This window comes from Triticum aestivum, chromosome 5A, assembly GCF_018294505.1.
Source record: "Triticum aestivum cultivar Chinese Spring chromosome 5A, IWGSC CS RefSeq v2.1, whole genome shotgun sequence".
NCBI classification, from domain to species: Eukaryota; Viridiplantae; Streptophyta; class Magnoliopsida; order Poales; family Poaceae; genus Triticum; species Triticum aestivum.
In genome coordinates this window covers 199185159-199329337 of record NC_057806.1, presented here as the reverse complement: position 1 = coordinate 199329337, position 144179 = coordinate 199185159, and positions in this window count along the sequence as shown.

The window sequence follows — 144179 nt, the reverse complement described above, 5'->3', positions numbered from 1 at the left end:
AAAGCTTGGTGGATCTTAACTTCGAGAAAAATCTTGAGGAACAATTGTAGAATGAAAAGAATCCTTGACGAACCACGATGTAGAACCTCCATGAAGAACTCCGGTAAACAAGGATGATAGAAAGAAAGAGAAGTTGAAAACACAAGGTGAAGCCTTATAATGATTTAGAGGGATCTCCGTGGTGAGGTAAATGGAAAGCTTGGAACTCCGAATAAGAAAAGATGAAACAATTGTAACCGAGAATTTGATGAGCCTCTGGAATAAGGAATTGAATTTACTTGATGAAACAAGAATAAGAATTACATTATGCTTATCCTTCACCAATTTAGACTAATGATAAGCAACGAATTTGGCATACTACTTATTCTCGCAAAAAGGAATAAGAGAGGTATAGCGCAAACTTGGTAAGGTCTTCAACGAACCACCGGCAGAATTGGAAAGTACGAATGAATTAATATGAAAACGAAGGAAGAAGAATCTTGAACAAACCACCGTAAGAATTGAAAATGAATGAAGAAAAAATAAAGAAACACCGGGAAGAATTAGCAAATGAACGAAGATGCTTGAGAGAATTTAGATACAAGTAAACGAAGAGATCATGAACTGATTAGAGGATGTTCGAGCGATGCACCGGTAAGATTTGGAGAACGAGAGCTGAAAGGTGGAATGAATAAACCCGAAATGATGGCCTTTGGAGAATCAAACTGAAAAGACTCCTGAAATGCTCCAGATGGATGAAAAGAATCCTCACAATCGCAAACTATTATGAGAGGATAACATGAAGCTAGAACCACGAGTCTTGAGAGACCGGGTAAGATTTGGAGGAAAACCTCTTCTTCGGTCTTCAAAAGTTGAGAATGACGATGAGAAACACCACCATGAATTGTTGAGATACTTTGGGATGGATATTAGAGAGGTTGAACCAACGATGAAAAGAATGTGAAAGATCTTGGAGAAGGCATTTGACTGATGATAACTCATTCTTACGTCAAACTTCCAAAAGAATTTAGGATAGCTCCGAGAAAATTAGGAGAGTCATGTAAGATCCTGGGAAAAGACCTGTGGGTTAGGGCCCACTCAATAGATACACCATTGAATGATTACTTGAGAAGAGAGTGCACCGGTTGAATTAAATGGCTTGAATGAGATAACATCCTCAAAATAGCTTGAACGGATTAAGAGTGGTAACACGGATCTTCGAGATATCTTCAGCACTCTGGAACAATTGAATAACAAGAAGTGGATGATTAAGAGGTGCACCGGCATGAGAAAGCATTGGACAAATGAAAGGACTAAGCTCAATACCAAAGCTTGAATTGAATCCACCGGAAAAGAAAACGAGTGAAGAGTGACGAACTTGAGGCTCCGTTAGTATCTTCCCGAGAATCACCGGATAAGAACATTGACGGAAAAGAATGAAGAGACTTCACATCAATAAGATGGATACTTGATTAAGAAATCCGAGTCCTCGAAGAAAAAGGGTGGGAGGGCGGGAAAAACAAAGACAACTTGGGACGGATGAAACAAACACTGTTGAGAAGAACTGATAATTGATCTTGCGGATGTAGAAAATGATCGGATCCACTTGAAGAGAAACATGCCGGTTGAAAAGGATTGACATTACAATCTTGATTATCATGAAGGATTGGTATTCACATAGAAATATGAGAACACCGCTTAGGAAAAAGGTATGGAATCAACACTTGACATTGAAGCAACTCGAATACCACAATCAAAACAAAACAAGGATTGGCTTGCAGAGTAAGCCGGAATAAACATATGATAGAGATTTCGTCCGAATTTTTTGTGGTGGGGCCCACACAGGCTCGATCGTACAACACCATCATGTACAAGGCAGTGCACATGACATACGAAGCGTCCTCGAGTCAGCATAGCCAAGGACTCTTTAAGACACAATGAGACCACTATAAAAACCAACTGTGGATAGGCGGACCACTAGACGTCCAACCCCAATTTCATATCATACATCTGTCGGAAAGATATCCTAGGAGCTACTTGAATTCCCACTTATAAATTCCCGAAACTTTCTGGTTATGCAATCAGGTGTTGGGGATACAAGGGAAGCATAATATCTCACCCAAAACTAGCAATCCTACATCCAGCTATATCCATCCTTCAACACATAACCAAGAAACTTCGGAAATCATTTACCTCAACCTTTGAAAAGCATTCGTTATATACGGGTTATGGCAATACTTCCAAACTCCTGCCCCAGTACTGGGTGGCATCGAGGTTATCTCACCAACAACTGCATAAAAGGGATTTTCGATGTCGGCGAACTCAGGTATTCCAGAACTGCAACGATAAAATTGTGACGACAACACCTCGGAGCTGAACTCCCCGGGACACTGCCACAACCCCTAAATGTTAGGAGGCACCAAGAACAATGTTCTCGTCACAAAACCATCAAAACGATTCCAAGATACCCGCATGATCCTAAAAAAATTTCGTGAAATTTGAGAAGAGAAGAGTCAAAACTCTACGTCAGGAGGCTCACCAGAGCGACGAAGGGACTAAGGAGTAAAAAGAATCCTACTCTCCGATATATATAATCCTATAAGACTTAAAACATTTTTCTAGACTCAACAACACCAACGATTCGATCAAGCAGGGGGCTCCTAAGTCGGGAAGGCTCTGATTACCAACTTGTAACACCCACGATGCGGCTATATCTCCCACGTGTCGGAGCACGACTTAGAGGCATAACCTCATAGTAGGCAGGTCGCAAGAGGGGTAATCTTTACACATCCCATGTACTGAATTAGAAAGGGATAAAGAGTTGGCTTACAATCGCCACTTCACACAATACATAAATATAGCATTACATCATCTAGATACAATCAAGATCTAACTACGGAACCAAAATAAAGAAAGACAACCCCTAATGCTAGATCCCCGATCGCCCCGACTGGGCTCCACTATTGATCAACTAGAAATGAAACAACACAACGAACACGCCTTCATCGAGCTCCCATCTGAGCTCAGTTGCGTCACCTACACTAGTATCATCGGCACGTGCAACTGTTTGGAAGTATCTGTGAGCCACAAGGACTCAGCAATCTCACACCTGCGAGATCAAGACTATTTAAGCTTATGGGTAGGGTAAGGTAATGAGGTGGAGCTGCAGCAAGCACTAAGCATATATGGTGGCTAACAAACACAAATAAGAGCGAGAAGAGAAGCAATGCAACGGTCGTGAACTAGAAGTGATCAAGAAGTGATCCTGAAACTACTTACGCTCAAGCATAACACAAGAACCGTGTTCACTTCCCGGACTCCGCCAGAAAGAGACCATCACGGCTACACACGCGGTTGATGCATTTTAATTAAGTTAAGTTTCCAGTTCTCTACAACCGGACATTAACAAATTCCCATCTGCCCATAACCGCGGGCACGACTTTCGAAAGTTCAAACCCTCAGGGGTGTCCCAACTTAGCCCATCACAAGCTCTCACGGTCAACGAAGGATATTCCTTCTCTCAGGAAGACCCGATTAGACTCGGAATCCCAATTACAAGACATTTCGACAATGGTAAAACAAGACCAGCAAAGCCGCCCGGATGTGCCGACAAATCCCGATAGGAGCTGCACATATCTCGTTCTCAGGGCACACCGGATGAGCCTGACGTTGGGTTGGCATAGACCTTGGTTGCCCAGGGGGCGCCATACATCGCTTAGGTTGGACCAACACTTAGAGAAGCACTAGCCCGGGGGGTTTAAAATAAAGATGACCCTCGGGCTTCGGAAACCCAAGCAAAAAAGGCTAGGTGAGGCAAATGTAAAACCAAGGTTGGGCCTTGCTGGAGGAGTTTTATTCAAAGCGAACTGTCAAGGGGTTCCCATAACACCCAACCGCGTAAGGAACGCAAAATCAAGGAACATAACACCGGTATGACGGAAACTAGGGCGGCAAGAGTGGAACAAAACACCAGGCATAAGGCCGAGCCTTCCACCCTTTACCAAGTATATAGATGCATTAATTAAGCAATGTATATATAGTGATATCCCAACAAAATCGATGTTCCAACATGGAAAAAACTTCATCTTCACCTACAACTAGCAACGCTATAAGAGGGGCTGAGCAAAGCGGTAACATAGCCAATCAACGGTTTGCTAGGAAAGGTGGGTTAGCAGCTTGACATGGCAATATGAGAGGCATGATAAGGCAAGTGGTAGGTATCGCGTCATAGCAATAGAGCGAGCAACTAGCAAGCAAAGATAGAAGTGATTTCGAGGGTATGGTCATCTTGCCTGAGACCCCGCAAGGAAGAAGAACGAGTCCATGAAGAAGGCAAACAGACGTAGTCGAACGAATCCTCACAAACGCGACATTATCGGAACCAACCCGAAGAAGCAACACCGGAAAGAAGCAAACAATCATGGTAAACAACCATCACATAATCATGGCATGATGCACAATAAAGTATGATGCATGTCCAGTTGCATATTGAAGAAAACACCACATGACTTATTTAGTTCTCTCTCATTTAGGCACAATCAAATATGGCAAGAGGTGAAGCATATGAAAACTACCTATCTAGGCAAGTTTAAATGAGGCCGGAAATAACAAACAACAATTCCGGAAAATCCTCATATGCATATTTTAGGTTTGGTACTGTTCTGCCCTATACACAATTTTAGAGTTGCTGAACATGCTAGATGAGTAAACCATGTTAAAATAGGCATTTTTCTACCCCATTTACATATAAAGTTTATTAAATTTGGAGCTACGGTTATTAAGTTATGAAATATATCATTTTAACATGGCATATGAGCAAATTTAATCAAACAACATTTTTAACATTTTTAACATGGATGAAACTTGAATATTATGAAACTAGATGAATTTCTAAGCACTTTTCATATATAAAGCATTTTAATCCGATGCACGGTTTAGAAGTTATTAAATGCATGATCCCAAAGGGGTTTTCTGCAAAACTCGAAACTCTGGAATAAATAGCTAAAACGTTCAGGAAAAAAACATGTGTTGGGCCGAAACAGAGGCTGGCCCAACAATGGAAAACGCCGGGAGGCTGCTCACCCAATGGCCAGATCTGGCCGGGCCGAACGAGGAGGCCCGTGGGCGAGCCAGGGGAAGCTGGGTCCTGGCGCTCGTCCACGCTGGCTCGGATCGAGGCCGCAGTCAACGCGAGGGAGGGACGAAGAACGAGGTCGCGACACTCATCTCGCTCGAAAGGACGGCACAACAGCGGACCCGGTCAACTGGCACGACGACGCACGGGACTCCGGCGACAAGGCCTGGCGGCGTTGCAGGGAAGGGAAGCGGTGGAACTCCGGTGCGACACGGAGCTCGGCGAACAGGGTCGAGCCGGAGGAGGGCGTTGTGGTGCGGGAATGGAAGGCAGGGCACGGATCTCCGGTGGCGGAGATCGACGCGGAGGCCGGCGGTGGCTTGACTCCGGTGACGCGGGGCTGATGCAGAGCTCGGGCGCAAGGGCGCCATGTGCGGGAGCGCGGTCAGGCGACGGGGACAGCAGGGACGGGAAGGAGAGGACACACGGTGGCTTCGGTCGCCGGTGGCCACGGCATCAGGGGCGAGCCCCTTCCGTTTCCCGACAGAGAAGAAATCAAACGAGGGAGAGAGGTTAGAGGAAGAAAGAAAGGAAAACAGGGGGAGAAAAGGAGACGGGCGGCAACTCATCTGCTCGTCGGCAGCAGCTGAACGGAGGCGTACACGGGAATGGAGCTACGGGCGCTCGATGCGGCAGGTGCTCGGATGCAAGGCAGAGAGGGGCGGAGCGCTGCACCTCTTCCATGGAGCTCGGCTCGGGGACGAGGCCCTCGGCTGGCTCGGGCGATGGGTGTTGGAGTCTATGAGTGATGAGGATCCAGGAGGGACATGGGGGAGCGCTGGTTGGTGGATTGGATCGGGTGAGATCCCGAGGAAAGAGAAGGCAGGCAGGTGGCGGCGGGCAGGAGGATGGATGGGACAAGTGGCCTAAAAACTAGGGTTGCCTCCTTATATACGCTGGTGGGTGTGGTTAGGGGCTAACGGATCCCTCTGATCGTAATAGGACGATCGAGAATAAAAGGTTAGAGGAGTCCAAATAAGAAAACGGTGATGTTTGGGGATGATCCGAACACAACGGTAGCGACAGTCCGAGTCGGGTTCGGGACAACTATCAGACGTGCGCGCGAGGAGGGCCGCGGGCTAACGAGAGAGGTTAGGTTGGACCTGGCAGTAGGTAGTGGGCTGTGTAGACGGTCTAGAGAGGAAAGAGAGGGAAAGCCCGGCAACAGTTTTCGAAGACCGAAAACGTCCGACGATTTGACCGACTATATTGTCGCTATAGTTATCCGTTGGGCTATCAAACGAACTCCGAATGCGATGAAACTTGGCAGGTGGCCTATCTACACTATAACAACACCACATGCCGACTTTCAACCCATTCTGAGAAAATTCTCCGGCCACTTATAAAATACTATTACGGACATACCGCGGGCGCGTGCAAGTGTGTTTGGGCTCAGAACGGACAACGGAATGAACGGGGAGACCCGGACGGATGCAAGTTTGAAAACATGAAGATGAAATGCACATGATGACATGACAAGATGCAACACACAAGCGAATGACATGGCAAAGACAGTGAATAACTGGAAGACACCTGGCGCAACGGTCTCGGGGCGTCACATGGGGTCACTCAAAGGATCGATGGCTCGCCTGATCATAGGAGAAGGAATCGGATCCAGGGACTTCTTCGTCCCCGGTCAACTCTTCACATTCGGCAGCATTCTTCTGCATGCCGACCCGACTGGTCATCTTGATCAGATCTATAACTTCGCCCCCGAACACCGAATTTGATTTGGCAACCTGGAATATGTGGCGGACTCACTGGGCGATCTAGTCTTCGCTGGATTCACTACCCCTTCCGGCACCCATGCAGACCTCATCGAGCCCAACCCAGAGTCTCCCTCCAGTCCAATCTACGAATTAGCCCCATCAGCTTTGAGCTAGGAGAGCTCCGCTTCAAGTGGTGGCCAGATTCCGCCTTCACTCGAACCCATCATGTCCATGAAAGATTTTTCCTTGACCTTCGAGGCAGGATCAGGAGGCAGAAGCTAGGAATCAACTTGGCCGAACCGTTCCTCCGCAATGCTCACCCAGCCATGGACTCCCACGACAAAGTGGCGGCCAGTGGCCAGAAATTACTCCCGGCCCGAACTAACTCAATCTCAAGCCCAAGTGCGGAATCCACACGCAGGGATCAAAATCTATCCTTGACTTCCCATGAGTGTCCGGACCCCTTCGAGGATCTGGTCCCGCACCCCAAGCTTAGCTCAGCCTGTAGAAATCAAGGACTGGCTGGGGCATTGACTGCCCCTGTTGCAACAGAATGTGGCCTGGAGCCCTCGAGTTCGGCGACCCTTGCTATGATAAACGAGGCATTGGACCAAATGCTGAAAATGACAATCCAGGAGGATCTCTCCTTGGCTCATGATCATCAACCCGTCGAGGCATACTACAGGGAATTTTGCATCCCACCCACCACCCACTTGGTAGCCACTATCGATGATTTAACCGATATGCTAGACTATAATTTGGAGAATACCGAATATATGGACGAGGGGGACGGAGCCATCGCTAGTGTCGATGTTGCCCCCCCCCCCGGCTACTGGCTGCTGGTCGGCCACTTCCACCTACGATATCTACATGGTGGACACCCCCAACACTACAAAAAAAGACACATCCATGACATTTTGGGCCGAACGAATTTTTTCTGTCATACATATGACACTTATATGATGACAATTGTGACAAAACCCGGTATCATCATAGATGTGGTGGGCTCCTACTTCTATGACAAAAAATCATGACAGAAAATGGGGTTTTCGTCCTGGGCGGGCCGGAGACGCAGCTACATGACATTCTTTGGGCCGTCCATGACGGAAAAAACCATGGTAGAAGCGAGGGGGGGGGGGATTTTTGGGGAGTTCCCGGTTACGGTGGGAGGTCGGGGGCCGAGCGATGCGCGTTTATCTCGTACACGTACGCGTGTGTGTGCGAGGCGTTGGCTCTAACTGAACCCAAGCGAGGCGTTGGGCTCTAACTGAACCCGAGCGATTGCACTGCAGGCTACGCGTTACTGAACCCGAGTGATCGATCGATGGCTGTTAACTGAACCCGATCGAGTGATTCCTTCGCTACTGTTGCTAACTGAAGCCGATCGATTGGATGAACAGTGAGCATTGCAGGGGGGGTTGGATGAACAGTGAGCGGTGGCGTTGCCTCTGGATGAACAAGACCCCGTGGTGTGGTGGAGGGCTGGATGAACAGTAGACGGTGGAGGGGTGGTTGAACAGGACCCCGTGGTGTGGAGGGCTGGATGAACAGTAGACGGTGGAGGGGTGGTTGAACAGTAGCTGGTGGAGTAGCGCGCGGTGGAGGCTGGATGAACATGAGCCCGTGGAGGCTCGAGGAGGTCGACGGTAGCCCGTGGAGGCTGGAGGAGGTCGACGGTGGACATGAACAGTATCCCATGGAGTCCCGTTTTGCGGTACGCCACATCCCTGCAGATGAACAAGACCCCTATTTCGACCATAGGAGGTCCGTTTCATCCGTTTTGCGGTACGCCACACCCCTCCCGATCAAGAGGACCCCCGTTTCGACTGTAGGAGGTCAGTTTCCTCCGTTTTACGGTACGCCACACCCCTCCCGATCAACATGACCCCCGTTTCGACCGTAGGAGGTCCGTTTCCTCCGTTCTGCAGTACGCCAGGCCTCATTTCCATCGCCTGTTTCGTCCAAGCCCTCCCGATGAACACGACCACACATTCCGTTCCGACCCAGCCGGTTGGCTCCCACACGTTTCGTTGCCTCCCAATGAACACGACGCATTCCGTTGCCTCCCGATGAACACGACGCATTCCGTTGCCTCCCCATGAACACGACGCATTCCATTGCCTCCCCATGAACACGACGACAACGCTGTTTCTCCGTTCCGACCCAGCCATGTACACGAGCCCTCGCCATACGTATGCGTGAGTAGGCATTCGAGACCCCGCCCGTATGTACACATACGTGGCCGTATTTTCTTTCTTTCACCCTGGCCGCTGTACGTACATGTACATGCTACATGCGCACCTCTACTACGACACGTGTGCGCCTCTACATCCACCAGTATATATGTACGTACACGTTCGCGACCAGAATGACAATGCTATGTATGCTTCGACCAGGTGGGTCTCGACTGTCAAGCACTTCCTTGCGTGCGAAGATGTAGCTGCTAGGTCCCAGCAGTCAGGGGGCGAATCATTTTTTTTGCCCAGACACACTTCCTTGCGTGCGAAGATGTAGCTAGTGGGTCCCAACAGTCAGGGGGGCGAATCGTTTTTTTTTGCCTGGACGCACTTCCTTGCATGCGAAGATGTAGCTGGTGCGTCCCAGCAGTCAGGGGGAAACGTTTTTTTCGTGAAATACAGTGGCCCGTCCGGTGGGTCCCAACTGTCAGGTGGAGGAATCATTATTTTCCGCGTAATAAGGAGGCAATTCCTTGCTGCGGTCATGGACCCAGCTGTCAGCCTCTCCACGTACAGTCCACATCCGATGGAAGTCGTTCCTTGACCACATTGACCACGCCGCGCCGAGAGCACCAGGGCGGTGGACGATGGCGAGGCCTAGGAAGGGGACGACGCGGAGCCGGGGAAGACGCGGCAGCAGAAGCCCGCGTGGAGAGGAGTACGAGGGTTCACTGGTTCGACTGCGGTGTGAGGCTGCCGTCGCCGCAGGGCCTGGCCAGCGGTGGGAATAGTAGGGGGCAGTGAGGCCTCCGCGGCAGCACATCCGGCCACGAGAGGCATGAGCATGCGGCACGACCGGTGCTGGTTTGGGCGGTTGGAGCAAGAAGACCAGAGGTTGAAGAAGCACTACGGCCGTTGGATGGACATTGTACGGTCACTGGAGCTAGAATCGTTTATATTGACTAAGTTGACAAAGCCCTCCATCCCCGTCAACTTAGTAGGCCCACAAGTCAGCCTCCCACCAAGGTGGGTCCCAGCTAGCAGGGGGGTATTCATTTTTTTTGTGCGTAATAAGGAGGCACTTCCGATGGGTCCGAGCTGACAGCAGGGGAACGTTTTTTTCATGAAATACGGCGGCCCGTCGGGTGGGTCCCAGCCGTCAGGGGCAAACGTTTTTTTTGTGAAATACTGGTGGGCGTCTGGTGGGTCCCTGCTGTCAGGTGGAGGAATAATTATTTTCCGCGTAATAAGGAGGCACTTCCTTGCGGCTACCATGGACCCACCTGTCAGCCTCTTCACGTACAGTATTCTTCTGATGGAATTATGTCATTGACCACATTGACCACGCCGCGTCGAGAGCACCACGGCGGTGGACGACGGCGAGGCCTAGGAAGGGGACGACGCGGAGCCGGGGAAGACGCGGCAGTGGATGCCCACGCGGAGAGGAGTATGAGGGTTCACTGGTTCGGCTGCGCTGCCGTCACTGCAGAATAACATGGGGTGTGGGTGAGTGGAGTGGAGGGATGGCCTGGCCAGCGGTGGGAGTAGTATGGGGGCGGTGAGGCCTCCGCGGCAGCACAGCCGGCCACGGGAGGCAGGAGCAGGCGGCACGGCCGGCGCTGCTTTGGGTGGCTGGAGCAAGAAGACTAGAGGTTGAAGAAGCACTACGGCCGTTGGATGGACATCGTACGGTCAGTTGAGCTAGAATCGTGCATATTGACTAAGTTGACAAAGCCCTTCGTCCCCGTCAACTTAGTAGGCCCACTATACTGGGTCCCAGCTAGCAGGGGGAGTATTCATTTTTTTTGTGCGTAATAAGGAGGCACTTCCTTGTGTGCGAAGATATAGCTGGTGGGTCTGAGCTGTCAGCAGCGGTAATGTTTTTTTCATGAAATACAGAGGCACTTTCGGTGGGTCCCAAATGTCAGGTGGAGGAATCATTATTTTGCACGTAATAAGGAGGCATTTCCTTGCGTGCTGCCGTGGACCCAGCTGTCAGCCTCTCCACATACAGTCGACTTCAGATGCATGTCGGTCGTTGACCATGTTGACCACGCCACGCCGAGAGCACCAGCGCGGTGGATGACGGCGAGGCCTAGGAATGGAACGACATAGAGGCAGGGAAGACTCGGCAGTTGTTTTTGTTTCCCATGCGGAGGGGAGTACGACTGTACGAGGGTTTACTGGTTTGTTTGCCGTCGCCGGAGAATAATAGCACGTGTGGGTGAGTAGAGGGATGGCTAGGCCAGCGATGGGAGTACGGTGGGGCGGTGAGGCCTGTGCGGCAGCACAGCCGGCCGCGGGGAGGAGGGAGTAGGCAGTCCCGCCGGCGCTTGTTTGAGCGGCTGGAGCAGGAAGAGCAGAGATTGAAGAAGCACGACGACCGTTGGATGGACATCCAACAGTATACATGCCATCGGTGGAAAGCCTCAAATCTGTGGAAAACAGCATACAACCCATCTGCCATTATTTCAAATAATTTACAGCCCATTTGCTAATTCTTACGGGTTTTTTTGGAGCCCGTATTCTTTTTGTTAGCATTACAGCCCATATTGTGGCCACAGTTAAAAAATTATACGAAATTTTGGATATGTTGGTGCGGTCTGAACTATTTTAAATCCTGAAATTTCGAGTCACATTCAGACTGATTTTAAAAATAAATGTATATCAATATAAAATCCAATAAATTGTCCACGCATAAAAATCAATGAAATTTAAAATCTCAAAATGAAAAAAAGATATTTGAAACTAATTGCCGGTTTGATGTGTTTTAAAAATGTACAACCCATTTCTCATTACTGATAGGCCATTTTCTAGGCCAACCGAATGAAGCTCTCCTCGTCTTGAAAGATTTGTAGCCCAATAGGCCTGATAAAGCGACTTACTTGACAAATCACAAAAAAACTGGGCTAGCCATTTTCAGAAAGAAAAAAAACTACTGGGCTGGTCTGTGGTAAACATAAAAGAAAAGGATGTCTAGACAGGCCAGAGTGTCCCGCACAGCCCAGTTGACACCCTGCTTCCATCTCAAAAACAAATTAGATAAATGCCACTCCAATTATGGCGATTCATAAATATGCCGTTGCAATTTCCAAACTTTGAAAAATTCCACTGCAATTTTTGCAAACTTTGAAAAATGCCACTGCAGTTTGCAAACTTTGAAAAATGACACTCGAGACTTCGAAAAATGCCACTAGAAATGGCATTTTTCAAAGTTTGGAAATTGCAGTGGCATTTCTCGGATACACCAGATTTGGTGTGGAATTTATCAAATTAACCCAAAACAAAAATAACTGGGCGAGCTGCTGGGTCCCTGGTGTCAACCGCTTATTGTGCAATTCTCTCGTTTATTGACTACGTTGACAATGGCATGGGACCCAGATGTCAGAAATCTACTAGGAGGAGCCATTTTTTATTGGCTTGAAATAAGGAGGCACTTGCTTGCGTACTGCCATGACCTTGGCGGGTCCCTACTGTCATCCTCTCTATGTACAATCATCTCCTGATTGTGTACACGTCAACTTGCTAGGCCCACAAGTCAGCCTCTAAACCCGTGGAGGACAAATACAACCCATTTAAAAAAATAACAGCCCATTCCATACGTTTAAACGGAAAGTTCAGCATTCAGTGTAACCTCCCAAAATTTCAATTTGGAATGTTTTACAAATATTAGTTAAGCATCTATGCATTTTTTTTGATTTGAGTGGCATTTGGAAATTTCAGAGGCATCTGAGTTTTATTTGATTTTGAATTTGATTTTGGTAATTGAAGTTAATTTCAAAAATACCTGACAAATACTTGAGCAAAAGTATGAGAGGAGTAAACATGACACTCCAAAGAAAAATGTCAGAAGAAAATATTGCCAAAAAAGTTTGAATTCAAATTTGATTTTATTTGGAATCTACAAAAAATGTTTTTATTTTGTTTCTGTTTTGCCTCTGGAAAAATGTTCACGTTGTAGGATTTATTTTTCTGATTTTATTGATATATATATGTCCTATATAAAAATATTATAGTTTTCTCTTATATTAGTTTTCTCTCTCTGTCGTAATTTTTTTTAAAAAAGGAAAAAGACCCAGGCGCGAGCCAGGCCAACCGGCCCAGCCGACGCCCGAGCCAGCAAGCCCAGCAGCGCCGAGCCGCAGCCCACCAGCCGGCCACCCGACGCAGCCCAGCACGCCACACGCGCCGACCCCGTTCCGATCGGCCGCCCGATCGCTCTCCCTCTCTCTCGATCTCCCTCTCTCCACTGACCGCGGGACCCGCCCTCATCCCCAACCCCTCGCTCACGAAACCGAACCAGAGCATGTCCAGCGCACGCCGCGGTTCCGATCTTCCTGGGATCGTGATCCCGAGTCGACCTCCTCCCCAAGAAAGTTGCCCTATATAAACCCCTCGGCCTCCTCTTCCGAACCCGCCAAAAACCCTACCTCAACTCCCACCGTAGCTCTCGCCCTCGCCAAACGCATCTCGCCGCCGCCGCCTCGGTTCACCGCAGCTACCGACCCCGGTGAGGATTCCCCTTACCTCTAAGCACCTTCACCCGAACCCCCTCTTCGTTACGCACCTCTTTGACATCCTCTCATCGCTCAGGAACAACCAAAGTCACCGCCCCGAGCATCACCACCACCGCCGGAATTGCAGAGCACCAGGAGCCCCGCCGAGCTCGTCCCACTCGCCTCTGTCGTCCATCCCCGAGCTCCCCTCGAGCTGCCGCACCCGCCCGACGACTCCGCCGACGCCCCGGACCACCGGAGCACCCCGCCACCAACGCCCGAGCCACCTCGCCGTAGACCGCCGCTGTAAGCCACCGGACTCCCCACCATCGTCTGATTTCCAATCTAGGGACTAGATTAGATCACATGAAGACTTTGTTTTTTTTTAGTAGACCGGTTTAGTTTCGGTTAGATCGGTTTATTTTAAGTTGTGGTTTAGTTGGACCGGCCCGATCAGTTTATTTCTGTTAGCCCGTGGACGCAGTGGTCTATTAATCGCTTAGGTGCTGTTTAGTTTTAGAGCGCTCACTATCTCGGCCCGTTAGCGCCTAGTTGTTTTATTTTAATTTTCGTTTCTGTTTTTAACAGAATAGTTTCAGTTTTGTAAAATCTATATCTTTTAAGTTATTTAATATTTTTAGTTGATTCTTTTTGCTCTAGTTTGAAAATTTGCTATGGTTGCTGTAGAAAATTAGATTCGGCCATGTTTAGGTCTTTAAAAATTGTTTTATATTAGTTTTAGTCATATTAGTTTTTCTGCTATAAATTGAGTTAGGATTATTTTATTTTAGTGATTCTTTTTGTCACTGCTTTTTTTTGACCTTGCCTAGCAGTAGGAATTTATTTGGGCATTTATAGTCTTTATTAAAAATAGTTTTTATGCGAAAACAAGCTTTTCTAGTTTATTTTAGCTTGCTGTTGTTTTCTGCTGTTCTAGTTATTTTTAAATTTTATTTTTCCTATGTTATAATTTATTTTAGATTAGTTTCTGTAGTTACAGAGGGTGAACATTTATTTACAGCAAAATAAAAAGTTTTATTTTATTTTCTTATTAGTTTTGTTTTAGGTATAACAGGAGTTCTATAATAGATATTGGTTTGATTCTTTTTGCACCTAGTTTGTATGCTGTTTTCCATTATGATAGTTAGTAAAACCATTGTTTTGGATCTGTAAAGAAAAGTGTTAGTAGGTTAAAACTATTTCTTTGTTGTTGCTTGATGTGATGAAAACCTTGATTTTGTTTTCCTCGAGTTTTCTTTGATTTTGGTTTGAGTGCTTGTGTGTTTTCCTTCAGTTTGCTGATATGTCATTAGTGAAATACTTATTTGTGCTATTGTTTGACTCGATAGAATTTCCGGAGTGCGAAGCTTGCTATCTCGAGTCACTAGCGTTTGAAGACCGTCAGCCAGGCAAGTCATTTGATCATGTTTTACAATACCTATGATTTTGTTGCATTAGAATTGTTCCTCCCCACCATGCATGCAGTAGGAGAATTTTAAGTTATGTTCTTGAGTAGTATCATGAGGTAGGATGAACCCAATTCCCCTTGTTACCATTGCCCGGGACGATGTAGTTTATTTTGCTATGCTCGTAGACGGGGTTGGTTGAGAGATTCATAAGGGAGATGTGAGAGTCAAGATGATGACAACCCCATGACTTCAAGATCAAGATGGACTTCTAATTCACTACTGGGTGGAGGATGGTTGACGGGCACCCTGGAGAAACCAGCGGATGGCCGGGATGCATGGAGAAGCGCCATGACATCTTGCGGAAAGCTTCACCCAGCCACGAAGAGACGGATGGATACCCCTTGACCGGAAGCTTACATGTGCGGCCGCAAGCCATTATGGGCTCTGGCTGGGTTGACCTTAGGTGTGACTCTGGACGGACGGTGCCAGCAGATGTAGAAGAACGGTAGGACATGGATGGGTACCGGTAGTGCTCAGAGAAACTCTACGGAAGACCCTGTTTCGTTCATCCCGTCTTCAAACACCAGGCAGTGCGAGGACATAAAGGAGGGAACGATTCTTGCGGGTAAAGTGCACAAGACTCTGCAGAGTAACAACCTAATCGATTAGCCGTGTCCCTGGTTATGGACAGATGAGCCTCTGGAAATTGGAGTATTTTGGAAATCTCAACACTGAACTTAATAAATTAATTGAGGGGTTATTTAATAATTGGGAATGAGACATTGGTTGTCGGAACCATCTCAATAACAACCAACATTTTGTAGTAATTGCAAGCAAGTCCTTTGTTATAGGGAAAAAATGGCTTTTTTGCAACAACATAAAACTTAGAGCCCCACAGCCAAATTGCATATAGTGTTAGAAATTTTATTGCTGTTCTCTCTTCATGACTTGCCGGCATATTCTAAATGCTGACCTACACGGCTGCAACGTCTCATGTTGCAGAGGAGTTTTCCGACCAGGAGTGAGGCTACGATCTACGCTTGGCGATTGCCCTATGGAGTCGGATGTACTCACTACTCGTCTACACTTCCGCAGCTTATTTAGTTTATTTCTCATGAGTTGGCCTTCGGCCGAATTTATTCTATTGTAATAAAGACTCGATATGAGAATCGTGTAATAAATTCAGGTGTGATTGAACTTTGAATCTTTTCATCAATGTACTGTGTGTGCCAGCATGATCTTGGGATGGTACAGCTACACAGAGACTTGACCGATTTTGGGCCGGGTCGTTACAGAGATGGTATTCAGAGCACACGCTGACCGTAGGACGTAACCCCTAGGATCGGAAAGCCATAGGAAGAAACTATTTTATTTTATGTCCTTATCATTCCGTAATACTCCCCTGTTCATTTCTGACTTCTCTCCGATTTCAACATTCTAGATGGCCGTCAAGTTCATCCCAGTTCTGCTCCCGGAGTTTTGCCAGCCAGATGAGACAATGCTTTTCGGCAGGAGGCTGGTCCAGATCACCAAGGAATTGAAGATTGCTCTGCCGTCTATCACCGGGACCCCTATCATGGCATTTCCAGAAGACCGTCGTTATAGGATTAAGGTGCACATACCAGGGAGAACTTTCGGAAGCCTCTCAGCGCCCGTTGACTTCAAGTTCACTGCTCCCACTTGGATACTCGGGAGAGACATAACAGTTCATAGTGCACTTGGACGCATCCAGGAGGAATACATGACCGAGCTTGTTGGATCAGACCACACCATGATTTCTCGCAGGACTGCAGATGGAAAGATTATCTGCACCATAGATGACGACTCCGTCCGCTCATATGTCCAAGACTTGGAGGCCCACATCAGGGCTCTAGAGATTCAGATGCGCAGGAGCTTGAAGACGGTCCAAAAGTTGCATCTTCGTGAAATTGAACTAGAGGATGCAGCACGTGAAGCCCACTATGAGCATGAGGATGAAGTCAAGGATTTTATGGAAAGACTCGAGGACCAGAAGAAATATATTGCCACACTGGAGGAGAAGATGGATCTAGGAGAAGACCTTTTCCTGAGTGGAGATGATGGACCTCTCGTGAGCAATGACCAGGATTATGAAGAGAGCTCCACCGAAGGAAGCCGCAAGAGGAGACGCCGCACCAGAGGACGACGCACCAGAGGACGCAGGGATAATTGATGAAGACATTTAGTCGACCGCCATGTTATTTTATTTTCGTCGATCAGTTAGGCCGTTAATTTCGATTAGTCATGAGATCTTGTAATCCGAGTTTAACCTTACTTGAGATGAATGAATAAATGATTGGTGTGATTGTGTTTGTGCATTCATTTGGGTAGTGCTATTTTCTCATTAGACCCTTGTTCTATTCTAATTTCTCATCCACTCCATAACACCAGATGCCTCCGAGACGTGACCCCGGTTTCACTTTCCCGCCGGAGCTCACCCAGCTAATTCAACAGCAGAATGCCTTAATGCAAATGCTCATCCAAAACCAAGGCAACAACAACAAAAATCCACCGCCACCACCCCCTGTCGATAACCTCACCCGGTTCCTAAGGTTGAATCCGCCAGTGTTCTCTAGTAGCACCGAGCCGATTGTAGCTGATGATTGGCTCCGCAAGATCGAAAGGGATCTAACAACTGCTAGATGCACAGATGCTGAGAAGGTGCGTTTTGCCGCACATCAACTGAATGGACCTGCAGCCTCTTGGTGGGAAAACTACACCGCCACTTATCCGGTCGCCACCATGACATGGGATCAGTTCCAGCGGGCTTTCCGCACCGCGCATGTCTCAGCTGGAGCCATGAGTCTGAAGAAGCGTGAGTTCCGCAACTTACGTCAGGGGAACCGTACTGTGGGGCAGTATGTGGATGAGTTCAACAAGTTATCTCGATATGCCCCAGATGACATGGCCACAGATGCCACAAAACAGGAGAAGTTTCTTGAGGGACTCAATGATGAGATGGGAATGCAACTAATGGTGGCTACTTTCAACAACTACCAGGAGCTGGTAGACAAGGCCACTATACTTGAAGGCAAGCAGCAGCAGATTGAAAGCCGCAAGCGGAAATATAGCCAGGGAAAGTACAACTCTGGAACTCAGCAGAAGCCCCGCTATGCTCCATACTCGGGAGGACATAACCATTAGACCCATGGAGGACACAATCATGGAGGACATAACCATGGAGGGAATGGGAACAATCGCAACCACGATAACAACCCCAAGTCAGGCAATGGAGGCAATGGCAACCAACATCATCCCGCCCCGGCTCAGAAGGATTTAAGTCACATCACCTATTTCAAGTGCCAGAAGACAGGACACTATGCCACCGACTACCCGGAGGCCAAACAGAGGAATAGAAACGGCAACGGCAATGGAAGCTCAGCAAAGAAGCCTAACCCTTTTCCTCGTGCTCAGGTGAATCAAATTGACGTGGAGGATGTCTATGATCAGCCAGAAACTGTGGTTGGTAAGTTTTTATTAAATTCACGTTCAGTATTGGTACTCTTTGATTCTGGTGCAACGCATTCATTCATATCAAGGGTAGTTGTGGAAAAGTATGGGTTGCCCACTAGGACCCTTAGAACCCCGATCCAACTCACTTCTCCAGGAGGAGAGATGATGGCAGGCATAGGCTGTCATTCAACCCTCAGCATCAGAAATCATGATTTTCCCGTAGACCTCATAGTCTTAGAATCCCAGGGATTGGATGTGATCCTAGGCATGGACTGGTTGACAAAGTTTGAAGGGAACATCGACTGTGCCCGCAAGACGATTTTGCTCACCACCCCGGAGCAGAAGAGGATCAAGTATGTATCCAGACGCACACCGATAAACAAGCGGGTGAATTCCCTCATGGGAGTGGTTCAGGAGGAAGTGCCTGTAGTACAATATTTTCCGGATGTATTTCCAGAAGAATTACTAGGAATGCCACCAGATAGAGAAATAGAATTTTTGATCGAGTTATTACCTGGCATAGCCCCAATATCCAAGAGACCTTATCGGATGCCCCCGAATGATTTGGAAGAGATAAAGCAGCAGATCAAAGAATTATTGGAGAAAGGATATATTCGCCCAAGTTCGTCACCTTAGGGAGCCCCAGTTCTTTTGGTAGAGAAGAAGGATGGAACCCTGAGAATGGTTGTAGATTATCATTCACTGAACGACGTGACCATCAAGAATAAGTACCCTCTACCGATGATTAATGATTTATTTGATCAGCTAGTCAGAGCCAAAGTATTTTCCAAGATCGATCTTCGATCAGGGTATCATCAGCTGAAGATTCGTGAACAGGATATACCCAAAACAGCCTTCACCACCAGGTATGGTTTATATGAGTATACCGTCATGTCATTCGGATTGACTAATGCCCATGCGTATTTCATGAGCATGATGAACAAGGTATTTATGGAATATCTGGATAAGTTTGTCGTGGTGTTCATCGATGACATATTGGTTTTCTCCAAGAGCGAGGAAGAGCACAAGGAACATCTGCGTCTAGTCCTAGAGAAACTCCGAGAACATCAGTTATATGCCAAGTTCAGCAAATGTGAATTTTGGTTGAAGGAAGTCGGATTGCTCGGACATGTTATTTCAGGAGAAGGAATAGCAGTCGACCCCACCAAGGTTGAATCGGTCACCAACTGGCAATCCCCCACCTCAGTCAAGGAGATCTGCAGTTTTCTCGGGCTTGCAGGATATTATCAGAGATTTATTGAGAATTTCTCCAAGATTGCTAAACCCATGACAGAGTTGTTGAAGAAGGAAACAAAGTACATTTGGACCGAGGATTGTGAAGCCAGTTTTTAGGAGTTGAAGAAACGTTTGGTTACGGCCCCAGTACTCATTTTGCCGGACATACACAAGGATTATCAGGTGTATTGTGATGCTTCTCGTCAAGGGCTCGGAGGAGTACTCATGCAGGAAGGAAAAGTTGTAGCTTATACCTCCAGACAGCTACGACCTCACGAGATGAATTATGCCACACATGATTTGGAGTTAGCAGCCGTAGTGCACGCACTCAACACGTGGAGACATTTCTTGTCGGAAATAGTTGTGATGTTTACACGGATCATAAGAGCTTGAAGTATATTTTCACGCAAAAGGAGTTGAACCTCAGACAAAGGAGATGGCTTGAATTGATCAAGGACTATGATATGAGATTGCATTATCACACAGGGAAAGCAAATGTTATAGCAGATGCCTTGAGCCGTAAAAGCCATGTGAACACCCTCATAGCTGGAGGATTACCTCAGAATTTAGCCGACGATCTCAGAGATCTCCGATTGGAAATAGTACCAAGAGGATTTGTCACCACCTTGGATATTCAGTCCACTCTGACCGAAAAGATCCGTGAAGAGCAGAAGACGGACAAGGAATTGCAGAGATAAAGGAAAAGATGAGTAACGGAAAGGCTAAAGGTTTTCGTGAAGATGAACACGAAACTTTATGGTTTGAGGATCGTATCTATGTGCCTAATGACCCAGAGGTCAGGAAGTTAATTCTTCAGGAGGCCCATGACTCATCGTACTTGATTCACCCAGGCAACACCAAGATGTATCTGGATTTGAAGGAAAGTTTATGGTGGACAGGTATGAAGAAGGATATTGCCGAGTACGTAGCAATATGCGATGTTTGTCAGCGATTAAAGGCGGAGCATCAGAAGCCGGCAGGGTTACTTCAACCACTGCTGATTCCTAAGTGGAAATGGGAAAAACTTGGAATGGATTTTATCACAGGATTACCCAGGACCCGTTCAGGTTATGATTCTATCTGGGTAGTGGTTGATCGCTTGACCAAGGTAGCTCATTTCATTCCCGTGAAGACCACATATACTAGTGCTAAGTTAGCCAAGATATACATGACTAGGATCGTATGTCTGCATGGAGTTCTGAGGAGTATTGTGTCAGACAAAGGAACACAATTTACCTCAAAGTTTTGGAATTAGTTGCATGAAACCTTGGGTACGAGGCTGGAGTTCAGTACATCTTTTCATCCGCAGACAGATGGACAGACCGAAAGAGTCAACGAGATTCCGGAGGACATGTTGAGAGCCTGTGCGCTAGACTACGAGTCTAGCTGGGATGACAATTTTCCATACGCAGAGTTCTCGTACAACAACAGCTATCAGACCAGTCTAAAGATGGCCCCTTTCGAAGCTCTATACGGCAGGAGGTGCAGAACACCATTGCTGTGGGATGGTGTTGGAGACCGAAAACTTTTTGGTCCCGATCTTATCAGAGACTCCGAAGATAAAGTCAAGCTGATTCGAGATAGACTCAAGATAGCCAGTCGAGACAGAAGAGTTATGCCGACAGTAAACGCAAGGAGATAACATATGAAGTTGGAGACCGAGCATATCTCCATGTGTCCCCACTTCGTGGAATCAAGAGATTTGGGGTTAAAGGAAAATTAGCACCCAGGTTGATTGGCCCCTACAAAATCGTCGAACGCAGAGGAGAAGTTGCGTATAAGCTGGAATTGCAAGAAGGATTGTCAAGAGTTCATGATGTCTTTCACGTATCCCAGCTGAAGAAATGCCATGCCGAGATGGCCGATATTCCTCTGAGAGACACAGTGCCCCTAGAGGCCATACAGCTGGATAGTGATCTGACTTATGAGGAGAAACCCGTCAGAATTCTTGAGACTGCGAACAGAGTTACCGCAGCAAGATCATCAAATTTTGCAAGGTTCTGTGGAACCACCACTCCGAGGAGGAAGCCACCTAGGAGCGATAAGAAGACCTCCGCCGAGACCACCCGCACCTATTTGCTAGCCAACCCGAATCTCGAGGGCGAGATTCATCTTAAGGTGGGTAGGTTTGTAACATCCCAAACTTTCAATTTGGAATGTTTTACAAATATTAGTTAAGCATCTATGCATTTTGTTTGATTTGAGTGGCATTTGGAAATTTCAGAGGCATTTGAGTTTTATTTGATTTTGAATTTGATTTTGGCAATTGAAGTTTATTTCAAAAATACCTGACAAATACTTGAGCAAAAGTATGAGAGGAGTAAACATGACACTCCAAAGAAAAATGTCACAAGAAAATATTGCCAAAAAGTTTGAATTGAAATTTGATTTTATTTGGAATCTACAAAAAATGTTTTTATTTTGTTTCTGTTTTGCCTCTGGAAAAATGTTCACGTTGTAGGATTTATTTTTCTGATTTTATTGATATATATATGTCCTATATAAAATATTATAGTTTTCTCTTATATTAGTTTTCTCTCTCTATCATAATTTTTTTAAAGGAAAAAGACCCAGGCGCGAGCCAGGCCAACCGGCCCAGCCGACGCCCGAGCCAGCAAGCCCAGCAGCACCGAGCCGCAGCCCACCAGCCGGCCACCCGACGCAGCCCAGCGCGCCACACGCGCCGACCCCGTTCCGATCGGCCGCCCGATCGCTCTCCCTCTCTCTCGATCTCCCTCTCTCTCACTGACCGCGGGACCCGCCCTCACCCCCAACCCCTCGCTCACGAAACCGAACCAGAGCACGTCCAGAGCGCGCCGTGGTTCCGATCTTCCTGGGATCGTGATCCCGAGTCGACCTCCTCCCCAAGAAAGTTACCCTATATAAACCCCTCGGCCTCCTCTTCCGAACCCCCCAAAAACCCTACCTCAACTCCCACTGTAGCTCTCACCCTCGCCAAACGCATCTCACCGCCGCCGCCTCGGTTCGCCGCCGCTACCGACCCCGGTGAGGATTCCCCTTACCTCTAAGCACCTTCACCCGAACCCCCTCTTCGTTACGCACCTCTTTGACATCCTCTCATCGCCCAGGAACGACCGAAGTCGCCGCCCCGAGCATCACCGCCCGCCGCCGGAGTTGTAGAGCACCAGGAGCCCCGCCGAGCTCGTCCCACTCGCCTCTGTCGTCCATCCCCGAGCTCCCCTCGAGCTGCCGCACCCGCCCGACGACTCCGCCGACGCCCCGGACCACCGGAGCACCCCGCCACCAACGCCCGAGCCACCTCGCCGTAGACCGCCGCTGTAAGCCACCGGACTCCCCACCATCGTCCGATTTCCAATCTAGGGACTAGATTAGATCACACGAAGACTTTGGTTTTTTTTAGTAGACCGGTTTAGTTTCGGTTAGATCGGTTTATTTTAAGTTGTGGTTTAGTTGGACCGGCCCGATCAGTTTATTTCTGTTAGCCCGTGGACGCAGTGGTCTATTAATCGCTTAGGTGCTGTTTAGTTTTAGAGCGCTCACTATCTCGGCCCGTTAGTGCCTAGTTGTTTTATTTTAATTTTCGTTTCTGTTTTTAACAAAATAGTTTCAGTTTTGTAAAATCTATATCTTTTAAGTTATTTAATCTTTTTAGTTGATTCTTTTTGCTCTAGTTTGAAAATTTCCTATAGTTGCTGTAGAAAATTAGATTCGGCCATGTTTAGGTTTTTAAAAATTGTTTTATATTAGTTTTAGTCATATTAGTTTTTCTGCTATAAATTGAGTTAGGATTATTTTATTTTAGTGATTCTTTTTGTCACTGCTTTTTTTTACCTTGCCTAGCAGTAGGAATTTATTTGGGCATTTATAGTCTTTATTAAAAATAGTTTTTATGCGAAAACAAGCTTTTCTAGTTTATTTTAGCTTGCTGTTGTTTTCTGCTGTTCTAGTTATTTTTAAATTTTATTTTTCCTATGTTATAATTTATTTTAGATTAGTTTCTGTAGTTACAGAGGGTGAACATTTATTTACAGCAAAATAAAAAGTTTTATTTTATTTTCTTATTAGTTTTGTTTTAGGTATAACAGGAGTTCTATAATAGATATTGGTTTGATTCTTTTTGCACCTAGTTTATATGCTGTTTTCCTTTATGTTAGTTAGTAAAACCATTGTTTTGGATCTAAAAAGAAAAGTGTTAGTAGGTTAAAACTATTTCTTTGTTGTTGCTTGATGTGATGGAAACCTTGATTTTGTTTTCCTCGAGTTTTCTTTGATTTTGGTTTGAGTGCTTGTGTGTTTTCCTTCAGTTTGCTGATATGTCATTAGTGAAATACTTATTTGTGCTATTGTTTGACTCAATAGAATTTCCAGAGTGCGAAGCTTGCTATCTTGAGTCACTTGCCCCTTCTGTCACTCGCAAAGGACACCGCAAGATCGAACCCAAAGCTAAGCACTTCTCCCATGGCAAGAATAACCAATCTAGTAGGCCAAACCAAACTGATAATTCGAAGATACTTGCAAAGATAACCAATCATACATAAATAATTCAGAGAAGATTCAAATATTATTCATAGATAAACTTGATCATAAACCCACAATTCATCGGTCTCAACAAACACACCGCAAAAATAAGAATACATCGAATAGATCTCCACAAGAGAGGGGGAGAACATTGTATTGAGATCCAAAAAGAGAGAAGAAGCCATCTAGCTACTAACTATGGACCCGTAGGTCTGAGGTAAACTACTCACACGTCATCGGAGAGGCTTGGATGATGATGTAGAAGCCCTCTGTGACAGATGCCCCCTTCGGTGGAGCTCCGAAACAGGCCCCAAGATGGGATCTCGTGGATACAGAAAGTTGCGGCAGTGGAATTAGGTTTTTGGCTCCATATTTGATCGTTTGGGGGTACGTGGATATATATAGGAGGAAGGAGTACGTTGGTGGAGCTTCGAGGGGCCCACGAGGCAGGGGGCGCGCCCTCCACCCTCGTGACCGCCTCGTGGCTTTCTTGACGGAGGGTCCAGTCTCCTGGATCTTATCTGATGAGAAAATCACGTTTCCAAAGGTTTCATTCCGTTTGGACTCCGTTTGATATTCTGTTTCTCCGAAACACTAAAATAGGATAAAAACAGCAATTCCGGGCTGGGCCTCCGGTTAATAGGTTAGTCCCAAAAATAATATAAAAGTGGAAAATAAAGCCCAATATAGTCGAAAATAGTAGATAATATAGCATGGAGCAATCAAAAATTATAGATACGTTGGAGACGTATCAAGCATTCCCAAGCTTAATTCATGCTCGTCCTCGAGTAGGTAAATGATAAAAACAGAATTTTTGATGGGGAGTGCTACTTGGCATAATATCAATGTAAATCTTCTTAATTGTGGTATGAATATTCAGATTCAAAAGATTCAAGACAAAAGTTCATGTTGACATAAAAATAATAATACTTCAGGCATACTAACAAAGCAATTATGTCTTCTCAAAATAACATGGCCAAAGAAAGCTATCCCTACAAAATCATATAGTCTGGCTATGCTCTTTCTTCACCACATAAAGTATTTAAATCATGCACAACCCCGAAGATAAGCCAAGCAATTGTTTCATACTTTTGACATTTTCAAAACTTTTTCGATCTTCACGCAATACATGAGCGTGAGCCATGGATATAGCAGTATATGTTGAATAGAATGGTGGTTGTGGAGAAGACAAAAAGGGAGAAGATAGTCTCACATCAACTAGGCATATCAACGTGCTATGGAGATGCCCATCAATAGATATCAATGTGAGTGAGTAGGGATTGCCATGCAACGGATGCACTAGAGCTCACTACAAGGATACTCTCTGTAAAGCAACACAAATTCTACAACGCTTTGACTATACGTTGTAAAAAAATTCATAGATACGCATATAAGCGATGCAGCATATTCGATGCAGAGTTGCAGCTCACATCCCCACAAAAAAATAGTTCCAGCTCATTATCGTGGTACAATTGAGAAAAAAACTGAGGAAAGGAGAGAGAGAGAAAGAGAAGCGCGAGAAACAGAGCCCCCACCCTTATCTCTCCCAAACCGCCGCCGCCAACACTTTGTCTTCCTCCTCCGATCCACCTCACCGCCGGCCCTCCCCCTCCCCTCCTCCTACCTCGCAGCCCCGGAGGCTGCCGGATCCACATCATCCCTACCCACCCATCACTCTCGCGACCCATCTCTCTCTTCACGCGGCTCCTCGCTACTCAACCTGCGGCTGATTCAAGCGATGTCCGGCGAATCTCGCCACCGCGAAGCACAGCCCAAGGTCCCCTCGCATTGAGTTGCCCTCCCATCCGGCTAGATCCGGCCCTCGCAGCCACCAAAGCCTACCTGCGACCCTCCCCCATAGCTAGGGTTCGTGCGTCGGCTCCGGCGCCGGTGGCCATGTCGTCCTCCTCTTGTTCGGTGAGTGCACCCCCTCCCCTGGTTTCATCATTTATCTCCCTCTTTATCTAACCTCTGCTCTTTTCTTCTCCTGTAGACATGCAACCAACTGGCTGTATATCCCTTCTCTACAGGGAAAACCAATCCCAAGTGAAAACCAATCCTAACCATAGGTGCTGCCCACGACATGGGTGACATGATGGAAGTAACCAAGTCCTCCATTGTCTAGTCATGGCGCGACTCAGTTCCTGTCTTCAGGTTTGGCCCCGTTAGATCAGGTAAGATGCTCATGTCCCCATTGAAGAAAAATAAACGTATGTATGTGTAAAATCCTCTTATCAATTTAACCATTAGATTTTTTTTTCTACACTAAAAAATAGTGCTGCTTTGTGGAATTTCTTCATCTTATAATGTTCTCCCATGTAATTTGAACAAATGAAGCATAAACATACTATTTCTGTTGTACATCTTAACTTAGTATACGATGGCTTGCTGTGCACATGCTACAGCCACGATATGTATATGCTTAGTTATTGATTTATATTTTGAAGATTCTGCTCTTGTTTCCCTTCTGAAATAAAAGTTGATCTTCAAGTTTTCTTAGTCACACATATGATTATTATGTACGACTATAGCATCAGCAAGGTGTTTTTAATTATTACCAAGTGATGAATATTTGAACCACTATTTGGCGGTAAGTTAGATGCTTTCCCTTGCTTTCCGAAAATAATATAGGTACTTCTGTTACAGCTCGGAGCTGATGTAGTGTTATCTCAGTATAGTGTCCAATATAAATTATGTTCTGTATTCATATGCACTTCTAGTCAAAATAATCATAGTTGTATTATCTTTTTGTCAACATGGTATCTCGATGTATCCTTCAGAAATCATGAATAATATTTAAATATTAGAAGTTTGCCTTTTCAAATAAAAAGGATATTGTTATTGTGGTTAACATGAGTTCAGGACACAGTGCTTCTATAGATGTATTTCTTCGGATACTATTCTCCACTAAAAGTCAGGAACGACTTCTATTCTTCCTATTACATGTTTAAAATCTGGAAAGAACTAATGGTTTACTTCTGTAAATTCTATAAGGAAAGGGAAAGAACAAACTAGATACAAGGATAACCTTGATGAACTATTATTTTTTAATACTATCATCTTGTACTCATGAAATACACTACAAGGAAATAATCACCTACAAGTTGTCCCTATATGAGGTACTCTTTTGGCCATTCCACTACAAATTAGTTACTCTTTCAGCAATTTCAATACAAATTAGTGTATTTTGCCCATTATTATGTACCTAGAACAGTATACATCGTATTGATTATCAACCATCCATTTCTGGGTCTAGAGTTTGAACCATCTCTTTTTGTTCATTGTCCCAAAAAATATTTACTCATAGTTGAACAATAACGTAATTACTGCCATAGTAAGAATTTGAACAACAGTGTGCATGTTCTTGATGATGATCCCATGATAAGTTAGCATTATCTTTTTTGAATTGGCAGGTAAGGTCCTACCGACGACAATATTTGACTTTATTGTATTTTTGTTCCTTTCACGGGACATCATACCAGAGTGGAAACCGAACTGAAGGTACAAGGCATGGCCTGGTAGACAACCTACTTTTTTCTTGGTTGGGTTTCAGAAACTGCGGGCCTATATTGTGTGCTGCATGTATTAATTCCACTATGAAGTTTCACATGAAAGAATCTTAGTATAAGTAAAATCAACTAGGTATTCCAACACGATGTAGGTGGGTGCCATGGAGCAAGTCGAGTTCGTGGAGCAAGTCATGGACGATGCCATCGAAGGTAAACTCTCTCCCTCTCCTTACCGTGCTACTGCTCGTTTTGCCAATGGCCATTGAGCTGTGCTAGGTTCTGTGTGCTGCTGTCGACGCACATTCATAAGATTTGGGGATGTAGGTTTCAGTGGATTTATTTAGAAATACATAGATCTGTTGGTTCACAGAAAACAGTTTTACTGTAGATGTAAAGAATTAGCAATGGATCTCTAGGTTGGTGATGTCCATGTAAATTCATTTCAGTGGATTTAGGGTTGTAGGTTTGTTTCAAAGCGTGGTGAGCACTTATAGGTTTCCCTATTTCCTGTTGGATGACTGAAACCAACTAGAACTAGATGTTTTGGTTCAGTTTCAGATGACAAACCATTTTGGTCCAGTTTGCTAACCAAGTGGAGAAGAAAAGAGAAGTGGTACTGTCAATCACATTGCCCTATGCACATCAGCACTTAGGCTAATGTCCATATAATTTTACTTAGCCATGTTTTCTGCAGGTTGTGTCGTATATTCTGGTGTCTGGATTAGTCATCAAGGACAACTAAGACTCATGCTGGTATCTTCTCATAATCACATATGAATTTGTGTTCAAATTGTAGTGCTCTCTTGTTTATTTGTTTCTTCTTATTTGCTATTAGCTGTCTAGACCCAAAAAAATGTGCTGATGAGCAGTAAGTGTGCGCAAAGTGGTTCTTCTTAATGCACTGTGTGTTAACGGTTCATTTTGTTATTTTCTTTGTAGATTCAAAAGATACATGGATGATTATATGGGTGCATGGCAAGTACACTTCGATGTGATGATGATGAGGATGATGATGTTCCAGTTCATGATGATGATGATGGATGCTTTCAGTTTTAATTTAGTTGTAGGGATGTTGTTCCTATTCGATGATGTTCCTCGGTTATGTTTTGTTAAGTATCAGGCATGTTGATGGATGCTTTTAGTTTAAGCTTCTTTGTCGAGAAAATATTTAGATTTGCATAACATTTGGATGCTCTTCCTCCTATAATACCCACTACTGTAATCCAACAATTTTATCAAATATATGATTTCTTCCTCTTGTGAGTATATTTTCTTGTCTTTTCCTAGCTTGATATACATAATTATCACCATTATGTGGAGCATTAATTCAATTGTTGTTATATACATATATAATAATATTATTATTCACACTATATATGTACAAACACCTAAAGCGTGGCAAATTATCTATTGCCAAACAATCAGATTTGGATTCCGATATATTGAGCACCAACGGATAGAAGTGTTGTATAAGTCTGTTTTATGTGTCGTACTCTTGCAATGATCCCTTTTACCAATGGTATTATATGCGTTGCATTATGCGCTAGCAACACTGGATAAGGCAACGCATCCCAAACCATTGGTAAAGACACTAGCGACGGATATATGGACTTTTAGATACGGAAAAAATCATTGCTATAGGTGAGGTCATGTTGTAGTGGCTATAAGTATATGAAAGCTCAACAAAAGAGACTAAGTGGGTGTGCATCCAACTCGCTTGCTCACGAAGACCTAGGGCATTTTGAGGAAGCCCATCATTGGAATATACAAGCCAAGTTCAACAATGAAAAATTCCCACCAGTATATGAAGGTGACAAAATGAGAGACTCTCTATCATGAAGATCATGGTGCTACTTTGAAGCACAAGTGTGGTAAAAGGATAGTAACATTGTCCCTTCTCTCTTTTTCTCTCATTTTTTTTGTTTGGGCCTTCTCTTTTTTTATGGCCTCTTTTTTTTTGTCCTGAGTCTCATCCCGACTTGTGGGGGAATCATAGTCTCCATCATCCTTTCCTCACTTGGGACAATGCTCTAAAAATGATGATCATCACACTTTTTATTTTTCTTACAACTCAACAATTACAACTCAATACTTAGAACAAAATATGAATCTATATGCATGTCTCCGACGGTGTACCGGGATATGCAATGAATCAAGAGTGACATGTATGAAAGAATTATGAACGGTGGCTTTTCCACAAATACGATGTCAACTACATGATCATGCTAGCAATATGACAATGATCGAGCGTGTCATAATGAACGGAACGGTGGAAAGTTTCATGGCAATATATCTCGGAATGGCTATGGAAATGACATGATAGGTAGGTATGGTGGCTGTTTTGAGGAAGGTATTTGGTGGGTGTATGATACCGGCGAAAAGTGCGCGGTATTAGAGAGGATAGCAATGGTGGAAGGAAGGAAAGTGCGTATAATCCACGGACTCAACATTAGTCATAAATAACTCATATACTTATTGCAAAAATCTAGAAGTTATCAAAGCAAAGTATTACGCGCATGCTCCTAGGGGGATAGATTGGTAGGAAAAGACCATCGCTCGTCCCCGACCGCCACTCATAAGGAAGAAAATCAATAAATGAATCATGCTCCGACTTCATCACATAACGGTTCACCATACGTGCATGCTACGGGAATCACAAACTTTAACACAAGCATTTCTCAAATTCACAACTACTCAACTAGCATGACTCTAATATCACAATCCTCATATCTCAAAACAATTATCAAGCATCAATATTTTTTCATAGTATTCAACGCACTAAAAAGAAAGTTTTACAAATCTTGAATACCAAGAATATTATTATTAAGCAAATTACCATGCTATTAAGTCTCTCAAAATAATCTAAGTGAAGCATGAGAGATCAATAGTTTCTATAAAACAAATCCACCACCGTGCTCTGAAAGATATAAGTGAAGCACTAGAGCAAAACTATAAAGCTCAAAAGATATAAGTGAAGCACATAGAGTATTCTATCAAATTCCAAATTATGTATGGCTCTCTGAAAAGGTGTATACAGCAAGGATGATTGTGGTAGACTAACAAGCAAAGACTCAAATCATTAAAGACGCTCCAAGCAAAACACATATCATGTGGTGAATAAAAATATAGCTCCAAGTAAAGTTACCGATAGAAGTAGACGAAAGAGGGGATGCCTTCCGGGGCATCCCCAAGCTTTGACTTTTTGGTGTCCTTGGATTATCTTGGGGGTGCCATGGGCATCCCCAAGCTTAGGCTCTTGCCACTCCTTGTTCCATAATCCATCAAATCTTTACCCAAAACTTGAAAACTTCACAACACAAAACTTAAAGTAGAAAATCTCGTGAGCTCCGTTAGCGAAAGAAAACAAAAGACCACTTCAAGGTACTGTAATGAACTCATTATTTATTTATATTGGTGTTAAACCAACTGTATTCCAACTTCTCTATGGTTTATAAGCTATTTTACTAGCCATAGATTCATCAAAATAAGCAAATAACACACGAAAAACAGAATTTGTCAAAAACAGAACAGTCTGTAGTAATCTGTAGCTAGAGCAAGATATGGAACCCCAAAAATTCTAAAATAAATTGCTGGACGTGAGGAATTTATCTATTAATCATCTTCAAAAAGAGTTAACTAAATATAACTCTCCAAATAAAAATGACAGCAGTTCTCGTGAGAGCTAAAGTTTCTGTTTTTTACAGCAAGTTCAACAAGACTTTCCCCAAGTCTTCCCAACGGTTCTACTTGACACAAACACTAATTAAACACAAAAAACACGACCAAAACAGAGGATAGATAATTTATTTATTGAATAACATCAAGGATAAATATTGGGTTGACTCCCAACAAGCGCTTTTCTTTAAAGCCTTTTTAGCTAGGCATTGATAATTTCAATGATGCCCACATGAAAGACAAGAATTGAAGCACAAAGAGAGCATCATAAAACATGTGACAAACACATCTAAGTCTAACATACTTCCTATGCATAGGCATATTATAGGCAAACAAATTATCAAGGTAAGCGAAAACTAGCATATGCAAGGAAGTGGAAAGAAACAATAGCAATCTCAACATAACGAGAGGTAATTTAGTAACATGAAAATTTCTACCACCATATTTTCCTCTCTCATAATAATTACATGTGGGATCATAAGCAAACTCAACAAAATAGCTATCACATAAAATATTTTTAACACGATCCACATGCATGCAAAGTTGACACTCTTCCAAAATAGTGGGATTAACATTAACTAAAGTCATGACCTCTTCAAACCCACTTTTATCAAAACCTTCATAAGATTGAACATTCTCCAAATATGTGGGATCTAAAGTGGACATTCTTCCAAACTCACTTTCAATATTATTGCAAACATTATAATCAATCTCATATTCATCATCATGGGGCTCAAATAAATTTTTAAGATCAAAAGAAGAATCACCCCAATCATGATCATTGCAACAAGTAGACGACATAGCAAAACTAGCATTCCCAAGCTTAGGATTTTGCATATTATTAGAACAATTGACATTAATAGAATTTATAATAACATCATTGCAATCATGCTTTTTATTCAAAGATCTATCATGAATCACTTCATAAAATACTTCATCGCAATTTTCAGATTCACGAATTTCAAGCAAAACTTCATAAAGATAATCTAGTGCACAAAACTCACTAGCAATTGGTTCAACATAATTGGATCTCTTAAAGAGATTAGCAAGCAGATGAGGATCCATAGATCTTAGGTTCTCTGTTTAGTAATAAATAAACAACTATTCCAACCATACGAGCAAACAAGAAACAAGCAAAAGAGGCAAATGGGAAAGAAAGGGAGGATAGAGAGAGAGGGCGAATAAAATAGCAAGGGTGAAGTGGGGGAGAGGAAAACGAGAGGCAAATGGCAAATAATGTAAGGCGGGAGATAGGGATTGTGATGGGTACTTGGTATGTTGACTTTTGTGCAGACTCCCCGGCAACGGCGCTACAAATTCTTCTTGCTACCTCTTGACCACTGCGTTGGATTTCCCCGAAGAGGAAGGGTGATGCAGCAAACTAGTGTAAGTATTTCCCTCAGTTTTTGAGAACCAAGGTATCAATCCAGTAGGAGGCTACGCTCGAGTCCCTTGTACCTACACAAAAACAATAGCTCAACACAACCAACGTGCTTAGGGTTTGTCAATCCCTTCACGGTCACTTACGAAAGTGAGATCTAATAAATAATATTTTTGGTATTTTTGGTATAGAGATGCAAAGTAAAAAGTAAAAGCAAAGCAATAATAAAGTGATGGAGATTGATATGATGAGAAAGAGACCCGGGGGCCATAGGTTTCACTAGTGGCTTCTCTCAAGAGCATAAGTATTCTATGGTGGGTGAACAAATTACTCTTGAGCAATTGACAGAATTGAGCATAGTTACGAGAATATCTAGGTATGATCATGTATATGGGAATCACGTCCGAGACAAGTAGACCGAAACGATTCTGCATCTACTACTATTACTCCACTCATCGACCGCTATCCAACATGAATCTATAGTATTAAGTTAAAAACAGAGTAATGCCTTAACCAAGATGACATGATGTAGAGGGATAGTTTCATGCAATATGATAAAAAAAACCATCTTGTTATCCTCGATGGCAACAATACAATATGTGCATTTCTGCCCCTTCTGTCACTCGCAAAGGACACCGCAAGATCGAACCCAAAGCTAAGCATTTCTCCCATGGCAAGAACAACCAATCTAGTAGGCCAAACCAAACTGATAATTCAAAGAGACTTGCAAAGATAACCAATCATACATAAAATAATTCAGAGAAGATTCAAATATTATTCATAGATAGACTTGATCATAAACCCAAAATTCATCAATCTCAACAAACACACCGCAAAAAGAAGATTACATCGAATAGATCTTCACAAGAGAGGGGGAGAACATTGTATTGAGATCCAAAAAGAGAGAAGAAGCCATCTAGCTACTAACTATGGACCCGTAGGTCTGAGGTAAACTACTCACACTTCATCGGAGAGGCTTGGATGATGATGTAGAAGCCCTCCATGATCGATGCCCCCTCTGGCGGAGCTCCGGAACAGGCCCCAAGATGGGATCTCGTGGATACAGAAAGTTGCGGCGGTGGAATTAGGTTTTTGGCTCCGTATTTGATCGTTTGGGGGTACGTGGATATATATATATAGGAGGAAGGAGTACGTCGGTGGAACTTCGAGGGGCCCACGAGGTAGGGGCGCACCCTAGGGGGGCGCCCTCCACCCTCATGACCGCCTCGTGGCTTTCTTGACGGAGGGTCCAAGTCTCCTGGATCTTATTTGATGAGAAAATCACGTTTTCGAAGGTTTCATTCCGTTTCGACTCCGTTTGATATTTTGTTTCTCTGAAACACTGAAATAGGCAAAAAAACAGCAATTCTGGGCTGGGCCTCCGGTTAATAGGTTAGTCCCAAAAATAATATAAAAGTGGAAAATAAAGCCCAATATAGTCCAAAACAGTAGATAATATAGCATGGAGTAAAAAAATTATAGATACGTTGGAGACGTATCACACGCCTGCATGGCGGTCAAACGAGTGCACTCAAATCATCTCCCTCCTTGTCAATAATGATTCCACAGATTTAAAAAGCCTGCAACAATTAAATCGTATCTTTTTTCACATCAGTTAGCTGCCTTAATTACGGCCGGCTGCATGCAGGCACTCAGAATCGCTCGTAGGTAGTACACGAAGCAGCATGCAACGAGTTGCAGCCGAGGGCACGCATGCAGCCACTTAAATCGCTGGAATTAATTAGGCTTGCACTTCTGCGTGCCGTTAATTATTGCCATGCCTTAGTCTTGCTATTTTGCTCATAGGACTAATAAACCCGGACGAAGGGAGTACCTTGGTTGGTGAGAGGTTTGAATTAAGCCATGCAAACCGGAAAGGAGGTACTAGTACATGTGTGATCCACTATTTATTCATGTAGGATCTAGTAGGTCGTTTCTTGAATTGAGCCCTACAAACCGGAAAGGAGGTAGTACGTGCGTGATCTGCTATTTATCTGTGTAGGATCGATAGTGTAGCTTGTCAGTTTCTTCAGAGGTAGGCATTTTTATCCGTGTAGGATCGACAGTGTAGCTTGTCACTTTCTTTAGAGGTAGGCATTTTTATTCAAAAAACTGCCACTTCACATCTTGCGTCGCAAATAAAACTGCCAGGAGCGCATTTGTAGGCTAGCTAGTGATCGATCAGTAACTTGTAAACACTAAGCGAACAGAAATAAGTAACTGTTAATGCATCTCAATGATTCACAGATCATATAGAAATATGTAGCTCCAAAAGAAAAGATCAACCACTTCGGATCTTGCGTCGCAACTAAAACTAACTAGTACGATTCCCATAAATAAGATCAACATGTTAATGCATCTCAATGATTCACAGATCATATACAAATATGTAGCTCCAAAAGCAAAGATCTAGAAAAAACATCTGTTCTTCCAACTAACATGGATGCTTGTCTTGGCCAACATTCAGTACAGACTGAAAGACAAATTTGTTTGTGAAGTCTACAATTCCTCTTGCGGACATAAGTGGTTTCACCAACAGCTGGAACCATGAGAATGAACCACACATGATGGAGGAACATCCACTGTAATATGATTTGGTCTTCTCTCGATCACACCGCGAGACTATTTTTGGAATACAAACTTTAACTTAGGCAAAATGATGCCCATTGTATAATCAGACCAAAGCAATGAAGCACCTAGTGTTGGCCAATAAATAGTACAGTACTACTTTTCTGCAGTCCATGAAGTGACTATCCAATCTTTCTGTGTCTATTTTCAAATGGCACTGCATGCAGTGACTATACTATTCTCTTGTGCAGTTTAACCAAAATTGCGGACACTTTGTTTGTTTGCCAAATAGCAACGGGCAGACATCTCTGTCTGCACAAATATCAAGCAGCTAGTAAACATATACCACACCTTGTATTTTCGGTTTAAACATGTCTCTTCTGCTTAGCATCTGTCATGTTCTGCACTAGACAATCTGATATAGTTATGTTTTGCCCGGGACAATTTCATACTGAATTGATTTGCTAGTTTAAAGCAGAAATATAGCGCCTATTCTTCATCAGACCAAGGATATCCATGTTCGCAGTGATGGAAGAGGTGAAATCGATACAACCGAAATTGAGCATCCAATCATTGAATCCTGTCCTACACCTCCAATGTAGGTCCACCCTGCCAATAAATTCACATGCAAACCACTAGTATTACTATCTAATGACAGTACAAAAAGAGTAGCAAGATAGTAGCAAACCATGTACCTTCGTAATGAACAGCTCATAGTGCCACCAATTGGATATAAAGGTTTTGAAAAAAACATGCTCCTAATGTTGAACCAGTTGGACTTTTTATGCAGTTCCACTAAAATCGAGCATCCCTGTTTACATAGATATTGAAAGTGTGATTACTCTAAAAGTGGCACTAGTTGAAGCATAGACTCACAAATATAAGCATTCCAGTTTCTTAATGGGAAAAGGTAGCAAGACTGTTTCTAACCACCTGTTTGAAGGAGTAAATAAAGCAACATCGGCTGATGTCAAGAAGGCATACATAGTTTTTTCTAAAAAAACTGAGCCATTCCTGACCTTTCCTCTTCTTTTAAGCAAATTTTGTGCAGTTCTACTAAAATAAAATGCCATCACCGCCTTAACAATTCAGTGACACTGTACAAAAGGAAATGACTTAACATTACATCATGACATTTGGTGGAAGCAACTGTCTCTATACCTCGGACATTTCAGTGACACTGTTTGATAAGCAACTGTCTCTATACCTTGGACATTTGGGTGGTTCCCTACCCTGGTACTGATATAGTAGGCCGCTTCAGCCTGGATGATCAGTCCTGCATTGGTTTCCATATCGACAATCGATGGCCCGTCCCAGAGAATCACTTGTGGTTCAAAGCAAGTGTTTCCAACACCGAGGAATGGTTGAGTTGAAGTTCATTTCATTGCTTCTTATTTATTGTGTGGTGAAAACTTTAGTATTTATAATGTATCCTCGTTGTCGATGTGGGTTGATGACCTGTTGTATGTAATAAAATGATATGCCTGTGATAAACTTACTAAATTTGTGAATGGCTTTCGAGTCGCTTCTCTGAGTGAGTGGTGCGACGAGGCAAAAAAATATTTTCCGAATACATAATTGTACGTGCATTGCAACAGGTTATCAGATGAGGCCAATCAACAATAGTAGTACACTATTTTTACTAGCTTCACATGCTTCGCGCGTCGGGCGGGTGTTTTTACTGTAGCCATATGTTAATGTGTTCATTGTACGTAACCAGCACCTCGAATCCTTGATACTAGTACTATATAGTAGGAGTAAGTAGTAGGAGTAGTAGGGTGGCATGGGCCAGAACAAGCATTCACGTCCAGGAGTACGGCACACGCCACCACCACGACATCCATCTGACACCATATTATTTCTTGGAGTCCGTGCTAGAGCAATCTCTTCAACCTCATCATTTCTCTAACTTCAGCCATCACGCGGCGGGCGAGGTGGGGGTTTGCCGATAGTCGGTTTCCTTAACTGCGGTCCCACTTGTAAGGCCAACTCCAATGCACGAGCCCAAACGGACCTCCATTTTGCACAAACTCCAACGATAATTTTGACTAGAAAAGCAAGACCAAAGAAAACCAGAACCACAAGAATACATTTTACTACTCCTGTAAGTTGGATTAGTGCCTTCTCGATGCATTCATTGTTGATCTGCGGAGGCTCGATCTTGCGTGCTTCTTTCTTCTTTGAGTGTAAAGAATTAGACGTTGCTTCCTCGCATCTAGTCTCATGTCTAGCCTCTATTCTAGTAGGAGTATCAACAAGTGCACTAATCTCATCTCTAGCCTCTGTGCTAGCTAAAAGTGATAGTACATCTACTAAATTGCGCTCTATCAATATATGGATGTACTCTTCTTCCCAATACAAAAACTTGAATCCATTCCACTCCCTTCGTTGCACAATGCACGCCTTCTATTTGTCAAAATATATATGTATCTAGACATGTTTTAGTATATAGGTACTTCCATTTTTGGACAAATGGAAGTCAAGTATTTTGGAACGGAGGGAGTACACAATAAATTTTTTAAGTTAGCACAACTAGTCTGATCCGAGAGCACAACCGAAGATTTGGTCGGGTTCTTCCTCCTTTTGCCGACATGTGGGACATCCAGCATCCAGGTCGTGTCATGAAAGAAAATAGAGTGGTAGTTGAAGCCACGAGATGTGCATCTTGGGTTAAACTGTAAATAGAATCTTACTACTCTTGAGTAACTCCAAAAGCGGCCACCAAAGATCTTTATTGGATTTGTTTTTCATCACCATCACGTCGAGGTGAAAGATGTGCAGTTTCAATGGGTCCTCTTGTGTTTTAACTGGCATGTGGGGCCGCATGTGAGCAAACAGACGATGGGCTCCGCGCGTCCGCTGGCTGGCTGAGAAGAGAGATAGAGGAGGGCTGAGCACGGACTGCAGTAAATTTGTTCTACGTACCTCGATATAGGCTCGATATAGTGGGGTGGCATGGGCCATAACTAGCATTCACGTCTAGCAGTACGGCACACGCCACCCACACGAGTCCCATCCGACACCAATTTTCTTGGAGTCTATGCTACAGCCATCTCTTCTCCCTCCTGTTTTCTCAGCCATCGCGTGGTGGGCGGGGTGGGGGTTTGCCGATAGTCGGTTTGCTCAACTGTGGTCCCACTTGTAAGTGAAAATGCAACACCGCACGCATTCCCGCTTGAGCGGCATGCCAGACCAACTGCGTGGGGGTGCGACGCAAACACGGCAGGCTTTTCCTTTTGAACTCGTAACTTGTAAAATTTGGTTCTGCTCCATGGTGCGTCCGATAGATAGAAAATAACGATTTTGCCTAGAGTAATGAGAAGTTTGGTTCTGGCGCCATTCATGCATGGAGTACGTACGAAAATTATTAAGTTGATGCGAAAGGTAAGATAATTACTGTAGTATCATATACTACTACATGGATTTGACGGAAAGATAAAATTACATATGGATCCATCAACGACATCCTCACGCCCTAGTGCGCCGGGTCACCAACTGACGTGTGAGGAGCAGCGGCGCTGGCGGCGAGCTCAACATGCTTCTGAACAGTGCCGTCCAAGGTTGCCCTGCGGTCCAAGAAGGCCAACGTCCTATTGTCCTCCTCTTGCATGTAGTAGTCCTTGTGGACGATTTGCGCATAGACGTGGGTGATTATGTCGATGGTGTCTTGCTGCGCCAGGCGCTGTGCGGCGAGCGCGACCTCGAGGTGGACATTCTCCGGCGCGACGGCGGGCAGTCGCAGGGCCACCAGTGCGTCGAAGAGGTTGTCACCATATTGGCCATTGAGGGTGGCGGGCATCGCAGAGCCTGGGTGTGTCGGCTGGAGGCTTACGTCAAAGTCATCTGCAAGCTTCTTGATGACGGTGAACTTGTCGAGGAAACCGACGAGGACCTCATCGAACAAGGAGACGAAGCTGTCGTCCAAGCGGCCCCTCGCCCTGGCAGCCTCAAGCAATACTACCTGGAGACGTTCCTCGGTGCCGGGCTGCAGGCCGGCGTCGTGGACCATCTGGCACAGCCGGCTGATGCTCGCGCTCATCGCCTCCATGGGTCTAGCTTAGCTTCTAGTCAATTGATCTTGCGATTCGAGTGATCACTCTTGCCCTGGGTTAGCGTGCGTAGGTGCGTAGGATTTCGTTCTACTCCTCGGCCCTCTACTGCACCTGCCTTTGGCTGTATGATAGGTGGGCCAGCCACCCCCTGGGCCCACGTGTTATTCACCCAAAGGCAGTTGCCGTAAGTCAATGAAGCTGCGTCCCCCTCCGTGCCGGTGCAGTATAGTCATCTCACCGGACCTCTAGTTGGGGCCAAACGAGAGAAGTTTGATGTTTACTAGTTTATTGGTCCCCTTTGCATTTTGCGCCAAGTTTTGACCCTTGATTTAACTAATAAAATGTTAATGCATGTAAACAAAAATGTTGTGTAAGTCACCTTACGAAAACCAAAGAATCCCAAAATACTTAGGCACGGTGCATTAACTCCCTCCTTGTTTCTTATTTCGTGACATATCAACCAATGAGAGATGTGGGCCGTGCATGCTTTCACTGACTTGAGACTACCAAACATGACATGCAGTGTTTAGTTCATTGCATGTAATCCTATTAGTACTCTAGTTAGCAAAAAACATTAAGTTCTCTCGCCGATAGGAATAAAACACCATGTATTTATTTATAGAGGGAGTAGTACATTTTTTGTGACATGCATTACTAGATATTGCTAGTCAAATACTAAAATCCACATGGACGTGGTAGTACTCCTAAATCCAGATGGTGGTGCTACTAGTACTACTAGTAGTAGTACCAATGTAGTAGTAGGAGTACTAGCATTGTACTACCAGTTGGTCAAATTATTACGTGCTGCTCCTCACAGTCAAGTGACAAGACCCTGCGCCGGAGATGACACCTAAGTATAGGCACCATGTTCGGCATACCATAGTCAGCCTCACCGTCTGCAGTCACTATCATCATGGCTGTAGAGCTAGCCTGCTTACAACTAGCCCTGTTCGACATAATTTCTCGTGCGTAGATGCCCGTGCATTGCACGGAACACCAAGATTGGGGGTGGACAGCTCCGACAGCGGCCATCACGCCCGATTTTTCCATGACCTTCTAGATATGGTGGGGAGGAGATAAGGCTGATTGTGAGAGACAAGGAGTTGTTTGTAAATAGGGAACAAGTGCAGGAATCTTTTTGCAAAAATGGAGAAGCTTGGTTTTTATGCGTCAGATCTAGATCCAACGGCTATTGGTGAAAGATGGGAGGCACAACATCATCACCAACTCAGGACCTATTTGATTCGCGGGATTTTGAAAACGCAGGAATAGGACACGACAATATTACAAGTTTCAAACTGATATTACAAATGTTAGGAGTAATGTTGCACCTACGAAGAGGGAATTACTAGGAAGTTTACGTAAGAACTTTCGTTACTTTAGGTGGATGCAGCATTATCATACAAACTAAAATCCACCGCCCTAACAAGTCACTGATGGGCAAATAAGTTTTCAAGTCTCTGTCCACTTGATGTTTCAAAAACAAATTCAACTTCTGCGGAGACTTTGTCATTTAGGCTTAGACGCTTGCGTGATCAGCACGCCATTCATTGTTGCGCTAGACAACGCCAAACCTCATTACCTTGAGCACACTTGCCTCCAGAACAAAGAACCTGGCCAATTTAATCTCAGATGTGCTGCCTCGGTAGTTGATCAAATCAATTTCTGTAAGATGGAGATCAAGGCATTCGATGAGATTGTTATAGTGCAGCACATTTTTCACTTTCGGGTCTTTTTTTATCTGCAAAAGAAGAGAACATATTAGAGCAGCTGGCAGCATAAGATTGTCGTGTCATCAAGAGGTACCAATATCATTCGCTCATACGATAGGGTTGGCTGGCTAGTGATAATTTTTCACTCTCTCTCTCTCTCTCTCTCTCTCTCTCTCTCTCTCTCTCTCTCTATTTCCTCCCATTTAACTAGGAGCACGTGAAGAGCTTGGGCATTTGTTGCCTTCCACTATGTGGTCGATGCCATATTTCACAAAAGTATCCAACATAATACGCATCGATGTCAAATCAAAAGATTTTGGCACCGCTCTCGCGATGTGAGAAGTTGGCACCGCTGTGCACACAGACCCACATGTATAAACAAATCAATCAAACCAACTACACCAGCCTCTCACTCTCCCAAACAAGTGTTTTTTTATTGCCTCAGTCCTCTCTCTCTCCCACGCAGTGTTTTTTCATCGCGTGAGTTAATTTGGCACCAGAGCAAAGTAGGTGATCCAGATTGGGGCACCAGGTGAGCAATGGAGGGGCATCGATGCCAAATGCATCACAAGTGAATTTGGCACATGTTTTAGCCTACATAGCCCACTTTTGTACTCCCTCCGTCCCAAAATTCTTGTCTTAAATTTGTCTAAATACGGATGTATCTAGTTACATTTTAGTGTTAGATACATCCGTATCTAAACAAATGTAAGACAAGAATTTTGGGACGGAGGGAATACTACCTCGTATTTAGTATAAAATTTTGACCATAGATTTACCTAAGAAAATGCCAATGCATGTCACTAAAAATTACACCATTTGAAATTATGTTCAAATACAAACCCAACGATATAGTTCTTAGTGACATGCATTAACATTTTGTCAGTTAAATCTATGGTCAAATTTTGATACTATAAAATTGGAAGAGTAAAGCAGGACGGAGGTAGTACTTGCTCTTAGGGTAACAATAGAGTTACTAGAGTAGTCTAAGTTACTTTCCACTATGACTAGCCTAGGCTACTATAGTAGTAGAGCATAAAAACGATGCAGGTGATCACGTGAGAAAAAATACTAAAAACATTTCTTTCGGTGCAGTGCGTAGATGCAATTTTGAACACTACACTTGTCACCGTAATTTGGGAAAATTACGAAAAAATTGAGCTACATTGTGATTACCGTTTACTTATAGGAAAGAAGTTTCACCTCGATGAGTAGCTTCTCCGTGCACGGAAAGCATGTAAGGAATCCAACAACTTGATCCAGATTGGGGCCGATAGATTTTAGTGGTAAGATCTTCACTGTGCGCATGGACTGGGTCAAGCTTGTGGGAATCATTTTCTGGAAGACGGTCGTAAATACATCAAGAAGAAATTTAAAAATGTGAATTTCAAGAAGACGGAGAAGAAGATGAGTGCTGTACCTAAACGATTATGGATCCAATAAAGAGTTCGGAGAATTTGGCAGACGAGTGCACCAACGCTGTCAATTTCGGTGCGTCAATGACCCTGATTTTTGTTGAACCTTCTAGATCCGATACAAGCAATCTCTCAAGGAAAGGCGCATTCTCAATGACCATAACGTGGAACAACTAGAGTGATCTCTTCCCAATTGATGTCTTGTTGCGGGGCCAGCAAGACACACAAATCCATCAAAGATTCGTCGAGACGATGTCGAGGCTAATGAACCCGTGGATCTACTCAAGACGAAGGTACTTGAGCGCAGTACAGCTGCGGAGTAGGTGCTCCATAGCCTTCTTCGAGATGACAATGTCGAAGAGGTTGAGCTGCTTGAGTTGAGGGAGAACAAGGGTGGGCGCGGCATTAATCTGGGGAAGATAGCAGGAGCTGAAGCTGGCGCGGTGCAGCGTTGGCGTGAGGCGGAGCGTGGACGGTGGCAGATAGCGACATCGTCCAACTTCAAAGCTGAGCTCCTCAAGCTGATCTAGGGCGGGGGATAAGAACCACTCGTCGAAATTGGGTTGGACCTTGCAGTTTGTACTGAACATGCGGATGTCAAGGCGTCTGGCTGGCCCAGCGTGCGATGAAAGGATCTTGGAGACTGCGGCCATGCGTTTGCAATCCCCGTCGCAGAGGCAGCTATCGACGGTGAGGTTGAGGGGGACGCAACGCCAGAGGGGGCGCCACCGCCGGGAGAGCAGGGCGGTCCGCACGGCAGATTTTGTGGGGAGGAGGCGATGATAACGAGCAGCATGTCGTCGGGGAGGCTACTAATGAAGTCCAGGCTTGCCGGATGCGACTTTGGCTCGAGCCGCCTCTGCTTGTTGGCTGCCTCGCCGTCCATCTCAACCGGCGGCGACGCTGGTGTACACGTGTGCTGGTGTGTGTTGTGTGCTGGGTGTGCGCGAGTGCGTCCTTCTATGCATGCCGCCGCGCAATGGTGAATTGTGCGCAAGTGTGTCCTTCGCGCGCAAGAAGTTTGTCCTCAATGCACCCTCAATTTACTAGCGTGAGGGGTGCTACCCCGAGTGGTTTCAACTTTGTTTACTTCACCGCGTGTCAGATGGGCCTCTAGTTTACTTATTTTCACCCACTGCCACATGGGCCAGCACACGAAGATACAGAACACGAGCTGACAAGGCAGCATGTGGATTGGTTGACCGGTCAACTAAACAATATACGGAGCTATACGCTGACACAGTGAGTGTATAATCCGTCGGTATAGAGAGTTCGAGTGAGTGGGGAGGCCCGTGAGAGATAGCAGAGAGAGAGAGAGAGAGAGAGAGAGAAAGAGCTACTCCCTCCGTTCGATAATGTAGTTCCAACATTTCTTTTAAGTCAAACTTTTGAAACTTTGACCAAGTTTATAAAGAAATTACTTATATCTACAATACCAAAGATAAATGATAGTATGAAGTAAGTACATCTTGTGATGAATCTAATGATCGTTCTAGATGTAAATGTTTTTCTCCACATATACCTGGTCAAACTTTTCTGAGGTTTGACTTTTCAAAACATCCATATGCTTATGGACGTGATAGAGTCCCTAACTAGAGAGAGAGAGAGAGAGTGAAAAAAGTGTGTGTGCATGTGTGAAAGAGACATGGACAACACACGATAAAAGTAGAGAAAAAGCGTGCGTGTCTTATGCAAACATATCACACATGCATCTTCGACAACAGAGGCAAGGTGAGGAGATAGTGTGTGGTTGTTTGGAACCGAGAGAGCAAAACCCCTAGCATGTGGCCAAGAGGGGTCTGACAAACAAGGGAGAGAGGTCGAGAGAGACGTATGGAGAAAATGCAGACATGGGGAGGAGAGAGTGTATGTTTGTCATAGAGAGATCCCCTAGAGATCGTGATGGGACTACATGCAGGGGCGGAGCTACGTTGGGGCAAACCAATGTCGTGGCCTGCCCAGCCCCTAGGGAACACAGCCTAAAAAGTCTGTCCAGCTTAGCATGGCTGAATTATATTTTATGCTCTCCAATGGCCTGGCCCACCCAAACATAGGAGTGTAGCTCCGCCACTGACTACATGGGTGGGAGATCGAGTGACAAGGTGTGTGCGCGATAGAAGATGCCCCGAGAGATATCGAGATAGACGTATGGATGGAAGGAGACAATACGTGTGTTCCTGATGGCTAGTAAGAGATAATCATACTTAGGAGGGGGGAGTGCTTGCACCTATGATGGAGTGAGGGATTATGGTACTTAGGGGGGTGCATGTCACATGGAGAGAGAACAAGGGCAGAGAGTGTTGGATGGGTCTATATGTATAGCACGAGCGAGACATGTGTATGTGTGAACCAGGGAGATATAAGGCCAGTTTGGCTTGCGTCCTGAGCATCTTTTGCCTGGCCTGGGGTTGTGGCTGGATTTCATGCACGCTTGTTTGGTTGCTACCCTGTGAAAAAGAAAGCCCACCTGGCCTGGGTTCCCTTGCACTTTAATTAGCTTGGCTGAACTCCAGACACTGCAAGTAGCCTGGCCCAGGCGACCGATTTCGAACGACTGGCCGTGCCTGGTCGTGTGGCCATGAGGCTGACAACAACATGGATGGATATTAGCATTAAATAATTGATGCATGGATTGATTGATGGGACGTTGATGCTTTGCCTGGCCCAGGCATGAACCAAACACTTCAGCACCACACAAGCCTGGCCAAGAAATATTTTAAATATCACGTCCACACCAGGCAGTACCGGCCATCAAGGCATGAGGGTCAGGTCATGAACCAAACTGGCCAATAAAGTTTGAGAGAGATTGAGGAGCCCTGATAAGGCTGAGTGGTGCGTCAGATAGCTGAGAGGGGGAAAGAGATATTCCATCCGCTCGATAATGCAGTGCATGTAAATTTTTTAGAAGTCAAACTTTGGAAACTTTGATCAGGTTTACGCAAATGTTATTTATATCTACAATACCAAAGATACATCATACAAAACTACATCTCATGGTGAATCTAATGGTATATGTTTGCCGTACTAGATGTAATTCATTTTCTCCACGTACATGGTCAAACTTTGTGTTGTTTGACTTTTCAATAAATCTATATGCTATGGACCGAGGAGAGTGCCTCAGTCGAGACAGATCAAGTGCGTGTGAAGGAGAATGAGTAAGTGTGCAAAAAGAGTATGTGTGTGAAAGAGAAAGTGACAACAAACGATAAATTAGAGAGAGAGTGTGTGTTTTTTTGTTTCTTATGCGAACATATCACGCATGCATCTCCGAGATGGAAAAGAGAGGCGAGGAGATACACGAAGATAGCTAGTGTGTGATTGTTTGCAACAGAGAGAGACACCCTTGTAGCACATGTCCAATAGAGGTCTGGCCAACAAGGAACAAAGGTCGAGAGGGACACATGGATGGCATGGACGCATGAGGAGGGAGAGAGGGTGTGTTTGTGATAGATAGATCCCGTCGAGATCGTGAGGGGACTATATGGGTGGGAGATCGAGGGAGTGCGTGCGCGATAGAAAGATGCCCCGAGAGAAATCGAGATAGACCATGCACATGTTTGTGATGGAGACTAAGATTAGCTAGTCATATACATATAGGGGAAATTGCGTGTGCCTACAATTGAGTGAGAGACCATCATACTTGGCTAGATGGGCATGAGATTGTGTGTGTGCACGTGTGATATGGAGAGAGAACGAGGGGGAGAGATAGAGTTTTAGATGGGCCTATCAAGTGCGAGTGAGATATGCATGTATATCTGTGACCCAGGTGGATGGAGAGTTTGAGAGAGGGGGAAGAGCTCCGAGATGACATAGTGGTGCGTGAGAGAGTTACAGGTAAAGAGCCAAGGAATTTCTGTGCGTACGATGAGTGCACCCAAGATATCTAGCTTGGACTAGCTAGAGTATCATACATAGTGTGCGAGAGAGACCTATAGATCGTGTATATATGCATGCGAACTAGAAACCCCCCCCCCCACACACACACACAAAGAGAGAGAGAGAGAGGGAGAGAGAGAGATCGAGAGAAAGGGAGAGGCACCAATAAGGTTTTTGTGTCAGATGCGTGCGACATAATTGAAGATTGTCGGCGAGAGAGAAAGAGAGAACAGGGGTCCGGGAGAGGGGGAGGTCACGTTTTATGCATCAAAAACTGATATAAACCATGTTTCGATATAAACTTGCATTCAAATATTTAAATTGGAGAACATGTTGTCTGCAATCCACACATGAATAGATATATGTGTATATCAAACAAGTTCGTTAATTTGACTTTCAACATGTTCATGGAGTACTATAATACTGTACAACATGCTACTCGATTGAGGTGTTCAATTTTGGATTTAGTTCACTATTTTGACCTACTGAACGAGCTATTTCATTGAATCGAGATATTTCATTTTGGGTTTGATTCACATTTTTGAGTGGGTCAATATTTGTCATATAGTAAATCGCTAGCAACGAGCATGTAAAAACATATTACTACCTAGCATCATCTCTCCATCTAAAAAAGAAGTGGCAAGCTAATATTTCAAAATTTGATCCGAATCGACTTGGTAAGGTAGACGTGGATGCTCATTCTCCCAAAATTTGAACAAACCGTTAAACATCCTCTCTGCTCAGTGGAATTCACCCGAGCAAATAAATGGGAGACGCGAAATTACCGTCCTATGTGGGACACGCATCAATTGGCCCGTTGTACATCGAGGGTAGGTTCGTAACTTCATCCAAGCACGCATTCTCCTTGGCCGAAATGACATGTGCCGAATAATTCATAAACCATGGTCGGCAAAACACACACTCCTCGCCCGAAATAGCTCGCGCTCACTATTTCAAAACACGCTCTCCTCGCCCGAAATCGCTCGCACCCACTATAGTTCAAAACACGCCCTCCTCCCCCGAAATTGCTCCCGCCCACTATTTGGGGAGAAGCAAAGTTACTCTACTATTCCTGACCCTCAGTACACAGACCCAAGCCGAGAAGCCTATAGGAAAGGGTAGAACTGTAACCCCCCCTCACATTTCAAACAAATGCATCCGTAAGACATGGTTCCACTCCCCCCCCAATCCCCCCCCCCCCCGCCCGCCCCCCATTCATACCTTGTGGGTGCCAAATCACCTTCTCCCCGGAAAGCTCCCTTCTCCCGAGCCGCGAAACCTTAGCCCCACCTCCATGCCGCCCCCCACCGCACCAATTTCACAGCCGTCCTCCTCCCTAATGGTGGAGACGCTGTCCATTTGCCGTCGTGCACTGGGTTATGTGCCTCTTACTCCGTGCTGCTGGTGCTGCCTCGACGACGGCCGCGTGAACCGTACAGGAGCCGATTCACCCCCTCCGTTGTTCACGGTCCCGGAGCGGCTCCAACTTCGGGTTCGTCCAGAGTCCTGGCGCTGCTTCTGCGTAGCCTTCGACCGTCGTGACATCGCTCTTTCCCTACCATCGTTCGCCACCACAACCGCGCCGACCTCACCGACTCGGCAGCTGGACCTTCCTACTTTACCATGCCGCCAAATAGGTCGCACCCTCATCTCAAATCACTTTATTTAGGCGTCAGTTGTCTGAATTTTTATTCTGGGCCAATCGATTCCCAATGGGAAGCAGCACCCCTCGAGGCGGCGGAGCTCCTATGCTGCCGGTTGGCTGGTGTCTAACGTAAGGGTGCGGGGCCGCAAGTTCGCCGCGGAAGCAGCGCTTAGATGGTTATCTTTTAGAGTTGTGTGGGTTGAAGGTACTGCCGCCGCCAGATCTGGATGACGGGGAGTCTTTGTGGATTGGCCCGGGGGCGGCGCAACCACAGCAGTGCGGTGGGGCAGGGAGCAGGGTTTCGGCTGGGGCCACGAACGGCGGAGGCAGGCTGCTCTACCGTTGGTCGCTGGCTCTTCGGGGAAGATTCCAAATAGTGTCAACTGGAGGCACAAGACGGCTAGCCATCCCACGTAGATCGGACAGTACCAAAATAAAATAAAATCTGTGACCCCAATTTAGTCTTCAGTCAACAGACGTGTGACCACTCTCGTACCTTGCTGTTGATCTCTTAGTGTATTTCTTCAGATCAAAGAGATATGTCGTTCTTAACATTATGCGTTATCTGCATCTTCAGACACACCGTCTTCCGTCTCATCGCAGCTGCTCCAACAAGGGAAGCATACACAAGAAGGGAGCTATAGTCCCCACTCAACAGTTCCCTGCATCGAATGCGCGTGCCTGACATGGACAACCACAACAACTGCAGGGCCATCGACAAGTCAGCACATGATGCTCACTCCTATGGATGGCAGCCAAATAGGTTGTACCCTCATCTTACTTGTGTGCAACATTTATGGCTTTGTTATTCATCTAAGCATGGAAAATAGATCATCACATTTAACTATATATTCATGCTGATCTCTTACGGGTCTTGTTCAGGAGTTAACGTTGTTCCATAGTTCAGCTAAGATACTTGTTCTTTAGGTAACACTGTTCCATAGTTATCATCCATCAGCCAATGCTATCCCACAGGCTGGTGATGATAGTATTATACCACTTCTAGTATTACCTATGTTGTTCTTTAATACTTTTGTGTGCCATCTAGTTAATCTCGAGTACAAACGATACATATTCTGTAGCTTTCATCTATGTTCTCCCTGTAGTTTATGAGACCTGTTGCTGCTAGTTAAACCTAGTCCTACTATTTATGTCGTCTCCTACAGGCACTCATTACATAAATCTAACTACTAGTTGACGGTGTCCTGGACTAGGGGTACTCACCACGTCGTCTCTCGATCTGTTAGATTGGGCCGAGGACCCCCATGGCCATATACTCATGGGCCAGTTCGGACAGCTGCCGCTTACATGGAAGATTCCACAAGATTTGGTGATCAAGACAAGGACTCCTCCCCACCGGCGTATTCGGCTAGGACTCTTGTTATCCTAGGCCTCTGGTGCATTATATAAACCGAGGCCAGGCTAGTCGATAGATCATATACAACAATCATACCATAGGCTAGCTTCTAGGGTTTAGCCTCTCTGATCTCGTGGTAGATCAACTCTTGTAATACTCATATCATCAATATCAATCAAGCAGGACGTAGGGTATTACCTCCATCAAGAGGGCCCGAACCTGGGTAAACATCGTGTCCCTTGCCTCCTATTACCATCGATCCTAGACGCACAGTTCGGGACCCCCTACCCGAGATCCGCCGGTTTTGACACCGACATTGGTGCTTTCATTGAGAGTTCCACTATGTGATCGGCAAAAGGATCAATGGCTCGCCCGCAGGTCAATTGCGACGCCGGCATCTTCGTCGCCGGCTCGACTGGTCACCTTGGCTTGCCCGAGGACCGTGCTCCATCTCCAATCGTCATGTTCGGACGGGGGCCTTCTTCAACATCAACTATAACCTCTATCATTATCATAGAGGAGTCATCCATGGAGCTCGAGGGCTCAACGTCAACATTGCCCTCGGGCGGCCGTGCTGTTTTAATGGACAATGGACTTGTATTCGCCATCACCACCTCCTCGAGCATCGGTTTGACGATTGCTTCAGTGGAATAGTGCGAAATTACGTCTACAACAGCCATGCAAAATTTCGTCGAGTTCCAATGGAGGAATCTCCGACAATCTACGATATACCGGAGCCCTGTCATATCTGGACAAGTTTAGGGCGTGGTCTCTAGAGCCCATCTCGGAGGTCCTTTCGAAGATCCAACCGTTTATCTACTGCGGAATTCCCATATCTACCACCCCTCAAAATTTTAGCTCGATCCGACGGTTCAAACTCCGGGAACCTTCCGATGCGTGGACCAATTTTCGGATCCGTTCTCTGCGCGAATACGGATCCGACCGGAAGTCATGTTTCTTTATGGACGTGACATTGGATAACATTTTTGAAGGAATTCTCTTCTACGGTATTGTGCGTTGTTTTTAAACATGTGCCCATAAATTGTTAAACCTCCCCTGAGGTCATCTTCATCATCATGCTGGTGTCAAACCGGTCCGGCAATATTGCTCCAAGGCTGCCAACCTGCGCTAGACACGTTGTCACTTTGTTGAGCCGAGCTCAAGTTCTTCGGATCATCATCTCGGCAAGCTGAACAAGAGTCCGGCATCGCAAAGGATAAATCATCACCAACATCACCGCCCCACAGATTACACGGAGCGGGCACACCGGCATCGCCGCACGGTCACTTCATCAAGCCGGCATCGACCACGTCACGACCGGCATCGGCAGGGCCGCACTATTGCTTCTTCAAGCCAATGTCCATCATGCCGACCTACTTCGACTCATCGGCTGACATCGAGGCTTCGACATCTCGGCTGGATCGGGGGCTTCGCCATCTCTTCATCAACCTGCTCTGGAGACTTCAGCGTCACTAGCCGACCAGCTTCATCACGTTAGCTGGACCGAGGGCTTTGCCTCCGCAAGCCAACCTTTGCCAGCATCGCCATGCCGTCGCTTTATCGCCCATCAGGCAATGGGTGTACGGATCGAGTCCCAATTTTGGGAGTCACCTTTCTTCGAATTGCTACAACAAATAAACCAGGTGTTATTAATCCTAGTAATTTTTGCTTCTTGGAGTTTATTTTTCCCAAGAAATTATTACTCTGGTTTGTTCCTCTACACAGGTCTATCGAATGATGTCCACACTAACGATGGTCGCGTGGTGGTTCGGTCAGTTTCCGTACATAGTCCGGCGAACGCCGCATCCGGAACTCGGACCAACCTGTGAAGTCAGGCTTTGCCACACCTTTACCGCATCACGCCGACGCCCAGCATTGACATTGACTTCCGTGCCAGGCCATATTTGTTTTATTACTCACTTTGCATAAATTATTTATTATGCAACATTTTTTTATTATCATTACTATTATCTCCGGTTTGCACTATTTTTTGTGCAGAAGAAAATGATCCCGGTTGGGCAGTATCGTCAACTCGGCGTACTGACATACCACGTCACCTCGGCTGGACGGGGGGCTTCGTCAACACTTCATTACCCCATGCCAGGGACTTCGGCATCACTCTGTCGGCCCGCATTGACCGTGCTATGTCACCACTTCGGAGTGCCGAGCTCTTTGCGCCGCCACCTTGGGACCGGCTTGGGGGATGGAACCTTGTCCCGCATCAAGCTCAGGCCGCGTCATCAATACCAAACACATTAACCAGCAAAGTTACCTTCATGCTCAAAGTTTTAAAAAATTTAACTTGTGTTCGGTTTGACCAAGCGTTATTTCTTTTTGAAAAAAAAGTTGCTTGTAGAGAATCTCCTTATCAAAACTTTGTTTGTGACACACAAATACAAATACCCCATTTATTTGGGGCTTCCTTTATGAAGCTTTTCCTCTTGCATATGATTATACTTGCACGGCTTCGTTCCTTGTTCGTGTATTACGCCACAATATGCACCATATTGACTTAAGCGATTTGCAAGCTGGGTTGCCTGGCTCCTGTGCTTACCCCTACGTTCCCGATTGTTCGGCTAGGGAGTAAAGGGAGCACCTCTGCGATTGTCATGACCGGGTCCTCCGAGCTCTGACCTCAAACTGGGTGAAGCCGAAAGCTAGCGCCCTTATTGTTTTCAATCATGGTCGGCACACAACGGAACTCATGAGTACAAAAAATCTATTGCACAAGTCTCATAGTAATAATGAGCATCGAAGAAAGGTATCGGTGGGGGTACTATTTTCTTCAAAGATGCTTCTTACACTTCGTCTGTAATATAGCATAAGTTCTCTAAGCGCGCTTTGTCTGTTATAGCCTTATGGCCCGGTTGCCTGGTTATCGGAAACACTGTCGATATTCTCGACAGGTGGAGTACATAACACTTTTCGGTCCTTGACTGAAGAGGGAGAAGCCGACGGTCGGTTAAGATGCATTTAAAGTTAGGGTGAACAAAGATATGATATTAGTACTTTGGTACATACAATCATTATACATAAAATTCTTTTACCCAAGTCACTTGGGGGCTCTTAAATTTATATGTCCTGTTTTATAATAAGTGTTCTTCTTCTTAGTTGTTGCAAAGTTTTTATTACTATTATTATTCATCACTCCTTTTTTCGACACGAGTGTGTGGCCACTAGCTGGGGAGCCTAATTTCTCTCTCAAAGCAGCTAGAGTTTAGTTTGCTAAATTGGCCTAATGAGAAGTACTCCGCCTTCGAGATAGGAGGTTGAAGCCGTAGGCTAACCCGCTTGAAGTCTTGAGATAGGATGTGACATGTTAAAGCACGACAGAAGCACTCTTTTTTTGTAAGACCAATTATCGGATTGGCACCCAACACTTGATCTTGTTCGGACGTCAAATTTTTACTCACGTTTTTTGGTTTTCCAAGCTTATGACACTTATAAACTATTTGTGTGTTTTCAGCACAAGTCTCGTAGTGCAACGCCGGACACCTTTAGAGATTCGGCAAAAACATTATCGGATATTGCTATATATGCATCGGTTTTGAATTGTGTTTTCGGTCAATAGTTGGGTTGCCCGGCTCCTGCACTTGTTTCCTATGTTCCGCTTTGTTCGGCTAGGCGTGCAAATGGAGAACCACTGCGATTGTGCTTCCAGCTCACATGGTTAAGCACCTCAGTGGAGAAAGCCGAAAACTGACTTTCACAATAAGCGTAAACTGGTCAGCAATCCGATGACTGTGTTAAATGACGGGCCATTCATAACAATGGCCGAAGTGTTTACGACTTGACCTCGACTGTCACCGAACACTACCGGGGGCTATTAACTGGCCTCCCAAACTAAATCCTCGATATTTTGCTCTTACATTAGAGCTAAGGTTTCATGATCATGCTTAGCATGACAACCCAAAGAAAGGAACCGATAGCGGGACTATTTTCTTTGGAAGACATTTCTTATGTTAAACAGTAATATAACATATCTCTCTGTGTACCTTTTTTATAAAACTGTATGGCCAGATTGCCTTGTTTGTCGTAAATCTTTGCCCTCATAAAGGCTTTATAAAGTAGGACAAACACTCCACAGCTACTAGCCGAGGAGGTGGAAGTGTATGGTCGGTCAACAAAGTTTTGTACAATGTGGATCCGAGCATTAAGGATGTAAAGTACTTGGATAGATAGAATCATTACACATAATTTGTGATTTTACTATGGATAACGATCCTTAATTCGGCCACCCGTGCCCGCATTAAGGCTCGGGGGCTATTGGGCTTCGGGCTTATTATTTACAAATACTAAAGGGGCACATCGATCCCCTGATCTGGTGTTGCCACCCGACCAGTGTCTCGGGGGCTACTGCATTGCCTGTCCAATGTAGAAAATTTTAAGTGCAATACAGTTTCCGAGGAGATTATGATCCTCAGGTTAGTCGGCCGCACCCAACCTGAGTCTCGAGGACTGAGCACGCCGCTTTTTGTATCCCGAAGTATTCTGCCGAGCTAGGACTTGATCCTCAGGCTGATTTTGCAAATCAACCTGAGTCTCAGTGGCTACTGGGATCAGTGGTCTTACATCATCCTTCAAGTGCATCTCGGGTTTTAAATCGATACACACGTTGAGGGTTACTGGCTATATATCTCGGCAGTGAATAAATTGCACCAATCAAAAATATTGACAAAAAATTGGCCCACAGTCGGGGTGGTGCACCACCTCGGAAGCAGTCCGGCATAGAGCTCGGGCACTAGTGGCTGGCTCCATAGACGGCATTTCCAGCATTAAGCTCAGCTAAACTCCTTCAACTTTTTTGGACCAAGATGATCTATGACATATTGGATATAGTCCGGCGTTGGAGCTTGGACATAGTCTGGTGTTGGAGCTCGGATACATTTCTGTGTGGGAGCTCGGAAGCAGTCCGGCATTGGTGCTCGGCTACAAAAGATATCTCGAATGCAGTCCGGCATTACAGCTCAGACGCAAGAGGACACTGCCTCCCGGGAACAACCTCAAACCCGAGGTGTGGCATAAAAATAACAAGGCATTGATAAAGTCCGGAAACTTAAAGGGGCTCCTCAGATACCCGACATGTAAACTCGTCGAATGCATTTCAGCGATCCCAAAGATCGAAGATGAGAAGATTTGTTGAACCAGTTTTCAAGACCGACAACCGAAGATGAAGAACAGTTCGGAAGAATCGAGGAGCGTCCCTAACTTGAAGACCGGTTCAGGGGGCTACTGACGGTGTCCTGGACTAGGGGGGTACTCACCACGTCGTCTCCCGATCTATTAGATTGGGCCGAGGACCCCCATGGTCGTATACTCATGGGCCAGTTCGGACAGCTGTCGCATACATGGAAGATTCCACAAGATTTGGTGATCAAGACAAGGACTCCTCCACCGGCGTATTCGGCTAGGACTCTTGTTATCCTAGGCCTCTAGTGCATTATATAAACCGAGGCCAGGCTAGTCGATAGATCATATACAACAATCATACCATAGTCTAGCTTCTAGGGTTTAGCCTCTCTGATCTCGTGGTAGATCAACTCTTGTAATACTCATATCATCAATTTCAATCAAGCAGAACGTAGGGTATTACCTCCATCAAGAGGGACCGAACCTGGGTAAACATCGTGTCCCCTGCCTCCTGTTACCATCGATCCTAGACGCATAGTTCGGGACCCCCTACCTGAGATCCGCCGGTTTTGACACCGACACTAGTTGTCTTCCATGCATGTCAGATATAATTGCACACACTGATATATCCACAAGAACCTCACGGAGCAATGTAAAGGCCAATAAATTTGATGTCAATGATACCCAATATGATGGAACATGTAAAGGCAGTTCTTCAGAAGACTTGCAGAAAGATGATGAATCCTCTTCACCCCAAAAGGTCCTTGCTCTAACTTGGCCTGTGATATGGGTACAACATGCATATAATGTCCTAGAGTGTATCTACTCTGTTGCAATGCCTACGCTTAGCATGCTGATCATGCATGTAAATATGTCATGCCTTCCTGTTTTTCAGTACCTATTCCATTCATGATAACATGTTTTCAAATTCAAGTACTATCATTCTACTCTATCGCAATGCCATCTGCTTAATTTGGACATCATGCTTCTGAATATCTTATGCATTGTTATTCATCAGTATGTACTTCATCTGTCTACCATACCATGTTTTTTACATTGAAGTGTTGTTCTAGTGCTCTCTTGCAATGCCATCTTATTTTCCCAATCATACACGTGTATGTTACTTTAGTTATTTCTGTATGTATTCCGCTAGCATACAGTTTTACATTTAATGTCAGGACCCCGACTCGATGTCACATCGATCTAGCCGGTAACACCTCATATCACTTTGCGGCCTCACGCACGGTATCCCCACGGGTGTCGCCTTACCTTTGCCCGGGACCGTTTGCGCCTTTTGGCTCACGTATATGATAGTGTCGCTAGCATCCATATGATAAGGAGCCCGGGCTGACATGGCTAGTCGTAAACCCAAAGTGGCACAGACTTACAGGGACAGGCATTCATGACCCAGCTTCGAACGTGTCGGTCATCAGCAAGTGGGTCCGGGCTGTAGCACTGGGCTAGCAGGACTCCGGTAAACCGGGCTGTAGCGGGCTAACAGGACTCCGGTACTCAAAGCGTGACATTTCCCCGAAGGGACAGACACAGGAACGAAGAAGGACACATGCCGGCCAGCCTAAGTGTTCCAGAGCAGTAGCAAGCTACCATGGCTCAGCGGTAACACTAGGAGACATTTCCCGGTAAGAGAGGCTACTAAAGATAAACAACTAGATAGTCAGATCCCACACATACCAAGCATTTCAATAACATACACACAATATGCTCGATATGTGCAATACAACATGGCATCACAAAATGACTCTACGACTCAAGTAGTTTATTCAATAGGCTCCGAGGAGCGAGACATTACAAACATGGGTCTCATGACCCAACAATCAGAGCATACAAGTCAAAGCACAAGCGGAAGCTATCATGTCTGAGTACAGACATCTACAAATGAAAAAGGCTGAGAAGCCCGACTATCTATCAGATCCTGCCGGGGCACAAGATCGTAGCTGAGGTAACAAGCTAAACGTCGAAGTCCACGTGGAACTACTAGCGAGACCGAAGTCTCTCTGCAAAAACATAAAATAGGCAAACGTGAGTACAAATGTACCCAGCAAGACTTACATCAGAACTAACTACATATGCATCATTATCAACAAAGGGTGGTGGGGTTTAACTGCAGCAAGCCAGCTTTGACTCGGTGGCTATCCTAAACTACGACTGCGAGTAACTCTTTTGAGGTGGCGCACACGAGTCCACATATTCACCATATCAATACACCACTATGGATCCGCTCCCGTCTCCCTACGAGAACGCCATCCATAGCACTCACGCTTATCTTGCGTATTTTAGAGTATCCACTTTCACTTGTCTATGAACTGATATAAGCAACCCAGAAGTCCTTTTCCGCGGACACGGCTATTCGAATAGATGATGATAACCCTGCAGGGGTGTACTTCTTCATACATGTTTCCACCACTTAGCGTCTGCACACGACATGTGCTCGGCAGACTTCAAGCGAAAGCCGACGTGGGTGTAGACCACGACCTACCTAAACACTCAAGTCTCTAGTCCAGGTTTATCGCCTATTCGGGTTCCATCCATGAGGAGATCCGGCCGGAGTTTCGCTCACAGCCCCAAACGATGTGAACAGGGTTCCCGAGATACCAAACGGGCATCCGGTACACCGTGCCACGTACCTACCGCATCACAGCCCACCCCTACGGTCAGCGCTGTCCACGGCCTCCAGTAAGCTACAAACACCAGAAACTACTTGCAACTCCTGGACAGAGGACTAGGGTGAATAAGAAGTCGAGCGGGGTCATATTTCAGGGCCCAATGTATGGTAGTAGCTGAGTCATGGATCACAAACACAGAACTCAGTTCCTAAGGACGGCTTCAATGAGACAACCCACCATGTACTCCTACATGGCCTCTCACCGACACCTTTTACCAAATCGTGTTCACACACTTAGCTCACACACAGTAGGACATGTTCACACACCTCTGATTCATTCCCGATGAATCAGACCTGACTCAACTCTAAGCAGTAGCAGGCATGACAAACAAGCATGAATGAGTAGGCACAACAGGGCTCAAACAACTCCTACTCATGCTAGTGGGTTTCATCTATTTACTGTGGCAATGACAGGTCATGCAGAGGATAAAGGGGTTCAACTACCGCAGCATGTAACAGTTGAATCGGTGTTGTCCTAATGCAGTAAAAGAGAGCAGGAGCGAGAGAGTGGGATTGTATCGGAATGAACAAGGGGGTTTTGCTTGCCTGGCACTTCTGAAGATAACATTGAGTCTTCATCAGTGTCAACGATCACATCATCGGTATCACGTCTATCGAGAGGGGACAAATACCGGCAACACAGAAAGGAACACAATCAATGCAATGCACAATATGATGCATGATCATGACATGGCAAAATGAATGTGTTTTGAGCTAATGCAACTAGCAACAGATTAAATGAAGTTGGTTTGAATACAAGATTCAAATTTAAACTCCATATGTGATTATTCAAATGCCATTTAATTGATTTGTGCTAAACAGCATCTATAAGTTGTTCTAACATGCATGAAAATGGTACAGATGGATTCCTTGAATTTTTCTGATAATTTTTCATATATAAATTATTTAATTTGGAGTTACGGTTAATTTTCTATGATTTTTAGAAGTTTTAGGCATTTTCTGGAATTTTCTGATTATTTAGAATTAAAATAATTCCAGAAAATGAATTATGGCGTCAGCATGACCTCATGCTGACCTCAGCAGGTCAACGGGCGGTCCAGGTCAAACCTGACGTGTGGGGTCCACACGTCAGTGACAGGGGGGGTTAACCGGGGTTAATTTAATTTAATTAAAAGGTTAGGGGGGTCGGGCCCACTGGTCAGTGTCAGGATTAATTAACAGAGTTGATTAAATTTAAACTAATCCTAAACTAGAATTAGTCAGGGCCGGGCCCACATGTCATTGACCCAGGGGAGGTCAAACCCCCTGGTCAACCGGGGCTAATGCGCCGGCGTTTAGCCGCCGGCGACAGCAAACGCGGCGGAGGGGCTCGGGATCGCCGCTCCGGCGACCATTCGGGCGGCGGAGACCACCCACGCGAAGCCCAGACTCGCGCGCGTCTGGTAGTGCAAGTGGGAGGAGCTGGGGTGGCCGGAGCTGCCGGCGGCGAGCCCCTTTGCGGCTGCCGGAGTTCGGGCAATCTCGGGGTCGGGGTTAGGGAGCACGGCAGGAGGAGCTGGGGCGTGCTACGGACTCCTGAGATCACGGTGAGCACGTCGGTGGGCTCGGATACGAGCTGGGGTGGCTGTGGCCACGGCCACGCCATGGCCGGCGGCGAGAGATTCTCGGGCAAAGTGGTGGGGCTAGCTAGAGAGGGAGGTGGGGCACGGGGAGAGGGGAATCGGGTCGAGGGCTCACCGCGGTTCTTCTGGTGCTGCTGGCGAGGCAGGGGAGGCACGGGGTCCGGCGAATCGACGGAGGGGAGCTTCGGTGGCCGGCGACGGAACGGCGATGGTGACGGCGTTGCAGGGCTTTCGGAGGGCCGTGGGTCGGTGGGGAGGAAGGAGGGGGTCGAGGCGGAGCTCCTGGGTGCATCGGCAAGGCTAGGGGTGCACGGTGGCTGCGGCAATCGGCGTCGGTGGCGGCGGCTCCGTTCGGGCCCGAGGTGCGGAGCGAGAGGGAGAGCAGGAGAAGGGGATGAGTGAGGGGGTCCAGGGGTTCGAGGCGGCGCCGAAGAGAAGGCCCGAGGCGTCGCGGTGGCGAGGGACGCAGGCAGGCAGGGAGGTGGCGTGGCGCCACGGCGCGCGCGTGCGCTGTCTCCCTCCTCTGCCTACTGGCAGAGGTAGAGGACGACTGGCACCAGGCCAGTGGGCTGGGCTGTCCACTGGGCCAGCCAGGTAAGGGGCCAGGTAAGACTCTCTCTCCCTTTTCTAACTATTTCAGTTTTTCTATTTTGCAGGTTTGTTTTGAATTTGGTTTTGAAACCAATTCAATTTATTTTGCTTCTGACAATATTTTTAGGAGCTAAAAGAATTAAAACAATGCTCCACAAAAATATTTCAGAATTATTGGACCTATATTTATTTAACAGTAGATATAAGTCCAATTCAAATAGCTATGATTTAAATTCAAAGTCCCAAAAATAAATCCTTAAAAATGTTCAATATTTTGGTTGGGACCAGAACCCTTACCAAAAATTATCAAACATTTAAGAAGAGCCATTTGGAGCAATGAATAAGATTTCTAGGGTTTTTGCCCCTCTTTTATTTAGGGTTTTGAGGCTTCCAATATTCCTCAATTCAAGTTTCAAAAATATAGACATGATGCACACATGAAGCTAGGCTAGAGCAATGCCAGAAGCTAGGGATGTGACAACTCACCCCCACTAAACAAGAATCTCGTCTCGAGATTCAAGCGTAGGGTAGGATGAAGGGGAAACGCAAACTAGTACAATCTTCACGATCCAGGGTGCACTTCAGTTGAACGTTGATGTGAACACCATCTTTGTCTTGTCGTCTTGCTCTGAGATCTTCAGCTAATCATGACAAGAAGAGGAAAGGAAAACTCTAAAAGGATCGGTCTTCTCGAAGGTCGATCAACTCAGGACTAACTCACGGAATGAGACTTAAAACCATCTCTCGGGTTGAGACACGAGATACACATCAAGAGGGGTGGAAAGAAACGGGTGACGAAGGTTCGCTAGGTAGACAATAATTCCACACTTAGGAAGGTGGTAATCGATTGTTAACGTAGCGAGGAGTTGAATTGCCATGATACCACGACGAAACATCCTGGAGGAGGGTGATCGTAGGGTATTATCTTAAGTGGCAAAAAGAATTACCTTTGATATAGAGATCACTGAGACTCTCTATATCAGCCTAAGGCAAGTCACAGCAATCGATTGGCGGGGGTCGGTAGAATGGCATACTCGGACTTGGATGATGTGGATTACCTTGTTGAAGACAACGTAATGGATGAATTTTGCTTATCACCGGAAATGGAAGAGACCCATGGTAGAATGGCACATTGGTGGTGCAAGCTGGGAACAAAATGCAAATGCTGGAATGATTCTGGTAACTGGGGAAGAACCCAACAACAGAGAGTGAATTCTATGTTTGAAAAGATCATAGCATTGCCGAGGAAACTGAGAGTAACCCAGTTAGTGCCGATGATAACACCTAGCGCTTGTGCGTGCTCTCAAGAACTTGAGCATTTCCATATTCATCAAGGTTTTACCAACATCCGTGTCAAGGATCCGGTAACACAACTTACTACCATGATGGCTAAAGATGGATGATGCAGACGCAAAGGAAGATAACACCTTCTCAGACTTCACCCTAGCGAGGCCAAGCAAATAAAATCTGGATGATCGACCGGGAGACATTTAGCACTCCGCTTCTAATGTTCTCCTTGATGTGCTAGGGTAACCCATTCATAGATATGGTTTGATAACTAGAACATCAAGTAAAGGTCGGACTTCGGGAGCAATAGAATCCATAAAGAACAGTTACGGAGGTAAATCCTACGAAATCCTTATGGGGAGGTGGCCAACTTCTTCAATCAAGATACCACAATAATAGGTCCTTCGGCTGGGTGGTGCTGGCCACGACATCCACTTTACCAGTTATCGAGGGATCAGTATTATAGTTCTTGGGAAAATGTTCCAACCATCATATCTGCCTGAGATTCAGATCTGGTTGGTGTCAGGATATTCCAGACTCATCGAGTCTAGGAAGAAAAAAGAAAGTTTGCAACACAAATCGACGAGATGACGTTGCGGGATTCTCGGGAGATGAACTACGATAGCAAGCTCCAAAACATGAGCTGGTTCTGCTACAAACATGTGAACACGTTGTCCCAGACAAGCATGACCACAAAGTAGTCTTATAATAAAACACTACCGAGTTCTGGTTGGGAACCATCACCGTGGATAACGAAGTCCTTGCATAAGTCATATGATTAGCTCTTATGAAGGAACTTCTTCTCCTTGAACAAATCAATCAGTGGCTTGGTGTGCTCGGGACACATATGGAATGAAGGTTGCAAGTCTCCAGACCACAGAATACTTCGCACGTGTGCATGACTGATTTGGGATGATTCCAAGGAAACAAAACTAGCTTTCTCAAATTCACGGCGGCAACTTTCACCAAATGCACGTGTATAAGAGGAAGTCACTCCTTTCATCAAACAAATACTTCATGAGCTAGCATGAAGGAAATGCTTCAAAAGTTTACAACACTAGCTTAATGTTCAGCAAAATTATGGAGGAGATAAGGATGTTGTCAATGGGCTCAACAACAATTCATCTAGGTTTCCTTTTAAAAGGAATTCCATAGTTAAGTGAACACGGTGATAGCATTGGTCAGGCCAAAGATGTAATGGTGTATGCTCGAGGGATCGACCACGAATAAGACAACATTACGAACATCATTGGTACTGATTTGATTTGACGATAGCCCACTCTCAAATCAAAGGATTGATAAGACAATAGGTCCAGCAACTGATCACAGGGACCAATCGATGAAGATATCATCTTTCGTCAACACATACTACACAAGAATATCCCTTTGAAACGAACTAAGTCAGGCAAGCTTTTATCTTCCAACTCTCCAAGTTGTTGTCTAGCTTAACCAACTAGCTCAGGGATATCCAACACAGATTCTTGAAGAAGGATGGTTCACAGGAAACCAACTTGATCACGAGCTTAACATAACAGTCAGGGAACAACCTGGTAATACTTCCGAGAAGATATTCGGAAAATCACAAATCACCGATATGTTACTAAGCTCGAGAACAATCTTGCTTTTCAGGGCAAGATGATATGATCAAATGAGCGAGGACTTGACAAAATCCTAACTCATCAATCAAAGAGTGCACCAGGAAATAAGGACTAGGTAGCACGATCAATCTTAGAAGGATGATTCAAAAACCAACATACTAGGAATAAGATTTTTGTCCATTAACTACCAAGCAATGGGGTTGCTAGGAGTATTGAGTTCACACATCATGATTCACTTGTCGGTATTCCGGTTGCATCAACACGAAGACCGAGGAATGACTAATGATGGCAAGAAGTATCACTGTACCAAGAGTTCATAGGATGGTGTGCAATTCCTATAACAATCTCGATATAAAATAAGGTAATACTCCAAGGTAGAACAGAACAAAAGCTGGATTAGCAATTTGATCTGCGGAGCACAACTTCTTTGACCCAATCCTGGATATGGAAGAGGTACTGGAGTTTGTTTCTCCTAGTCATTCCGCGATAGAATGGCTTAACGGACCACAAGAGTAATAGGCATTGACGAACGAATGCACGCATACTCTTGACTATCAATTGATAGACGAGGGTCAGTAGACAACTAAAGAGGGACAACTCAAAGGAACATATAACTTTCTGAGCTGTGGATGCATAGATTAGTATGTCGATCCAAGTTCAACATATTTCTTCCGGATAACCCATGCAGAAAAGTAGAACTGGCAAAGCCATAACATATAATGGAGAACTCATCAAGAGCACTCTGGCTGTGATCGTTCAGTTCAACGAGGAACTTCTGACATAAGTAGTTCATGGTATTTGGAAGAAGAAGATACCACGGACTTCAAGGACTATCGCAAAGGTTACTAATATCCTAAAGGCACTAGCAATTACTATCAACATGAAGTAGGTAGAGTGAATCTCGGGTTCAAGAACCCAGGAACAGAATACCTATTACTAAGTAGCATCACGGGATGCTTTCGAGAATGATGGCCAGAATCATCACACTGGGAACACAAATCATGGCTAAATTACTAGATGATCCCCTAAGACACCTAGGGTCATAATAATATCTCCAACATATATGTCAAGGTAACGGAGTACCTCAACTCACTGATTAGTGTGGTTAATCCGGCCTATGGGAACATTGAAACGGGAAGAAAGGATTTGCAAATGCATCAGACTACTTAGAAACCTGGGATGACTCGGACAGCATAACGGCTGTAAATGCTCAGAAAAGATTTGAGACATTCACAAAAATGGTGGCATAACCACTCAGAAGCACAATATCAAGGTCTCGAGATCAACAATAATCATACAAAAGTAGTAGGAACTGAAACGAGGCTTAAGTCCAACAATCTATAAGTCTACGGATTAGTAACACGTGATCCTGATGGAAAGAAGAGATAGCCTAGTTCTTAATCCCCGTAGAAGAGAAGATGATGACTCAGATCAGAAGGGCATGAGGTATAAGGAGTAAAAAGAGCCTTACGTTCCATCCCACAATCAATTCCCTTATATAACTAAAGAATTTCTAGACTCAACTTCGACCAGTTTGGCTTGGTAATCCTACAGGCAGTCAAGCTCTGATACCAACGCTGTCAGGACCCCGACTCGATGTCACATCGATCTAGCCGGTAACACCTCATATCACTTTGCGGCCTCACGCACGGTATCCCCACGGGTGTCGCCTTACCTTTGCCCGGGACCGTTTGCGCCTTTTGGCTCACGTATATGATAGTGTCGCTAGCATCCATATGATAAGGAGCCCGGGCTGACATGGCTAGTCGTAAACCCAAAGTGGCACAGACTTACAGGGACAGGCATTCATGACCCAGCTTCGAACGTGTCGGTCATCAGCAAGTGGGTCCGGGCTGTAGCACTGGGCTAGCAGGACTCCGGTAAACCGGGCTGTAGCGGGCTAACAGGACTCCGGTACTCAAAGCGTGACATTTCCCCGAAGGGACAGACACAGGAACGAAGAAGGACACATGCCGGCCAGCCTAAGTGTTCCAGAGCAGTAGCAAGCTACCATGGCTCAGCGGTAACACTAGGAGACATTTCCCGGTAAGAGAGGCTACTAAAGATAAACAACTAGATAGTCAGATCCCACACATACCAAGCATTTCAATAACATACACACAATATGCTCGATATGTGCAATACAACATGGCATCACAAAATGACTCTACGACTCAAGTAGTTTATTCAATAGGCTCCGAGGAGCGAGACATTACAAACATGGGTCTCATGACCCAACAATCAGAGCATACAAGTCAAAGCACAAGCGGAAGCTATCATGTCTGAGTACAGACATCTACAAATGAAAAAGGCTGAGAAGCCCGACTATCTATCAGATCCTGCCGGGGCACAAGATCGTAGCTGAGGTAACAAGCTAAACGTCGAAGTCCACGTGGAACTACTAGCGAGACCGAAGTCTCTCTGCAAAAACATAAAATAGGCAAACGTGAGTACAAATGTACCCAGCAAGACTTACATCAGAACTAACTACATATGCATCATTATCAACAAAGGGGTGGTGGGGTTTAACTGCAGCAAGCCAGCTTTGACTCGGTGGCTATCCTAAACTACGACTGCGAGTAACTCTTTTGAGGTGGCGCACACGAGTCCACATATTCACCATATCAATACACCACTATGGATCCGCTCCCGTCTCCCTACGAGAACGCCATCCATAGCACTCACGCTTATCTTGCGTATTTTAGAGTATCCACTTTCACTTGTCTATGAACTGATATAAGCAACCCAGAAGTCCTTTTCCGCGGACACGGCTATTCGAATAGATGATGATAACCCTGCAGGGGTGTACTTCTTCATACATGTTTCCACCACTTAGCGTCTGCACACGACATGTGCTCGGCAGACTTCAAGCGAAAGCCGACGTGGGTGTAGACCACGACCTACCTAAACACTCAAGTCTCTAGTCCAGGTTTATCGCCTATTCGGGTTCCATCCATGAGGAGATCCGGCCGGAGTTTCGCTCACAGCCCCAAACGATGTGAACAGGGTTCCCGAGATACCAAACGGGCATCCGGTACACCGTGCCACGTACCTACCGCATCACAGCCCACCCCTACGGTCAGCGCTGTCCACGGCCTCCAGTAAGCTACAAACACCAGAAACTACTTGCAACTCCTGGACAGAGGACTAGGGTGAATAAGAAGTCGAGCGGGGTCATATTTCAGGGCCCAATGTATGGTAGTAGCTGAGTCATGGATCACAAACACAGAACTCAGTTCCTAAGGACGGCTTCAATGAGACAACCCACCATGTACTCCTACATGGCCTCTCACCGACACCTTTTACCAAATCGTGTTCACACACTTAGCTCACACACAGTAGGACATGTTCACACACCTCTGATTCATTCCCGATGAATCAGACCTGACTCAACTCTAAGCAGTAGCAGGCATGACAAACAAGCATGAATGAGTAGGCACAACAGGGCTCAAACAACTCCTACTCATGCTAGTGGGTTTCATCTATTTACTGTGGCAATGACAGGTCATGCAGAGGATAAAGGGGTTCAACTACCGCAGCATGTAACAGTTGAATCGGTGTTGTCCTAATGCAGTAAAAGAGAGCAGGAGCGAGAGAGTGGGATTGTATCGGAATGAACAAGGGGGTTTTGCTTGCCTGGCACTTCTGAAGATAACATTGAGTCTTCATCAGTGTCAACGATCACATCATCGGTATCACGTCTATCGAGAGGGGACAAATACCGGCAACACAGAAAGGAACACAATCAATGCAATGCACAATATGATGCATGATCATGACATGGCAAAATGAATGTGTTTTGAGCTAATGCAACTAGCAACAGATTAAATGAAGTTGGTTTGAATACAAGATTCAAATTTAAACTCCATATGTGATTATTCAAATGCCATTTAATTGATTTGTGCTAAACAGCATCTATAAGTTGTTCTAACATGCATGAAAATGGTACAGATGGCTTCCTTGAATTTTTCTGATAATTTTTCATATATAAATTATTTAATTTGGAGTTACGGTTAATTTTCTATGATTTTTAGAAGTTTTAGGCATTTTCTGGAATTTTCTGATTATTTAGAATTAAAATAATTCCAGAAAATGAATTATGGCGTCAGCATGACCTCATGCTGACCTCAGCAGGTCAACGGGCGGTCCAGGTCAAACCTGACGTGTGGGGTCCACACGTCAGTGACAGGGGGGGTTAACCGGGGTTAATTTAATTTAATTAAAAGGTTAGGGGGGTCGGGCCCACTGGTCAGTGTCAGGATTAATTAACAGAGTTGATTAAATTTAAACTAATCCTAAACTAGAATTAGTCAGGGCCGGGCCCACATGTCATTGACCCAGGGGAGGTCAAACCCCCTGGTCAACCGGGGCTAATGCGCCGGCGTTTAGCCGCCGGCGACAGCAAACGCGGCGGAGGGGCTCGGGATCGCCGCTCCGGCGACCATTCGGGCGGCGGAGACCACCCACGCGAAGCCCAGACTCGCGCGCGTCTGGTAGTGCAAGTGGGAGGAGCTGGGGTGGCCGGAGCTGCCGGCGGCGAGCCCCTTTGCGGCTGCCGGAGTTCGGGCAATCTCGGGGTCGGGGTTAGGGAGCACGGCAGGAGGAGCTGGGGCGTGCTACGGACTCCTGAGATCACGGTGAGCACGTCGGTGGGCTCGGATACGAGCTGGGGTGGCTGTGGCCACGGCCACGCCATGGCCGGCGGCGAGAGATTCTCGGGCAAAGTGGTGGGGCTAGCTAGAGAGGGAGGTGGGGCACGGGGAGAGGGGAATCGGGTCGAGGGCTCACCGCGGTTCTTCTGGTGCTGCTGGCGAGGCAGGGGAGGCACGGGGTCCGGCGAATCGACGGAGGGGAGCTTCGGTGGCCGGCGACGGAACGGCGATGGTGACGGCGTTGCAGGGCTTTCGGAGGGCCGTGGGTCGGTGGGGAGGAAGGAGGGGGTCGAGGCGGAGCTCCTGGGTGCATCGGCAAGGCTAGGGGTGCACGGTGGCTGCGGCAATCGGCGTCGGTGGCGGCGGCTCCGTTCGGGCCCGAGGTGCGGAGCGAGAGGGAGAGCAGGAGAAGGGGATGAGTGAGGGGGTCCAGGGGTTCGAGGCGGCGCCGAAGAGAAGGCCCGAGGCGTCGCGGTGGCGAGGGACGCAGGCAGGCAGGGAGGTGGCGTGGCGCCACGGCGCGCGCGTGCGCTGTCTCCCTCCTCTGCCTACTGGCAGAGGTAGAGGACGACTGGCACCAGGCCAGTGGGCTGGGCTGTCCACTGGGCCAGCCAGGTAAGGGGCCAGGTAAGACTCTCTCTCCCTTTTCTAACTATTTCAGTTTTTCTATTTTGCAGGTTTGTTTTGAATTTGGTTTTGAAACCAATTCAATTTATTTTGCTTCTGACAATATTTTTAGGAGCTAAAAGAATTAAAACAATGCTCCACAAAAATATTTCAGAATTATTGGACCTATATTTATTTAACAGTAGATATAAGTCCAATTCAAATAGCTATGATTTAAATTCAAAGTCCCAAAAATAAATCCTTAAAAATGTTCAATATTTTGGTTGGGACCAGAACCCTTACCAAAAATTATCAAACATTTAAGAAGAGCCATTTGGAGCAATGAATAAGATTTCTAGGGTTTTTGCCCCTCTTTTATTTAGGGTTTTGAGGCTTCCAATATTCCTCAATTCAAGTTTCAAAAATATAGACATGATGCACACATGAAGCTAGGCTAGAGCAATGCCAGAAGCTAGGGATGTGACATTTAACTAGTGTTTTCTTTGGTGTGTTGTCTTGTCGTATCCCTAGCTCTTACACCATACTCCCTTCGTCCGGATTACATGTTGCTGAAATGGATAAAAAAGGATGTATCTAGAACTGAAATACACCTAGACCCATCCATTTTTTCCGTATGGAGGGAATACATGTCAATATGTCATGCCTTTCTATTCTTTAGTACCTATTCCATCTCTCTGTTGTCGCATGTTTTATAATTAAAGCACCATTCTTCTATACAAGGCATGCAAGGGGAAGACGACTATGTTAGAATCTGAAGGGTTACAAACAAGGCCTTTGCAAAAGATCCAAACGCCAGGAGATAATAAACCAACTCCAGTTTTTATAGATACTGCTCCAGCACAGAGAAACCCAACTCCTACTGATAATAAGCAGATTCCAGTGGCCAAAGAACTAGTCTGCTCCAGTCCAGCAAAAATATGTCAACTCAATTCTAAGAAGCGTGTGTGTATCCTTGCATCATGAAATTTTATAGCATGTTGATCATATTTTCTACATGTTTCTTACCCATCTCTCTTTTAGAAAATAAGCTTAACAGATAGAAGAATTTCTGCAATGGTATCGTTTATGAGGAAAGATTCTTGCAGGAATTTTCCGTGCTCCAATGTAGATGTAAATACCTGTTGTATATCACTATATTTTTACATCAGCATGTATTTTGTTAATCGGCGTGAATCCAACGTTTATCTGATGTAAATTTAGTTGTAGCAAAATGTATGATTAAAGGCCACAATGTTGATTTTTGCAAGGAAAACTGCCTGGTAGTTTTGCATCCCGAGCTGCATGAGTGTACTATCTCATATCAGTGGGTTTGAATACTTTGTGTCAGGACCCCGATTCTAAGTCACACCGATCTAGCCTGTAACACCTCATATCACTTTGCGGCCTCACGCATGGTATTTCCACGGGTGTCACCTTACCATGGCCCGGGACCGTTTGCGCCTTTTGGCTCACGTATATGATAGTGTCGCTAGCATCCATATGACAAAGAACCCGGGCCAACATGACTAGTCGTGAACCCAAAGTGGCACTAACTTACGGGAACAGGCATACATGAATCAACATCGAGCATGTCGGTCAGCAGCGTGCGAATCCGAGCTGTAGCACTGGGCTAACAGGACTCCGGGAACCCGGGCTGTAACAGGCTAGGCAGGACTCCGGGTGTCACCGCGTGACATTTCCCCGAAGGAACAGACACATGAACAAAGTGAATCACATGCCGACCAGTCAAGTGTTCCGGGGCAGTAGTGCTGGGCTAGCAGGACTCCGGTGAATCGGCTGTAGCGGACTACTATGGCACATGGAAGCACCAGACTACATTTCCCCATAAGAGAGGGTACCAAGGATAAACAACTAGGTTGTCGGATCCCACACATACCAAGCATTTCAATCATACACACAATATGCTCAATATGTGCAATACAACATGGCATCACAACAAGACTCTACGACTCAAAGTATTTATTCATTAGGCTCCGAGGAGCGAGATATTACAAACGTGGGTCTCATGACCCAACATTCTAAGCATACAAGCAACAAGCACATGCGGAAGGTTAACTTGTCTGAGTACAGACAACTACAAATGAAGAAGGCTTAGAAGCCTAACTATCTACGAGACCCTCCCAAGGTACAAGATGGTAGCTGAGGTAACAAGCTAAACGTCGAAGTCCACGTGGAACTACTAGCGAGACTGAAATCTCTCTGCAAAACATAAAATAAGCAAACGTGAGTACAAATGTACCCAGCAAGACTTACATCAGAACTATCTACATATGCATCAGTATCAACAAGGGGGTGGTGGAGTTTAACTGCAGCAATCCAGCTTTGACTCAGTGGCTATCCTGAACTACGACTGCAAGTAACTCTTTTGAGGTGGCGCACACGAGTCCACAAATTCACCATACCAATACACCACTATGGATCCGCTCCCGTCTCCCTGCGAGAACGCCATCCCTAGCACTCACGCTTATCTTGCGAGTTTTAGAGTATCCACTTTAACTTGTCTATGAACTATGCAAGGGGTCCAAGTTTCCATATCCGAGGAATCCGGCTATTCGAATAGATAATGATAACCATGCAGAGGTGTACTTCTTCACACACACACTCTTGCCACTTATCGCCCTGTACACGTCATGTACCTCGTCAACCTTCAAGCGGAAGCCGGGCGAGGGAGTCGGCCACGACCTGACTAATCACACAAGTCTCTTGTCCAGGTTTATCTCCTATTCGGGTTCCATCTGCAAGGAGATCCGGCCGGGGTGTCGCTCACGGCCCCAAACGATGTGAGCAGGGTTCCCAAGCCCACCATCCGGGTGCCACTTGGTACACCGTGCCACTGTGCCTAGTCTGTCCCAAGCCCACCTGTACCGGGTGCCACTTGGTAGACTACTAACACTACCTACAAACACCAGAAACTAGTTGCAACTCCTGGACAGAGATCGAGTGGATTAATAAGTCGAGAGGGGTCGGGTTACCGGAACCCAATGTGTGGAAGTAACTGTTCCTGGATCACAAATACATAACTCAGTTCCTAAGAACTTCTGCAATGAGACAACCCACCATGTACTCCTACATGGCCTCTCACCGCTACCTTTACCAAATCGTGTTCACACACTTAGCTCTCAACGGTAGGACATGTTCACCACATTCCAATTCATCCCCGATGAATCAGACCTGACTCAACTCTAAGCAGTAGCAGGCATGACAAACAAACATGAATGAGTAGGCACATCAGGGCTCAAACAACTCCTACTCATGCTAGTGGGTTTCATCTATTTACTGTGGCAATGACATGTCATGTAGAGGAAAGGGGTTCAGCTACCGCAGCATGTAACAGTTGAAACGTTGTTGTCCTAATGCAGTAAAAGAGAGCAGGAGCGAGAGAGTGGGATTGTATCGGGATGAACAAGGGGGTTTTGCTTGCCTGGCACTTCTGAAGATAGTATAGCTCTTCATCGGTGTCATCGATCACAACGTCGAAAACACCGTCTACTGACGGGGGCAATTACCGGCAAACAAGGAAGAATACAATCAATGTAATGCAAAAATATGATGCATGATCATGACATGGCAATATGCTGTGATTTGGGCTAATGCGACAGAAAGTCATTTTAATTGAAGTGGAATTCAAAACTACAACAAATTCCAACTCCAAACCTATTATGAACTTTGCCCTAATCATGTTTCATCCTAAACAGTGAGGATAACTTGCTCAAACATGCATGAAAATGGTACAGATGGATAGATTGGATTTTTCTGATAATTTTTCATATATAATTTATCTTATTTGGAGTTACGGTTGAATTTCTATGAATTTTTGAAGTTTTAACTATTTTCTGAAATTTTCTAAACCTTTTCTGATTTATTCAAATTTCAGAAAATAGTTACAGCGTCAGCATGACATCAAGATGATGTCATCAGGTCAACCGGGGCTGACCAGGGTCAAACCTGACACGTGGGGCCCACATGTCATAGGCTCAGTTATAATTAGTGATTTTAGTTAAACCTAACCAAAATCGTTAGAGGGGCTAGGCCCACCGGTCAGTGGCTGCGGGTTTTAATTAGAGCCTAAACTAATTGTTGCCACGTTAGCTAAACAGGGTTTCGCCGCCGGCGACCTCATCAGACGGCGGAGGCATGTCGGAATCGCTGCTCCGGCAGCGGTTCGATGCGCTGAGGGTACCAGTGGAGAGCTCACGCTCGTGGGCGACTAGGGGAGGCCTTGGGAGGCTATGGAGTGGCCGGGGACGACGACCACGGTGGCTTTGGCGGCGCCCGGATCTTGGGCAAGCACGGGCGCGGGGCTATGCTTGGCTAGCGAGTGAGCTGAGAGGCCGGGCGGGCTCCTGGGAGCTCCACGAGCTCGGGGCCGTGCTCGGACGCGAGGTCGGTGACCTAGAATGACGGCGGCGACAGGCGCAGCGGCATCAATCTCACGGGACGCGGGGGGAAAACTAGCTAGGGTTCGCGTGCGACGACGGGGTAAGGGGGAAAATGGGCGGGAGCTCACAGCGCTTCTGATGGAGTCGTCGGTGAGCTCAGGGAAGGCCTGAACGGAGCCAATCGACGGCGACGGTCAACGGCGGCCGAGGACGGAGACGAGGGTGGTGAGGATGTTGTAGGGCTTCCCAGCTCATTTAGTGCGGTGAGGAGGAAGAGAGGAACGAGGCGGAGCTTGTGGGCAGCTTCAGGGGGCGTAGGAGAGGTGGTGGCCGTGGCTATGGCGAGCGGCGGCGGCGAACGCACTCGATGGTGCTGCGGGAGACAGCAGAGGAGTGGGAGGGGGTCCAGGGAGAGAGCGAGGGGGGTCGAGAGGTGTCGAGGGGGGTGCGTGGCGCCCTAGGGTGCTTCCAGCGGCAAGCAGGTAAGCAGGAGGTGGCCGGCGTGCCGTGGCACACGCCCTCGTGCCCACTGGCACGAGGAAGAAGACGCCCCTGTCCCTGGGCTGGGCCAGGAACAGTGTCGGGTCGTTACTGTGTAGACCTGGTAAGTTTCTGCCTCTCTCCAGTTTTCTAATTTTGTTTCTGTTTTCTATTTTTCTGCCGTTGTTTTGGCTTTAGTAAAAATACTAAAGCATTTTGTAAAATGCTGGAATAATTTGTGGACACTCTCTGGATTATTCTAGTGGCCCACATTTAATTTCAGCATTATTTGAGCATTTAAATTATTTAAAGTGTTTAAATTCCCAAAGTCAAATACAATATGAATTAATTCAAAAATCCAGGAATGACCTAGAAATATGTTCATCATTTTTGGCAGAGGTTTTCACCTTTATCAGAAATCATGAACATTTTCAAAGGCATTTTGGGTTCATTGAAAATGACTTTAGTTGAGCCTATTTGAATTCCATTTGGTGCTAGGGTTTGAACATCCCCATTTCAAATTTCAAACAATATAGACATGATCCATGGATGCTTATGAAACTAATTGCAATCAAATTCTAGGGCTGTGACAACTCACCCCCACTAAACAAGAATCTCGTCCCGAGATTCAAGGCGTGAGGTAAGAAGACAGGGGGGCACAAAGCTAACACCATCTTCTCGATCCAATTGCTCTTCTCGAAGATGTTGATTCATTGCATCATACTGATCTTGACATCTTTGCTTTCGAGATCTTCACCCAACACGACAAGGGAAAGAGAGGGAAGCTCTACAGGGTTCGATCTTCACGAAGACCAAGCAAATCATGATCAACTCACGGAATGAGATGTTGAACATCTCTTGAGCTGAGAGGCAAAACACACCTTAAAAGGGCGGAAGAAACAATTGACGAGGGATCACTAGGTAGGCAACAATTCCACACCTAAGAGGGTGGTGAACGGTTGTCAACGTAGCGAGGAGTTGAGTTGCCATGATACCATAACGGGGCTCCTTAGGGAAGGTGACTCGTAGAATCATTCCTTAAGTGGAAAAAAGAATTACTTTTGATTCAGAGGTCATTGAAACTCTTTATACCAGCCTAAGGCAATGTACGAACAATCGTTTGACGGATTTCGGGAGAACGACACACTCGGTCTAGAATGGATGATGTGAACTACCTTGTTGTAGACAACACAAGGGATGATTTTGCTTGCACGTGCTCTCAAGAACTTGAGCATTTCCATATTCATCAAGGTTCTACCAACATCCGTGTCGAGGATCCTGGCATCAAATCTTACTACCATGATGAATAGTGATGGACAATACGGATACAAAGGAAGATAACACCTTCTCAGACTTCCCCTTAGCAAGGCTAAGGAAACAGAATCTAGATGATCGACCGAGAGACATTTAGCACTCCGCTTCTAATGTTCTCCTTGATGTGCTAGCGTAATCCATTCAAAGATATGGTTTGATATCTAGGACATCAAGTAAAAGGTCGGACTTCGGGAACACAAAAATCCACAAGGAACAACTATTGGAATAATCCTACGAAATCCTTATCGGGAGGTGGCCAACTTTATCAATCAAGATACTACAATAATAAGTCCTCCGGCCGGGTGTGTTGGCCACGACATCCACTTTACCGGGTTATAGAGAGACCAATATTATAGTTCTTGAGAAATGTTCCAACCATCATAGCTGCCTGAGATTCAGATCTGGTTGGTGTCAGGATATTGCAGACTCATCAAGTCTAGAAAGAAAATGAAAGTTTGCAACACAATTCGACGAGATGATGCTGCAAGATTCTCGGGAAATGAACTACGATAGCAAGCTCCAAAACATGAGCTAGTTCTGCTACAAACCTGTGAACACGCTATCTGTCGGAGTAATGGGCCACGGGTAGGCTAACCCGAGACCCAGAACCTTTCAAGACATCAGGGTAGGCTGCGCCCCTCAAGACCCTAGGACGAAGAGCCGCCTTCAAGAAGTCAACGGCAAGATGGCCGACTGACCACTCATGGCCGAGTCCCAGGGACGACTTCAGGGAAAGCCGACTCCTGACTGGCGACTTCCAGAGAAGCCGGCTTTGGGGATTCGGCCTGCAACTCCAACACCCCTCACGACCTCATCAAGTGGGACGGAGCAGGGGAGTGGCGACAATGAAGCCCGCTCCTTCCCCTTATCAAGGGCAGGCATTGCCACAGCACGCCGTACTCCGGAAGATCTCCGTGCGGCGTGGCACTGTTGCCATGCCGGCCCTGACATTAGCACCGCAGGACCGAATCTTGCACCCACGACGGCTTGTCTGTACGGCCCAGAGGCAATGGGTCCCACCAGCCAGTGAGACCCCAGGAGACGGCAAGAGGACCGCCAGTCTGGCCCATCGGGAGTCGGCCCCTGGGAGTCGGCCGAGCCCTTCCCCGGGGCCCACGTGCCATTAATCAAGATGTGATGGAGAGTGGCAATAGTGATCGCCCGCCAGGCGGCGGGGCTGTTGCCACGACCTCATGATGAAGCCCGCGTCATCAGAAGCACGGCTATAGTAATCAGCAGCCGGCAAGACCCACCCGCAGCAGACGCGGCCTGTCGGCTCCGTACCAGGCCAGTCAGCGGGGCCCGCCAGTTAGCGGGCCCCAGCGGTCGGCAAAGAAGACGGAGGCCAGAGGCGCTGACGGCTGGGCCCGTGTCCTGTCGGATTACCATTGTACCCCCGGGGGGTAGGCCTATATAAACCCCCCAGGGCACCCATGCAAAGGGTTGGAACCCATTAGCTCTAGACCAGATCATATAGAAGGGAGAGAGCTAGCCTCACCCTCTCCTACCACCAGAAAACAGCTCAAGGAGCAACCGTGTAGACACTTTGCCATAGTGACCATGCGGAGACCCCGCAGAGCAGCAGTAGGGGTATTATCTCCCCGGAGAGCCCTGAAGCTGGGTAAGATTCGCCGGCGTGCATGTCTTCGCCTCATCCCGTTTCCAGGCACCGGCGACGTTCTACTCGCCCCAACCATGATAAGCCATCATTTGGCATATGTCGCACCCAACCCCCGACACTATCCAAGACAAGCATGACCACGTAGTAGTCTTATAATAAAACACTATCGTGTTCAAGTGTGGAACCATCATCGGGGATATCAAAGTCTTGTGCATTACCATGGATTAGCACTTAACTCCTTTTCCTAGAACAAATCAGTCAGTGGCTTGGTGTGCTAGGGACACATATGGAGTGGAGGCGGCCAACCTATCAAACCATGATGTACTTCGCACATATGCGTGACTAACTTGGGATGATTCCAGAGGAAACAAAACAAACCTTTCTCAAATTCATGGCGACAACTTACACCTAATGCACGTGAACTTGGAGAAAGTCACTTCTTACACCAAACAGGTATTTCATAAACGGGACATGAAGATAATGCTTACAAAAGTTTCCAACACTAGCTTGATGTTCAACATGAATTAAGGAGGAGACAAGGATGTTGTCGATGGGCTCAACAACAATTCATCCAGGTTTCCATATAGATGGAATTCCACAACTACATGAACAAGACAATAGTGTTGGTCAGACCCAAAAGATATAATGGTGCATGCTCGAGGGGTCAACCAAGAGTAAGACAACATTATGAATATCATTGGTTCTGATTTTACTTGACGATAGCCCATACTCAAGTCAAAGTTTTGACAAGGTAATAGATCAACTAATCACGAGGATCAATCGATGAAGATATCACCTATCTTCAACACACGCAAATATATCCCTTGAAATGAGCTAGGCTGGCAAGCTTTTATCTTCCAACTCTCCAAGTTATTGTTTAGCTTAACCAACTAGCTCAGGGGGTAACCGACACAGATTTCTTGGAGAATGGCTGGTTTACAAGAAACCAACTCGATCACGAGCTCAACATAGCGGTCAGGTGACAACCTGGTAACACTTCCGAGAAGATTTTCGAAAAATCACGAACCATTGATATGTTACTGAGCTCGGGAACAATCTTGCTTTTCAGGGCTAGACGATATGGTTAAACGAGCAAGGGATTGACACAATCCTAACTCATTGATCGAACAGTGCACCGGAAATAAGGACTAGGTAGCACAATCAACCTTAGGGTGATGATTCAATAATCAACACGCTAAGAATGAGGTTATTGTCCAATTAACTACCAAGCAACGAAATTGCTAGGAGCATAGATTTCACACACCACGATTCACTTGTCGGCATCTCGGTTACAATAACACGGAAACCGAGGAATGAATGATGATGGTGAGAAGTATCACTACGTCAAGAATTCATAAGAGGTGGTGCAATTCTCATGACAATCCTGACATAAAGAGAGCAACACTCCAAGGTAGAACAAAGTCAAAAGCTGGGTTGCATTTTCATCTGCGGAATACAACTGCTTTGACCCAATCCTGGATATGGATGAGGTGCTGGAGTTTGTTTCTCCTAGTCATTCCGAATAGAATGGCTTGACAGACCACAAGAATAAAAGACATCGATAACACGAATGCACAGCTACTCCTGACTATCAACTGATAGACAAAGACCAAAATACAACTAAAGAGGGACAACTCAAGGAACATATAATTTTCTGAGTTGTAGATGCATAGATTAGTATGTCGAATAAAGCTCAACATATTTCTTCCGGAAAATCCATGCAGAAAGGTAGAACTGGCAGAGTCACAGCATAGAATGGAGACCTCATCAAGAGCACTCTTGTTGTGATCATTGGTTCAAAGATCTTCTGCCATAATGGTTCATGGTATTTGGAAGAAGGAAATGGCACAGACCTCGAGGACTATCGCAAAGGTTACTAATATCGTAAAGGTACGAGCAACACTATCAACACGAGGTAAGTAGAGTGGATTTTGGGTCAGGAACCCAGGAGTGGAATACCTACTACTAGATGGCATCACGGGATGCTTTCGAGAATAATGGCCAGAATCATCACACTGGAAATACAAAACATGACTAGGTTACTAGATGATCCCCTAGGACACCTAGGGTCATAATAATAATTCTAACATATAAGTCGAGGCAATAGAATACCTCAACTCAGCAATTAGTGTGGTTAAACTGGCCCAAAGAAACATCGGGAATGGAAAGAAGGGATTTGCAAATGCATTAGACTATTTTAGAAACCTGGGATGACTCGGACAGCATAACGACTGTAAATGCTCAAAATGATTTGAGACAACCTGCAAAGATGGTGGCATAACCTCTCAACATCACAATATCAAGGTTCTGAGGCCAGCTATGAACATATGGAAGTAGTAGGAACTGAACTGAGGCTTGAACTCAACAATCCTAGGAAACTATGGTTTAGTAACACGTCATCCCGGGCCGACATGACTAGTCATGAACCCAAAGTGGCACTAACTTACGGCAACAGGCATACATGAATCAACATCGAGCATGTTGGTCAGCAGCGTGCGAATCCGGGCTGTAGCACTGGGCTAACAGGACTCCGGGAACCCGGGCTGTAGCAGGCTAGGCAGGACTCCGGATGTCACCGCATGAAATTTCCCCGAAGGGACAGACACAGGAACGAAGTGAATCACATGCCGGCCAGACAAGTGTTCCGGGGCAGTAGTGCTGGGCTAGTAGGACTCCGGTGAATCGGGCTGTAGCGGACTACTATGGCTCATGGAAGCACAAGACTAAATTTCCCCATAAGAGAGGCTACCAAGGATAAACAACTAGGTTGTCGGATCCCATACATACCAAGCATTTCAGTCATACACACAATATGCTCAATATGTGCAATACAACATGGCATCACAACAAGACTCTACGACTCAAAGTATTTATTCATTAGGCTCCGAGGAGCGAGATATTACAAACATGGGTCTCATGACCCAACATTCAGAGCATACAAGCAACAAGCACATGCGGAAGCTTAACTTGTCTGAGTACAGACAACTACAAATGAAGAAGGCTCAGAAGCCTGACTATCTACAAGACCCTCCCAAGGTACAAGATCGTAGCTGAGGTAACAAGCTAAACGTCGAAGTCCACGTGGAACTACTAGCAAGACCGAAATCTCTCTTCAAAACATAAAATAAGCAAATGTCAGTACAAATGTACCCAGCAAGACTTACATCAGAACTATCTACATATGCATCGGTACCAACAAGGGGGTGGTGGAGTTTAACTGCAGCAAGCCAGCTTTGACTCAGTGGCTATCCTGAACTACGACTTCAAGTAACTCTTTTGAGGTGGCGCACACGAGTCCACAAATTCACCATACCAATTCACCACTATGGATCCGCTCCCTGCGAGAACGCCATCCATAGCACTCACGCTTATCTTGCGAGTTTTAGAGTATCCACTTTCACTTGTCTATGAACTATGTAAGGGGTCCAAGTTTCCATATCCGAGGAATCCGGCTATTCTAATAGATAATGATAACCCTACAGGGGTGTACTTCTTCACACACGCTCTCGGCACTTATCGCCCTGTACACGTCATGTACCTCGGCAACCTTCAAGCGAAAGTCGGGCGAGGGAGTTGGCCACGACCTGACTAATCACACAAGTCTCTCGTCCAGGTTTATCGCCTATTCGGGTTCCATCCGCAAGGAGATCCGGTCGGGGTGTCGCTCACGGCCCCAAACGATGTGAGCAGGGTTCCCAAGCCCACCATCCGGGTGCCACTTGGTACACCGTGCCACTGTGCCTAGTCTGTCCCAAGCCCACCTGTACCAGGTGCCACTTGGTAGACTACTAACACTACCTACAAACACCAGAAACTAGTTGCAACTCCTGGACAGAGATCAAGTGGATTAATAAGTCGAGAGGGGTCGAGTTACCGGAACCCAATGTGGGGTAGTAACTGTTCATGGATCACAAACACAGAACTCAGTTCCTAAGAATGGCTGCAATGAGACAACCCACCATGTACTCCTACAAGGCCTCTCACCGCTACCTTTACCAAATCATGTTCACACACTTAGCTCTCAACGGTAGGACATGTTCACCACATTCCAATTCATCCCCGATGAATTATACCTGACTCAACTCTAAGTAGTAGCAGGCATGACAAACAAACATGAATGAGTAGGCACATCAGGGCTCAAACAACTCCTACTCATGCTAGTGGGTTTCATCTATTTACTGTGGCAATGACATGTCATGCAGAGGAAAGGGGTTCAGCTACCGCAGCATGTAACAGTTGAAACATTGTTGTCCTAATGCAGTAAAAGAGAGCAGGAGCGAGAGAGTGGGATTGTATTGGGATGAACAAGGGGTTTTTGCTTGCCTGGCACTTATGAAGATAGTATAGCTCTTCATCGGTGTCATCGATCACAACGTCGGAAACATCGTCTACTAAGAGGGGGCAATTACCGGCAAACAAGGAAGAATACAATCAATGTAATGCAACAATATGATGCATGATCATGACATGGCAATATGCTGTGACTTGGGCTAATGCGACAGAAAGTCATTTTAATTGAAGTGGAATTCAAAACTACAACAAATTCCAACTCCAAACCTATTATGAACTTTGCCCTAATCATGTTTCATCCTAAACAGTGAGGATAACTTGCTCAAACATGCATGAAAATGGTACAGATGGATAGATTGGATTTTTATGATAATTTTTCATATATAATTTATCTTATTTGGAGTTACGGTTGAATTTCTATGAATTTTTGAAGTTTTAACTATTTTTTGAAATTTTCTAAACCTTTTCTGATTTATTCAAATTTCAAAAAATAGTTGCAGCGTTAGCATGACATCAAGATGACATCATCAGGTCAACCGGGGCTGACCAGGGTCAAACCTGTCACGTGGGGGCCCACATGTCATAGGCTCAGTTATAATTAGTGATTTTAGTTAAACCTAACCAAAATCGTTAGAGGGGCTAGGCCCACCGGTCAGTGGCTGTGGGTGTTAATTAGAGCCTAAACTAATTGTTGCCACGTCAGCTAAACAGGGTTTCGCCGCCGGCGACCTCATCCGACGGCAGAGGCATGTCGGAATCGCTGCTCCGGCAGCGGTTCGATGCGCCGAGGGTACCAGTGGAGAGCTCACGCTCATGCTCGACTAGGGGAGGCCTCGGGAGGCTGTGTAGTAGCCGGGGACGATGACCACGGTGGTGTTGGCGGCGGACGGAGCTTGGGCAAGAACGAGCGCTGGGCTATGCTTGGCTAGCGAGTGAGCTGAGAGGCGGGGCGGGCTCCTTGGAGCTCCACGAGCTCGGGGCCGTGCTCGGACGTGAGGTCGGTGACCTGGAACGACGGCGGCGACAAGCGCGGCGGCAACAAGCTCACGGGACGGCGGGGGAAAACTAGCAAGGCTTCGTGCGCGACGACGGGGTAAGGGGGAAAACGGGCGGGAGCTCACAGCGCTTCTGATGGAGTCGTCGGTGAGCTCGGGGAAGGCCTGAATGGAGCCAATCGACGGCGACGGTCCACGGCAGCCGAGGACGAAGATGAGGGTGGTGAGGACATTGCAGGGCTTCCCGGCTCACTTAGTGCGGTGAGGAGGAAGAGAGGAACGAGGCGGAGCTTGTGGGCAGCTTCAGGGGGCGTAGGAGAGGTGGTGGCCATGGCTACGGCGAGCGGCAGCGGCGAACGCGCTCGGTTGTGCTGCGGGAGAGAGCAGAGGAGTGGGAGGGGGTCCAGGGAGAGAGCGAGGGAGGTCGAGAGGTGTCGAGGGGGGTGCGTGGTGCCCTCGGGTGCTTCCAGCGGCGAGCAGGTAAGCAGGAGGTGGCCGGCGTGCCGTGGCACACGCCCTCGTGCCCACTGGCACGAGGAAGAAGACGCCCCTGTCCCTGGGCTGGGCCAGGAACAGTGCCCGGTCGTTACTGTGTAGACCTGGTAAGTTTCTGCCTCTCTCTAGTTTTCTAATTTTGTTACTATTTTCTATTTTTCTGCTGCTATTTTGGCTTTAGTAAAAATACTAAAGCATTTTGTAAAATGTTGGAATAATTTGTGGACACTCTCTGGATTATTCCAGCGGCCCACATTTAATTTCAGCATTATCTGAGCATTTAAATTATTTAAAGTGTTTAAATGCCCAAAGTCAAATACAATGTGAATTAATTCAAAAATCCAGGAATGACCTAGAAATATGTTCATCATTTTTGGCAGAGGTTTTCACCTTTATCAGAAATCATGAACATTTTCAAAGGCATTTTGGGTTCATTGAAAATGACTTTAGTTGAGCCTATTTGAATTCCATGTGGTGCTAGGGTTTGAACATCCCCATTTCAAATTTCAAACAATATAGACATGATCCATGGATTTTTATGAAACTAATTGCAATCAAATTCTAGGGCTGTGACACTTTGGTTTTGCAGTGGGTTTTTCAGTGTTTTTTTACTGTGTTGTCCTGTCGTATCCCTAGCTCTTACATCATACTCCCTCCATCCGGATTAAATGTCACAGAAACGGATAAAACTGGATGTATCTATAACTGAAATACGCCTAGACCCATCCATTTATTTCCGGATGGAGGGAATACATGTCAATATGTCATGCCTTTCTATTCTTCAGTACCTATTCCATCTCTGATGTAGCATGTTTTATAACTGAATCACCATTCTTCTATATAAGGCATGCAAGGGGAAGACGGCTATGTTAGAATCTGAAGGGTTACAAACCAGGTCTCTGCAAAAGATCCAAATGCCAGGAGATAATAAACCAACTCCATTTTTCATAGATACTGCTCCAGCACAAAGAAACCCAACTCCCACTGATAATAAGCAGATTCCAGTGGCCAAAGAACTAGTCCGCTCCAGTCTAGCAAAAGAATATCAACTCCATTCTAGGAACTGTGTGCGTATCCTCGCATCATGAAACTTTATAGCATTCTGATCATATTTTCTACATGTTTCTTACCCATCTCTCTTTTAGAAAATAAGGTTAAACGATACAAGACTTCCTCCATTGGGATCATATTCATGGAAAATATCTTGCGGGAATTCTCTGTGCTCCAATGCTGATGTAAGTACCTGTTGTATATCACTATATTTTTACATCAGCATGTATTTTGTTAATCGGCGTGAATCTAACCTTTATCTGATCTAAAATTAGTTGTAGCAAAATGTTAAAGGCGCCAATGTTGATTTTTGTAAGGAAAACTGCCTGGTAGTTTTGCATACTGAGCTACATGAATGTACTATCTCATATCACGCACATTACTGAATTGTAGTGCTTCTCCGATTGCCCATTCATTCATTGTGTCAATGTTGCTTTCGTATTACCTTACCTGGCTGATGATAGCTGTGCCATATTGTGTTAATTTGGTGTAGGCTAGTTGCCCAAACATTCGCTGTGTCAATGTTGCTTTCCTATTATCTGACTTGGCCAATGATAGCAATGCTAGTGTGTTAATTTTGTGCAGGCTGCTGAAGATAAGAAGACAAACTCTGAAAACAGCAAGGCAACCCCACTATTTCTTTCCAGTAAATCTAGGCTAGGTAATAGGCCAATAACTCATGATTAATCTCTTTGGTTCCCATCCTAATTTATGTTATGATGCAGTGGTCGAGACACTCTCCACTATCAGTAATACAAGCCTGCCAAAATCGCCATCTGAATCTGTTCAGTATCCTCTGTCTCGAATGCAATGGAATAAATGTATGTCTGTGAACCAATTAATGGTTGAAGCGATGATAGAAATGGTGGATGAATCAGAGGTACAGAGTCGTGCGACACAACAACTGATCATTGTTTTCAGAGAAAGTGTAGCAAAGCAGCAAGAACTTGCCCACATGCTTATGGGCGTCATCTGTGCTGAGGTTGCAGATTGTGATGTTGTAGATGGTTAGGTTCTGCTCATTTATTTGCACTGGCATCAATCTTTGATTGCCCAGTGGATGTAATTTCCTATAATATATGCTGGATGTGCAACGTTATTCCCTGTATTCCGTACCTTTGCTTGATCGGTTTTGGTCCTGTGCATAATTGCTCGTCGTAATGGGCTCAAATTATCTAATTTGGCCTAAAGACATGAACGAACTTTAGTGGGCCCATTAAGTTAATGGGCCGTTACTAGGCCCAAAGTTAATGGTCGGCCCTCTTACCTCCCGGGTCATTAACAGGCCGACATCGAAGCAGGCAACAGGTGGCCTTTATTTCACGGGCCGTTAACAGGCCGTTACTAAGTTTGGGCTACATATGGCCCAACTATACTGTAGGCCTTTAGCAGGCCGAAAGAGACAGCGGGCTTGTACTAGACCATGAAGAGCATGGGCCGCTAAGAGGCCGAAAGTCAGGTCGTATTGTAAACGGCCCAACTGTGTTGTGGGCCTTTAGCAGGCCGAAAGATAAACCGGGCTGGTATTGGACCATGAAGGGCATGGGCCGTTAAAAGGCCAAAACTAAGGTCCGACTACAAATGGCCCAACTCATTTATGGTCCGTTAACAGGCCGAAAGGCACACAGGGCCAGGAATTGGCCCAATACTCAAATGGGTCGCTAAAAGGCCAAAACTCAGGTCCGACTACAAATGGCCCAACTGATTTATGGGCCGTCAATAGGCTGAAAGTTACACCGGGCCAGAAATTGGCCCAACACTTAAATGGGCCGCTAAAAGGCCAAAACTCAGGTCCGACTACAAATGGCCCATCAGATTTATGGGTCGTCAATAGCTGAAACACACACCGGACCGGAAATTAGCCCAACATTTAAATGGGTCGCTAAAAGGCCGAAAGATGTACATCCTGAAAATTGGCCCATCCATTAAATGGGCCGTTAACAGGCCGAAATCTCATCGGGCCGATATTGAGCCCAAATATATAGCGGCCTGTTAACGGGCTCGAACTGACGATGGGCTACAATGGTGTCAAATCTTTAACGGGACATTGACGGTCCGAATTGGCACATCTCATATGGGTCGTGGGCTTAAATGGACCTGACACAAGTAGGCCATATATGGGCCGGCCTGCTAATTTTTACTGGGCCGGCCTTTTTCACCGGAATGGGCCACTATTGGGCCGTGCCACGTGTCGACCAATCATAGGCGCCTCCTGTCCAATGAGTGGATGACATCTGTCCCAACGGTGAGGCAACACGTGTTTCCTTCGGCTAATCAGAATTTTACACGTGGAAATTTCCCATTGGTCAGGGCTGTTAACGGGTTATCGGATCCAAAATCTGACCCGATAGCTTAACGGCGTTCCGTTACGGTGGATGCCATGTGTCGGTCACCCTTGACGAAAGCACTTTTGTGACGCGCGATTTATTGTCATGGAAGTGGACACTTCCGTGATGATAATTTTGGTAATGTCATGGAACACTTCTACGACAGCATAGTATGAATATCTTGATTCTGTCATAAAATCGTCATGGATGTACATGCATGACAAAAAACGCGACCTACTATGACAAACACGTATCATCATGGAAGTGTATTTTTTTGTAGTGCAAGGACGGCGATGTCACCCCCAATCAGGACAGAGGCAATCACAGAGATGAGCCGCCCAAGCGCCGAAAACAACATCGTTGATCAAAGCCACGTCGAAGCCATGCAAGCAACATGGACTCTGTGGAGAACGACATCGTAAATAATATGGATGACCTCACCGGAGATCCAGCCTTCAAACATCATCAGGATGACCTCACAGGGTAGGAGGACCAGCTCAATTCAGAAAACACCGAAGACTCCGAAGATAGCAACTAGCTCCCACTCTTTGAAGAGGAGGCCAGTCTTGGAGAGGATGATTTCATCATCCCCCAAGACCCTTTGGACCAAGAACGGTTCAAGCGGAGTGATATGTCTCCAATGTATCTATAATTTTTTATTGTTCCATGCTATTATATTATCTGTTTTGGATGTTTATGGGCTTAATTATACACTTTTATATTATTTTTGGGACTAGCCTATTAACCCAAGGCCCATTGCAAAATGCTGTTTTTTTTGCCTATTTTAGTGTTTCGCGGAAAAGGAATATCAAACGGAATCCAAACGGAATGAAACCTTCGGGAGAGTTATTTTTGAAACAAACGTGATCCAGGGGACTTGGAGTGGATGTCAAGAAATCAACGAGGAGGCCATGAGGCAGGGAGGCGTGCCTTCCCCCTGGGTGCGCCCCCACCCTCGTGGGCCTCTCGTAGCTCCACCTACCTACTTCTTCCTCCTATATATGTACAGAAGGTTGCGGCGCTGGAAATAGGGTTTCATGGTGCTCCTGGATGTTTTCGAGGTATATCTCCTGGTGCTCCTATTTCCACCGCCGCAACCTTCTGTACTCAAGAGATCCCATCTTGGGGCCTTTTCCGGAGCTCCACCGGAGGGGGAATCAATCACGGAGGGCTTCTACGTCAACACCATAGCCTCTCCGATGATGTGTGAGTAGTTTACTTCAGACCTTCGGGTCCATAGTTATTAGCTAGATGGCTTCTTCTCTCTCTTTGGATCTCAATACAAAGTTCTCCTCGATCTTCTTGGAGATCTATTCGATGTAACTCTTTTTGTAGTGTGTTTGTCGAGATCCGATGAATTGTGGGTTTATGATCAAGTTTATCTATGAACAATATTTGATTCTTCTCTGAAATCTTTTATGTATGATTGGCTATCTTTGCAAGTCTCTTTGAATTATCAGTTTGGTTTGTCCTACTAGATTGATCTTTCTTGCAATGGGAGAAGTGCTTAGCTTTGGATTCAATCTTGCGGTGTCCTTTCCCAGTGATAGCAAGGGAAGCAAGGCATGTATTGTATTGTTGCCATCGAGGATAAAAAGATGGGGTTTATATCATATTGCTTGAGTTTATCCCTCTACATCTTATTATCTTGCTTAATGTGTTACTCTGTTCTTATGAACTTAATACTCTAGATGCATGCTGGATAGCGGTCGATGTGTGGAGTAATAGTAGTAGATGCAGAATCGTTTCGGTCTACTTGTCGCGGACATGATGCCTATATACATGATCATGCCTAGATATTCTCATAATTATGCACTCTTCTATCAATTGCTTGACAGTAATTTGTTCACCCACCGTAATACTTATGCTATCTTGAGAGAAGCCACTAGTGAAATCTATGGCCCCCGGGTCTATTCTCCATTATATTAATCTCCCGTCAACTAGCTATTTCTGGAGCCGTTTATTTTGCAATCTTTATATTCCAATCTTGTCACAACCCTAGAACTGCTTGTATTTAGTTGCATCTGAGATCATCTATGCATCATGTTTAAATTTATGAAATTTGAATTGGGGATGTTCAAACCCTAGCACCAAATAAATTCAACTAGGTTCAAATAAAAATATCTTCAATGAACCCAAAATGCCCTTCAAAAATGTTCATTATTTATGGAAAAAGGTTAAAACCTTTACTAGAGGGCATGCACATTTTTCCAAGGCATTTATGGTTTTTGAATTAACTCATATTATATTTGAATTGGAGCTATTAATTTCTATAAAATATTTGGTAGCTCCAATTATTCTGAAACATTTTGTGGAGCTTTGGAATAATCCATATTGCTTCTACAATAAATCTCAGAAGCTACAAAAATATTTGGTTAGCAAACCAAATTCAAAACAATTACAGAAATAGAAAACAGAAATGGAAAAGAGAGAGAGAAACAGGAAACCTTACCGTGCAGCCCACCACTGTAGTGGCCTACTGGCCAAAGCCAGCCCGGCCCACCAGGGGCACCACTGTCTTCTTCCTCCTGCCAGGAGGAGAAGCAGTTGCATGCCCGATGCGCAGGTGAGCCATGCTGGCTCCTCCCTGCCTGCGTGCCCCCCTCGACTGCCTGGTCGCCGCCACGCACACCCCCCGACCCCCTCGTCCTCTCCCCTCTCTCCCTGGACCTCTTTCCCCTCCTCTGCTCTCTCTCTCTCTCTCTCGCGGCAACCCGAACGGATCCGTTGCCACCGCCGCCGCTCGCCGCGTCCACCGATCTCCCCATAGCCAGTTAGCTATCCCACGAGCTTCGCCTTGCTGCCGCACACCTCTACGCCGAACCGCAGGACCCCGGACGCCCTGAAGCCTTGTCCTCGAGCTCGTCTTCTCCGCACGGCCGCCGGACGCTGTCGACAAATTCACCGCTTCCAGGTCGACCCCGAGCCCACTGAGCTGCGCTTCGACCTCCCAGTGAGCTCCTCTGCCGTTTCCCCCTGTCCCCGTGGCTTGTCGCTTGCCGTAGTGTCGTTCCCCGCCGTAACCAAAGCTCGCTGTCCGCCATTGCCGGTGCTCTACTTTTTGTCGAGCTCGTCTCTCCTTGCACTACTTCTCGTCGTGCTCCGGGTGGCTAGGTGATGCCGCCCAGCCACTCCTTTGGGTCGCTAGCACCACGCGGCCCCGCGCACACGCACCACCGTAGCACCGCCGCCACCAAGCTCGCCGTCGTCGCCGCTGCTGGCCATCCCCGGCAGCCCCGCGACCACCGCTGGATGCACTGCACCATGAGCTCTCCAACGCGCCTAGCCACGCATCCATCCATCGCCGGAGTTGGCCGGAAGGGCGACTTTGCCGCGTTTGTGTGCTCACCGGTGATTAGCCGCCGGTGACAACCACTGTTAGGGGCTAATCACGCCCTAATTAACCCCCCTTGCTCACTGACAAATGGGCCCCATGCCCTAATTAACCCCAGCTTTATTTCTGCTTAGATTAGTCATAACCCCGCGGGACCCACGCGTCAGCTTTGACCGTGCTGACGTGGCTGTTGACCTGGCCCCACAAGTCAGCCTCTGTTCCTGCCCTGTTACACTAACATGCGGGCCCCACAGGTCAGGTTTGACCTGGACCGCGCCCTATTGACCTGCTAATGTCATGATGACGCAGTGCTGACACAGTAAAGTTCTCTGGAATTAAAATAAATCAGAAATGATTTATAAATTTCGGAAAATGTTCAAAACTTCTAAAAATCATATAAAATCAACCATAACTCCAAATGAAATAATTTATATATGAAAAATGATCAGAAAAATTCAATCTATCCATTTATGCTACTTTCATGCATGTTCAACCAACTTATACCCCCTGTATAAGTGAAAACATGATAATGGCATTTTAAATACCCCTTAAGGAGTTTGCATATGAACCCTTGGTTCATATGGACTTCATTTAAATTGTTTCTAGATGCATTAGTACAAATCATAGCATATCGACATGTCATGATCATGCATCATTTCGTGCATTGCATTGATTATATTTTTTCTGTGTTTGCCGGTGATTGTTCCCCACCGATAGACGTGGTTCCGACGATGTGATCGATGACACCGATGAAGAACTATATTACCTTCAGAAGTGCCAGGCAAGCAAAACCCTCTTGTTCATTCTGATACAATCCCACTCTCTCGCTCCTGCTCTCTTTTACTGCATTAGGACAACAACGTTTCAACTGTTACATGCTGCGGTAGCTGAACCCCTTTCCTCTGCATGACCTGTCATTGCCACGATAAATAGATGAAACCCACTAGCATGAGTAGGAGTTGTTTGAGCCCTGATGTGCCTACGCATTCATGTTTGTTTGTCATGCCTGCTACTGCTTAGAGTTGAGTCAGGTCTGATTCATCGGGGATGAATTGGAATGTGGTGAACATGTCCTACTGTTGAGAGCTAAGTGTGTGAACACGCTTTGGTAAAGGTAGCGGTGAGAGGCCATGTAGGAGTACATGGTGGGTTGTCTCATTGCAGCCGATCTTAGGAACTAAGTCCTATGTTTGTGATCCATGAACAGTTACTACCACACATTGGGCTCCGGGCGCTCCAAGCTCTCTCGACTTATTAATCAACTCGATCTCTGTCCAGGAGTTGCAACTAGTTTCTGGTGTTTGTAGGTAGTGTTAGTAGTCTACCAAGTGGCACCCGGTACAGGTGGGCTTGGGACAGACTAGGCACCATGGCACGGTGTACCAAGTGGCACCCGGATGGTGGGCTGGGGAACCCTGCTCACATCGTTTGGGGCCGTGAGCGACACCCCGGTCGGATCTCCTTGCGGATGGAACCAGAATAGGCGATAAACCTGGACTAGAGACTTGTTGGTTAGTCAGGTCGTGGCTGACTCTCTCGCCCGGCTTCCGCTTGAAGGTTGTCGAGGTACATGACGTGTACAGGGCGATAAGTGGCAAGAGCGTGTGTGAAGAAGTACACCCCTGTAGGGTTATCATTATCTATTCGAATAGCCGGATTCCTCGGATATGGAAACTTGGACCCCTTGCATAGTTCATAGACAAATGAAAGTGGATACTCTAAAACTTGCAAGATAAGCGTGAGTGCTATGGATTGCGTTCTCGCAGGGAGACGGGAGCGGATCCATAGTGGTGTATTGGTATGGTGAATATGTCGACTCGTGTGCACCACCTCAAAAGAGTTACTTGCAGTCATAGTTCAGGATAGCCACCGAGTCAAAGCTAGCTTGCTGCAGTTAAACTCCACCACCCCTTTGTTGATACCGATGCATATGTAGATAGTTCTGATGTAAGTCTTGCTGGGTACATTTGTACTCACGTTTGCCTATTTTATGTTTTGCAGAGACATCAGTCTCGCTAGTAGTTCCGTGTGGACTTCGACATTTAGCTTGACACCTCAGCTACGATCTTGTGCCCTCGGCAGGATCTGGTAGATAGTCAGGCTTCCCAGCCTTTTTCATTTATAGATGTCTGTACTCAGACATGTTAAGCTTTCACATGTGCTTTGATTGGATGCTATGATTGTTGGGTCATGAGACCCATGTTTGTATTATCTCGCTCCCCAGAGCCTAATAAATACTTGAGTCGTGGAGTTATTTTGTGATGCCATGTTGTAATTACACATATCGAGCATATTGTGTGTATGATTGAAATGCTTGGTATGTGTGGAATCCGACAATCTAGTTGTTTATCCTTGGCAGCCTCTCTTATGGGTAAATGTAGTCTAGTGCTTCCTTGAGCCATAGTAGTCCGCTACAGCCCGATTCACCGGAGTCTACTAGCCCAGCACTACTGCTCAGGACACTTGACTGGACGGCATGTGTTTCATTTCGTTCCTGTGTCTGTCCCTTCAGGGAAATGTCACGCGGTGACATCCAGAGTCCTGCCTAGCCTGCTACAGCCCGGATTCACACGCTGCTGACCGACATGCTCGAAGTTGATTCATGTATGCCTGTCCCCATAGGTTAGTGCCGCTTTGGGTTCACGACTAGCCATGTCGGCCTCGGTTCCCTGTCATATGGATGCTAGCGACACTATCATATACGTGAGCCAAAAGGCGCAAACGGACCCGGGCCATGGTAAGGCGACACCCATGGGAATACCATGTGTGAGGCTGCAAAGTGATATGAGGTGTTACCGGCTAGATAGATGTGATTTGGAATCGGGGTCCTGACAAATCTATATCATAAAAATACCAAAAATATTTATCTTATTATTATTATCTCTATCAGATCTCACTCTCGTAAGTGACCATGAATGGATTGACAACCCCTTTATCGCGTTGGTTGCGAGGTTCTTATTTGTTTGTGCAGGTACGAGGTACTTGCGTGTAGTCTCCTACTGGATTGATACCTTGGTTCTCAAAAACTAAGGAAAATACTTATGCTACTTTGCTTCATCACCCTTTCCTCTTCAAGGGAAAACCAACGCAGTGCTCAAGAGGTAGCAGGAAGGATTTCTAGCGCCGTTGCCGGGGAGATCTATGCACAAGTCAAGACATACCTTGTACCCATCACAAACTCTAATCCCTCGCATTACATTCTTTGCCATTTGCCTCTTGTTTTCCTCTCCCCCACTTCACCCTTGCCGTTTTATTCACCCTCTTTTTCCGTTCCCCTTCTCTTTTCTAGTTCATCTCTTTTCGCTTGCTTCTTGTGTGCTTGTGTGTTGGATTGTTTGTCACGATGGCTCAATATAATACTAAATTGTGTGACTTTTCCAATACCAACAATAATGATTTTATTAGCACTCTGATTGCTCCTCTTACCGATGCTGAAACTTGTGAAATTAATACTGCTTTGCTGAATCTTGTCATGAAAGATCCATTTTCTGGCCTTCCTAGTGAAGATGCCGCTACCCATCTAAATAGCTTTGTTCATTTGTGTGATATGCAAAAGAATAAAGATGTGGATAATGATATTGTTAAATTGAAGCTATTCCCGTATTCTCTTAGAAATCATGCTAAAACTTGGTTTTCGTCTTTGCCTAAAAATTGTATCGATTCATGGAATAAGTGCAAAGATGTTTTTTCTCTCTAAGTATTTTACTCCCGCTAAGATCATGTCTCTTAGAAACAATATTATGAATTTTAAGAAGCTTGAGCATGAACATGTTGCACAAGCTTGGGAGAGGATGAAATTAATGATACGTAATTGCCCTACACATGGTTTGAATCTTTGGATGATTATACAATTTTTTTATGTCGGATTGAATTTTGCTTCTAAAATCTTTTAGATTCGGCCGTGGGAGGCACTTTTATGGAAATCACTTTAGGAGAAGCTACTAAACTCCTAGATAATATTATGGTTAATTATTCTCAATGGCACACTGAAATATATACTAGTAAAAAGGTGCATGCAATAGAAGAAATTAATGTTTTGAGTGGAAAGATGGATGAACTTATGAAATAGTTTTCTAATAAGAGTGTTTCTTCTGATCCTAATGATATGCCTTTTTCTACTTTTATTGAGAATAATAATGAATCTATGGATGTGAATTTTATTGGTAGGAACAATTTTGGTAACAACGCGTATAGAGGAAACTTTAATCCTAGGCCTATCCTGGTAATTCCTCTAATAATTATGGTAATTCCTACAACAATTCTTATGGAAATTATAATAATATGCCCTTTGATTTTGAATCTAATATTAAAGAATTTATTAGTTCGCAAAAGAGTTTCAATGCTTTGATTGAAGAAAAACTGTCTAAGATTGATGAGTTGGCTAGGAACGTCGATATAATTTCTCTTGATGTTGATTCTTTGAAACTTAGATCTATTCCACCTAAGCATGATATCTATGAGTCTCTCAAAGCCATGAGAATTTCCATTGATGAGTGCAAAGAAAGAACCGCTAGGATGCATGCAAAAAAGGATTGCTTTATAAAAGTGTGTTCTTCTAGTTTTGATGATAATAAGGATGAAGATCTAAAAGTGATTGATGTGTCTCCTGTTAAATCTTTGTTTTGCAATATGAATCTTGATAATGATGGGAATGGAGATGAGCCAACTTTAGTTAAAAGGCGTCCCAATGATTCAGAGTTTTTAGATCTTGATGCAAAAATTAATAAAAGTGGGATTGGAGAGGTCAAAACTTTACATAGCAATGAACCCACTATTTTGGATTTCAAGGAATTTAATTATGATAATTGTTCATTAACAGATTGTATCTCCTTGTTGCGATTCGTGCTAAATTATCTGCATGCTTATAGTCAAAATAAGGCTTTTACTAAACATATCGTTGATGCTTTAATGCAATCTTATGAAGAAAAGCTTGAATTGGAAGTTTCTATCCCTAGAAAACTTCATGATGAATGGGAGCCTACTATTAAAATTAAAATTATAGATCATGAATGCTATGCTTTATGTTGTTCTTTAACAGATTGTATCTCCTTGTTGCAATTTGTGCTAAATTATCCGCATGCTTATAGTCAAAATAAGGCTTTTACTAAACATATCGTTGATGCTTTAATGCAATTTTATGAAGAAAAGCTTGAATTGGAAGTTTCTATCCCTAGAAAACTTCATGATGAATGGGCTCCTACTATTAATATTAAAATTATAGATCATGAATGTTATGCTTTATGTGATTTGGGTGCTAGTGTTTCCACGATTCCAAAAACTTGGTGTGATGTGTTAGGTTTCCGTGAATTTGATGATTGTTCTTTAAACTTGCACGTTGCGGATTCCACTATTAAGAAACCTATGGGAAGGATTAATGATGTTCTTATTGTTGCCAATAGGAATTATGTGCCCGTAGATTTCAGTGTTCTTGATATTGATTGCAATCCTACATGTCCTATTATTCTTGGTAGACCTTTTCTTAGAACGATTGGTGCAATTATTGATATGAAAGAAGGAAATATTAGATTCCAATTTCCATTAAGGAAAGGCATGGAATACTTTCCTGGAAAGAAAATTAAATTACCTTATGAATCTATTATGAGAGCCACTTACGAATTGCATACCAAAGCTGATAATACATAGATATATCCTTGCTTTTATGCCTAGCTAGGGGCGTTAAACGATAGCGCTTGTTGGGAGGCAACCCAATTTTATTTTTGTTCCTTGCTTTTTGGTACAGTTTAGTAGTAAATAATTCATCTAGACTCTGTTTAGATGTGGTTTTATGCTTTTAATTAGTGTTTGTGACAAGTAGAACCTTTGGGAAGTCTTGGGGAAAGTCTTTGTGATCTTGTTGTAAAAAACAGAAACTTTAGCGCTCACGAGATTTGCTGCCATTTTTTACTGGAGAGTGCGATTAGGTTGATTCATTTTGCAGATGATTAATAGATAAATTCCTCATGTCCAAAAATTTATTTTAGAATTTTGGGGGTTACAGAAGTATTCGAAACCTACAGATTACTACAGACTGTTCTGTTTTTGACAGATTCTGTTTTTCGTGTGTTGTTTGCTTATTTGATGCATCTATGCTAGTATCGGAGGTTATGAACCATAGAGAAGTTGGAATACAGTAGGTTTAACACCAATATAAATAAAGAATGAGTTCATTACATTACCTTAAGTGGTGGTTTGTGTTTTGTGTTGTGAAGTTTTCAAGTTTTTGGTAAAGATTTGATGGATTATGGAATAAGGAGTGGCAAGAGCCTAAGCTTGGGGATGCCCAAGGTGACGAAGCTATGTACCTAGGTTAGGGTCATGGATCTGTCCAAGATACCCTCCCCAAGGACATCTCTAAAAGAACCAGAAGCAGTCAAAGAAATATCATCGTCCACTCGACCATAAAGCCATGTTCCACTCAACAGTCTTGAAGACACTCGACCATGCGAACAACCACTCGACTACCAGAAGATGGAGAACCACTCACTCTGCAATGGTCGGGATTAAGTCATAGCTTTAATAGTCATTTATAGAACTTTACTTCGGATGTTACCAGTAATGCTCCTTCTTTATGAACATTGAACCCTACGTAACGGGGGGGAGCTGGGGTCCTGGCACACTCTATATAAGCCACCCTCCTCCTCTGGGACAAGGGTTCGCACCCCCTGTAACTCACACGCATATATCCAGTCGACCGCCTCTGGGCTCCGAGACGTAGGGCTATTACTTCCTCTGAGAAGGGCTTGAACTCATAAAACTCACGTGTATAAGTTCCTCCATAGCTAAGATCTTGCCTCTACATACCTACCCCCCATTCTACTGTCAGACTTAGAACCACGACAGTTGGCGCCCACCGTGGGACAGGTGTCTTAGCGACTTGTTGGAGAGGTTGCAATTTTTCCGATCCCCTTCATCATGGTTTCAAGCGGAGGTTTGGCTAAGGGCCACGAGATCCGTCTCGGCGCGCTCGTATTTGTCGCCGATGACTCCACTTGGCTGCAGGAGGCTCCACTCGACGTCGACGCACTCCCCGCTCGCGGAGCAACGCACTTTCGCGCGTGCGTCTGCGGCGTCCTCCTGCGGCAGCCGTCGACCCAGTATCATTCGGTTCCTGCAGCTTCTTCCCTCCCTGTGGCCCGCCGGAGCAAGCGTTCCGGTCGGTCGAGGCTTCAGCGGTGGGTGAAGCATGCGGTGGCTCGCCAGTCGGCCACCCCTCAAGTCGCGGCAATCGAGCCCGACGAAACCCTCTACGGCCAGTTTGATCTGTCGACTAGATCCATAGGGACTGCATCCGAGTGCGATAGCAGCGACCCAGCGGCGGAAGTTTTGATGGTCAATGGACCACGCAGTCCTCCTGGCTTCACCCGTGAAGACAGAGGCGATGGGAACGGCGATCCGTCGCGCGTTCATGAAGAGTACCACCCTGAACCCCTCTCTTCGTAGTGGAGAGAAGAACTTCACCGCCGGAACATGGATGCACTGCACACTCCTATCATAGGAGAAACCCCTGAGGCCCGGGCCTTGGAGGAGGCGCGCCTGGCCAACTTGGTTGAGCGCACTCGACTGGAGAACCTCCAACGTGCACTCGACGAGCGTGCCTGACAGCGTGCTCCTGAATCCAGTCGACATCAACTTTTTCTGCCTCCGACTCAGGTATACCGAACTCCGATCCAGAATCTCGCAGCTGCAGCATGGATAGCAGAGTCAATCCAACCTTCCCAGTTAGAAGCTGGTCGAGGTCTGGTGCAGATCCGAGCTTTGCTCCGTGCGGCGGGAGAGCAGAATACAGTGGTATCACAGTCGCGGAATAGGATACATAGCAGATCTGTGGTTGCAGACACAGTTCAGTCAGCTCACAGCCCAAGATCGCCCCCGAGGCGTGAGGGACGTGGAGATCGACGAGATCAGTATAGAAACCGTGAGCAGTTTGATCACCGAGTCGATCGCGATGATCGTCGTCGAGTGCCCACGCCTCCCCCAAGGAGTGGGTCATATGTGCCTTGGCAACATGATGACAGGCACCCTCACAGTATTGGGAGAGGGATTCCAGTCGACCCCAGGGAGCCAAGCTTTGATGCGAGATCTATTCTCGTTTAGGGCTTGGTCGATAGAAAGAGAGCTCACCGAGAGGGTCATGATAGAGATCTACCAGCCAGCAGCAGGGTGCATGTCTCAGGCCCAGAGTGCTTCATCAGAGCCATCAGGGCAGCAGTGATTCCCCCCAACTTTAGGTTGGCGACTGGAGTCAGTAAGTTCACTGGTGAGTCCAAGCCTGATACTTGGCTTGAGGACTACCGAGTGGTTGTCCAGATTGGTGGCGGCAATGATGAAGTGGCCATGAAACACCTTCCTCTGATGTTGGAGGGCTCGGCTAGAGCATGGCTGAATCAGTTAGCACCTAGCAGTATTTATACTTGGGAAGATCATGCCCGAGTATTTGTTAGAACATTTGAAGGTATTTGTTAGAATTACAGTGTTGTGTTTAGAAACCGAATGAGACTTTGAGGGATTACATCCAGAGATGGATCACATTGCACCACACGGTGGAGAATGTGTCTGATCATCAAGCAATTTGTGCCTATAAAGAAGGCGTCAAGTATCGGGAGTTGAATCTGAAATTCGGTCGGACAAGAGATATGACTCTGACTCGGATGATGGAGATTGCCACCAAGTATGCCAACGGTGAAGAAGAAGACCGACTCCAGAGTGGCAAACACAAAGCAGTCGCCCATGAAACCGGAGGAGGAAACTCCCGTCGGAAACAGAAGTGCAAAGCCGAGCCAGCTGCTCCTGGTGAAGCCTTAGCCGTGACTCAAGGAAAGTTCAAGGGGAAGCCCAAAGGGCTGTGGAACCCCAAGAAAGTAAAAGATCAAGATGGAAATGATGTGCTGGATTTGCCATGCCACATCCACACCAAAAAAGATGAAGAGGGTAATTTCATTTACCCGAAGCATACCACTCGGCAGTGTCGACTCCTAATCCAACAATTCCAAGAGAAACAACCCAAGGAAAAGGAGAAAGAAGCTGACAAGGTTGAGGACAAAGAAGAAGATGATGACAGTTATCCCCACGTGAATTCCACTCTGATGATTTTCGCTGACGTTGAGAGTAAAAGTCGATTGAAAGTCATCAACAAAGAAGTGAACATGGTCGCTCCGGTGACACCCGGTTATCTGAAGTGGTCCCAGACTGCCATTGCATTCGACCAGTCCGATCACCCAGCGCACATAGCCACCCCTGGGAGGCAAGCGTTGGTGGTCGACCCAGTAGTCGAAGGCACCCGACTGACTAAGGTGCTGATGGATGGTGGCAGTGGCCTGAATATACTGTATGCAGAGACGTTGAAAGAAATGGGCATTTCGATGTCCAGACTCAGTGAAAGTAATATGAGTTTCCATGGGGTCATTCCTGGCAAGAAGGCTGCATCACTCAGCCAAATTGCTCTCGACGTGGTTTTCGGTGATTCCAAGAATTACTGCAAAGAAAAGTTGACATTTGAAGTTGTGTATTTCCAGAGTGCCTATCATGCTATTCTGGGCAGGCCAGCTTATGCACGTTTTATGGCTCTACCATGTTACGTGTACCTCAAATTGAAGATGCCTGGTCCCAAAGGGGTGATCACTATCACCGGTAGTCGGAAGAAGGCGGAAGAGTTCTTCCAGAAGGGCTGAAAGATCGCCGACGCACAGATGGCCGTAGTAGAATTGCAAGAATATCAAAAAGGTGCAGATCCGAGTGATTTGTTGCGAGCCAAGAAGCCCGCCACGGATTTAGCATTCCAGTCGTCTGGCGAAACAAAGTCGATTCACATCCACCCGACGGATCCCAATGCTGCTCCGACTCACATTTCAACAACACTCGACTCCAAATAGGAAGAAGTGCTCACCTAGTTCCTCCTTGAGAACTGGGACATCTTTGCATGGAAACCTTCAGACATGCCAGGTGTTCCCAGGGAGCTGGCTGAGCATCGTTTGCGAGTCGACCCAAAAGTGAAACCAGTCAAAGAACATCTTCGATGGTCCGCCGTACAAAAGAGGAAGGCAATCGGTGAAGAGGTGGCTCGGCTTTGCACAGCTGAGTTTATCCGTGAGATTTACCACTCCGAGTGGTTAGCTAATGTTGTCATGGTCCCAAAGAAGGACGACTCACTTCGCATGTGCATCAACTTCAAACATATCAATCGGGCCTGCCCGAAAGATCACTTTCCTCTCCCTCGCATCGACCAGATAATCGATTCGACTGCAGGGTGCGAGCGTTTGTCCTTTTTGGACGCCTATTCCGAGTACCACCAGATCCGTCTGTACGGACCCGACGAGATAAAAACAGCTTTGATCACCCCATTTGGATGCTTCTGTTATGTCACTATGCCATTCGGTTTAAAGAATGCTGGAGCCACATTCATGCGGATGATTCAGAAGTGCCTGCTCACTCAGATCAGTCGGAATGTGGAAGCATACATGGATGACATTGTGATCAAGTCACGTAAAGGTTCCGACATACTATTGACCTTGCTGAAACCTTTGCCAACCTCAGAAGGTATGATATCAAGCTTAATCCATCAAAGTGCATGTTTGAAGTTCCAGGCGGAAAATTACTCGGTTTTCTCATTTCCGAACGAGGGATCGATGCTAACCCAGAGAAAGTGGGTGCCATACTCCGGATGAAACGCCCTGTGCATGTGCATGATGTCCAGAAGCTTACTGGTTGTTTGGCCGCCCTAAGTCGATTCATTTCTCGCCTCGGTGAAAAGGCACTGCCTCTTTACCGACTGATGAAGAAATCAGACAAGTTCGAGTGTACTCCTGAAGCTAATGCAGCATTTGCAGAGCTAAAAGCCCTGCTCTCCACCCAGCTGGTGCTTGCTGCCCCAATCAGCAAAGAGCCTTTACTGCTTTATATAGAAGCCACTGGACAAGTCGTCAGTATAGTACTTACGGTCGAGCGGGAAGAAGAGGGAAAAGCCTATAAAGTTCAGCGTCTGGTTTATTATATTTCTGAAGTTCTGACTCCGTCAAAACAGAGATATCCACACTATCAGAAGCTTGTTTATGGGATTTACATGACCACGAAGAAGGTTGCACACTATTTCTCTGATCACTCTGCTACAGTCGTCAACGACGCTGCATTGTCAGAGATTCTGCACAATAGAGATGCAACTGGTCGAGTGGCAAAGTGGGCGATTGAACTCCTTCCCTTTGATATCAAGTTTGAGGCAAAGAAAGCTATTAAGTCCCAAGCAATAGCAGATTTCCTCGCCGAGTGGATTGAACAACAATTGCCGACTCAAGTCCACTCGGAGCACTGGACCATGTTCTTTGATGGTTCCAAGATGCTGAATGGGTCTGTTGCTAGGGTGGTTCTGGTATCCCCCCGAGGAGACAAGCTCAGATATGTCCTCCAGATTCACTTTGATTCCTCCAATAATGAAGTTGAATATGAAGCACTCCTGTATGGGTTGCGTATGGCCATCTCACTCAACATCCGTCGCCTCATGGTCTATGGCGACTCAGATTTGGTAGTCAATCAAGTGATGAAGGAGTGGGACATCAGAAGCCCAGCCATGACTGGTTACTGCAACGCGGTGAGGAAGTTGGAAAAGAAGTTTGAGGGGTTAGAGCTCCATCACATACCCCGACTAAAAAATCAGGCAGCCGATGACTTGGCAAAGATAGGTTCCAAGAGAGAAGCCATTCCCAACAATGTGTTTTTGGAACATATTCACACACCGACAGTTCAGGAAGATCCTTTTACTGAAGAGCCCCCTCAGCCTAAGAGCGCCATAGATCCGACTGAAGTCGAGGTCCCAGCCGTGCTCGACCTGGTCATGGAGGTTCTAGTCATTGCTCTTGACTGGAAAGTGTCGTACATTGCGTACATCCTTAGGAAGGAACTCCCAGAGGACGAAGAAGAGGCTCGACAGATCGTCCGTCGATCCAAGGCCTTTACTATGATAAGGTGACAACTGTTCAGGGAAAGTGTGACTGGAGTCGGTCAGAAATGCATAACACCAGAAGAAGGTCGAATGATCCTCAACGACATCCACTCGGGGACCTGTGGTCACCATGCGTCCTCTTGGGCCATCGTGGCTAAAGCATACCGAGCCGGATTCTATTGGCCACGAGCAAATGAAATGGCGAAAGATATAGTCGACAAATGTGAAGGCTGCCAGTTTTACTCTGACATGTCTCACAAGCCAGCGTCAGCCCTAAAGACCATTCCCCTCGTCTGGCCCTTTGCTGTTTGGGGATTGGATATGGTGGGACCACTGAGAACTGGTAGGAGCGGCTTCACTCATGTGCTCGTAGCAGTCGACAAGTTTACCAAATGGATCAAAGCTAAACCTATCAAGAATCTCGAAGCCAGCACTGCTGTCAGTTTTATCAGAGTGTTGACATTCAAATATGGAGTTCCACACAAAATCATCACTGACAACGGGTCGAACTTCGACTCTGATGAGTTTAGAGCTTTCTGCGCTTCTCAAGGCACACGAGTCGACTATGCTTCAGTAGCTCACCCGCAGTCGAACAGACAAGCAGAAAGAGCGAATGGACTAATTCTCAGAGGATTGAAACCCCGACTGATGCGTGATCTCAAACATGCAGCAGGCGCTTGGGTTGACGAACTTCCATCAGTTCTTTGGGGTTTGAGGACAACTCCCAATCGGTCTACTGGACGAACTCCTTTCTTTTTGGTCTATGGAGTCGAAGTTGTTCTGCCAAGTGACCTGCTCCACAACGCACCCCGAGTCGAGCTCTTCTCCGAAGAGGAAGCATAGTAGGCCCGGCAAGATTTAGTCGATCTCTTAGAGGAGGAAAGAGAGATGGCCTTAATCCGGTCAACCATTTATCAGCAAGACTTGCATAGATTCCACGCCAGAAACGTGAGGGGTCGAACCTTTCAAGAGGGAGACCTGGTTCTTCGAGTAGATCAACAGAAACCACACAAGCTCGCCCCGGCTTGGGAAGGCCCCTTCATCATCACCAAAGTTCCCCACAATGGAGCATACCATCTCTACAGTGTTGAGCACCAGAAGGACGAGCCACGAGCCTGGAACACGGAGCTGCTTCGCCCCTTTTATACGTAAGCACTCATTCAAATAAAATGTAATAAGAAGTACCTTTGTAATTTGTTCGTTAAAGACAAGAGCTTTTTAGTCTTCTCACACGATTGTTGTTGCTTTTATTTACCTCTGAAATCCCCCAGTGGGTGGGCTTAGCCGCGAATCCATTTCGCCTAAGTTCGAAAAAAAATCCTATCGAGTGATAGGCAAGCCTCTCACTCGGGAGGCTTAGCCGCGAATCCATTTTGCCTAAGTTTGAAAAAATCCTACCGAGTGGAGAGCACCCCTCCCACTCGGGGGGCTTAGCTGCAGTCCAGTACTCACCTAGGTTCTCCCACTCGAGGACTTAGCTGCAGTCCAATACTCGCCTAAGTTTGCAAAATCCTACCGAGTGGAGAGCAACCCTCCCACTCGGGGGCTTAGCTACAGTCCAGTACTCGCCTAAGTTCTCCCACTCGGGGGCTTAGCTGTAGTCCAGTACTCGCCTAAGTTTGTAAAATCCTACCGAGTGGAGAGCAACCCTCCCACTCGGGGGCTTAGCTCCAGTACTCTCCTAAGTTTGTAAAATCCTACCGAGTGGAGAGCAACCCTACCACTTGGGGGCTTAGCTGCAGTCCAGTACTCGCCTAAGTTTGTAAAATCCTACCGAGTGGAGAGCAGCCCTCCCACTCGGGGGCTTAGCTGCAGTCCAGTACTCGCCTAAGTTTGTAAAATCCTACCGAGTGAAGAGCAACCCTCCCACTTGGGGGCTTAACTACAGTCCAGTACTCGCCTGAGTTTGTAAAACCCTACCGAGTGGAGAGCAGTCCTCCCACTCGAGGGGCTTAGCTGCAGTCCAGTGCTCGCCTAAGTTCTCCCACTCGGAGGCTTAGCTGCAGTCCAGTACTCGCCTAAGTTTTTAAAATCCTACCGAGTGGAAAGCAATCCTCCCACTCGGGGGCTTAGCTGCAGTCCAGTACTCGCCTAAGTTCTTCCACTCGGAGGCTTAGCTGCAGTCAAGTACTCGCCTAAGTTTGTAAAATCCTACCGAGTGGAGAGCAATTGTGACGCCCCGAGACCGATGCTCGAGAAGACCTCCATATATTCCGGGTTTCGCCGTGTGTTTCATTTGTGCCTGCCCTTTTATTTTTGCATTGCATCATGTCATCATGCCATCATGTCATTTTTTAACTCAACTAAATAAATGGCATGGATCTTTGATCCATTTAAATTGAGGGAATTCACATGGTGAGTTCTCTTTATAACACATATCCTCCCGATAGTAGGGAGCTATATTAAATATTTTCTTTAATTTGAAATTCACCTTAACACACTTGCATATTAATCCCTTGTCCTTTTCTTCTTCAAGTGTTGACTCTCTAACCTTGCCTTTTTTTCTTCATCATTTTGCCGGAGCTCTACCAAAATTGTCAACATTTTTGGAAACTCCTAAAACCTCGACCTAGTTCAAACCCATTTGAATTAAATTCAAATGGGTTTGAATTCTTATCGTTCGATCTGGCTTTTTCTAAGTTTCTTGGACCGAGCATATTTTTGTGAGTCCAATAAAATTAACCACCTACCCAAATTCTTCCTCTGACCTTCTCTTCTCTCTTTTCCTTTCTCTTATTTCTCTGTTTTTGTAAAAAGAAGTAAATAGGAGGGGGAGGGAGAGCCCAGACATGCCATTTGGGCCTCCTGCGGGCCATTTGGTCCAAGGTTTCCCGCAACTCCAGCAGGCCTCTGGCCATTTCCCTCTCACTGGGTCGGCCTCCCAAGGCCCAGCAAAACCTATCCAACCCTAGGCCGACCGCACTTCTCTCCCTCTCATCCTCCCTCCTAGCGCCGCCAGAATCCCCACGCATCGCACGAGGGAGAGCTCTGCTCGATCCCCTCGTGCCCGACGCTCGATCTGCCTCCTCTCCCTCGTCTTCTCCTCCTGCGCCCCTTGCCTTCTCCGAGAAGCTGCGCTCATCCCCGAGCCGGCACGCCCGCAGCTACCTTGGATCCTGGACAAAGCCAGCCGCCCGCCGACCCCCTCTGCTTCCTACGCGGACCTCGCCCTCGCCAAGTCCTCATCCGCTCGGTTCCTGCGCGCCTCGGCCTCCTTCACTGTCTCACCGCTTGCCATGACCGCCATCGCGGAGCTCCCAGCATTCGGGTAGCTGTTGCGGTAGTCCGGCGCCCCTGCTTCCTCCTCGTCACCAGTGAGTGCCGCGCCGTCTTCTTCTCCTCCCGCCCGCATCCCGCCGCTACATTGCCGCCGACGACCGTCCTCCTCTGCCTGCACCTGCTCGTCATCCTTGGGATCTGCGAGAAGCAGCTCCGAAGCGCTCCAGCAGCCCGAGGTTGTAGCAGCATCAGTCCAGGCGTGTCGGGCTCCCGAGCGCCTCCTCCTGCCGGCCCGGCGTGCAGCAGCAGCGTACTACTTCGCCCTTCGTGCGTCTCCGCTTTCTGTTGATGCTAAGACCGTGGCTCTAAGACCCTATCCGGTTTGTCAAGTACCATTGTCTCGGATTGCGCCAAGTACCACAACGCTCAGAGCCCTTGGATCCGTCAAGTTCGACTACACGAAACTTCAAGTCCGAAGATAGTCGTGGCCGTGTATCTCGCCTGCTGTCACTTCGGTTCGTCTACACGACCTCTTCGCTGAACGACCGAGACGTTCCCGCACATGAGCACTTTTGGTTTTGCAAGACCCGCACCTCGATCGTCAAGTAATGCTCCGGCCGTTCGGCAAGTTCGACCACTGCACGGATACGCCAAGTTCGCCTTCGAAATGCGCACCCTACCGTCGATCCCGTGGACGTCATGATCCTCGCCGTGACCCCGAACCTCTATGAAAACATGTACGACTACTTTCGTGGACGAAGACCCGTATACAACTACTGTCGCCGAAGGCCGTCAAGTGAACATCTACTTCCTCTATTTGGCACCGAACGAGAACCATCCCGTTTACACACTTCAAAGGTATAACCTCGAGACGACGTCCGTGAATGAATGCTTGCGATGTTTGAGATGCTCATGTTTGCACCGTGCCCAAATTGTCACTCGGTTCCTTGTCGCCAACTCGTGGGACACCTGGAATCAGGGAGTGCCCCACCATCTTTTGCACGCATTCGCACACTTCTCCTTTGCATCGATATCTCAATCAAGTTACCGGAACCAAAACACTGTCGTGGCACCATTTTCGTTATCACCATGGAACCCCTTTTCTTTCCACCACGATGACAAATGTTTCATAATGCTCTTGTCAACTTTTAATAAAAATTGCATAAAACTTGCTCATGTCATCCGCATCATCATAACAACAATTAAAATGTTTAAATTGTTGTTGCATTAAATTACTAAGGCATATGGGGATCTACCGGATTCGTTATTGGTTATATCCGGCCCCATTTAAATTGTTTAGATGATGTAGTGTTGTTATGCCTCACCTCTTGCCATGTTAACCAACATTCAATATTGTTGAGTACCTAACCGAGAGAGAACTAAATAATTGTTGTGGTGTTCCGTCAATATGCATCCCGATGCATATTGGGCTCCATTTAACTTGTAGTTTTGTTTGTGCACTTTGCCATGCCATGCTTCATTAAACCGGACATGCATTATACTTGATTGTGCATCATGCCATGATTATGTGTTGGTTGTTTACTATGTTGTGTGCTTCTTTCCGGTGTTGCTTCTTCGGGTTGGTTCTGAGAACGTCGCGTTTGTGAGGACCCGTTCGACTACGTCTGTTGTCTTCTTCATGGACTCGTTCTTCTTCCTTGCGGGATTTCAGGCAAGATGACCATACCCTCGAAATCACTTCTATCTTTGCTTGCTAGTTGCTCGCTCTTTTGCTATGCATATGCTGCGTTACCTACCACTTGCTAATCATGCCTCCCGTATTGTTGAACCAAGCCTCTAACCCACCTTGTCCTAGCAAACTGTTGTTTGGCTATGTTACCGCTTTGCTCAGCCCCTCTTATAGCGTTGTTAGTTGCAGGTGAAGATTGAAGTTTGTTCCTTGTTGGAACATGGAGATGTTGCTCCTTGTTGGAACATGTTTACTTGTTGGGATATCACAACATCTGTTATTTAATTAATGCATCTATATACTTGGTAAAGGATGGAAGGCTCGGCCTTATGCCTGGTGTTTTGTTCCACTCTTGCCGCCCTAGTTTCCGTCATATCGGTGTTATGTTCCCGGATTTTGCGTTCCTTACGTGGTTGGGTTATAATGGGAACCCCTTGATAGTTCGCCTTGAATAAAACTCCTCCAGCAAGGCCCAACATTGGTTTTACCATTCGCCACCTAGCCTTTTCTTTCCCTTGGGTTCTGCAGACTCAAGGGTCATCTTTATTTAAACCCCTGGGCTAGTGCTCCTCTGAGTGTTGGTCCAACCTGTCAGCTGCCGGTGGCCACCAGGGGCAACTCTGGGCTGGCCTACCGGAACCTTGGACAATCCGGTGTGCCCTGAGAAAGAGATATGTGCAGCTCCTATCGGGATTTGTCGGCACATTCGGGTGGCTTTGCTGGTCTTGTTTTACCATTGTCGAAATGTCTTGTAACCGGGATTCCGAGTCTGATCGGGTCTTCCCGCTAGAAGGAATATCCTTCGTTGACCGTGAGAGTTTGTGATGGGCTAAGTTGGGACACCCCTGCAGGGTTATGAACTTTCGAAAGCCGTGCCCGCGGTTATGGGTAGATGGGAATTTGTTAATGTCCGGTTGTAGAAAACCTGAAGTTGACCTTAATTAAAATGCATCAACCGCGTGTGTAACCGTGATGGTCTCTTCTCGGCGGAGTCCGGGAAGTGAACACGGTGTTGGAGTTATGCTTGACGTAGGTTGTTCTAGGATCACTTCTTGATCATAGATGTTCGACCGTGCTTTTGCCTTCTCTTCTCACTCTCTTTTGCGTATGTTAGCCACCATATATGCTAGTCACTTGCTGCAGCTCCACCTCATACCTTTTACCCTTCCTATAAGCTTAAATAGTCTTGATCGCGAGGGTGTGAGATTGCTGAGTCCCCGTGACTCACAAATACTTCCAAAACCAGTTTGCAGGTGCCGATGATGCCGTGAAGGTGACTCAACCAAGCTCAAGGAGGAGCTCGATGAAGATCTTGTCCTTTGTGTTGTTTCGTTCTAGTTGATCAGTAGTGGAGCCCAGTCGAGATGATCGGGGATCTATGTATCATTTGGGGTAGTCTTCTTTTATTTTGGTTCCGTAGTCGGACCTTGATTTTATCTGGTTGATGTAATGCTTTATTCATGTAATTGTGTGAAGTGGCAATTGTAAGCCAACTATGTATGTTTTTCCCTTATGTATTACATCGGTTGTGTGAAGATTACCTCACTTGCGACATTGCTTTCAATGCGGTTATGCCTCTAAGTCGTGCTTCGACACGTGGGAGATATAGCCGCATCGAGGGCGTTACAGCAATCCTCCCACTCGGCGGCTTAGCTGCAGTCAAGTACTCGCCTAAGTTCTCCCACTCGGAGGCTTAGCTGCAATCCAGTACTCGCCTAAGTTTGTAAAATCCTACTGAGTGGAGAGCAACCCTCCCACTCGGGGGCTTAGCTGCAGTCCAGTACTCGCCTAAGTTTGTAAAATCCTACCGAGTGGAGAGCAACCCTCCCACTCGGGGGCTTAGCTGCAGTCCAGTACTCGCCTAAGTTTAAAAAATCCTACCGAGTGGAGAGCAACCCTCCCACTTAGGGGCTTAGATGCAGTCTATTACTCGCCTAAGTTCGAAACACATCCCTATCCGCAAGGACTACGAGGTGCACGTCGACTGCAACTTTCTCCTTCGGAGCTACACCACAAGTACAATGTGCGCTCCATCCTTATCCGCAAGGACGACAAGGTGCAGGTCGAATGCAACCTTCTCCTTCGGAGCTACACCACAAGTACAATGTGCGCTCCATCCCTATCCGCAAGGACGACGAGGTGCAGGTCAACTACAACCTTATCCTTCGGAGCTACGCCACAAGTACAATGTGCGCTCCATCCCTATCCACAAGGACGACGAGGTGCAGGTCGACTGCAACCCTCTCCTTCGGAGCTACGCCACAAGTACAATGTGCACTCCGTCCCTATCCACAAGGACGATGAGGTGCAGGTCGACTGCAATGCGTGCTCTGTCCCTATTCGCAAGGACGACGAAGTGCAGGTCGACTGGAGTGACCACCTCAGAGCTACGTCTCAAGCACAAAGATTATTCTGAGTAAAGAACAAAGTTCACTTGAAGGCAAAACGCAAGCATATTTGGAAATAAACCAAATTCGGATAAATCCTAAAGTTCCAAGCAGCAAATCAAAGTATTCGAGCATCAAGCCTGGAGGAGTTTAATGGTTACAGCAATCACTCGACATCCCAAGGCAAATTTAAGGCAGATTCAAATCTCATAAGTTTGTTCACTCAGCAGGAGGAGGGCTGGCAGGTTCGACGAACTCGTCCAAGTCGATCCCATCCGCGATCTGAGTAGCAGCAGCAATGAAAGTCTCCATAAAGGACTGGAAGTCATGCCTTTTGGTGTTGGCGACCTTGATCACCGCCAGCTTGTCTTCAAGGGCTTCCTTGTAGTGGACTCACACCAAGGACAGCGCCGCGTCAGCACCACACCGGGTGGAGGACTTCTTCCATTCTTGCACTTGGCCAGGGATCTCGTTGAGTCGAGCCATCAGAGATTCCAGGTCATTTTGAAGCGTCGCCCTTGGCCAGAGCAATGAGTCGACTCGTGAGACTGCCACCTTCAGACGCGCGAGGTAACTTGTGACGGTGGCGACATGAGACTCCAGTCGGAGCACGTTCATGGCAGTTTCGTCGCAAACTAGAGAAGCGATAGGGTCCAGACCCGTCTCGACCCTTCCGGTTTCCTCGTCAAAGTCTTGACAGAATTCTGCAGTCAAAAAATTAGTGAGTCGACTGGACAGGATTCATTTGCAAGCATCAACACAGTCAGTTTGAAAGGAGTACCTTCCAGCATCAGATAAAGCTTCTTGGCAAGAGTTCTCAGATAAGCTTCCGTGTCATTCCTCTTGTGGACCGTAGACTCCAGCTTTTCATTCAGGACAATTTTATCCTTCTTTAGACGACTCACTTCTCGGTTGGACTCATTGAGGTAGGACTTCAGTTTGTTCACCTCCCCTTCCAGCGCTCCGACTGAAGCCAGCTTCTAGTCCGCAACCGCAGTTTTATCTTGGGCTTCCTTCTGTGCAGTGGCGAGGTCCGAGTCCTTCTTCTCCAGAGCCAACTTCATTTTATCTGCAAAAGAAGCAATCGAATCAAACAAGAGATCGAAGAAATATATTAAAAGACAGTCGACAGGCAGTTACCTTCCGTAATAGCAGCTTCATATTGAGCTTTCTTCAGATTCTGTTGGGCCAGCTCCAAGTCGAGGTTGAGTTGCCTCTGCTTCTCTTCAAGTTCAGCAAACTTGGAAATGAGAATACAAGAATTCTGCAGGAGGCAAAATACGTGTCAATCGACAAGATCAAAAAGTATTTACTTTCGAGTGAATAAAACCTAAAGAGTTCACTTAGACCCCAGCCGACTGCACGCAGTCGACTGCGGTCTCGGGGACTACACCCAGCAGGTGCACTTGGCGTGCCCCCGCTGATCAAGACCCCACTCGACCGGTCCGCCCGGGTCGAGTATAAAAAAAACTATTCAGACCCCGGCCGACTGCTAGCAGTCGACCGCGGTCTCGGGGACTACACCCACTGGTTCAGATCCCATTCGACCGGTCTGCCCGGGTCGAGTGGAAGAAAAGAAAGGAAAAAGAACTCAGACCCCAGTCGACTGCCAGTAGTCGACTGTGGTCTCGGGGACTACACCCAGTGGGTACACTTAGCGTGCCCCCACCAATTCAGATCCTACTCGCCCAGACCGAGTGGAAGAGCGCAGACACCAAAGACAGCAAAACACCCAGCGGGTGTACAGATTTGTTGGAAATATGCCCTAGAGGCAATAATAAAATGGTTATTATTGTATTTCCTTGTTCATGATAATTGTCTATTGTTCATGCTATAATTGTGTTATCCGGAAATCATAATACATGTGTGAATACATAGACCACAACATGTCCCTAGTGAGCCTCTAGTTGACTAGCTCGTTGATCAATAGATGGTTACGGTTTCCTGACCATGGACATTGGATGTCATTGATAACGGGATCACATCATTAGGAGAATGATGTGATGGACAAGACCCAATCCTGAGCATAGCACAATATCGTGTAGTTCGTCTGCTAAATCTTTTCTAATGTCAAGTATCATTTCCTTAGACCATGAGATTGTGCAACTCCCGGATACTGTATGAATTCTTTGGGTGTGCCAAACGTCACAACATAACTGGGTGGCTATAAAGGTACACTACAGGTATCTCCGAAAGTGTCTGTTGGGTTGGCATGAATCAAGACTGGGATTTGTCACTCCGTGTGACGGAGAGGTATCTCTGGGCCCACTCGGTAGGACATCATCATAATGAGCTCAATGTGACCAAAGAGTTGATCACGGGATGATGTGTTACGAAATGAGTAAAAGTGACTTGCTGGTAATGAGATTGAACAAGGTATTGGGATACTGACGATCGAATCTCGGGCAACTAACGTACCGATTGACAAAGGGAATTGTATATAGGATTGATTGAATTCCCGACATCGTGGTTCATCCGATGAGATCATTGTCGGTGTCAAAACCGGCGGCTCTCGGGTAGGGGTTCCCGAACTGTGCGTCTAAGGCGGATGGTAATAGGAGGCAGGGGACACGATGTTTTACCCAGGTTCGGGCCCTCTTGATGGAGGTAAAACCCTACGTCCTGCTTGATTAATATTGATGATATGGGTAGTACAAGAGTAGATCTACCACGAGATCAGAGAGGCTAAACCCTAGAAGCTAGCCTATGGTATGATTGTATGTTGTCCTACGTACTAAAACCCTCTGGTTTATATAGACACCGGAGAGGTTAGGGTTACACAAGGTCGGTTACAAAGGAGGCGATAAACATATCTGTATTACCTAGCTTGCCTTCCACGCCAAGTAGAGTCCCATCCGGACACAAGATGAAGTCTTCAATCTTGCATCTTCATAGTCTAACAGTCCAGTCAAAGGATATAGTCCGGCTGTCCGGAGACCCCCTTATCGAGGACTCCCCCAGTAGCCCCTGAACCAGGCTTCAATGACGATGAGTCCGGCGCGCAGTGTTGTCTTCGGCATTGCAAGGCGGGTTCCTCCTTCGAATACACCACGGAAGAATTTTAATACAAGGATAGTGTCTGACCCTGCAAAATAAGTTTCCACATACCACCGTAGAGAGAATAATATTTCCACATGTCCAATTTGCTGACTTGTTTTGGCAACACGACATTACGTCACGGCCCGGGGATTATTCGAACCGTTTCTTTTAACTAGCCCCGCACATAACGCAAGGTAGTTTTTTGACACGTCTCGTCAAAGCAAAGATCGTGCCCCCTTATCATGGGATTCTCATCAATACGGACATGGGTAACCCAACCGTGTCTAGGACTCCTAGAATATAGGCAAGCCCCAAACGGCCACGGAGAGGACGCTTGGTATTCACCCTCTTTATAAAGGGCCAATGTTTTCACCTTTTTTCCTTCCCATGCTCAATCGAATCCTTCCCCCGCCTCGAGTTCTAACACCCAAAGCCTAGGTCAGGTGCTCCGAATCTTCAGTCATCTCCGGATCCAGCCTTCAAGGCCGATGGATGCCCTCCTCCGTTACGGAAGAGGATATCAAGAACTTGAGGGAGGCCAGATACCTGACCGCCGAGGTTTCGCATCGGCTGCCTGCCCGAGGGAAGGTCATCCCTACTCCTGAACTCAATGAGGACGTTGTGTTCATCTCCCACTTCCTTCGAGGTCTAGGCCTCGCTCTGGATCCCTTCGTAAGGGGCTTGGTGTTTTACTATGGGCTAGATTTCCATGATCTAGCCCCGGACTCCTTTCTCCACATCTCGGCTTTTATTTTCGTGTGTGAGGCTTTCCTCCGCATTACCCCTCACTTCGGCTTGTGGCTTAAGACCTTTGATGTGAGGCCGAAGACAATCGAGGGACAGTACGCAGCGTGCGGAGGCGCTTTAATAAGCAAGATTGCAGGAGCTCCATGGCCAAAGGGTTCCTTTCCAGAGGTGTCTGGATTATGGCAACAGGAGTGGTTTACATCACAGCTCCCAGAAGTGCCAAGTGGGTGGCTCCCCCCGCTTTCCGCTCGGTCCCCCCACCACAACTGATGTCATGGATTAGCAAAGAGCTGAGCTGGGGTCCGGCCAAGGATGTGCCTATACTGCAGAGCCGCATTCAAAATCTCTTCGAGGGATATTTTAATTTGGTTATGGTAATGCAAGTCATGCTGGTTCGTCAAGTCCAGCCTTGCAAACGTCGGCCCCTTCGCTTGTGGGAGTTCAAACCAGAAGGACCGTGTGCTATCCAAAGTTTCTGCCTGACGCACAAGGAGATGTACAAGTCATTCTTCGGACCTCAAACAGAGTGTCCGGACACTACCGAGGATGTGGGCCTGAGTAGCAACCGCACCGCCGAACAAGTAAGTAATCCTCAAGCCGAACACATCGTCTTTTATTTACCATGACGTTATTTCTGAGAAGTCGCCCTTTGACCAGGACTGGCTAACAAAGGCGAAGATGATTCGGTGTTCGGCCCCCCTCCTTGAGGGTTTGGAGAATCCGGTACTGGAAAAGATGCTCGAGCTCGCACCTTGCCCGGAGCCCTCGAAGGAAGATATGGGGGGGATAAGATGGGTGAAAGCGGGCCCCCATCGCTGCCAGTTCCAACCGAGGGAATGAGCGCCTCCATAAGGGAGGATAACCAAGGAGAAGATTCTGACCTTCTCTCGCTACGGGGGAGGAAGAGGACTTCCTCTGAGGATCCGGAAACAGAGGCCTCCAAACGGGAGAAGAAGTCTCCAATAGAGGGCCCTGCCTCGGGGGGTGCTCTTGCCGCACAGAGTCCACGCGGGGACCAGCCCTCCAACGAGCCGTAAGTGATCAAAAAATACTTTAATAGTGAAGGTATACTACCTTTCCTCTGAGAAAAATAACTAAAGCATATGCTTGCAGTTCGGATCTTAGCCATTCTCAGTTGAGCTTGTCTTCGGGGGATCTTCTTCCAGAGATGATGGAGAGCGAAACGCCTCCCCCGGACTCCCCCGCTAAAGAAGCGGGCGACCTTGAAGGGTCGTCACGGAGGGCCTCTCCGGATCCGGTGAGGCCAGAAGATAATCCCATAGTCACCCGAAGTCCCCAATGTCCGGCTCTCGAAGAGAGCAAACAAAAGAGTCTGGCACCATCTGGTATGCGATCAGACGTACTGGGGGAGCTATTGGATCGAGCGGCCATCTCAGAAGAACACCGTACGTTGATGGGTACGGTGATGGAAAGAATTTCATCCGCCGAAAGCGGATTACATGAAGCCTTTACGAGTCTACTAACGGGCTTTGAGGTACATGAGATGATATACGTTTTGATAGTACCACACATCTTAGATGTGCCCTGTGTAGATAGTAGCGCCTGAGACTCTGGTTGTCGTCGAGAACGGCGATGAACAGAGGATCATAGTCCCAGGTAGTAACCATACTGCCTTTATGTGCAGGTGGTGGAGGCTCTGGTGGCTAGCCGGACTAATGAGTTTGCCGAACTAAAGCCGCAACTGGATGCGGCAGACGCCGACATCGAGCTTGTTAACAGGCGGCTTGACGAGTCACAGGGTAAGTAATGTTTTTCTGGTGAATGTCACATAATAAGAGCAGCATGATGCTAGTATCTTTAATATGTTGTGACTGCAGACGAGGCTGCCACCGTGGAGACCCTTCGGGCGGAACTTGCCCGAGCCAAGGAACAAGCAAGAATTAATAGTGTGGCTGCTTTGAAGGTGGCTGAAGAGTTAAGAGCCGAGAAGGCTGCACATTGCGAAAGCAAAGAGAAGATGGCCGTGAAATTAAAAGATATTGCCAACCGTTGCCAGTTCCTTGAAGAAGAGAACCGAGTGAAGGCAGCGGACCTTCAAAAGGCCACGGTGGCGACCAAAGACACCCGCTCTGCTATGAGGGCGAAGAAGGAGGAGTTGCGTGAAGCCAGGGATATTGCGGCCGGGAAGCCCTTTCTGCTACAGAGGAAGTTCGGAGATCTGCGGTATGCCCCTCTGGATCGGTTGTGGAGTTTGGCAGACGCATATACGGACTTGGTAGCGAGTGCTGCCGATGCGGTCGAATACTTCCAAGATCAGACAGATCGTGAAGTGGACAAGTTGTTCTGGTCGTAATTTAACGTTCCAGAGCGTCCGCTTCCCTTAACTGATCAGCTAGCCGAATGGGCCGAACTTAATAGATCGTCCGGACTTACCATGAGGTCCATCGTAGATGACCTGTGGCCGGAGAAGCCGAAGCCGAACAACTATTTTAGCTTAGTGCAGCAGTTACTTGGTGCAGTGCCATGCATCAATCCGATGAAGAGGTCGGCGTGCATAGAAGGCTCGCGGATGGCCTTTGCCCATGTCAAACCATACTGGGCGGAGATGGATGCTGCCGTCGTTGCGGAGCAGGGTTCGGCCATAGGCCGAGTAGCTGCCAAGCACTATTTTGAGGAAGTTCTCGAGGGTGCTCGTTTGATAGAGGCCCAGTGTTCGAAGAATATTATGTTTGAGTGACGTGTATTCCCATTGTAAACACAATGTTTTTATGAAATATATTAAGGCTGTATTTATACTTTTTCCTGAAAGTGATATGATGCCTCCTGTGTGGCCGTTTATGTATATATGTATATAACCTCAAAGATTGCAGTCGTCGGCTTCAACCCCCACGCATATAATGCAGAGGTGCTCACAGAAGATGCGTGTTCACACTTAACCCAACGTCTTGGTCCTGATAAGGAGGTGATAGCGCAGCGAAGAAGGCAACCGGACTATGATGCTTTAACACTTTCACTTACCATAGGAGTTTGACGGTCGGGCTACTATATAGCCTCTGGTGGCTCCGCACTCTCCCGAACTCGGGGTGCGTATATGCCTGGCCGGGAAATGGCCCTTCGTTAAAGCGGAGGAATTCTAACATTCCGATAGGTCATCGAGTGGTTGACCAGTCTCGCGCTATATCATGACAGTCAGTTTTCAGCTTTCTCTACTGAGGTGCTCATCCGGATGAACCAGGACACAATTGCAGTAGTTCTCCTGGTGCTGCCTTAGCCGATAAAGCGGAATGTAAGGCACCAAAACATAGGAGCCGGGCAAACCCAACATTTGACCAAAGACATGATTCGGAGCTGATGCATATAAGGCCAAACTCACGACGCCCAACACTCCCTAAGGTATTCGGTCTTTTATGGTATAAACCAGGCCTAAATAGTGGCCTTTGTAAGAAGCCCCTTGTGTCCAGGTACGTGCATTATTTTGACGTGGCCACATGCCAAGACGCCAGCATCCTTCTCAATAGTACTGAGAGTCCGAGGGATGTGTATCAACAAGAGACAGTAAGAAAGGTTTACGCAGGGTCTTAATCTAGAAAGAATTCTTGGAACGGGTCCCTGCTGCACGTCTGCACCTGTGTCTCTGTTGTGCCGTATCCTGGACGGGTTTAGCATGATGGTTATCTGTAAAAGAGAGAAACTTAAGTGAAAAGTTGTCGTGCAAAAAGGTAGGTTTAAAGAAACCATGTACAATTCAAGATGAGTAAAAATTGCCACTTGTCTACGTGCGTTAAGCCCCTTGTATTTGTAGTAGGGGTGTGGCCATCAAATGTGTATGAATTACATATAGCTGCGTCGGACTCGTCTAACCGTGTCTGTAGTCTTGATGACCTATCGAATGCTTTAGTTGGTGAGGCCGTTGTTAGTGTGCGGCTGCCAAGGCAGTCGCACTCTCTTCGGCGCGCAAAGATCGCTCAATATTTCCGTTCACTGTAATGATGCTGCGTGGACCGGGCATCTTGAGCATGAGGGAAGCGTAATGCGGTATTGCATTAAAGCAAGCGAAAGCTTCGCGTCCCAGTAGTGCTTGATAGCCACTTTGGAACGGAGCAATGTGGAAGGTTAAATGTTTGCTACGGAAGTTTTTGGGGAAGCCGAATATAACCTTTAGTAGCAGGGAGCCCGTACAGTGAGCCCCTGGGCCTGGTGTTACTCCTTTAAAGGTAGTGTTGCTATGGCAGATTTTCATTGGGTCTATCCCCATTTCGCGGAGTGTATCCTGGTATATCAGGTTTAGTCTGCTGCCACCGTCCATCAGGACTCGTGTGAAGTGGTATCCGTAAATTATTGGGTCTAATAACAGGTCAGCCCATCCTGCCCGTCGGATACTTGCTGAGTAATCACGATGGTCGAAAGTGATCGGTTGAGACGACCAGTGGCAGGACTTCGCGGTGATAGGCCCTTGGGCATGTTTTTTGGGGAGTGCCACTTTGTTTATCCCCTTGATCACGTGTAACACGTTGACTGTTTTGACTTCTGGTGGAAACTTCTTTTGTTCCCCAGTGTCTTGCTTGAGAGGCTCATCCTCGTCTTCCCTTGGTGTATCCTTCCCTTTGTGTATGGCGTTGAGCTTGCCGGACTGCTTGAAGACCCAACATTCTCTGTGGGTATGATTAGCGGGTTTACCAGGGGTGCTATGGATCTGACATACTTGGTCCAAGATTTTGTTTAGGCTGGATAGTTCGTCTCTGGCGCCTTTAGAGGGCGGCTTTTGCTGATTTGGCCGAGAGCTTTTGAATCCGGCGTTTACTGTTGTGCCCTTCATGCTGTCTTCTTTATTCCGGTGTTTGTTATTGTTGTTGTGCCGTGATTTCCCATTTCCATCTCGAACTTTAGATGTACTAGGGTCGCTGGTGCTGCATCTGGCTAGCCAGCTGTCCTCACCCGTGCAAAAGCGGGTCATGAGGCTTGTTAATGCTGCCATTGTTCTTGACTTTTCTTGGCCGAGGTGTCTGGCAAGCCATTCACCACAGACGCTATGCTTAAAAGCTGCCAAGGCTTCGGCGTCCGGACAGTCGACTATTTGGTTCTTTTTAGTAAGAAACCTGTTCCAAAGCTTTCGGGCTGACTCTCCGGGCTGTTGAGTGATATGACTCAAATCGTCCGCGTCCGGAGGTCGGACATAAGTCCCTTGGAAATTTGCCCTAAAAGCGTCTTCGAGCTCTTCCCAGCTTCCAATGGAGCTTTCGGGGAGGCTTTTAAGCCAGTGCCGAGCTGGCCCTTTGAGTTTGAGGGGTAAATACTTAATGCCGTGGAGATCGTCTCCTCGAGCCATATGGATATGGAGGATATAGTCCTCAATCCAGACCCCAGGATCTGTTGTTCCGTCGTATGCCTCTATATTTACGGGTTTGAATCCCTCTGGAAATTCATGGTCCAGCACCTCATCAGTGAAACATAGGGGGGTGTGCGGCACCCCTGTATCTGGGTGTACCGCATTGTTCGGATGTTTTTTCTATTGCATCGCATGCTGGAGCACGCTTGCGTGGTCCATAGATGGATCTGGGTTCGCCGTCCTTTTGATGCGAGCCCTCGCGTGGATCGCGTATTGGCTTATGTGCGGTGTTGTTTGCCGCTCTTTGTTGGCCATGAGGTCGTCTATCCGGCCAGATGGCTGTTTTAATTTTTGGTTGTGGGGGCTCAAAGGCCTCCTCATCGAATTCAGGTAGCAACTTCCGCTTCAGGTAGCTCTTGGTGGGGCGATTACCGCCGTACTTCGCTGCTGTATTGAGTACTTTACTCCATCTGATTTGGAGTGTATCTTGCGTAGCCTTGAGCCTTTGCTTCTGCTTTTTTAGACTCCTCGCGGTGGCAACGAGCCTTTGATGGGCATTCTGTTGCTCCGGGTGTCTGTCCGGTGTAATGTCATCTAGACTATTATCTTTAACAGAGCCGGGTTGTTTGGTTTGATTCTCCGTTTTGCTGTTGTTCGGCAATGGTTCACCCTGCTCTAACGCTGGGTCTACATGGTCATTTTTTCTACCGAGGTGGGATTTGGGGCGGCGCTTACGCCGCCACTTTGACTGATTCTCGAGGGGACAATCCTTCGCTGTGTCCTTCCGTTCCTCGTCATCGTTTTCTTTTGATGCGTCCACCATGTATATGTCATGTGGTGAAGTGGACGTCCAGTGCCCTGTGGGCAGTGGTTCCTGTTCGTCTCCTGCATCATCATCCATACCGTCGATGTCTTCAGAGTCGGAGTCAAGCATGTCGGTTAAGTCATCGACAGTGGCTACTAAGTCGGTGGTGGGTGGGCGGCGAATTTCTTCGTCATCCGCATCCCAATCCTGCCGGACATAGTTTGGCCAGGGCTCTCCAGACAAGGAGAGAGACCTTAATGAGTTTAGTATGTCGCCAAAGGGCGAGTGCTGAAAGATATCCGCGGAGGTAAACTCCATGATCGACGCCCAATCAGATTCGATAGGAACGGGCGCAGGTGGTTCGGAGTCCGTGGCTGATGAAGAATTTGGCACTTTGACAACACGGCTCTTGTGCAAGGTAAGATCGATGTTTGGCTCGATCGCCGCTGAGGGTAACGCCTCCGTGGCGGGGTCCATCCCCCCGTCCATGGTCGGCGCAACTGGCTCCGAATTGAGGGTCAGAGCGGCTGCTGGTGCGATCTCCTGAACATTGTCTAATGGTAGAGCTAAATCGTACTCATCGTGACCGCGTGACGCACAAGGCAGGGGCTCGAATCCGTCTAAGATCAAGTCTCCGCGGATATCGGCAGTGTAGTTTAAGCTTCCAAACCTGACCTGATGGCCAGGGGCGTAACTTTCAACCTGCTCCAGATGGCCAAGCGAATTGGCCCGTAGTGCAAAGCCGCCGAATACAAAAATCTGTCTGGGGAGAAAAGTCTCACCCTGGACTGCATCGCCATCGATGATAGTAGGAGCCATCAAGCCTAATGGCGATGACACAGAGGAACTCTCAATGAAAGCACCAATGTCGGTGTCAAAACCGGCGGATCTCGGGTAGGGGTCCCGAACTGTGCATCTAAGGCGGATGGTAACATGAGGCAGGGGACACGATGTTTTACCCATGTTCGCGCCCTCTTGATGGAGGTAAAACCCTACGTATTGCTTGATTAATATTGATGATATGGGTAGTACAAGAGTAGATCTACCACGAGATCATAGAGGCTAAACCCTAGAAGCTAGCCTATGGTATGATTGTATGTTGTCCTACGGACTAAAACCCTCCGGTTTATATAGACACCGAGAGGTTAGGGTTACACAAGGTCGGTTACAAAGGAGGCGATAAACATATCCGTATTGCCTAGCTTGCCTTCCACGCCAAGTAGAGTCCCATCTGGACACGAGACGAAGTCTTCAATCTTGCATCTTCATAGTCTAACAGTCCGACCAAAGGATATAGTCCGGCTGTCCAGAGACTCCCTTATCCAGGACTCCCTCAATCATCGTGGAACATGTCGGAGCCAACATGGGTATCCAGATCCCGCTGTTGGTTATTGGCCAGAGAGCTGTCTCGGTCATGTCTGCATGATTCCCGAACCCGTAGGGTCTACACACTTAAGGTTCGGTGACGCTAGAGTTGTTATGGAAATTAGTGTGCAGTTACCGAATGTTGTTCGGAGTCCCGGATGAGATCCCGGACGTCACAAGGAGTTCTGGAATGGTCCGGAGGTAAAGATTTATATATGGGAAGTCCTATTTTGGCCACCGGAAAATGTTCGTGATTTTTCGGTATTGTACCGGGAAGGTTCTAGAAGGTTCCGGAGTGGGGCCCACCTGCATGGGGGGACCCACAGGAACGTGGGTAGTGGGGGAAGGCCCCACACCCCTGGTCAAGGCGCACCAAGATCCCCCCTTAGAAGGAATAAGATCATATCCCGAAGGGATAAGATCAAGATCCCTAAAAAGGGGGGATAACAATCGGTGGAGGGAAATGATGGGATTTCTTTTCCCCACCTTTGCCAACGCCCCAATGGACTTGGAGGGCAAGAAACCAGCCCCCTCCACCCCTATATATAGTGGGGAGGCGCATGGGAGCCGCACGCCTTCCCCTGGCGCAGCCCTCTCCCTCCCCAACACCTCCTCCTCATCCGTAGTGCTTGGCGAAGCCCTGCCGGAGAACTACAAGCTCCACCACCACACCGTCGTGCTGCCGGAGCTCTCCCTCAACTTCTCCTCTCCCCTTGCTGGATCAAGAAGGAAGAGACCTTCCCAACCCACCTCACCTCCCACCCCTCCCATGGCAACCATGGCGCCGTCCAAGATCTCCTTTGATTCCACCATCATAATCCCTTTCCATGCCTATGGATCCCTTCTGTGATCCACATTCCATCGCCCATCAATTGGATTTTTCATTTCGTCACCATTTTAGAGGTGAGATCCGTAAGTTCTTCCAAACCTCGGTTAACCCCATCTCCTCTTCCTATGGTTTCTCCCTCGTGGTCTCATTTGCAAGATTTGGTTTCCATCTGAATTCTCACAATGTGAGTTTGGCACTATCATCTTGCACTGGAGGATCCTATGAATCATTTGAGGTATCTCATATCAAGGGCAATTTTTTAAGTTCAGAGTTCGTTCCAAGGCCTTGGGTTTCTTCTTGGTACGTAAATCATATTTCATCTATGATGCATTCAAATGCTATTTCCACTTATGGAGTGGTGGAGGTCCAAATTGGATTTTTGAAGAGAAGAAGTGGTATAGAGAACAAGATTCTGAATGGACTATTGTCACGCGATGTCATAAAGGTAAGAACACAAATATTGTACCTACCAATCATGTTTACCGTAGAATTCTGGGTCATATAACATCCACGCACTCGAGAGATGTTACTCATGGTACTAATCTATTATCAGGGGCGAATGCTATTCCTCTTGGATCTACGCCACATGGCATGCCGATTCCTGTTGATCGTGATCTTTGCTCGCTGCCGGTAGATGCAACTACCCACATCATAGCATATTGGTCGTTGCATGCACCAGTGCAAGTTTTAATCGGTCGGCCCAAAACACGTCCGCGGAGCCCAACAGGCCGACATGTATGGAACAACACATCTACTCGAAAGATGTATCGTCTGGGAGGAATTCCACTGACATATCCAATTATATTTTCTGCCAAAAATGCCTTGGTACTGGTCACACGCGTAATCAATGCAACAATAGAATCAGGTGCCGCGTTTGTTACCGATATAATCATATCACCAGATTTTGTTTCAACAAGAATAACAGACTTAATGCTTATCGGGTCAAACAGAACCAGGATCCTCCACCTGATATATCTGAAGCCCACCTAGTCCCCTCGGCTTCTCCCCTCAGTCTTTCTCCCTCTGCTCTGCCTGCCACCGCTGCAAACCCCGAGATGGCCTGCTACCCTTGCAACCCGCTCCCCCACCTTCCTCCCGGCACTACGATCATCCCTCCTAGCCCTCTCCGTGCTCGCCGTGGATATGTGGTCCTTGGAGGTGACCTTCCGATGGTCTGCGATGAGTGGGCAATCGCCACGCTTGTCCCTGAGGTATCTGCTGAGGAGTTTCATGGTGTCATTGCCCTGATCACGAACTACCTGGAGGGACATGGATGGCGCATCAACTACACATCCCGTTGTGATATGGGTACTGCTCTAGTTGAGTTTACAACTGCCTGTTCGCGTGATACTGCTGTCAATCTTAGTCCATTTCAGATTGGGGACTCTGTTCTTAGAATTAGAAAATAGGATAGAGGTCTTAATTACCGCAGCATAACTTTGACTCATCATGTTTGGATCCTACTCATGAACTATCCATTAGAATGTTGGGATGTTGGGGTGATTAGCCGCACTGTTTCACCATATGGTCGCTTTCTGATCTGGAACAAAGATCCAAGGGAAAAATCAAGGGTTATTGTTAAGCTCAGGCTCATGAATGTTGACACTATTCCAGTTAGCTTAGTAGTACTGAGGAATCTTGATGATGTTGGCTATGGTGACTCATGGACTTGCCCAACTTATATTCTATCGAGGGAACTGATTGGTCAGCAAGGGGGTGATGAGGATCCATTGCCACCTGATGGTGGAAATCCTCACCCCCTTCCTCATGTTCATGGAGGTTTCTGGCATGATGAGGTTTTAGGGAATATACCTATGGATTAGGTTGTTATAAATCCTCATAATGAGAACCTTGGTGCACCTTATGAGGATGTTCATGTTGTCCATAATGATAATGTGAACCATGCTGCTGATCACCTGGCTGCTGTTACTGAACCTATTACTGCTGATCATGTTGAGGCACCTGTTTTGGAGGAAGTAAGGGCACCTCTCCAGATACACTCCAGTACTCTCTATGTTGAACCTCATGAGACACTTGGGCCTGATTACATCCCAATTAATCCTATATCTTCACAGCCCAGCTCTCAGAAAGTTCCAAGCCCTGTGTTTATCCCCAAGAACTGCAGGATGAACTACAATGACATACCATCCTCTAGCAGTTCCCAGTCTATGCAGACAAGCAACATTGTTGTTGAGGGTGCTACTGAGCACATCAATGTACTTCAGGAACTTATTGGTAACCTGGTGACAAATGCTCAGGACATCATCCCCAAACTTGGTGGCAGCCAGATTGTCAATGCTTCCTGCAATGTGGTTGATGTTGTGGGCACAAATGGTAACAACAAAAGATGTTATCTGCAGATTCAAACCATCCAGAATGAGCCACCTAAGAATGCCAGCTCTGTCGGCATTGAGGAGATCACATGCCAGGAATTTACTGAAGTTCAGAAACCTTCTAACAGGCAGAAAAAGAAGAAGATCATTGATGACTCTTTCTGCAGGAGGAGCAACATGATTGCCAAGCTCACCAGGGGCTTCAAAGACCAGGCTGCTGCAGATATTGCCATCAATAAATATGTTAAGACTGATCACAGTACCAAACAGGGCCCTAAGAAACTGAAGAAAGATATATCTGTTAACCTGGGACCTCAGTTTGATGATGTGATTATTAATAAGCAGGCACCTCCACCTCCTGAATTTCCTATGAAGACCCTGCAGGCTATTGGCACAGGTCCATGTAAGATGGCACCTCAGGATGTGTCTCCTAGTGCTCTGCACTATGACAACTCTGATGATTAGGATCCCCTACTATGATGTGGGCTTTGGTGGCTCCCCTAACTGCCATCTTGTTATGATTTCCATGCTTTTTGCTTGCTCTACCATGTCATTTGGATGCCTGCGCGCATCATCTATCAGTTTGGTGTGTAATAATTATAACTTGTGCTACCTATGTTATTGGAGACTGCCTGTCAGATGCTTATGCTGTTATATATGCCTGTTCAGCCTGGTTATCTCCTATCTGTCAATGTTCCAACAAGTATTATACAGTGATACTTCTTATACCTCTGACACTTGCTGCAATAGCAAGATTCACAGATCCTCTAGGAGTACATATTATGCTATTCATAATATGTCACAATATTACTACCTATAAATTTGCCATGAATAGAAGTTGGAATATCCTTAATTGGAATGTTAGAGGTATAAACTCCACAACTAGGTGGAATGACATTAGAAAGAAAATTGATGAAAGTGCTTGCTATATTATGACTTTTCAAGAAACCAAGAGAGATACTTTTGACAATGCTTATATCAAGAATTTTTGCCCCAAGAGGTTCAACCAATTTGTTTTTCACCTTCTATTAGCAACTCTGGAGGTTTGATTACCATTTGGAATGGCAACTTAATGAAGGGCAAAGTGATATCCCAAAACTACTATCAGATCACCATTGAGTTTACATCTAATCTGGATAATACCTGCTGGTATCTCACTAATGTTTATGGACCTAACAGCTCTGAAGGTAAACAGGAATTTACTGATTGGCTTATGGGTCTGAATATGAACCAGTCTAAGTTATGGATGATTCTGGGTGATTTTAATTTTATAAGAAGTCCTGACAATAGAAACAAACCAGGTGGTGATCCTGCTAGTATGATGACTTTTAATAATATCATTGTCAACCTGGATCTAGTTGAAATCCCACTCAAAGTTAGAGCCTTCACATGGAGCAATAGACAAGATCAACCTCTATTGTAAAAGTTAGACTGGATTTTACTAGCTCCCACTGCACTACTGCCCATCCATCTACTATGGCTATTCCATTAGCTAAAATTTCTTATGACCATGTACCTATCAAAATTCAGATTGACAACAATATTCCCAGAAGCCAGATATTCAGATTTGAAGAGTATTGGACTGAATTCAGTGGTTTTATTGAAACTGTGGAGAAACATTGGTTGAATTCCACTCATTTCTCTGATTCTACTAAAAATTTAAATTCCAAGTTTAAAGCAATCAGAAGAGGTTTGAAATCATGGAGCAAGCAATACTCCCAACTGAACAAAATCATTGATAATTGTTGTTTCTATGTGAAATTAATTGATGGCATTGAGGATCAAAGACCACTAGCTAGGGTGGAAAAGAATTTCAGGAAATTGCTCATTAAACATACAAACAAGTTGCTGGAGGCTAAGAGAATTTACTGGAGAATCAGGGCAAACATCATATGGGCAAACCTTGCTGATGAAAACACTAAATTCTTTCATGCAATTGCTACTTATGTATTTAGGCACAACTACATCACATATCTTATGACTATGGATGGACAACAAGTATTTGATCATGATCATAAAGCTGCTATACTATGGGATTCTTTTAAAAATAGGATTGGTACTAAAACAATCTGCACTCAAAACTTTGACATATCCCATCTTGCTATGGAGGAGGATCTTTATGATCTAGACAGGCCCTTCACTAATGATGAAATTGATGATATCATCAATAAAATGCTCAATGACAAATCTCCTGGACCTGATTGTTTTAATGGCCTGTTTATGAAGTAATGTTGGCACATAATCAAGCAGTACTTCTACAAATTCATCAACGATTTCTACAATGAAATTGTTTCCCTAGCTCCTGTTAACACTGCCTACATAACTTTGATACCTAAGAATGACAATCCTGAAACTCCTGATGATTATAGGCCCATATCCCTTGTAAGTATGCCTATCAAAATACTTACTAAACTCCTTGCTAATAGAGTGCAGCAGATTATTATATCTAGAATTAGTAAGAATCAATATGGGTTTATTAAGACAAGGAATATTCAGGATTTCCTTGCATGGAGTTTTGAATACATACATATGTGCCACAAGTCCAAGAAAGAAATTGTTATTTTTAAGATTGACTTTGTTAAGGCTTTTGATAAAGTGAACTATAAGGCTATCTTATTCATGATGAAGCATACAATGTAAGTGTGGTGTTAGGCAAGGAGATCCCTTTTCCCCTCTTCTATATGTTATGGTTGGAGAATTATTGCAAATCATGGTTAATGATGCTTGGAGAAATGGAACATTATCTCTACCCATTGAGACTAATTTTACTGAATGCTACCCCTTCATACAATATGCTGATGACATCCTGGTTATCCCGCCGGCTGATGAGGTACAAATTAGAAGTTTCATTGAGATACTTGACAATTTCTCAAAATTCACTGGGCTTTTTGTAAACTATAGTAAATCTTCCATGGTACCAATTAATATGTCTGATGATAAAGCTCAGGAGCTGGCAAATACCTCCAACTATAAAAAAGAAGCCATGCCTTTCACATATCTTGGTCTACCAATGGGATCTACAAGACCTAAAGTAGCAGATTTGATGCCCATGGTATCAAGACTTGACCATAGACTTTCTGGCATTGCTTCCTTAATTTCATACTCTGGGAGACTTGTTCATCTCAAATCCATAGTTGCTGCTCTGCCAATTTTTGCTATGTGTTGTATCAGAGTACCTTTCTCCACATTGGACCACTTTGAAAAGTCTGGCAGGAATTTTCTTTGGTATGGTAAGGATATCAACAAAAAAGGAAACTGTTTTGTTAAATGGGATAATGTTTTCTTGCCAAAAAAGTAGGGGGCCTGGGTGTGTTAGATCTAGGAACACAAAACAAAACTCTGCTTACTAAATTTCTTTACAAATTCTTCAACAAGCATGATATTCCCTTGGTTAACCTTATATGGAACAATTACTATTGCAATGATGAGGTACCTAGTTTCCCTACCATGGTGGGATCTTTTTGGTGGAGCAATATGACGATATGCTATCCTGAGAATGGTGATACAATTAAGCTATGGTCAGATAAATGGTGTTCTCATACAATATCACAGTCAATGCCTCAACTATTTTCTTATGCAAAGAAGACTGACACAACTCTTGCATTTGTCAGCAACATGGAGGTTAGTGAATTTTATGAATTGTTCCACTTGCCTATGTCTTCTATTGCAGTACAACAAAGTATCAATCTTAGAGAGCCGATCAACAATAGAGAGAACCAGCAGCTATCAGATTCTTGGAAATTCTATTGGGGTGACACAAAGTACTCTAATAAGAGAATATACCTTGAACTAATGGGAAATCCTGTTGATGCTCCTAAACCTTATCAATGGATATGGAAATCATGCTCTTTACCCAAGCAAAAATTCTTCTTCTGGCTTCTGTTACAAGACAAATTAAACACTAGAGACCTATTCAACAGGAAGAATTTCTACATTGAGACTAGTAAGTGTGAATTATGTGATGATGAACATAATGAACACCTAATGCACCTCTTTTTTAGCTGTGATTTCAGCCAAATCTTCTGGATGAACATTGGTTACCAATGGAACACTGATCATAACCTTATGGAAATGCTCTTGGAGGGAAGGGAGCAAGATACCCATGGCTGCTTTAAATAATGTTTGATTGCTGGATGCTGGAGTCTCTGGAAACACAGAAATAGCATTATTTTTGATCACATGGTCAAGAATATGGCATATTGCATTGCCAGTTTCAAGGAGCACTTCAGCATGATTATAAAGAAGGCAAAACCTGGATTGAAAGAGGGCATGCAAAGCTGGCTAGATCATTTGTAGACATCTTATTATCCTGTACTATATCCATCATGTAAATCCATGTGTAACTGTTCCCCTCTTATAAATGAAAATGAGAATCACAGTGGGGGTCTTCCCCACTGTTTTTATCAAAAAAACAAGGAGGAGACATCCCCGAGCTGTATGTGTGTTGAACGCGGAGGCGCCATTGTTCGGCGCTTAGATCGGAATCAACTGCGATCTGAATCGCTACGAGTACGACTCCTTCATCCGCGTTCTTGTAATGCTTCCGCATCGCGATCTTCAAGGGTATGAAGATGCACTCCCCTCTTTCTCGTTGCTAGTCTCTCCATAGATTGATCTTGGTGATGCGTTTAAATTTTTTAATTTCTGCAACGATCCCCAACAGTGGCATCATGAGTTAGGTCTATGCATAGTTTCTCTGCACGAGTAGAACACAAGTTGTTGTGGGCGTCGATTTTGTCAATTTACTTGATGTTACTAGTATTATCTTGATTCGACGGCATCGTGGGATGAAGCGGCCCGGACCGACCTTACACGTACGCTTATGTGAGACAGGTTCCACCGACTAACATGCACTAGTTGCATAAGGTGGCTAGCGGGTGTCTGTCTCTCCCACTTTAGTCGGATCGGATTTTATGAAAAGGGTCCTTATGAAGGGTAAATAGAAATTGGCATATCATGTTGTGGTTTTGGCGTAGGTAAGAAACGTTCTTGCTAGAAACCTATAGCAACCACATAAAAACTTGCAACAACAATTAGAGGACGTCTAACTTGTTCTTGCAGCATATGCCATGTGATGTGATATGGCCAAAAGGATGTGATGAATGATATATGTGATGTATGAGATTGATCATGTTCTTGTAATAGGAATCACAACTTGCATGTCGATGAGTATGACAACTGGCAGGAGCCATAGGAGTTGTCTTAATTTGTTATATGACCCGCGTGTCAATGAAAACACCATGTAATTACTTTACTTTATTGCTAACCGTTAGCCATAGTAGTAGCAGTAATAGTTGGCGAGACAACTTCATGAAGACACGATGATGGAGATCATGGTGTCATGCCGGTGATGAAGGTGATCATGCCGCGCCTCAAAGATGAAGACCAAAGGCGCGAGATGATATTGGCCATATCATGTCACTCTATGATTTTCATGTGATGTTTTTCATGTTTACATCTTATTTGCTTAGAATGACGGTAGCATAAATAAGATGATCCGTCATAAAATTTCAAGAAAGTGTTCCCCCTAACTGCGCACCATTGCGAAAGTTCATTGTTTCGAAGCACCACGTGATGATCGGGTGTGATAGATTCTAACGTTCGCATACAACGGATGTAAGCCAGATTTACACATGCAAAACACTTAGGTTGACTTGACGAGCCTAGCATGTACAAACATGGCCTCGGAACACAAGAGACTGAAAGGTCAAACATGAGTCATATAGTGTATACGATCAACATGAAGATGTTCACCGATGATGACTAGTCTGTCTCACATGATGATCGGACACGGCCTAGTTGACTCGGATCATGTATCACTTAGATGACTAGAGGGATCTCTATCTGAGTGGGAGTTCATTAAATAATTTGATTAGATGAACTTAATTATCATGGACATAGTCAAAAGGTCTTTGCAAATTATGTCGTAGCTCACACTTTGGTTCTATTGTTTTAGATATGTTCCTAGAGAAAATTTAGTTGAGAGTTGACAGTAGAAATTATGCGGACTGGGTCCGTAAACTGAGGATTGTCCTCATTGCTGCGCAGAAGGATTATGTCCTTAATGCACCGCTCAGTGTGCTGAACCTCGAGCGTCGGTTTTGGATGTTGCGAACATCTGACATGCACGTTTGATGACTACATGATAGTTCAGTGCGTAATGCTAAATGGTTTAGAATTGAGGCACCAAAGACGTTTTTGAAACATCGCAGAACATATGAGATGTTCCAAGGACTGAAATTGGGATTTCAGGCTAGTGCCCACGTCAAGAGGTATGAGACCTCTGACAAGTTTCTTAAGCCTTCAAACTAAGGAGAAAAGTTCAATCATTGAGCATGTGCTCAGATTGTATGAGTACTACAATCGCTTGAATCGAGTGGGAGTTAATCTTCCAGATGAGATAGTGATGGTTCTCCAAAGTCACTGCCACCAAGCTACTAGTGCTTCATGATGAACTATAACATGTCAGGGATAGATATGATGATCCTTGAGCTATTCGCGACACCGCAAAAGTAGAAATCAAATAGGAGCATCAATTGTTGATGGTTAGTAAAACCACTAGTTTCAAGAAGGGCAAGGGCAAGAAAGGGATACTTCATGAAACGGCAAATCAGTTGCTGCTCTAGTGAAGAAACCCAAGGTTGAACCCAAACCCGAGACTAAGTGCTTCTGAAATGAGGGGAACGGTCACTGAAGCAGAACTAACCTAGATGCTTGGTAGATGAGAGGGTTGGCAAGGCCGATCGAAGTATATTGGATATACATTATAATGTGTACTTTATTAGTACTCCTAGTAGCACCAGTGTATTAAATACCGGTTCAATTGCTAAGTGGTAGTAACTCGAAATAAAAAGCTATGGAATAAACGGAGACTAGGTGAAGGTGAGATGACGATATGTGTTGGAAGTGTTTCCAAGGTTGATGTGATCAAGCATCACATGCTCCCTCTACCATCAAGATTGGTGTTAAACCTAAATAATTGTTATTTGGTGTTTGCGTTGAGCATAGACATGATTGGATTATGTTTATCGCAATACGGTTATTCATTTAAGGAGAATAATGGTTACTTTGTTTATTTGAATAATACCTTCAATGGTCTTGCACCTAAAATGAATGGTTCATTGAATCTCGATCGTAGTGATACACATGTTCATGCCAAAAAATATAAGATAGTAATGATAGTACCACATACTTGTGGCACTGCCATTTGAGTCATATTGGTATAAAACGCATGAAGAAGCTCCATGTTGATGGATCTTTGGACTCACTCGTTTTTTGAAAAGTTTGAGACATGCGAACCATGTCTATTGGTTTATACGCATGAAGAAACTCCATGCAGATGGATCATTTGGACTCACTTGATTTTCAATCACTTGAGACATGCAAATCATACCACATGGGCAAGATGACTGAAAGGCCTTGTTTTCAGTGAGATGAAACAAGAGAGCAACTTGTTGGAAGTAATACATTTGATGTGTGCAATCCAATGAGTGCTGAGGCACGCAGTGAATATCGTTATGGTCTTACTTCACAGATGATTTGAGTAGATTCTAAGTATATTTACTTGATGAAACACAAGTCTGAATTATTGAGAAGTTCAAGTAATTTCAGAGTGAAGCTGAAAATCGTCGTGACAAGAGGATAAAATGTCTATGATATGATCATAGAGATGAATATCTGAGTTACGTGTTTGGTACACAACTAAGACATTGTGGACATTGTTTCACAACTAATGCCGCCTAGAACACCATAGTGTGATGGTGTGTCCGAACATCATAGCTGCACCCTATTGGATGTGGTGCAAACCATGATGTCTCTTATCGAATTACCACTATCGTTTATGGGTTAGGCATTAGAGACAACCGCATTCACTTTAAATAGGGCACCACGTAATTCTGTTGAGATGACACCGTATGAACTATGGTTTAGAGAAACCTAAACTTTCATTTCTTAAAAGTTTGGGGCTGTGGCACTTATGTGAAAAGGGTTTAGCCTGATAAGCTCGAACCCAAAGCGGATAAATGCATCTTCATAGGACACCCAAAACAGTTGGGTATACCTCCTATTTCGGATCCGAAAGCAAAAGTGATTGTTTCTAGAAACGGGTCCTTTCTCGAGGAAAAGTTTCTCTCGAAAGAATTGGGCGGGAGGATGGTGGAGACTTGATGTGGTTATTGAACCATCACTTCAACCAGTGTGTAGCAGGGCACGGGAAGTTGTTCCTGTAGCGCCTACACCAATTGAAGTGGAAGCTGATGATAGTGATCATGAAACTTCAGATCAAGTCACTATCAAACCTCGTAGGCCGACAAGGATGCGTACTATTTAAGAGTGGTATGTAATCCTGTCTTGGAGGTCATGTTGCTAGACAACAATGAACCTACGAGCTATGGAGAAACAATGGTGGGCCCGGATTCCGACAAATGGCTCGAGGCCATAAAATCCGAGAGGATCCATGTGTGAAAACAAAGTATAGACTTTGGAAGAACTACTTGATGGTCATAAGGCTATTGGGTACAGATGGATTTTAAAAGGAAGACGGACAATGATGGTAAGTATCACCATTAAGAAAGCTCGACTTGTCGTTAAGATGTTTTCCGACAAGTTCAAAGAGTTGCCTCCTAAGAGTCTGTTTGAATTGTATTAGCAGTTACTGCATTATTTATGAAATCTTGCAGATAGGATGTCAAAACATTGTTTCCTTGACAATTTTATTGAGGAAAGGTTGTATGTGATACAACCAAAAGGGTTTTGTCAATCCTAAAAGATGCTAACAAGTATGCAAAGCTCCAACAATCCTTCTAAGGACTGGAGTAAGCATCTCGGAGTTGGAATATGCACTTTGATGAGATGATCAAAGATTTTGGGTTTATACAAAGTTTATGAGAAACTTGTATTTCCAAACAAGTGAATGGGAGCACTATAGAATTTCTGATGAGTATATGTTGTTGACATATTGTTGATCAGAAATGATGTAGAATTTCTGGAAAGTATATAGGGTTATTTGAAAAGTGTTTTTCAATGGAAAACCTGGATTAAGCTACTTGAACATGGAGCATAAAGATCTATAAGGATAGATCAAAAACGCTTAATAGTACTTTCAAATGAATACATATCGTGGCAAGATTTTGAAGGAGTTCAAATAGATCAGCAAAGAAGGAGTTCTTGGCTGTGTTATAAGGTGTGAGCATTGAGTGAGACTCAAGATCTGACCATAGCAGAAGAAAGAGAAAGTACGAAGGTCGTCCCCTATACTTTAGACGTAGGCTCTATAGTATGCTATGTTATGTACCGCACCTGAAGTGTGCCTTGCCATGAGTCAATCAAGGGGTACAAGAGTGATCCAGGAATGGATCACATGACATCGGTCAAACTTATCCTTAGTAACTAGTGGACTAAAGAATTTTCTCGATTATGGAGGTGGTAAAAGAGTTCGTCATAAAGGGTTACGTCGATACAAACTTTGACACTAATCTGGATGACTCTGAGTAGTAAACCGGATTCGTATAGTAGAGCAGTTATTTGGAATAGCTCCAAGTAGCGCATGGTAGCTGCATCTACAAGATGACATAGAGATTTGTAAAGCACACACGGATCTGAAAGGTTCAGACCCGTTAACTAATAACCTCTCTCACAAGCGAGATATGATCAAACCCCATGGGTGTTGGATTCATTACAATCACATTGTGATGTGAACTAGATTATTGACTCTAGTGCAAGTGGGAGACTGTTGGAAATATGCCCTAGAGGCAATAATAAAATGGTTATTATTGTATTTCCTTGTTCATGATAATTGTCTAATGTTCATGCTATAATTGTGTTATCCGGAAATCGTAATACATGTGTGAATACATAGACCACAACATGTCCCTAGTGAGCCTCTAGTTGACTAGCTCGTTGATTAATAGATGGTTACGGTTTCCTGACCATGGACATTGGATGTCGTTGATAACGGGATCACATCATTAGGAGAATGATGTGATGGACAAGACCCAATCCTGAGCATAGCACAAGATCGTGTAGTTCGTCTGCTAAAGCTTTTCTAATGTCAAGTATCATTTCCTTAGACCATGTGATTGTGCAACTCCCGGATACTGTAGGAATGCTTTGGGTGTGCCAAACGTCACAACATAACTGGGTGGCTATAAAGGTACACTACAGGTATCTCCGAAAGTGTCTGTTGGGTTGGCATGAATCGAGACTGGGATTTGTCACTCCGTGTGACGGAGAGGTATCTTTGGGCCCACTCGGTAGGACATCATCATAATGAGCTCAATGTGACCAAAGAGTTGATCACGGGATGATAGTGTTACAGAACGAGTAAAAGTGACTTGTCGGTAACGAGATTGAACGAGGTATTGGGATACTGACGATCGAATCTCGGGCAAGTAACATACCGATTGACAAAGGGAATTGTATACATGATTGATTGATTCCCCGACATCGTGGTTCATCCGATGAGATCATCGTGGAACATGTGGGAGCCAACATGGGTATCCAGATCCCGCTGTTGGTTATTGGCCAGAGAGCTGTCTCAGTCATGTCTGCATGATTCCCGAACCCGTAGGGTCTACACACTTAAGGTTCGGTGACGCTAGAGTTGTCATGGAAATTAGTGTGCAGTTACAGAATGTTGTTCAGAGTCCCGGATGAGATCCCGGACGTCACGAGGAGTTCCGGAATGGTCCAGAGGTAAAGATTTATATATGGGAAGTCCTATTTTGGCCACCGAAAAATGTTCGGGATTTTTCGGTATTGTACCGGGAAGGTTCTAGAAGGTTCCGGAGTAGGGCCCACCTGCATGGGGGACCCACATGAACGTGGGTAGTGGGGGAAAGGCCCCACACCCCTGGTCAAGGCGCACCAAGTTCCCCCTTAGAAGGAATAAGATCATATCCCGAAGGGATAAGATCAAGATCCCTAAAAAGGGGGGATAACAATCGGTGGGGGGAAATGATGGGATTTCTTTTCCCCACCTTTTCCAACGCCCTAATGGACTTAGAGTGCAAGAAACCAGCCCCCTCCACCCCTATATATAGTGGGGAGGTGCATGGGAGCCGCACCCCTTCCCCAGGCGCAGCCCTGTCCCTCCCCAACACCTCCTCCTCCTCCGTAGTGCTTGGCGAAGCCCTGCCGGAGAACTGCAAGCTCCACCACCATGCCGTCGTGCTGCCGGAGCTCTCCCTCACCTTCTCCTCTCCCCTTGCTGGATCAAGAAGGAGGAGACATCCCCGGGTTGTATGTGTGTTGAATGTGGAGGCGCCGTTGTTCGGCACTTAGATCGGAATCAACCACGAGCTGAATCGCTACGAGTACGACTCCTTCATTCGCGTTCTTGTAATGCTTCCGCATCGCGATCTTCAAGGGTATGAAGATGCACTCCCCTTTGTCTCGTTTCTAGTCTCTCCATAGATTGATCTTGGTGATGCGTAGAAATTTTTTAATTTTTGTAATGATCCCTAACAAGATTCGATGCAGACAACAGGAGATTGTATGGAAGAATTTTTTTCGGGTAGCATATCCTGATAGAACAAGGTCAGTTGAAAGTTTACTTACCTGGACATTGGCCCGGAGAGCAGCGCTGGCATCGTAAGCAGCCTGGCTATTCTCGTGCATCATCTTCATCCGCTCCATCATCACGTTAGCCTGACGGATGGCTTCCGCAGCCGCATCCGACTGGTTTTCCGGGACAGGGTAGCTGGTGAAGAAGAGGGCAGACGACCCAGGTGCAGGAGCTTGGACCTCCGAGGCGTGAGATGGGACGACTGAAGGAATCACCGGTACAATCGACGATGTGGGGCGCTCACTCGACAAGGGTTCAACGAAGGTTACAGAGGCCCCGCCCACGTCTTCAGATTGATGGACGGTTGGTGTTGTCGTTGGTCCCTGCTGAGACACCTTACCAGTCGCCACCTTTTTATTCTTTCTGGGCCTAGGAGCCACATCTTCATTGTCATCTGGGAGATTGATGACGTTGGGTGGAGTTGCAGAGAAGATCAGTCAACCCCAAAGTGAACCGCTAGAATTCAATCGACCGAGTAGTCAAGAACAAGATCATAAGAGTTTTTACTTGGGTTGGAGGTAATCGCATCTTCCATCTCCTCATCTCGGTACTGGTAAGAAGAGGTTCCTAATGTAGCAGCACCGCAAATGTCCGCACTCACTCGATTATGTTCTGTTGCTCGAGTCGACGAAAAGAACAAGTTAGATGATTACCCGGAGATGGTAGGGACGGTCACTTTGATCCTGGGCAAAGCCTTTGGCAGTTTGGAGGAGGTGGCTTTCGGTGCTTTTGGCACAGGAGGCGGCACAACCTTGGGCTGCTTCGGAGCCTTCTCAATCGGCGCTAGGGAAGACGTCCGAGGGCGCTTCGAAGACTGCCTAGTCCGTGCGGTCGCCAGATCCGGGGTGCTCGCCGGGTCGTGAGCATGCTTGGATCTCCTCTCTCTGCGAGGAGGTGTGTCGACCTCTTCATCATCACTCGAGTCATCTCTCTCCTCATCCTCCTCTGCATCCGAGTGCCACTCGCCGCTCACCCCCCGCTCGCTCCTTCCTTGACGTCTTGCCCCTGCACCCCATTAGGCATCGAGTACATATCAATGGGAGCCTGAAAGGACAACGAGCAAAAGAAATACAGTCGACCATCAACAAGGTGTCACGCAGTGAATGGAGAAGATACTTGGCAAAACATAATCATATCTGTTCCGGCTGGCGCGAGTGGTCGAATGGAATCACCCTCCTAGACCCCCGGGGATTGTCTTTCTTGCTAGTGATTCTCCTCAGCCACTTCTCCAAGGTGTCTTCACTGACATCCTCCGGGTGGATCCGAGTGGACTCCTCGAGTCCCGAGTACATCCACATCGGATGGTCACGGGCCTGAAGCGGTTGGATGCGTCGACTAAGAAAGACCTCCAGCAGGTCCATCCCAGTCACCCCGTCTCGGACAAGTTGGACGACCCGCTCGACCAACACCTTGACCTGCGCCTTCTCTTCTGGGACCACCCTCAAGGAGGAAGGCTTCTCCACTCGAGCCAGGGAAAAGGGAGGAAGTCCAGTCGACTAACCCGGGGTCGGCTGGTCCTTACAATAAAACCAAGTCCATTGCCAGCACCGGACCGAGTCGGGAAGGATCATCGCTGGGAAGGTGCTCTTGTTCCTCATTTGGATCCCAAGGCTCCCGCACATCTGGATCACGTGCGTTCTCTCATCACTCGAGTTAGCCTTCTTGACCGAATGGGAGCGACAGCTGAAGATGTGTTTGAAGAGACCCCAATGTGGTCGACAACCCAAGAAATTTTCACACATTGACACAAAAGCAGCCAGATAAACTATGCTATTTGGAGTGAAGTGGTGGAGTTGAGCCCCGAAGAAGTTCAAAAAGCCACGGAAGAAAGGATGAGGAGGCAGAGAAAACCCGCGGTCGACGTGAGTGGCGAGGAGAACGCATTCACCCTCCCGCGGCTGTGGCTCGGTCTCATTCCCCGGGAGCCGCACCGATTTGTGGGGGATCAGTCCCCCCTCCACCAAATCGTCAAGGTCGTCCTGGATGATTGTCGAACGGATCCAGTCGCCCTGGATCCAGCCCGGCGGCAGGCCGGATCTTGACGAAGATCTGCCCCGGCCGGTCCTCTTACCCTTTGCCTTCGCGGTCGCCTTCTTCGCGCGCTCCAGCGCCACCGTCTTCTCTTTTCCCATGGCGGCGGATCAAGTCCGAGCGAGGTTATGGTGCCGAGAGCGGAAGCGAGCACGGCGGAGAAGCCTGAGGAAGAAGAAAGAGAATGGGAGCGCGCTGTTCATAGGCCCCGTCCGGTGCCTTTTATAAGGTCATTCCCCGAGTGACTGACTGGTAGGCCCAGACGATCTAAGCAAATCCCGCAACAGTCGCGCGCGCGATACGTGGCGAAAAAGGTGGTGCGGAGATCGAGGCGACCTACCTAATCCGTCCCGATTACCACGGCCTCGCCCGTCTGGCGCGCTTCCTGCAATTCGAGTCCTGCGAAATCCGCGGAGAGCCGAGCAACTTGTCAGACTGAAAACATCCTCCACATCATCATTCGGAACTCTACCGTGAAAGTTCATTCGACAAAAACAAAGAATGGACCAAGGCGACTGAAAAAGAAGTTGATGTTATCCCCTCAGTTCATTGATCCGTAGCAAGATATAATCATAGCACGAAGAATGAATCGGAAGTGTTCTCAACTCCTTCCTCACCCAAAACCTAATTCATTCGGGGGCTAATTATGAAGCTATGTACCTAGGGTAGGGTCATGGATCTGTCCAAGATACCCTCCCCAAGGACATCTCTAAAAGAACTAGAAGCAGTCGAAGAAATATCATCGTCCACTCGACCATAAAGCCATGTTCCACTCGACAGTCTTGAAGACACTCGATCATGTGAACAACCACTCGACTACTAGAAGATGGAGAGCCACTCACTCTGCAACGGTCGGGATTAATTCATAGCTTTAATAGTCATTTATAGCACTTTACTTCGAACGTTACCAGTAACGCTCCTTCTTTATGAACATTGAACCCTGCGTAACGGAGGGGAGCTGGGGTCCTGGCGCACTATATATAAGCCACCCTCCTCCTCCAAGACAAGGGTTCGCACCCCCTGTAACTCACACACATATATCCAGTCAACCGCCTCCGGGCTCCGAGACGTAGGGCTGTTACTTCCTCCGAGAAGGGCCTGAACTGGTAAAACTTGCGTGTACAGGCTCCTCCATAGCTAAGATCTTGCCTCTACATACCTACCCCCCCATTCTACTTCCACACTTAGAACCACGACACAAGGCACCCCAAGGTAAAATTCAAGGACAACCAAAAGCCTAAGCTTGGGGATGCCCCGGAAGGCATCCCCTCTTTCGTCTTCTTCTATCGGTAACTTTACTTGAGGCTATATTTTTATTCACCACATGATATGTGTTTTGCTTGGATCTTTTGTATGATTTGAGTCTTTGATTTTTAGTTGGCCACAATCATCCTTGCTGTACAAACCTTTTGGGAGAGACACACATGAATTGGAATTTATTAGAATACTCTATGTGCTTCAATTATATCTTTTGAGCTAGATAATTTTTCTCTAGTGCTTCACGTATATCTTTTAGAGCATGATGGTGGTTTTATTTTATAGAAATTATTGATCTCTCATGCTTCACTTATATTATTTTGAGAGTCCTTTAGAACAACATGGTAATTTTCTTTGGTTATGAAATTAGTCCTAATATCATAGGCATCCAAGATGGGTATAATAAAAACTATCATAAAAGTGCATTGAATACTATGAGAAGTTTGATACTTGATGATTGTTTTGAGATATGAAGATGGTAATATTAGAGTCATGCTAGTTGAGTAGTTTTGAATTTGGGAAATACTTGTTCTAAAGTTTGTAATTCCCGTAGCATGCACGTATGGTGAACCGTTATGTGATGAAGTTGGAGCATGATTTATTTAGTGATTGTCTTCCTTATGAGTGGCGGTCGGGGACGAGCGATGGTCTTTTTCTACCAATCTACCCCACTAGGAGCATGTGCATAGTACTTTGTTTCGATAACTAATAGATTTTTGCAATAAGTATATGAGTTCTTTATGACTAATGTTGAGTCCATGGATTATACGCACTCTCACCCTTCCACCATTGCTAGCATCTCTAGTACCACGCAACTTTCGCCGGTACCATAAACCCACTGTATACCTTCCTCAAAACAGCCACCATACCTACCTATTATGGCATTTCCATAGCCATTCTGAGATATATTTCCACGCAACTTAACACCGTTCCGTTTATTATGACACGCTTCATCATTGTCATATTGCTTTGCATGATCATGTAGTTGACATCGTATTTGTGGCAAAGCCACCATTCATAATTCTTTCATACATGTCACTCATGAGTCATTGCACATCCCGGTACACCGCCGGAGGCATTCACATAGATTCATATTTTGTTCTAATAATTAAGTTGTAATTTTTGAGTTGTAAGTAAATAAAAGTGTGATGATCATCATTATTAGAGCATTGTCCCAAGTGAGGAAAGGATGATGGAGACTATGATTCCCCCACAAGTCGGGATGAGACTCTGGACGAAAAGAAAAGAAAGAAAATAGGCCATAAAAAAAAAAAGAAGGCCCCAAAAAATGAGAGAAAAACAGAGAAGGGACAATGTTACTATCCTTTTTCCACACTTGTGCTTCAAAGTAGCACCATGATCTTCATGATAGAGAGTCTCCTATGTTGTCACTTTCATATACTAGTGGGAATTTTGCATTATAAAACTTGCCTTGTATATTCCAATGATGGGCTTCCTCAAAATGCCCTAGGTCTTTGTGAGCAAGCGAGTTGGATGCATACCCACTTAGTTTCTTTTTGAGCTTTCATACACTTATAGCTCTAGTGCATCAGTGGCATGGCAATCCTTACTCACTCACATTGATATCTATTGATGGGCATCTCCATAGCCCGTTGATATGCCTAGTTGATGTGAGACTATCTTCTCCTTTTTGTCTTCTCCACAACCACCATTCTATTCCACATATAGTGCTATGTCCATGGCTCACACTCATGTATTGCATGAAGATTGAAAAAGTTTGGGAACATCAAAAGTATGAAACAATTTCTTGGCTTGTCATCGGGGTTGTGCATGATTTAAATATTTTGTGTGGTGAAGATAGAGCATAGCCAGACTATATGATTTTGTAGGGATAACTTTCTTAGGCCATGTTATTTTTAGAAGACATGATTGCTTAGTTAGTATGCTTGAAATATTATTTTTTTTATGTCAATATTAAACTTTTGTATTGAATCTTTCGGATCTGAACATTCATGCCACAATAAAGAAAATTACATTGAGAATTATGCTAGGTAGCATTCCACATCAAAAATTCTGTTTTTATCATTTACCTACTCGAGGACGAGCAGGAATTAAGCTTGGGGATGCTTCATATGTCTCCAACGTATCTATAATTTTTGATTGTTCCATGCTATTATATTATCTGTTTTGGATGTTTTTGGGCTTAATTATACACTTTTATATTATTTTTGGGACTAACCTACTAACCCAAGGCCCAGTGCAAATTGCTTTTTTTTCCTTTTCAGTGTTTCGCAGAAAAGGAATATCGGACGGAATCCAAACGGAATGAAACCTTCGGGAGAGTTATTTTTGGAACAAACGTGATCCAGGGGACTTGGAGTGGAAGTCAAGAAATCAATGAGGAGGCCACGAGGCAGGGAGGCGCGCTCCCACCCTCGTGGGCCCCTCGTAGCTCCACCGACCTACTTCTTCCTCCTATATATATCCATATACCCTGAAAACATCCAGGAGCACCACGAAACCCTATTTCCACCGCCGCAACCTTCTATACCCAAGAGATCCCATCTTGGAGCCTTTTCTGGAGCTCCACTGGATGGGGAATCAATCGCGGAGGGCTTCTACATCAACACCATAGCCTCTCCAATGATGTGTGAGTAGTTTACTTCAGACATTCGGGTCCATAGTTATTAGCTAGATGGCTTCTTCTCTCTCTTTGGATCTCAATACAAAGTTCTCCTCGATCTTCTTGGAGATCTATTCGATGTAACTCTTTTTGCGGTGTGTTTGTTGAGATCTGATGAATTGTGGGTTTATGATCAAGTTTATCTATGAACAATATTTGATTCTTCTCTGAAATCTTTTATGTATGATTCGTTATCTTTGCAAGTATCTTTGAATTATATGTTTGGTTTGGCCTACTAGATTGATCTTTCTTGCAATGGGAGAAGTGCTTAGCTTTGCATTCAATCTTGCAGTGTCCCTTCCCAGTGATAGCAGGGGCAGGAAGACACGTATTGTATTGTTGCCATCGAGGATAAAAAAGATGGGGTTTATATCATATTCCTTGAGTTTATCCCTCTACATCTTGTCATCTTGCTTAATGTGTTACTCTGTTCTTATGAACTTAATACTCTAGATGCATGCTGGATAACGGTCGATGTGTGGAGTAATAGTAGTAGATGCAGAATCGTTTCGGTCTACTTGTCGCGGACGTGATGCCTATATACATGATCATGCCTAGATATTCTCATAATTATGCACTCTTCTATCAATTGCTCGACAGTAATTTGTTCACCCACCGTAATACTTATGCTATCTTGAGAGAAGCCACTAGTGAAACATATGGCCCCCAGGTCTATTCTCCATTATATTAATCCCCCGTTAACTAGCTATTTCTAGCGCTATTGATTTTGCAATCTTTATATTCCAAATTATATCATAAAAATACCAAAACTATTTATCTTATTATTATTATCTCTATCAGATCTCACTCTCATAAGTGACCATGAAGGGATTGACAACCCCTTTATCGCATTGGTTGCGAGGTTCTTATTTGTTTGTGCAGGTACGAGGGACTTTCGTGTAGTCTCCTACTGGATTGATACCTTGGTTCTCAAAAACTGAGGGAAATACTTACGTTACTTTGCTGCATCACCCTTTCCTCTTCAAGGGAAAACCAACACAGTGCTCAAGAGGTAGCACTGAGGCTTTTAGCCACCGCCCGCAGCCTAAAGAAGCAAAAACACAAAATCAAGGCCGAACAGGACACCCTCAATGACCGATGGACTAAAGTCCTAGCTGCCGAAGAGGGGTACGACTGCGATCATCCAACCAGGAGTTATCCCAAGCGAAGGCTATTGCCCTAGTTCGACGATGAGGCTACAGAGCCAACACACTTGACGTATACAAACACCGAACAGTCGGACCACCCCCTAGAGGGTGGGACGGGGAAGCTGACAAGGCCAAACACCCAGCCGCCCCACCTCGCTCTCACGGCAAGGATCAAGTGCGGCCCACTTATGAGTACGACCTCTGCCATGACCTAGATGCTCATGCAGGCCATACCAGGTCCATCTATAGACCCAAAGAGGACCTGCCAGTATACCGGGAAGGATACTACGATCGGTTAAAATGAAATGATAGAGTCCAGGAGCAACAGCAGATTATGAGGGCGAAGACCTCCAACATGACGTAGCCCGAGTTAGGGGCGCCACACACCCCATGTGCTTCACAGAGAGGGTATTGCAGGATCAATTCCCAGAAGGCTTCAAGCCATTGAACATCAAATCATACGACGGAACCACATATCCAGCCGTATGGATAGACGATTTCCTCCTCCACATCCACATGGCGCGAGGAGATGACCTCCACGTCATTAAATATTTACCACTCAAGCTTAAAGGCCCAACTCAACACTTGCTGAACAACCTCCCCGAAGACTCAGGGCACCTATGTCCGGCCTCCGGATGCTGACAACCTAAATCGCATCACACAACAACATGAAGAATCTGCCCAACAGTTTTTGATGCGGAGCATCCCAAGGTCATCCCCATGGACCTATCATTGTCTCGCCAAGTGCCTAGTGGACCCATGACATGAGCACGTGCAAGAGCTCTTGAAACCAAGGTGACATCTCTCCTCTCACAATTCCACTTCGATGCACGTGAGACATGGCTACTACCTCAAACGGAGACATAATGCTACTCAGGTACCAAGGAGTTAGCCATGGATAAGCTAAGGAGCAAGGAGGATCGAAGAAGGAAGACATACGTGAAGACGGAGGAGAAGTCAGCCAAGTCTGCACTTGCCCGGATGAACCGGACCTTCGTCCGGACGACCCGACCCCTGCCCGGACGATCCGGACCCCGGCCTGGGAGATTCGGGTAAGTGTCACCCGAGACCAACAAACCTTCCGGCGAAGCCGGATGGTCCAGACCGACGCCCGGATCATCTGGAACCACCCGGACGTCTGGACCAGCTCTCGGTCAACCGGACCCCCTCGTCAACTGTGACACATCCGGACAATCTAGTGCATGTGTTATCGAAGCTTGTTGGTTTGAGTGCTTCTCTCGTGTTTTCCTTCGTGTTCTTCATGTTCTTCACGGGATCACCTCCAAATCATGAAAGATCGGCCATCTAAGGTTCCACCCTACATCATCTTGGATCAGAGCAAGGTTGACCACGAATTTGGAGCCCCTACACCTTGTTTTTCTAGCCTTGTTTTGTTGATTTCGTCCTAAATGCAAAAATTTCCACCAAAAATAGCCCCCCATTTTTTTTGTGATTTGTTGGTATGATGAAGTTTTGTTGATTTTGATCCGTGAATTTGTTGTGTTGCAAGTGGATCTAACCTTTCCCCACCATCTCCACCTCAAAATCCATCAAAAATCCATGAAATCCTCGAATTTGTCCCTGTTTTCGAGTTCAACCCGAGCCATCCCGTGCGCAGTTGATGTAACACCCACAATGTGGCTATATCTCCCACGTGTCGGGGCACGACTTAGAGGCAAAGCCGCATGGTAGGCTTGTCGCAAGAGGGGTAATCTTCACACATCCCATGTACTGAATAAGAAAGGGATAAAGAGTTGGTTTACAATCGCCACTTCACACAATACATAAATAATCCATACATCAATCAAGGTACAAACAAAGGTTTGACTACGGAACCAAAATAAAAGGAAGACAACCCCTAATGCTAGATCCCCGATCGTCCCAACTGGGCTCCACTACTGATCATCCGGAAATGAAACAAAAACAACGATCAAGATCTTCATCGAACACCCACTTGAGCTGGGTCGCGCCATCTGCACTGGCATCATCGGCACCTGCAACTGTTTGGAAGTATCTGTGAGTTACGAGGACTCAGCAATCTCACACTCGCGAGATCAAGACTATTTAAGCTTATGGGTAGGAAAGCTAGTGAGGTGGAACTGCAGCAAGCACTAAGCATATATGGTGGCTAACATACGCAAATAAGAGCGAGAAGAGAAGCAACGCATGGTCGAGAAGCTATAAGTGATCAAGAAGTGATCCTGAAGCTACTTATGTTCAAGCATAACACGATACTGTCTTCTCTTCTCGGACTCTGCCGAAAATAGACCATCACGGCTACACACGCGGTTGATTCATTTTAATTAAGTTAAGTGTCAAGTTATCTACAACTGGATATTAACAAATTCCCATCTGCCACATAACCGCGGGCACGGCTCTCGAAAGTTTATTCCCTGCAGGGGTGTCCCAACTTAGCCCATCACAAGCTCTCATGGTCAACGAAGGATATTCCTTCTCCCGGGAAAACCCGATCAGTCTCGGAATCCCGGTTACAAGACATTTCAACAATGGTAAAACAAGACCAGTAAAGCCACCCGATGTGCCGACAATCCCGATAGGAGTCGCACGTATCTCGTTCTCAGGGCAACACCGGATGAGACAAGCTACAAGTAAAACCAGACCTAAAGTTTCCCCGAGGTGGCCCTGCAGGCGGCTTGGTTCGGACCAACACTTAGAGAAGCACTAGCCCGGGGGGGTTAAAATAAAGATGACCATTGGGCTCGCGAAAACCCAAGGGAAGGTTATATGTTGTTAGGCAAATGTAAAACAAAGGTTGGGCCTTGCTGGAGGAGTTTTATTCAAAGCGAACTGTCAAGGGGTTCCCATAACACCCAACCACGTAAGGAACGCAAAATCAAGGAACATAACACCGATATGACGGAAACTAGGGTGGCAAGAGTGGAACAAAACACCAGGCATAAGGCCGAGCCTTCCACCCTTTACCAAGTATATAGATGCATTAAATTAAATAAGAGATATTGTGATATCCCAACATATCCATGTTCCAACATGGAACAAACTTCATCTTCACCTGCAACTAGCAATGCTATAAGAGGGGCTGAGCAAAAGCGGTAACATAGCCAAACAACGGTTTGCTAGGAAAGGTGGGTTAGAGGCTTGACATGGCAATATGGGAGGCATGATAAGCAAGTGGTAGGTAGCGCGACATAGCAATAGAGCGAACAACTGGCAAGCAAAGATAGAAGTGATTTCGAGGGTATGGTAATCTTGCCTGAGATCCCGCAAGGAAGAAGAATGAGTCCATGAAGAAGACAAATGAACGTAGTCAAATGAATCCTCACAACTCCGGAACGAAACCGAAGCTAACGAGAGAAGCAACCCGGAAAGAAGCAAGCAACATAGTAAACAACCATCACATAAGCATGGCATGATGCACAACCAAGTATGATGCATGTCCGGTTTAAGTATGCATGGCATGGCAAAGTGCAACAAACAACACTACAAATTTAGTGGAGCTCAATATGCAATGAGTTGCATATTGATGGAACACCACATGACTTATTTAGTTCTCTCCTGTTTATGTACTCAATAATATTAAATGTTGTTAAACAAGGCAAGAGGTGAAGCATATAAAAACTACCTATCTAGGCAAGTTTAAATGAGGCCGGATATAACAAACAACAAATCCAGAAAATCCCCATGTGCATATTTCTGATTTGGTACTATTCTGCCCTAAACCATATTTTAGAGTTGTTAAACATGCAAAGTAAAGCCACCTGTTAAACTATGCATTTTTCTACCCCATTTACATATAAAGTTTATTTAAAATGGAGCTACGGTTATTAAGTTATGAATTGACGCATTTTAGCATGGCATTATGCAAAATAAACACAAACAACATTTTAAACATTTTAACATAGTTGAAAGTTGCAAATTATGAAAGTACACAAAATTCTAAGAATTTTACACATATAAAACATTTTAATCCGATGCATGGTTAATTATTTATTGAATGCATGGACATGAGGGGTATTCTGCAAAACAGGTTCAACCTGGATAAATGCTAAATTCGTAGAAGGAAAAAAACATCAATGGGCAGAAACTGCTGGGTGCTGGGCTTTGGGTGGCTCACCATGGGCTTTAGCCCAGTTGGTGAGGAGGAGCCAGGCAGGCCGGATCTGGCACGACTGGGCCTTGGTCAACACGCG